General features: G+C 44.2%; 4 protein-coding genes and 1 long non-coding RNA gene across 10 annotated transcripts; 3 read left to right on the forward strand and 2 right to left on the reverse strand.

Moving 5' to 3' along the window:
- Positions 1 to 11437: 11437 nt before the first annotated feature.
- Positions 11438 to 50904, reverse strand: INO80D (INO80 complex subunit D). 2 transcript variants are annotated; one of them, XM_079977042.1, is made up of 11 exons: positions 50613 to 50904; positions 36022 to 36096; positions 35645 to 35891; positions 31815 to 32566; positions 29443 to 29551; positions 27831 to 28058; positions 27629 to 27732; positions 24510 to 24643; positions 22266 to 22483; positions 19645 to 19802; positions 11438 to 14923 (listed from the first exon to the last, which is right to left on the reverse strand). In XM_079977042.1, the coding sequence occupies exons 3-11, from the start codon at positions 35860 to 35862 to the stop codon at positions 13752 to 13754; spliced, it is 3093 nt and encodes a 1030-aa protein (XP_079833168.1). In that variant the 5' UTR covers positions 35863 to 35891; positions 36022 to 36096; positions 50613 to 50904; the 3' UTR covers positions 11438 to 13751. The 2 variants fall into 2 exon arrangements, with proteins under 2 accessions (XP_079833168.1, XP_079833167.1); XM_079977041.1 differs by having other exon boundaries at positions 36001 to 36096.
- A 128-nt stretch (positions 50905 to 51032) lies between these two features.
- LOC307220398 lies at positions 51033 to 54474 on the forward strand. The gene is made up of 2 exons (XR_013840865.1): positions 51033 to 51624; positions 53237 to 54474. It is a non-coding gene; the product is annotated as an uncharacterized lncRNA (long non-coding RNA).
- A 2424-nt stretch (positions 54475 to 56898) lies between these two features.
- NDUFS1 (NADH:ubiquinone oxidoreductase core subunit S1) lies at positions 56899 to 75471 on the reverse strand. Of its 4 annotated transcripts, none has more exons than XM_079978321.1 (19): positions 75315 to 75471; positions 72202 to 72283; positions 70592 to 70683; positions 69867 to 69974; positions 68417 to 68493; positions 68011 to 68092; positions 67788 to 67918; positions 66742 to 66927; positions 65305 to 65439; positions 64710 to 64824; positions 63853 to 63998; positions 62955 to 63083; positions 62050 to 62179; positions 61485 to 61645; positions 60769 to 60923; positions 58710 to 58885; positions 57636 to 57770; positions 57434 to 57506; positions 56899 to 57240 (listed from the first exon to the last, which is right to left on the reverse strand). In XM_079978321.1, the coding sequence occupies exons 2-19, from the start codon at positions 72263 to 72265 to the stop codon at positions 57149 to 57151; spliced, it is 2187 nt and encodes a 728-aa protein (XP_079834447.1). In that variant the 5' UTR covers positions 72266 to 72283; positions 75315 to 75471; the 3' UTR covers positions 56899 to 57148. The 4 variants fall into 4 exon arrangements, with proteins under 4 accessions (XP_079834447.1, XP_079834448.1, XP_079834446.1 ...); XM_079978322.1 differs by having other exon boundaries at positions 65305 to 65435; positions 66738 to 66927; positions 75227 to 75454; XM_079978320.1 differs by having other exon boundaries at positions 75227 to 75453.
- Positions 75472 to 75779: 308 nt separating this feature from the next.
- On the forward strand, positions 75780 to 83030 carry LOC307217641 (craniofacial development protein 2-like). The gene is made up of 4 exons (XM_079979267.1): positions 75780 to 76058; positions 78055 to 78177; positions 80054 to 81415; positions 82886 to 83030. The coding sequence occupies exons 1-4, from the start codon at positions 75979 to 75981 to the stop codon at positions 83013 to 83015; spliced, it is 1695 nt and encodes a 564-aa protein (XP_079835393.1). The 5' UTR covers positions 75780 to 75978; the 3' UTR covers positions 83016 to 83030.
- A 6788-nt stretch (positions 83031 to 89818) lies between these two features.
- On the forward strand, positions 89819 to 101718 carry LOC307217341 (elongation factor 1-beta). Of its 2 annotated transcripts, XM_079978442.1 has the most exons (7): positions 89819 to 90002; positions 92033 to 92155; positions 95740 to 97101; positions 98579 to 98702; positions 98928 to 98994; positions 99646 to 99771; positions 101524 to 101718. In XM_079978442.1, exons 1-7 carry the CDS (start codon positions 89923 to 89925, stop codon positions 101676 to 101678), a joined length of 2037 nt encoding a protein of 678 aa, XP_079834568.1. In that variant the 5' UTR covers positions 89819 to 89922; the 3' UTR covers positions 101679 to 101718. The 2 variants fall into 2 exon arrangements, with proteins under 2 accessions (XP_079834568.1, XP_079834569.1); XM_079978443.1 differs by lacking the exon at positions 95740 to 97101 and having other exon boundaries at positions 89825 to 90002.
- The last annotated feature ends 7256 nt before the right edge of the window (positions 101719 to 108974 follow it).

The following is a 108974-nucleotide window of genomic DNA, read 5'->3' on the forward strand; positions in this document are numbered from 1 at the left end:
ATTTCTTCCATATTACAAGTGGCTTTTGTGTTAGGAGGCTTCTTCTGATATCAAGCTGTTAAGGACATTAGCTTTGAAATGACACAAATGCACACTTTTTCTAGGACAACCTTAAGAAAAGACGAGAGCATCCCTTCCCCTTTTCTGGCCAGCCCAATTATTTGATGACTTCCTCCATTCCAGCTTCACCTGGATTGTGAAGGTATTTTGGCTTTGAACAGCTCAAACCGGCCATGCTTTAAGCATACGTTCTTAAATCCCCACCCCTCCCATCATTTTGTACCTGAACACACTAGTTCGTTCCGTTTGGACGTAGGAAAAGAGAGCTACATAAGAGGATGGTGTAGAAAACGGGCCCAGAAATTCTTAGAAACGGTTCTCGCCGAAGAACTTTCCGACTGAATAAAAAGTATGACTCATTTCCAGACATTTCTTTGTAAAAAATAAAAAAAACCTGCACCCTTGAACGGGTTGTTAATTGCGGTAGAACAATGAGGCAATATTGTTTTCCTGTAGAGGCATCAAAATATACCATCTCCTCAGTGAAACCAATGCTAATAAATGCGCAAGGTATACATTGATGGAAGCATGCCGGTTGTAGGAAAATTTGGAGGGAAATTCTTCACAGCAAAATGCAAATCTTTACAGTTTTAAAAATAGGGTTCAAATGAAAGGCAATTTATTACAATCAACGGGATCCCACACTAAGAAACAGGCACCTTCCCTTTTGACACCAGGCAGCATTTAACAAATCAAATTCCTTGTTAAGAGACAATTCCAAATGGCTTTTGATAATCATAAATATTTTCTTCTTTCATTTATGACATATAACTGCAACTGCAGCTTGGCTACTCCAGAAGGGGCAGCATTTTGCTAAATGTCAGAATTGGACCAAAATCCACATAAAACATAGCTATAATCTCATGTATTTGTGAATTTAGAATGAGATTGAGGGGGGGAGGGAATTGCATACATATATATTTATGCCCTGAAAAAGTGTGTTTTTTATATACAAATACAGAAACATTTAGCCCTACAGTATTGACTCTTTTGTTGCGCATGGACACAAGGGGATGTCGGAGGCTAGAAGTTACTTTTAGTGCTGGGGGTGAGATACAGATTATATGGGAAGACCTGAGCATTGAAGCCCAGAAAATGTAAAGGGGTAATTATACTTCGGAAATGGTTATGAATTTTTAGTGAGATTTATGTGCTATGGAAGGGGCTGGATCGTCTATTGAGAACTACAGAAATCCAATTTAGAGGTGATTTTTCCATGACCGTTTGGCTCAACGTTTAAAGCTTAAGGTGAATTACATCTGGCTGCATAGGGAAGTGGTCCATTGGACAGCCAACACAACTGAGCTCTCCTTTCTGCATGAATCCTTTGTCATGTGCTGAAAAATAAAGATGGATAAGCCATGGACCACTAGGATGAGACCTGCTGTAATGATGTATTTTGAACCATCCCTGTCCTGCTTTGTCCTTTTGGCCATGCGAACAGGTCTTTAGTTTAAAACGAACACAAGAGGGTCTAACATGAAGAACCTATTTGCAGACAAGCAGCTGTGTAACACTAAACTGAACCATATTAAATATCAATGACCCGGACTTTATATTGCCTCCATTCAAGGTGGAATTTCAGGTCAATTTCCAACATCCCAAGCAATGTATTTAGTAGGTAACTGTAAGAACTGGGAATTTTAAGAGGAAAAAGGCTGCCCTCTTGCACGCCCTGAAGAAAACAAAGGGGAATATAGAAACAAAAACATCTGAATATATATATATATTTGGGTTTATTTATGCTTCGGCATAATAAACCAATAAGACATATGCTTTGAAAATAAAAAAAGTTGATTGGTTAAAGTGACTGGCTTTAAAATTAGCTGCTTTAAGAAAGGAGTAGCAAGACTGGACTTACTGTATTTTTTGCTCTATAAGACTTTTTCCCTCCTAAAAAGTAAGGGGAAATGTGTGTGTGTCTTATGGAGCGGATGCAGGCTGCACAGCTATCCCAGAAGCCAGAACAGCAAGAGGGATTGCTGCTTTCACTGCACAGCAATCCCTCTTGCTGTTCTGGCTTCTGGGATTCAGAATATTTTTTTTCTTGTTTTCCTCCTCCAAAAACTAGGTGCGTCTTGTGGTCTGGTGCGTCTTATAGAGCGAAAAATACGGTAACTTGGACTATACTCAGTGGAAGCTCCTGTCTGGTTTGTCAGGACTGGGACAGGGCCAGATGAAAGAGGGGGCACTGAGGGAAGGGCCAGAGCTATGGAAAAGGAGGAGGGAATCTGGAAAATAGCTTAGAGGGCTTTCATATTAGAAACAAAAGCAAATACAAAAAGAGAAGTCCATGCTAACAAAAGGAGTGGCCATCAAGCAGTAGTTTTAAGTCAGCCCAAACCCCTCAAACAGAACTACAATTTCAGCTTTCTACACGTAGAGCTTTATCCCAGACACATACTCATTGTAACATATCTTGTATATGTGTGCCGCATGTATATCTAGCATGTGGACACGAACCTGCACACATCTATAGAACTAGAAGTCTCACATTCATATTATCTTTTCTACATGGAAAGGGCAATTCCACATTCAGCGAAGTGCTGCCACATCTGATATACAACTCTCTGTACACGTATACACAAAAGGAGTCTACACTTCCCTATAAATAAATTTACTCTGGTACTTCCCGTCTTCCCCAACTCACAGGAAGCAAAGACCATAAACAACCCCACATTTCCTCTTTTCGCTGCATGCATATGTACAAGGAATATGATGTTCATAAAAATAACTGGGGGTGGGGTATTGGAAGGGGGGGGAATCAGGCTTAAGAAATATATATCTCCTATTTTGCAATGAAATCAGTCCTCAGAAACCCTGTAATATACATGTGTGTATGAAGAGTAATTTGGGTGAATGGAGATGTTTTAATGACATGATTTTCACAGCACCAGAAACTTGCAGCATAAAAGGCATAGCTGTTTTCAGCTTGGGTGTTAGTTTTGTGTATCCAAATGAGAAAGGGACTGAGCGAAAATGGTTTGGGTCTCTTACACACAATTTTTAAGGACCCTGCAGATGCAGTACAGTCATACCTCGTGTTGCGTTAGGTTCATGTTGCGTCTTTTTGGCTTGCGAACGCGGCAAACCCAGAAGTGTATACTTTGGGTTTCGCTGTGCGCACATGCGCAGAAACGGCACTCTAGTTATGGACTTTTCAGGGTGCGAACGGCACCCCGGAACGGATCGAGTCCATAACTAGAGGTGCCACTGTATTGGCTGCCTGCAAAGTGAAACTAGCAATGTCAAAAATGGACCTTGGGACACACTTTTCCTCCCCACAATCTCCCTACTCCCTAGAGCCACCCCCCCCTCTATATCCTTCTACAGCACTTAAGCGGTCTGTCAGCACATAAAGAAGCTGTGTTTCCACAAAACACTAGACCATAATTCATTCCTGCATGCACGATCCCCAGGCGTGGCTGCTTCCTTTCCCCCTTCTGGCACAGCTGAGAGAAAATGATCAGAGGTATTTGATTCCACTTTCAACAAACTGTGATTTGTCATCATTTCTGAACCTGGACAAACCACGGTTAGCATATAGTTAATGCTTATTGAAACAAGTCGGTTTCAGAAAATGTCTGAAGTAGTCGGACATGCACTCTGGAGTTTTAAGAAGGCTGATTTCATAAAGTTTAAGGAACTACGAGGTGAAGTCCTGTACTCAAAGAGAAGGGAGTCCAATATGGATGGGAGTTTCTTAAAGGTGAAAATATTGAAGGCACAAAGGCAGACAATTCCAACAAGAAGGAAAAGTGGGAGGCAGCTAAAGAAACCAGTGTGGCTGCATAAGGAGCTTAGAGATGATAGGAGATTTAAGAAGGGCATATATAAGAAGCGGAAGGAAGGGGAAATCACAAATAAGGAGCATACATGAGTCGCCAAGAGTTACAGGATGAATGTCACGCAGGCTCAGAATGAGCTCAGGCTTGCAAGAGAGGTTAAAAATAACAAAAATAACATTTATTTGGCTGCTATGTTGAAAGTAAGAACAAGCAAGTGGTAGGTCCTCTGCATGGAGAAGGTGGAGAAATGCTGTTGGGTGACAGAGAGAAGGAGGAACTGCTCAACACCTACTTTGCCTGTCTTGACCCAAAAGGAAAGTGATGCCCAACCTGGTGACAACAGAATAAATGATGTAAGGAGGGAGCTGCAGCCCGAGATAGGAAAAGAACAGGTGAGGTCCCTGCAGACTGGAAACAGGCAAATGTTCTTCAAAAGGGGGGGGGGAGAAGACTACCAACCAGTGAGCTGGCCATCGATACCAGGAAAGGTTGTAGAACAGATAATTGAACAGTCTTTGAGCACTTAGAAAAGTATTCTGTTATTAGTAAGGCCCAGCATGGGTTTCTCAAAAATAAGTCATGCCAGAAGAATCTCATTTCTTTTTTACAGAGTTGCATGTTTGGTAGATCAGGGGAATGCTATGGATGTAGTTTATCTTGACTGCAATAAGACTTTTGACCATATTCTTGTGGAGCCATTGGTAAAATGTAGACTGGACAAAGTAACTCAGGTGGATTTGTAGCTGGTTGACTGACTGAACCCAAAGCATGCTCAATAATCGTTTCTCGTCATCCTGGGAAAAAGTGACAAACGCAGTGCCGCACAGTTCTGTCCTGGGCACACTGCTCTCCAACATCTTTATAAACAGCTTGGATGGAGGAATGCTTAAAATTCTACAAGGAAGGCTCAAGCAGTATGTGGACCGAGAACTCCCAGAAGTGCAAGCTGGATTTAGAAGAGGCAGAGGAACCAGAGACCAAATTGCAAACATGCGCTGGATTATGGAGAAAGCTAGAGAGTTCCAGAAAGACATTTACTTCTGCTTCATTGACTATGCAAAAGCCTTTGACTGTGTCGACCATGGCAAACTATGGCAAGTTCTTAAAGAAATGGGAGTGCCTGATCACCTCATCTGTCTCCTGAGAAATCTCTATGTGGGACAAGAAGCTACAGTTAGAACTGGATATGGAACAACTGACTGGTTCAAAATTGGGAAAGGAGTACGACAAGGCTGCATTTTGTCTCCCTGCTTATTTAACTTATATGCAGAATTCATCATGCGAAAGGCTGGGCTGGATGAATCCCTAGCCGGAATTAAGATTGCCGGAAGAAATATCAACAACCTCAGATATGCAGATGACACAACCTTGATGGCAGAAAGTGAGGAGGAATTAAAGAACCTTTTATTGAGGGTGAAAGAGGAGAGTGCAAAATATGGTCTGAAGCTCAACATCAAAAAAACGAAGATCATGGCTACTGGTCCCATCACCTCCTGGCAAATAGAAGGGGAAGAAATGGAGGCAGTGAGAGATTTTACTTTCTTGGGCTCCATGATCACTGCAGATGGTGACAGCAGCCACAAAATTAAAAGACGCCTGCTTCTTGGGAGAAGGGCAATGACAGGCCTAGACAGCATCTTGAGAAGTAGAGACATCACCTTGCCAACAAAGGTCCGTATAGTTAAAGCTATGGTTTTCCCAGTAGTGATGTATGGAAGTGAGAGCTGGACCATAAAGAAGGCTGATCGCCGAAGAATTGATGCTTTTGAATTATGGTGCTGGAGGAGACTCTTGAGAGTCCCATGGACTGCAAGAAGACCAAACCTCTCCATTCTGAAGGAAATCAGCCCTGAGTGCTCACTGGAAGGACAGATTGTGAAGCTGAGGCTCCAGTACTTTGGCCACCTCATGAGAAGAGAAGACTCCCTGGAGAAGACCCTGATGTTGGGAAAGATGGAGGGCACAAGGAGAAGGGGGCGACAGAGGACGAGATGGTTGGATAGTGTTTTCGAGGTTACCAGCATGAGTCTGACCAAGCTGCGGGGGGCAGTGGAGGACAGGAGTGCCTGGCGTTCTCTGGTCCATGGGGTCACGAAGAGTCGGACACGACTAAACGACTAAACAACAACAACAAACAACCAATTTGCAGACGGAATCGAACTGGGAAGGGTAGCCAACGTGCTGAAGGCAGAATCGGGATTTCAATAGGGACAAATGTAAGGTTCTACACTTAAGCAGGAAGAAGCAGCTCACACATATAAGATGGGGGACACCTGGCTTATTTAGGAAAAGGATCTAGGGGGCCTTAGGGGACCACAAGCTTAACATGAGTCAACAGTGTGGTACAGCAGCAAAAAAAACACAAAAAACCCCTAATACTATTCTAGGCTGCATCGACAGTGGTGTCCAGATCAAGGAAAGTAATAGTTCTGCTCATTTCTGCCTCCACACTTGGAATACTGTGTCCAATTCTGGGCACCACAGTTTAAGAAGGATGTTGACAAGCTGGAATGTGTGCAGAGGAGGGTGACCAAGATGATCAAGGGTTTGAAACCAAGCCTTACAAGGAAGGAAGAGAATTGGGTACTTAGCCATCTTCAGATATATAAAGGGCTATCACATGGAGAATGGAGCAAGCTTGTTTTCCGCTGTGTCAGAGGGTAGGACCCAGAACAATGGCTTCAAGTTACAAGAAAGAAGATTCCAACTAAACATCAGGAATAACTTTCTGGCAGTAGGAGCTCCTTGACAAGAGTAATTGATTCCCTTGGAAGATGGTGGACTCTCCTTCCTTGGAGGTTTCCAGACAGAGGTTGGATGGCCATCTGTCGTCGATGCTTTAGCTGAGATTCCGGCATTGCAGGGGGTTGGACTAGATGACCCTTGGGGCAGAGGGGTCCCTTCCAATTCTACAGTTCTGTAATTTGATGGTTCATAATTCTGGTTTGATTAAATAGATGATACTTACTACCATTCCAGATTTGAACATTGGCCATATTTGGATGACCCTATCTTGGCTTAGTAAGTCAAGATATAAGTAAGTATTTTGCCCAGGCACATATGGTAGCTCCTTCCTTCCAATTTATTGGGGATTTGTCATTGACCCAGTTCAGATGTCTGTATCTGGATAAGCCAAGATATGAATGTTTTTGTCTGCATCCACAGCCCCATTAATTTTTTCTTCAGGAAGACTCTAATTAAACATAGTTTCCTGCTTCATTCAAACTGGAAAAGTACGGTTATTAGCTTCAGAACAAGCCAGGATCCTAAACCATCTCCAGACCATGGTTTAAGCTCCTCATTTGTTCTGAAGCTGCTAACAATAGTTTCTCCGTTTGGACAAAACAGGAAACTGAGGTTAATTAGAACCTTCCTGGTACGGTTGCTTAATCTGTGGAATGAAAAATCTGTGTACATAAGAGGCCTGTTCATTTCTTGGCTTATTAAGTCAAGATATGATCATCCCAATCAGATGATTTACAAACTGCAGTTAGTTGAAAATGGAATCAGGTGCTTCCAGCCTTGTTATTGTGCCTGTGCTGGAGGAGAAGAGAGCTAGATCATGCACAAAATGTTAAATTACAGTTTAGTGTGACACGCAAACCACATGTTTGTGTTTAGTGATACGTGCAAACCACATGCTTTTTTGTGGTTAAGGCTATCTGCAGTTTCCTTTAAACTAGAAAGGGTGCCAAGTGAGTTTGAGAACCTGGTTCAAGGCATATCCTGGATGGGCCTTAACAGTGATCAGTACTGGTGCTGACAAATTGCTTAAATATTATGAAAGGAGGTGAGGCATGCAACTTTTCTCCACGATGGGATGTGTCAGGGGAAAGAAATGTGCACAGTCTTCTACAAACCATGGTTAGCAAGGAGCCAGAGTTACACCCGCATTGGCCCAAGTAAGAATTCCAGTCCCCTCAAAATATCAGTAACTAAAATGGTTATTAGAGTGGGTTTCTTTGGGATTGAAAGTAGCATCAGTCCTGTATAAAAGCCCCAACCAAATATTTTTCAGACACTTTATCTCCTTATGAAATACACTATATAGAGCTTTGATGTGAACATCTAATATGGAGACAAAAACCCACCTGATAACAAGGACAGTGTTTAAAAACGAGAGGAAGAAAACTCTAGAACTACCCTGAAGTAGTACAGCATATTCCCATGGCTGACGTTCCCACTAGATATATATCCATTTTAAATTCTCCTTCATCAGCACACGCTTTATTTAATCTATATTTGTAAGAGGCTGTCTTGGAAAAATGGCATTTTCTGTCATTTAAACGGGGCTCAATGCAGTTGGGAGTCAGAGATTAGAAAACAAACCAAGCAAACGAGCAACATGATATCAGAGTTAGCCTTGGAACAGAAAACTGTATGTAGTTTGGTTATTTGAACAACGGTGAGCACGAGAAGAGCCCCAACTAAGTGATCACATTTCCACGATATATTCTATCACCCCTCAACTACTTTTCTCTTTACAAAGCAAAACAAAAACAAAAAAGCCCCGTAACCTACATACAATATACACATTCGTGTATCACACATACAGTTCCCCCAATGCATATTTTGTGTGTATACAGTAAACATACGTGCACAAAAGATACCTAAGTTCTATTTATAAGTCACAGTGGGAATTTCCTTTGAGAGGAACGGAGGGGGGGGATTTCCTGAATAAGACACTGTGGATCCCTAGATTTTAACATTTCAACCTTTGAACTTCCAACTTGCAGAGCTAACTGGAAATGAATCTATCTGAAGGTCAAGGGGAAGGGAGTCTTACAAACTCGGTTCGCAATTCCCAGCTGCAGTAATTGGATTTCAAATTTGATCTACTTACCCTGTAACTAAAAGCACCTAACCATCATAGGTACAAACCACAGATAAATTATTGCAGAATAACAAACGTCCTCAGAGGAAGAATATATGGGTCAAGAAGGGTTTTATGTTTTGTCAATGCGAGAGACCATTTCCCCCCTTATATGTTTTAGATTTTATTTATATATTTATATCTGCAAGGTAGCAAAGAATAGCTGTACACCTTGACATGGCAAAGATATCCAGTGTAAAAAGGTGCTTCGTTGAGGGTAAGGGCAAATTGTTCTTTTTTAAAAAAAAAATGTGTATAATTTCATAGCTATTAAAACACATATGCAACATAATTCATTACACTCAATAGCTTTTTAGTATAAAACTTATAATTTATGAGGTGATGTTAATAGCATAAATTAATATACCTTTTCTCTTAAAAATCTACAATAAGTATTCTGAACACATGTGGTGCAGGCAGGGAGGAAAGGGAAAGGGGTGTTCTTAAATAAAAGCTTAAAGCTAAGCATTATGGGATGGGGTGGGGGAATATTTTGTACGGTGGACTTGAGCACAGCTTCCGCAAGACAACAGCCACCAGGCCATGAGACCCAGAAACGAATTCACTTTCTGGTGTTCATGCTTTGATGACGCTCTCCTGCAAAAATTTCTTCTTCGCAACTACTTTTATTTTAACTGCCTTTATTTCCACAAGGAATCCCTGAGACATGCCCAAAAGTGGACAGTGATAATCACCATTCAGAGAAACTGGTTCAACCCTCTTCCCTCAACAGAAACGAGATACTCCTTAGCATAACACAACAACTGACCATCTTTTCCAGGCTGGGTCCATTTCCTAGTTTGTTTTCTTTTAAAATGCTAAAATCCAGGAGTGAGCTGCACTGTCTTTTTGACAACACAGATTTGGGGACAACGACTGTGGAGTTAAAAAAATTGGGGGCCCACCAACCCACAAGACGGTGAAGACACACCAGCAGACCAAGTTCAATGTATTAATCCAGCTCATACAATTTAAGAGTGTGTTTGTGTGTGTGCGCGTGCATGAACACATACATGCATGTGTGTTATAAGGGGTTAGAAAGGAGGAGTTGCACTGAATTGTTATTTTTCTCTTTTTTTTCAGCCCTGAGTTTTCTCACTCTAGTTCCCTCACATTCTAGGAAAGATATTTCATAATTCTAGACTGTGTGTTATAGGCTTTCCTTATGCTGCCCTCCAGTGGCAATGCAAAGCTGGTTCCTTTCTTACGCATTACCACGTGTTCTTAGTTCTAAACTGGAAATCTACAATGTACACAACCAAAACAACAGATTTCACGCAGCAGACCGTTTACAACAGACATAAAATAAAGCAAGTTAATAAGTTCTTACTTTCAGACCTGGATATCAAGAGGCGAGAACCACCCATTCCACCTCTTTCTTTTTCTTAATGCATAAAATACTAGCTTACACAAACAGTAGGTGTGTTAAACATTACTATTTGTCTTTGTTCATAAGGCAGGGTTTATTAAGAACCAACAAACAGTTAAGCATCCTGGATTAAAGATTTTTTTTGGGGGGGAGGGGTTCATACAAGCACCACACCTTAAGCAGGCATTCTTTTCAAGCGATTTCATTAAACTTTCTGAAATGATCCTACTTTACGGTGGAAATTACATTTAGAGGATTTTATCCTCGCACATCATCTTGCTTAACCACATATGGAAACATCATGTTCTCTGTTAATGAAAACCATGTCATGACACTAGGTATGATCAAAACTCCTTAAAAGAAAACGAATTCACAAGAACAAGAGATGTGAATTAAAAGCGAAGAGTCATAAACCGAATTTTGCTAGGAACCCTGAAAATTCCAGCCTCTTAACAAGACACGATTATAAAGAAATTATCTATGCAGTACATTTGTGGCCCATAATTTAACTACGAGAGAACAAAAGGGTGATGTTTAGAAAGGGAAGGATTAGTAACGTAAGCAGCATTAGGAAAATGCAATGGAGAAACAGGATCTTGAAGCAATACACTTTTGATACGAACAATGGTGTTTCCTTATGGGAAATATGGAAACTGTAAAATCCTGCTGTGAGATCAAAACAGGGACCTGCGCTTCCAAAGCTGACTTGATTATAGTCTCTCTTCCGCCTAGATGTGTAGCTGCTGTAGCCTTGTGCATTTTCCCACTATGTCACATGCAGAAGGCTGGCGTCTTTGTGTTAAGTTATGCATGCAGGACTTTGCCCTGAATGTGAGCAAGAACCACGCTGGCTTCTTTTTAAAGACAGGCTGTGAACATCACTGAGAAGGAGCAGAAAGGTTTGCTGCAAATTTTGCAACTGGTCTGTTTTGCACTCCCAGCCTGTGCATTTTGCCTTCTGGCAGCAACCCCTCAAACTGCATGGAATGTGGTCTTGGAAGGTCCCCCAAACTTTAAGAGGCTGCAACAGGCATGGGGAGGCTGAAAAGCTCTTGCACACGCCCGGAAGACACCAGTCTTCAGATCCCAATCATTCTGCCATATTTTCAGGTACTGGAATAATATAGCACCAAATGATATTTATAAAGAGGAGTTTTGTAGTTTGCCAAACCAATTTACTTTCCTGTGAGAGCTAATCACTTGTTCAATTTGATTGGAAACAAACAGAGGGAACTGAATGGGGCTTCCCCCCCTTTCCTATTTAGCACAAAAGCCAGGTTTTTTTTGGAGGGGGGGAATCATTTCACAATACATTGTGCACTAAAGTAGAATAAAGAAAGGCTTCCCTTCAGCTCGTTAACTGGCTTAAAACAGATACATTACAAATATAATTTGGAACACACTTAGATGTTTATTATACAGTTCAATTTCAAATGCAGGGAGGGATTTCACAAGGTTAAAAAGCATAAAAATGTTTTCCAGCAACATGTACTTTTATTTCCAGGGGCAAACTCCCTGATCCTCTCAAAATAATAAGCACAGCTTTTTAAAAGAAGGCAATAGTTCAAATTTATGGGATTCAGACAGGCAATTCCTGGGACCCTCCCCTGCCCAAAGGTCTGGGAGAAGAAGGACGCCTGTACCAGATTCTCACTTGAGCACCATTTGAAAGTGGAATAGAAAAGCTAGACAAGAAACAACTGCTTCAGTCACAAAGAGAAAGTTGAGCTCCCTCTTCATCCCCCATAGAAGCCCAATTAAAATACTCTACTAGAGTGTGCCTTCTTCTCTCTTCGTATCTTTTTAAATATATTATAAAAAGTAGATGAAATTATGTACAGTCCAAACCTCTTACCATAAAATATAACGAAGCCCTGCTCTTAGGAGTAGATGGTCGTTCCTTCCATGTCTACTCCAGAAAACAAGAAATGATTGCAAGGATTGGCCTCCACTGAGCAGAACTGGACTTCATGAGAAATAAATGGCATAATCTACTTTTCTTTTGAGAATCAGCACAGCTACAAGCCCTGTTTAAGGGGGGGGGGAGCAGCAGAGACCTTGTAGCCTGCTTGATAAAGAACTTTTTGTGGAGGAAGCAGTCCTTATTCTGACAAACTCCTTACAGTTTGATTGCTGTGGATCTTCAGGGGGCATGAAGTGATAACAGTAGAATCTCTGACTTTGAAAATGTATTTATTAGCAAGAGCACTGATTAGAGATAGGAGAACGCCAGCACTTTTCTTTTTTTCCATTAACTTCAGTAGCATGTGTTGTTTAACATGCCTGTTCTTTCTTCTCAGACCTCACTCTGCACAAAAGATTTCTAAAAATATCTAAATATTCCCAAAGTATTACGGAGCACCGTAAGGGCTCACAGCTGCTGTAGGAATCCCCAGAAGCATTAAGTATCTGGAGACGGCTACAACTTTGTAAGATCACCCAGCAGTTCTGATCTCACATTGGTTTGAGTGGGGAAAGGGGCCCACGACACAATTCTGCCAGTTTCGGTTGAGACTTGGCTATGTTAAAAGTAATGCTCCATTGGAAAATGCCAACCCAACAACACTACTGTAATAATTGATCAGCTTTAGGAATTAGCATATGTTTTATCTGAGCAGGTACACCATTGCAATTAATTACAGTACTCAGTTCTGCTTTCTGTTCTACATACCAATGATATATATATTTTATTTAAAACTCCCCACTGTCATAGATACTCTGAACCAACAAGTACAATCTCATGTCCTACAAATTCATCCTTTCTTCCATCCAACCCAACTTCAAAAACCAAATTAGCTTGCAGTATGAACGGTTGCTGGTTTCAAGATGGTCTTTCAGAACAGGAAAGAAAGGGAGGGAAACAACCTGTCATTTACCCATCAAATACACGCACACACACAAATACACACACAAACCCCTGCGATCACAGAGGAGGTTAAGAGCCCAGTGTTAAGCTGACAGAATTAACAATTGAACTATGGTGTTGGTTTAAGTCTGCAGTGCCCAGTTACCAAATCAAAATGTTGATCCCCCTTTCATGCCATTTGCATTCTTTGAAATAAATCAACTCCTCACCTCTTGCCCAGGTGCTCAAGGGACTGGATACTCTGATTTGAGCCTTAGGAACCTGCATTAGTTATATTTGAGGTATCATCTCACTTTTGGGTCTAGAGTCCATTGTATCTAACTTCTCATTTATCAGTCTAAGGCAGGACTAGGGAGTCTGCGGCCCTCCAGAGTCGCTGGGACTCCTCCCAATTTGCACCAGCAGCAGGCAGGATGGCCAGTGGTCAAGGACTATGGGAACGTGAGTGCAGCAACACCTAGAGGGTCACAGATTCCTCATCTATGGTCAGTTACATCATCGGGGACCTGTGTTGTATTCTTTTATCTGGGATATTTAACTGGCTAAGTATAACAAAATCTGAAAGGGGTAAATGAGCACCAATACAGAAACCAGCACATAAGATCAAGAGAGCAGAGCAACGGGGAAACCCTGGTCTGCACTGAATCAGGACTTTTTGCCCCTCTTTTTGTTTTAAATTTAAACGAAGTCTTTAAAAAGGAGATGACAGAAATCAGGAAAAGAGAAGTGGGCCGGGGTGGGGTGAGAGGGAACGTAAGGTCCCCCCAACTGCCTGAATTTTGCAGACAGACGAGCTCAGCTGGAGGTGGTGAAGGGAGCAGATGAGTTATTGGTACTAGTAGCTGTGGCACCTGTTACTGTGAAGCCTGTGGGAGGCGCTATGGAGCTGTGGCTTGGCTGCAGGTCCTTGGGGATGCCGCTGTGGGAGCTCAGCTGGTGGCCAAAGGCGGCGCTGAACTGAGGGAGCTGTTGCTTTGGGGAGGTGGAGGCCATGAGTTCAGAGGACCCAGGGCCCATGCCGCTGAAACTGGTCTGCGGCAACCCCGGGAGCACGCTGGAGCTGTTGGGGGTGACGGTGGCGAAGGCAGGCTGCGTGGTCTCTGAGTGCGACGTGCTGGGTGGCGTGGACAGGGAGGTGGAGAGCAGGTGTCCGTCGGCACCGAGCAGGTTGCTGAACGGAGAAGGGTCTCCCAGGCTGACGGGGAGGCTCCCCCAGTGAGTTCTGGGGTTCACCACGCCACCGAGCGGCACCTCCAGCTGCGAAGGGAGCAGATGTTGTGCTATGATGGGCATCTCTGCGGAGAAGGTAGCTGCCAAGTTATCGCCAGAGTAGGAGGCGGCATGAGGGGACGTTATATGGTCACTGTAGGGCGACGGCACATGCTCGCTGTCGTAATGGCTTCCATGGGGTGAGGAGTGTGAATGGTCACTGCTGTATTGCTGTCGTGAGGTGATTAGGTCGTCTGCCTTGCTTAGCAGCTGGGCAGGGTGTGGCCTCTGGGAGGCATGGCTGCCATCGTGAAGTCCTTGAAATTGTCCTGGGAAGGCTCTCTCCCCGAGCCCACTCTGACTTATCAGAGTGGCAGAAGTAAGGCCAACGTTGGCTGGGGCAGAGAATTGCCCCTGAATGTGCCCTGCCAGGGGCGTAGGTGGGTTGGATAAGGTAGCAGAGCGGAGCAAGCTATCATCCAGGTCCAGGCTAGAGAAATTCTCGTCATGCACTATACGCCCATTCAGCAGCTCACCTAGATCCGCATTGACTTCCCGGCTCAAGGACTGAATTCCTGAAGTTTCAGCACCCGCGGAGAACACCCCTATGCCTCTGTCCGAAAGTTCTTGAACCGGCACGCCATCTGTCTGTGTGAGCACTCCTATAGTACTCAGGCACTCAAGAGAAGTCACAGCCTGCAAGGCCCGTTCCAGCTCCTCTGCCTCTTCGGTCGTAGGGAGGAGGTCTCCATTTTTACCTGCGTTAAATTAAAGATATGTTAAGCAGTTGGCATACCTCTCGTAGGTGCATTCTTCCACTTCAAAAACAATTCAGGCAATGGCTAGTTTAACATCCAGTTTGACCTTTAAAGGCAAAGGTAAAGGGACCCCTGACCATTAGGTCCAGTCGTGACCGACTCTGAGGTTGCGGTGCTCATCTCGCTATATTGGCCGAGGGAGCCGGAGTACAGCTTCCGGGTCATGTGGCCAGCATGACTAAGCCGCTTCTGGCGAACCAGAGCAGCGCACGGAAACGCCGTTTACCTTCCCGCTGGAGCGGTACCTATTTATCTACTTGCACTTTGACGTGCTTTCAAACTGCTAGGTTGGCAGGAGCAGGGACCGAACAACGGGAGCTCACCCCGTCGAGGGGATTCGAACCGCCGACCTTCTGATTGGCAAGTCCTAGGCTCTGTGGTTTAACCCACAACACCACCTGTGTGCCCTATTTTGACCTTTAGCGGTTCATTTTTTTTATTAACTTTATATGTGAGTGCATGAATTTATTTCCAGCCCATTGGAAGTGTTACCAGCCTGTTAGCATGAATCTACATGTCGTAGGGTGGCTGGAGTGTATGTCTACCAAACAAGGCCATGTTCATGCAGACAGGTTGATTACTTGATGACTGCAGCACCAAGTGGCAACTTGCATGTGTGAAAGAGCTGCCAAGGCAGAACTTTCATACCACTTCATTTTGCCTTAACAGCAGGTTCTGTTTCCACCTGTTTCCGCTGCAAGTCATCAAATGCATAAAACAAAATAAAACTGAGCGGTGCACATGCAAGCCCCTGGTCAGAAAACTTTATTACTGACAGGCAAGGCCTACCACAGTTCAGAAAGGAAGCTTAAGTGGGTTTAATACAAAGAAGAAAGCTCTCCCCTCTCAATTGACATTAAGATCTTCAGAGAATCATTTTGTTTTAGAGGAGATGACATTCTTTTAACTGAAAATGCAACAGATAAAAACAAGCAACATACATTGGAACATTATTTGTCAGGGCTATGTTTCTTCCATGGGATTGTTGCAAAAAATATGTAATACGCTATCTACTGGAGAATCTGGTATCCTGAGCCTCTGCTGGATTTTTAAATGCTGAGGGGCACGGTATACAGAGCCTTAGAGTGGTGCCTCGCAAGACAAAAAGAATCCGTTCCGCGAGTCTCTTCGTCTAGCGGTTTTTTTGTCTTGCGAAGCAAGCCCATTAGCGGCTTAGCAGCTTAGTGCTATTAGCGGCTTTCAGCGGCTTAGCGGATAAGCGGCTTAGCGGCTTAGAAAAAGGGGGGAAGGAAAAAAACAGCGCAGGAACTCGCAAGACATTTTCGTCTTGCGAAGCAAGCCCATAGGAAATTCGTTTTGCGAAGCACCTCCAAAACGGAAAACCCTTTTGTCTAGTGGGTTTTCCGTCTTGCGAGGCATTCGTCTTGCAGGGCACCACTGTACAGAGCCTTACCTACATACTATAGTATAGGTCGTGATAAAGGATGGCAGTACATGGACAGAGCTAAGATAACGATCAAAGACATAAATAAAGGAGCCATAGTAAAAGCCAGCAATAGCTCTAAGCAAATGATTATGTGAAGTTTAACAATTGGCGCTGCACGCCAACCAATGCTGGTTTGACATGCTTCTGTAAGGATGCAGGCACACAAACCCCCAGTGTGAGTAAGCCATAATTTCACAATCTATACATCGGAAGTTCAATTCACATGGATTTTTGTGGTTTGGACCTACTTGTGTTGGGCTCACTTCAACTTCTAGCCCCAGACCTATTAACTTCGCTGACCACAGTGGAATGATATGTGATGTGTAATGAAAGAGGAAAAATCCCTATGCTGCAATCCAATAATAATAATAATAATAATAATAATAATAATAATAATAATAATAATTTATTATTTATACCCCGCCCATCTGGTTGGGTTTCCCCAGCCACTCTGGGCAGCTTCCAACAAAAGATTAAAAATGGACTGCTCATATAAGATATTTCCAGATTGGGAAAGATTTTTTTTACTATTATTCATAAATGGGTCAGAGAGAGGTGGAGATGCTCAGCTGTTTCTGGAATTGTGCACTCCTTGCACTTGTCTCTGAACTGCTTTTATTTATTTATGTAGTATATTTATATCCTGCTCTTCCAACAATGCCCTTCAGGGCACCTGATAATGAAAAAATAAAAACATGCAATGAAAACCCTCAATAAAAAACACAGTAGGATTAAAAAAGAGCATCTTAAAATTGTATTAACTGATGGTTAAAACGGCCTTGTAAAGTGAAAATGGGGTGGTACTGAAGTAATGGGAGAAAATGAAAACAAAAGAGGAGCCTCCAAATTTGCAAAGACAGGGCACTGTAGCTAAAAAGTCCCTGTCCTTAGTCATCCCCACCTTAGTTCAGAAGAGGAGGAGGACTTGGGAGGAAAATACCCAGATAAAAGACTGTTGTTCAGATATTTGAGTAACGCAGCGTGGAATTGTTATGTTTTTAGGCAGTGGAGCAACATGGACAAACACGCCTGGATTTTTCACTTCATAATGTAGGAAGCTTGGTCTTTTCAAAGTTAATATAATTAGATAGTTTTTATCTTTTCAAGCTGCACTGGCTCCCGGTGGAGCACAGGGTCAGATTTAAGGTGCTGCTTTTGACCTTTAAAGCCCTTCACGGCCTAGGACCCTCGTACCTACGGGACCGCCTCTCCCGGTTTGCCCCATGGAGAGCCTCAAGGTCCCTAAATAGCAACACCCTAGTGGTCCCGGGCCCTAAGGAAGTTAGATTAGCTTCAACCAGAGCCAGGGCCTTTTCAACACTGGCTCCGGCCTGGTGGAACGCTCTGCCTCATGAGACCAGGGCCCTGCAGGATCTGATTTCCTTCCGCAGGGCCTGGAAGACAGAGTTGTTCCGCCTGGCCTTTGGCTTGGAGCCAATTTGATTCCCTCCCCCTCTTTCTTTTTTCTTTTCCTTCTCCTGCGATGAGGCTACATTTTAATATTTTAATGTTTCAATATTTTAATGTTGTATTTTTAATTTTGTTTTTAAGTTGTAATCATTCAACTTGTTTTTATTATTGCTTGTAAGCTCCCCTGAGCCCGACCTTGGCTGGGGAGGGCGGGGTATAAATAAAAATTATTATTATTATTGTTGTTGTTGTTGTTGTTGTGCTCTCTCTTTCAAAAGCTGCTCTTCCTAATAGCAAGCTTGTAATCCTTTTCAGACAGGGACGCAGGTGGCGCTGTGGGTTAAAGCCTCAGCGCCTAAGGCTTGCCGATCGAAAGGTCGGCAGTTCGAATCCCTGCGGCGGGGTGCGCTCCCGCTGCTCGGTCCCAGCGCCTGCCAACCTAGCAGTTCGAAAGCACCTCCGGGTGCAAGTAGATAAATAGGGACCGCTTACCAGCGGGAAGGTAAACGGCGTTTCCGTGTGCGGCTCTGGCTCTGGCCAGAGCAGCGATGTCACGCTGGCCACGTGACCCGGAAGTGTCTCCGGACAGCGCTGGCCCCTGGCCTCTTAAGTGAGATGGGCGCACAACCCCAGAGTCTGTCAAGACTGGCCCGTACGGGCAGGGGTACCTTTACCTTTAATCCTTTTCAGTACACTGGGTTGTATCCAACACTGTCGTTCCACTTGCAGAACAAAGCTTCCCCTGCTCTCCCTGTAGGCCCTCAAATTCCACTTCACAGGGTTGGGGGACCCTCCATAGCAGATTTTAGGGTTCAGAGAGTAGCAGGAATTCCCATTGCATGAGCAGAACTCCGCCCACGCAGTGTTGGATACAATCAGTGGTTAACCTTGTCATAACTGCTTAGGAGGCTGGAGTTTTTTGGGGGGGGGGGTTGCCCTTTAAACTTTTTTTTTTTTTTTTAAGTCTCTTCAAATTCGCAACATTTAAAATTCCCCCACAAACACAAAAATTATTCACCAAGTTCAAATTCTGGTGCTTAGACAAACATAAAACTGGAAGGTACAGAGTATTTACATTTATGTATTAAAAAAAAAAATCCTTTCCACAAATGGCTCTGTGGAATTGAAAAGCGTTAAGGGTATTTGATCGTGCAATAATTGCACACCTTTGAGTTCTCTGCAAAATAGGATTGAAGCAATTCAAAAGAGAAAAGTATCTGCTTGACATTCAGAAATACAACGTACAGTGGTACCTTGGGTTAAGTACTTAATTCGTTCCGGAGGTCCGTACTTAACCTGAAACTGTTCTTAACCTGAAGCACCACTTTAGCTAATGGGGCCTCCTGCTGCCGCCACGCCGCCGGAGCACGATTTCTGTTCTCATCCTGAAGCAAATTTCTTAACCTGAAGCATGATTTCTGGGTTAGCGGAGTCTGTAACCTGAAGCGTATGTAACCTGAAGTGTACTGTATATAACCCGAGGTACCACTGTACAGGCGAAGACCATTTTGCACAGGGGTTCCGTTCTCAGTTCCCGAATGTGCATAACTATGCCCTTCCCTCTGCCGGATCCAAAAGGACCTACGTGTTGGCAATCACGTGTCATTTGGACACACCTAAAATGGTCACGTAGAATCCTGGCTGACAGTTTGACTAGAAATCTGAACCATCGTTTTTCATCCTTGCACATTTCGACATTTTCCTTAATTGTACATTTAAAAAAATAAAAATAAAATGAATGTCAAAAATGTTGCCATTTCCTGCCACAGCACTGAGTTTTGTGTTTAATCGAGAGAGAAGGTACCTTCAAAGAAATCAAAGTCTTGCAAGTCATCCGGCAGCCGTGGCAGGACGTCAGAGAAATCCTCCTGATTCAACTCGAGGTCGTGTGGAATGTCTGTGATTTCATTGGCGATGTCATCTGGCAGCTCATCTGTACTCAGCTCCGGTGTGGAAGGGCTCCTACAGAAACAGGGAAGACAGTCACCCCCGCCCTTTGGTCTGGCGCCGTGCTGGGCTCTGATCTATTCTGGGATGCATAGGCCCTTTCTCCACCCCACCCCCCTTTTATGTTTTTTAAACTGTTCCCTCACCAAACTCAACTCTGAATGTATGGAGCCGTTGGAGCTGCCATAGATAAAGCTACTGCAGGATCTGGTATGGCTGCAACTAAGATTTATGTACAGCCCTGTCTCTTTTCTACCTCTGCTGGTGCACAAAAGATGGTATGGGATATCCTTGCTGGTGCAAGAAGACGCATGGCACACAATCCTATGAATGTTTACTCTCACGCAGTGCTGGGTAATGGCTATACTATGACAGAAGAAATCACTGCACAAATGTGATTTCCAAGAGGGGCTTAAACATGCCTTGAAACTTAAAACAAGTTGCATGCTTCCAATCCTCAATGTTCTTCGGAAAACAGGGAACCCAGGCAGCAGGGATTCCTCCCCCCTGCTTTATCCACTTTTGGCTAAAATATGAGCAGCAAGTGATGATCTGCTGGGATTCCCTAACTCAGATCCTTGAAATGTCTGCATTGCTCTGAAAGCATAGCTCCATCCCAGGGCCCCAATGGTCTTAGTGGTAGTATTGGTTCCAAGGCGGTTCCCTCATTGCGAGAAGTGAGGTTACAGGGAACCAGACAGAGGGCCTTCTCGGTAGTGGCGCCCGCCCTGTGGAACGCCCTCCCTTCAGATGTGAAGGAAATAAGCAGCTATCTTCTTTTTAAAAGACATCTGAAGGCAGCCCTGTTATGGGAAGTTTTTAATATTTAATGCTGTATTGTTTTTAACACTTGATTGGAAGCCGCCCAGAGTGGCTGGGGAAACTCAGCCAGATGGGCGGGGTATAAATAATAAATTATTATTATATAAGGAGGATGCCTGACCCAAGGTTCTGGGAGTTGACCTAGAAAATGCATACACACATCTCTTGATTGTAAGAATTAATTGTTATCTCCAATATTGAAACCCAGGGTAGTTTTCCCCTGGATTAAAAGTCTGAGAGACCCACTTTTAAACAATCTTCCTTCAAACCACAGTTTGCATACAAGTGTGAATACATCCACTGACTTGCATAATGCTCTTTCAGTTACTATTTAGACTGGCTTATTAAAGTACTAGAAAGGAGCCATTAAGCTGAGTTCTTTCACACTAAATTGTTCTACAGACTCTTCTGGAAAGATGTGAATCAGTCACATCTTTTTCAATAATCTGAGACAGTTAAGGGCTGTAAAAATGCACCATTCTGGAGCAAAAGTCTTACTTGGTATGTCAATTTATTAAGGTATTAGAGAGCTCTAATGCATGAAAAGCGCCATTACATCAGCAGCAAAGTATATTACATCAGGTCATAAAGACTGGCCAAAAATGTCTACAAGTTGGCATGATAAATGCCCCCTGGGGACCTGGCCAGGCAGCAATGCAGAGCAAATTGCAAAACAAACAAGTGATCACTCTGCAAGTGTGCAGAATGAGTGCGCACAACCTTTCCCCCTCTCTGCCGCCAGCCATAACCCAGCACTTGTGTGAGAGTAAACGTTCATAGGATTATGTGCCATGTAAGACCCACTGTCCTCAAGAAGGCTTGTTTTCAAGTAAGTATGCACAGAACATCAGAGTTGGTTTTCCTATTCCTCATACAGGTAGCGTAGACTATGGCTGGAATTCGAGCTAAGGCAATAGTTCTATCAGCGCAAGTGTTTTTGCTTGCCAGACAGAATTATATACACTCTCCTCACCGCCATGTGCTGTTCTGCCGGGGGGGGGGGGTCCCAATCCTGCAGAGCCAATTTAGTGGGGAGTGCAAGGGGAGGAAAGCCCTGTTGTGCAAGCGTCACTCGTTCTGCTCTTGCTAGCACAACTATTTAGCTGAATCTGGACCAATACTCATTTACTTGGCCTATTGTAGGGATGATCGCGGAGTGGGGTCCGGAGGGAGCACACTCCCCACCAGCAGGCAGCCACAGTCTGCCTGCATGCGTGACCTTGGGGTGCGGGGCACCCCCCCCCAGACAAAGCCACGGCTGTCTGAACATCATTCCCTCTGTCTAACCTTTTGCGGTCTCAGTAGTCTGCTGTGCCCTGTCTGTAACCTTTGTCCCTGAGACCTTTTGTCTCCTTCGTCATACACTGTGCAAGGGAAAAATGACGTGGTGGAAACAGGTGCCAAAATAACTTTGTACCACCCCACGATCTTGGGACCGGAAGATGTGTAAAGGTCACAACCCAAAATGCATCTGCCTGGTTTGCATATTTGTGTCAATAAAAGGAGGCTCCACAGGGCTGGCCGGCAGCTTGCATGCAGCCCACCTGTGCGCAGCTCACCTGCATTACCAACTCCTGCCTCATGTCCATCACTTCAGCCTATCTTTTCCAACACTACGCTGTCAACTTAGAAAATTAATCATAGCTGGGCTCTGACCGTATATGGGAGATCTCCATTGGCAGTGAGACGCTGGTGGGCATACTGAGGTTTCCTTGGGGCACAGCAGGAGGAATCGGTTTTTGGGGACGTCGTGGCCCTCGCCTTCTCTTTTTCTTGTGTTTTTTGGTAAGAGCAGGTGGCTTTGTTTTTTTCCTGGGTTTCCTCTGCTGCTGGTGCTGGACTTTGCGGGAGCTGTCTCCTCTCAAGAAGTTATCCTTTTTAGAACGAGAATTGGAAACACCAACATTGAACTGAGAAGCATTTTTCTTTCCTTGCCATTCCAAAGTGTGAACATCTCTATGGCATGCAAGTCGGAATAGACAACGCCTGACACCTTGAAAAGGGAACCATGGTGCTAAGCAAACCGTACTGCCTTTTGTACCACTGGCGGGAAAGAATCCAAAACACATTCGGACCAAACTATTTCCAAATTCAAATCATACGGGTTTAACATGCGGCCTTCAGGAAGTTTAGGATGGCACTGAATCAGAAAGAATGTTCATCAGAGTTCAAGGCAAGAAATGGTCAATTACTTCTCTTTGAAAATGGCTTGGAGCATCACAACGCCATGTCACCAGGAATCACAGAATTACACACACGAATTCAAAATACAGAGAAGGTATTACTTCCAAATGAATTAACAACCTTCGGATAATGTAATTTTCCATAGATGGCGTTTGCCATCTTGATGTTGCAAGGTTTCACAAGGTGCTATAATTAAAAGGGGTGGATCTTCAAAGTGGATTACATTGGGGTGGCTCCTAAGGGCTGTATTCCCTGTGGCCAAGCTTCCATGGGCAGGACAAAAATGAAAGTGAGTGTGGGTAGAGCATATTGGTGGGGAGGGACCCACAATACACAAACACACGCACACACTAGCATTCCCCTGCCCCTTGCCAAAGTTAGATATGAAAAGCCCCCCATTAGAGCCAACTGGACCTCCATGAAAATGCCCCATGTTGCATTTAGGCTTGAAAATCTCCTACTGATAGTGTGCAGAGGCAAGGAGGAAACACAGTGGTTATGACGGAGAGCTTCCATGGGTTGAATTAACCCACAGGCTAGATCCCCACACAAAGTTTAGGGCAGCCAAAAAACTGAGCTTTGTGCCAGTAAGAAACTGTCTGATGACAAAATGTGAGTGTCATCTGGGAATTAGCCAAATTCAGGTGCCAGCTATTAGCTTGAGGACTATGGTGTATGGCTTTTGTGCCTAGCAAAGGGGAAAGGTAATGTTCAAACCTTTGTGAGGTGGTTTGCAGATTGTCTGGGGAAAGAAGTTAAAATGAGGAGAGCTTCTGTTTCACTGACCAACGCAACTGGCAAAAATAAACTGTGTGAACAAACTGAAATGCTCACGTTTCCACCTTGACAAGGCCTTCCAGGAGAATAACCTATAAGCCTATGAGAGGTATCCCAATTACCGTATTTTTCGCTCTATAAGATGCACCGGACCACAAGACGCACCTAGTTTTTGGAGGAGGAAAACAAGAAAAAAAATATTCTGAATTTCAGAAGCCAAAACAGCAAGAGTGATCGCTGCGCAGTGAAAGCAGCAATCCCTCGTTGTTCTGGCTTCTGGGATAGCTGTGCAGCCTGCATTCGCTCCATAAGACGCACACACATTTCCCCTTACTTTTTAGGAGGGAAAAAGTGAGTCTTATAGAGCAAAAAATAAGGTAACTTCATCCATCAGTGCAAGGATTTCTGCTTGTGCAACAGAACTCCCCTACCCAGTGTTCTCCCTCTGTGTACTCCCTGAATCTGCCTGGGGGCTCCCCAGAGTCAGGAATGAAGATTTAGGGAGGGGGTGGGAAGAAGTTCCACAGCGCAAGCTGAAATCCTTGTGCTAATGGAACAAATTAGTTGGATACCGCCAACAGTCTCTCTGTGTTCTCACGGCAGACATGACAGAGTCACAAAAGAGGACAGACATCATTCTTAAATGCGATCCTATGCATCCTTAACTGGGATTGTTAAATTCAGGGAGACTCTGTTCCGCATAAGCTTGCATAGGATGAGCGAAGGAGGATCTTTGAAACATTTCCCTATAATCCTTTAGATGAGTTCAGTCAAAGAAAGGCTGCTGATATCGCATTTTTCTTTGGTTATCATCAGAGCTCACCTTACAGCTTTCTGAAGGGGCCAGAAGCAAAAGCTGCGTGCTGATGTCATTCCCCGGCTTGCTGGAAATACTGCTGCCGCTGTTCTTCAAGTATTCTGACTAGCAAATATACTTACCATTTTTTTGGCGTGTTCTTCACACAGGGGGGTCTGGTGCGTAATGTCAAAAACTGGCACAGAGCATTGCTGTCCGTCTGCAAACTTGGCTGTGCAGCTTGAGAAAAGCTGCTGGGACCGGTTCAAGAGGATATCTGGGTTTCTCTGTAGTCAGGAATAACACACAAAGGAGGGGCAGGAGACTGCATGATTTACACAGAGAGAGTAAGACACCAAACCTTGAATTCTATTCCCAACTAATATCTCACTTTGGAGCAATTCCTTAAATGTCATCCATCCTGCAGCTACAGAAGATGCGAAGTCAACAGTTAAAAGCAAAAAAACCAACACACACACACAAAAACCTGCCATCAAGCAGAATTACTAATGATTTTATAATTTATTAAGATGGGTTTATGGAAGCAGCTATTTTGCTAATGAGTTTGTGTGTCTTGTTTCCTGGAGATTCTTAATCAATACTGTGATTTTTGGGACAATGCAATCAATAGATTTGCTTTCTAACCAATGAGAATCCATACACAAATATTAAAAAGAGGATTTCTGTCATCCACATATGAGAGCACATAAAAATTGTAAATTTCTTCCTGCCTTTTTGACAGATGACGCACAGAAGTCAATACAGTGAATCCCGATTCAAAATTATTTTGTTCAGAAGAGATATATAAACTCAATGCGTTTTTAGTCTCTTTCTCATCTATTCCTAGAATCATAGAATCATAGAGTTGGAAGAGACCACAAGGGCCATCGAGTCCAACCCCCTGCCAAGCAGGAAACACCATCAGAGCACTCCTGACATATGGTTGTCAAGCCTCTGCTTCAAGACCTCCAAAGAAGGAGACTCCACCACACTCCTTGGCAGCAAATTCCACTGTCGAACAGCTCTTACTGTCAGGAAGTTCTTCCTAAATCAGCAGTAGGCATGTTCCTTCATCATGCAAGTTTACATGATGCAATTTCCTGAGATACCCACTTCACTTGTTTTCTCCCTGTGTTTATTCACCACCATGGTTCCCGCCATTGAGGGACACGCTCAACTTTCTGCTTAAGGCAACCTTTCTCAACCTTGGGTCCCCAGATGTTGTTAGACTACAACTCCCATCATACCTAGCTAGCAGTTGTAGCCCAATAACATCTGTAGACCCAAGGTTGAGAAAGGCTGACTTGAGGCATTGGTGAGGCACCTACAGCCTTACACTGTTGAAATTCTAGAATGGCCAGTGTTCAGGGATGGTGGCCACTGTAGTCCAGCAGAAGCTACAAGGTTCCTAGTTCTCCTTCAACTCTTTAAGAAGCAGTCACAGCCCAAGTCACTCACACAGGGCAGGAGTGGGGAGAGTGGAGAACAAGGCTGAGCTTTCGGCCCTACCTCTGATACTGCAAATTTTTCTTTCAACGGCTGCCTGCAACTTTGTGATGAGGAAGACCAATGCACAAGTCCCTGCTTCCACGTAGGAGCTCTGCATGTTCTGGTCAGCAGCACAATCAGGTGTCCTGAACATGGAGAAACCTCTACTCACCATGAACAGAAACTTCTGCATTGTTTTTTCTTCTCACACAACCAAGCGCAACACTTGGCTACTGGGAGAAAGAAGATACAATGTCGGGTGTGGAACTAAAGGCATGGCTTTATGAGAGCAACGCCTGAATGGAGCCAATGCGAACAAGGGAATGATCATTATTGCAGGTATACAGGGAGCATCATAACTTGGGACTCCTTAGTGGGATAAACACGGGGCAGTGATTTAGGAGAGACGCACTGGTGAATTATCTCTATGGCAGCTCAAGCAAGGGCCTACGCTGCCTCCTTGTGGCAGTGCTGGCTCATTACAAATGGAGCTTCCTGCCTGTGAGCTCAGTGGCCTTGTGTGGTGTCCAATCCCACAGAGACTGCAAGATAAGATATGTCAGTGGACTAACTCACATAACTCGCCAACTCCAGTCTGCAAACAGCCATACCAAGACCAGCACTTGAAAGCATAGTCAATATTCTGCATGGCACTTTTCTTTCAAACGCTCTGCGCTTGTCGTATCTACAAAAGTCCTTTCATTGATCCCTTTATAATTCTCAGTTCTTCCTCGATGCCTTAGAGGAACCTTAAAATTAAGGCTAAAGTTGCAATTAGGAAGGGGCAGTGGGGAAAGCTGCAAGAGATTTAAGTGAATTTTGAAGTTGAGGGAGGAGTGGGAAAGAGAAAACTCATTACAATTCCGAGCTTGCAGCATTTGGAAACTTTCCTTTCTTTGCTCCTGCAATTTCACATAATCGTGCTCATTGTAAGGGCTTCTAACATAAGGACTTTCATTTTCCCTGATCTCTGCCTCTTCTGTCGATACTGCAGAATTATAGGTCTTTCATCTCTTATTCATTCTAGGTCATTGTACTACCTCACAGTGCAGATTTCACACCCTGCTGAAACCTTTATAGCAATTTAAGCTATAAGATAATTCAGACTTTCTGCGGAAACTGACAAACCAACCTCACACAGGGCAATGCCAGGTACATGTGTCCAGTACAGGGACATTTCTAGGAAGCTGTTTGTTCCTCCACCCTGAAGGTGTACCATAGCCCTAACCAAACAATTCTGATCTGATGCCAGTGATTCGAAGTGAGGACAGATTCAAATGCTGGCTAGGCCCCTGGATTCTACCTTTGTTTCAGGGTCTCTCTGCTGCTTCAGAGCTGACACAACTGCACAGGCTTAAGAATGGATTTACCAAGTCTCTCCCATAAGTGGCTAGCTTGAAAAGAAGAACCAGACCAAGAAGCTAGCAGGAGCGCCCCCAGAAATACTCGTTGGAAATGGGAGATGGTCAGAATTAATTACAGTCGTACTTTGGTTGTCGAACACTTTGGTACTCTGACGTTTTGGCTCCCAAACACCATAAAACCCGGAAGTGAGTGTTCCGGGTTACGAACATTTTTCGGAAGCCGGACGTTGGACGTTGGCTTCCGATTTGAGTGCAGGAAGCTCCTGCAGCCAATCGGAAGCTGTGCCTTGGTTTTCGAACCGTTCCGGGAGTCGAACGGACTCCCAGAACGGATTACGTTCAACAACCAAGGTACGACTGAATTACGTTTTTAGCCCACAACAGGAACAGGGAAACAGTGAAAAAGATACGTTGAAAACAATGTTTAGTGAACGGAAGAGCCTTGTTGGTGCATGGTTCACCCTTTGTTGTCCCTCTACATGGTGACACGTCCCTCTGCTTCACTTGGCTTGTGCTGAAACAAAAGGACACCCAAGAAGATTAGCACCAAAAAACGGAGAAGGCTGGGATATAATGTGCATGCTGTACTGCCATGTGTGGGTGGTCCCTCACCTGTTCCGAGTACACGAAGCTCTTTGGAGCTCTCGTATCAGCTGCCCAGCGCACTCCGGCTCTCGGCTGGCTGCCCGCAGCAAAGCTTTCCGGAATGTATGTTGGCATTTCCTCTGGCGAGATTCTGCCCGCTCCAGGCGGCAGAGGTGCTTGTATTTCTGCTGAAAGTAAGTGCAAAGTTGGGAAATGCGGGAGCTCCTGCCGCTGGCGTCAGCGTCATCATCTGGCCTGTGAGATTGTGTGGGGAGGAAAAAGCAGGTAATAAAATGGCTGGCACTCAAAACCCAACATCATCATTCTGCAAACTTGCACTACTGCTATCTTGTCTGTACAGCACAAGTCCCGGGTACCTGAAGAAATGTCAGTTTCTACGTCAACCTCCCTGAGCTCTGCGTTCATTTTTGGGTGGTTTCCCCACACACACATTGGCTGGCAATTAGGCTGCGGCACCCCTTTTATGAAAATATCCCCTCTGACAATCTAGCCGACACTAGAGTCCACGCTAATGTCTTTCTATTTTCTCAGACTCCTACTATTTGAAAAGTTTTACAGTCTGATTTTATTGCTGCTTCTGCCCTTCATGATTTGACTAGGGTGTTTTACTGAATTTGTCATTGATTTTGGCTTGGATCCGGAGTTGTCCCTCCATATATGGAAGGGCTCAGCTCCCCCTTTCCCCTGCAGCTTGAGCACCACTTTTCATGCTTTTCCAAAGAGTTTCCCCTCCCTCTGGAGCAAATTCTCAGGGGGAGGGAGTCAAGGGGAAGAAAATTGACTCCCCCTTCCTCACACCAGCAGGAGCATCCTGTAAGCAAAGTTCTGCGGATGGGAGAATAGGATCTAAGCACTTATATTTTTTTATTGTCACTATAAAATTGTAATTGTTGTAAATATACCTTGAGAATTACAGAACTGATGGGAAATATAGAAAATAAATGAAATAGCACCCCCACCCACTATGAACAAACTGTTGTTGTGGTGCAATGGCCATACTAGTGAAATACCACAAGTTGTGATACCATGCAACACAACAGTTCTTGTGACCAATCCTCTGTTTCTTTGCCATGGCAGTTGCTCCTAGGAATGGACTATAAAGTGATGCTTTTGAGATAGGAAAAGCAAACACCTCCACCGAGGGCAAGATCACTGATCAAGTTTTGTTATTCTGATTCCGGCCTCTGTTTCTACGTTATACATATCTGTTTTTCAGGTTCAACAGACAAAGTTCACCAGCTATTTCTAAAATGTTTGGAGTAAAAATTCAGTGCACGAATGGACTTCCTCTTTTGCCACGGGACTTCACCACCCTCTCATCTCACCTGCAACCCACTGTGTACCCCCATAACCTGCGCCAGAGGGCCCCCAGTGCTCCAGAGAAGATTTTGGAGGGTGTTCAGGGGAGGACGGTGAAGTCAAGTGGCACAAGTAGACCTCCATTCTGCTTACAGACAGAAAGCTTTGGGGATACAAACCCAAGTCTCTCTGAATACCCTCTTTCACTGTACCTACCCTCACCTACAGGTTAACAGTTTAAAAAACAGCCTGATCTCTGTATTATTTCATATTCTGCACTTAATTACTCAGTCTTCTGTTCTGAGTTGTATGCACTTACTCATTCCTGTCATATCTGAGGGCTTCCCGAATAGACCATGCAACCTGGTATGGCGAGGTTTGTTCCAGTTCTTCCAATTCTTCTCCACTGTCTTCAGACCAGTCCAACCCTGGAAAAGCATGGAAGGAAGCGAACAAACAAAGTAGTCAAATAAAAAGCACTGTTGTGATAGCACAACAGAGGGCCTCATCATAAACGGGAACCTCATTATAAGTGCATGAATTAGAACAAAAAGAGAGAAGATGTACCACGCCTATGGAAGTTTCCCAAACAGCTGCCATCTCACCCCACCCCATCAAGGCTATATGGCCACATGTAGGGTTGTTTTTCCCACATATGCCTAAATGGCTGTCACATGGAAGACGTAGCAAGCTTGTTTTCTCCTGCTCTGGAGGGTAGGACCCATGGATTCAAGTTACAAGAAAGGAGATTCCAACTAAGTACCAGGAAGAACTTTCTGGCAGTAAGAGCTGTTCAACAGTGGAGTGGTCTCCCTCGGGAGGTTGTGGACTCTCCTTGCTTGGAGGTTTATATGCAGGGGTTGAATGGACATCTGTCTTGGATGCTTTAGTTGAGATTCCAGCATCGCAGGGGGTTGGACTAGATGAGCCTTGTGGTCCCTTCCAACCCTATGATTCTTAATCACCACTGCCCCTTCTTCCCCTGGCACTAAGTCCTGGTCTTCTGGGGTCAGGCTTACTAGCACAGACATACTCAGCCACTGTGGGGCATGGGCATCAGAGGTCCACATCTGAGGTGGAAAAGAGTAATGTGCTCTAGGCTAATTTCTGGCCATAGGTCAGTGAACAGCAAAGCATATGAAGATAATCTGGATGGAGGGGTCCGTATAAGGAAGAAGGTAAAGGTAAAGGTACCCCTGCCCGTATGGGCCAGTCTTGACAGACTCTGGGGTTGTGCGCCCATCTCACTTAAGAGGCCAGGGGCCAGCGCTGTCCGGAGACACTTCCGGGTCACGTGGCCAGCGTGACATCGCTGCTCTGGCGAGCCAGAGCCGCACACGGAAACGCCGTTTACCTTCCCGCTGGTAAGCGGTCCCTATTTATCTATTTGCACCCGGAGGTGCTTTCGAACTGCTAGGTTGGCAGGCGCTGGGACCGAGCAGCGGGAGCGCACCCCGCCGCAGGGATTCGAACCGCCGACCTTTCGATCGGCAAGCCCTAGGCGCTGAGGCTTTAACCCACAGCGCCACAACACATTATTGCTTCATCGTTTTTTGTCAGTTAGGTAAAGGGACCCCTGACTGTTAGGTCCAGTCGCAGACGACTCTGGGGTTGCGGCGCTCATCTCGCTTTACTGGCTGAGGGAGCCAGCATACAGCTTCCAGGTCATGTGGCCAGCATGACTAAGCCGCTTCTGGCGAACCAGAGCAGCGCACGGAAATGCCATTTACCTTCCCACCAGAATGGTACCTATTTATCGACTTGCACTTTGACATGCTTTCGAACTGCTAGGTTGGCAGGAGCAGGAACCGAGCAACGGGAGGTCACCCCCTCGCGGGGATTCGAACCGCCAACCTTCTGATCGGCAAGCCCTAGGCTCTGTGGTTTAGACCAATTATATATCCATAATTATAGGGACACAGGTGGCGCTGTGGGTAAAACCTCAGCGCCTAGGACTTGCCAATCGTCAGGTCAGCGGTTCAAATCCCCGCGGCGAGGTGCGCTCCCGTTGCTCGGTCCCAGCGCCTGCCAACCTAGCAGTTCGAAAGCACCCCCGGGTGCAAGTAGATAAATAGGGACCGCTTACTAGTGGGAAGGTAAACGGTGTTTCCGTGTGCTGTGCTGGCTCGCCAGATGCAGCTTGTCACGCTGGCCACGTGACCCGGAAGTGTCTTCGGACAGCGCTGGCCCCCGGCCTCTTAAGCGAGATGGGCGCGCAACCCCAGAGTCAGACACGACTGGCCCATACGGGCAGGGGTACCTTTACCTTATATCCATAATTGCCGTTACACTTTCTGCTACTTCAGATTGCCTAGCCACCAATGTTTGTACCATAGCAACAATCTGAATATCCTAAATTCCTGGTTTACGTACATGACAAAAGCTAGAACTGGTCCTCTAGACTTACAGCCATGCTCCCTTTTTTGTGTGCTTAGAAGAACTGCCTTGAAAACAAAATGACAAACCATGTGATTTTAGTAGTAGTAACGAGCTGAATTTTACAGGACTTAGCTGTGAGGCAGGATGCAGAAACACCTGCCCATGGCCTAGTTTGCCCTTCTGCATTAAAAAGCACACACTCACAAGGATACAGTTTACTCAAGTACTTCACTTGCGCACTGTTACCAATCTACAGCAAATTTACTGGACCGAATGATCAAAACGTTCGGGTACCATTAATTCTCCACTTACCTAAATGCGGAAACAGATCAGCATCCAGCTGCTGTTTCTGAGTGCACAGTTTCACCAGTCTCTGTAGCCGGCTCATACAGGATGAGTGCGGAGAGAAGGCTGTGGCTTTCATAAGGATCCTGTCCACCCCGGGCGGGTCTGGGCCAGGAGCCCTAGTAGGGTGCAGGGGAGGCAGCGGTCTTTTGTTAGACAGCTGCCTGGCTTGTGCTATAGTGTACGTGGTGGGAGCCACTCCCTGCACTGGTAGGCTGGTGTTCTGAGGTTGAGGTGACTTGCAGACTAAGCCCTGCTGTAGCCCTGCTGGCTTTAGAGAAGTTGGTAATGGCGAGAGATGGGAGTGCTGCTGCTGCTGCTGCTGCTGCTGCTGCAAAGGTGCAGGAAGAGGGCTAAAGTGCTCTTGGCGAACTTTCAGAATCTCTGTTTCTCTCTGGCGCTGCCGGTTCTGGGCTAATTTGCTCTGCAGCTTCTTCTTCACCGTTGCCCCTTTCTTGAGATCTTCATCTTCCTCGTTGAAAGCAAAGGGGTCTTCCAGTTCTGCTTCCAAGTAGTGGAGAGGAAGCCTGGCACCCGGTGGAGAGAGGGACATCCCGTCTAGTCCATTGGGCATCTTCAAGGCCAGGGGAGGAACTGTCAGGCTGAAGGCCACAGAATCCATCTGGTGCCGAACTTTTACCTCCTCGACGGGGTCATTCTTTTTCTTCCTCTCCTTTTTCGGTAAAAAGCCAAGTACCTGCAGGTGACTGTTGCAGTACCTTTGAGAAGCAAGACCATCAGAATTATTTTCTCCTCGCCAGCTCTTAAGAAACCAGAATTCATGAGAAAGTAGCTTAAATGGCATAAGTATATTTTTTTGTGAGAAACCTCAATGGAGAACGTTTAAATGAATATCTCATAGCCAGTTATAAACTTTCAAATATAAAGATATTATTTGAATTGCATATTACATTAGCTATATTATAACTATAGATACAATGTACTTCCAGTTGAAGTGCACATCAGAACATTTACAGAATTACAGTCTGCATTTCAATGGAGTCCATATATGGAAAAACTGTGACATAAAAGCACAGCAGATATCTTTCAAGGCGATCTCTTTTCTTACCCTAATAAAAATAACTGTGTTAGGTTCTACATGTTTCTGTGAAAAGCTTGCATCCCTAACACTTCAATCTTATGCTTGAAAAGGATGCAAAGCAGAAAATTTATTAGTAGCCCAAGTGATAGAAAATGGTTTAACAAAGAACAAGAGTGGGGGGGTTTTTTTCCTTTGAGAATTATGAAGTCAAAGAGCAAAGAGGGGATATGTTTTTTGGCTTGAGGCAAACAATTTTAAACCTGGAAATATTGGACTTGGGAACAGGAAGACCAGGTTTTAAATCCCCACTCAGCTATGAAACTCACTGGGTGTCTTTGGGCTACCCTCTTTCAGCCTAAGCTTCCACACACAGCTGTTGAGAAGATAAAAAGTGGATAACCTGTACACTCCAGCCAGCCTTGGATGGAAGGTGGGTTGTTGTTATAATAATAATAATAATCTTTATTGTCATTGGCCCCTCTCGGGGACAACGAAAATTACTTGGCTGCTCCATCCACCCAGGTAGGGCACTCCACACAAAATCAGAAAAACTATAAAAACACTAATTAAAACAATACAGTATAATTATCACTGTGGAACACTTAATGGTGAAACACATTACTATTAGGCAGGTATATTAGCTGTGCTGCTTTCAGAACCCACTAAAAACTTTTTTTGGTTAGGCAAGCATGCCCCCAAACATATTTTTAATATGTAATTTTTTTGTGCATATTCCTTGAGAAAAATGCTGATTTTATATATGCTTCAATACATTATATGTCAATTTATTTGTAACATTTTATTTTATTGGTAGTTTAAATATACATTTTATATTGTTTTAAGTACACCACTTGGAGGTTGGGGTCAGTTAAGCGGTATATAAATCTTGTTGAATAAATGAACAGATTTCTCACTGTCTTCACCTCATTTCAATTTTCAGCAGAAGGTGCAATTTAAAGTTCAATATTAAAAACAGCTTAATACTGATGCTAACTGGGGACTTGCAGAATTCAGATTTCCCAATTTCAGAATTTAGGGTTCTGGCTTACAGATATAATTCATTTCTTTAATACTGTGTTTCTTTTGAATCCTTTCAAAATCCTTTGAATCCTTTTGAGTAGGCAGCCCCCACTTCAATCACAAATCTTAAGGAAAAATAACTCTGAAGAGAAAAACACCGTCTTTTTATACACCTCCAGTTATGAATAAGTCCACAGTCTGCTTCTTTAATGTGTTAAACTGATACGCTTATGCTGCTTTCTTCTTGCTGTCCTCCATTTTCCAATGTTGTGACATGATGCTTCACACCTAGTTAACTTCCCTTGCCTTCCCAAAACACGCATGTTAGAAAGTTATACACTTCATCTTGTGAGCCACAACAAAGCATTCCTACTGCCTATCGCATCAGCCGCCCCAGAGAAACTGGCAAATTATGCTAATTCAAAGCCCAAAGTATTCGCTGCTAACTAAAGAATAATCTGAACAGAAAAATATAGTGGGGGGGGGGGACGGACCTGCTTTGGAACAGCATAGGAGGTGGCACATAGGGCTGCTGGATAAAAGAGGAAAGTGAAAATCATTTCCTCCCATTTTATTCATGGGAACCTCCATGGGACCAGAGAGCACTTCCATCACTAGAAGGCCACACCTGGATACAACCCTAGGAAGGCAAGGCTGGAATTCTACTTGGGAGCAAAATTCCTTCATTTTGACAACCTGCAATGTCATATTAGAAGAACTGCTGCCAGGTGTCTACAGAAACCACTGTGTGCTCAGCAGACAGCGTTTCTCCAGTGATTTCTGAAGTCACTTTTATTTGGTTCACTGTCAAAACTTGTGGTACTCTGCCTCACAAGTTATGCAAATGGAACAACTGGGCAAATATTGCCTCAGTCTGCATACTTTATTCTGTTCCTATTCATGAGGGGCAATGAGATATGAAGGGCTGTGCTATAGTTTCACCCCATAGATACTCTACAGCAGGCATCCCCAAACTCGGCCCTCCAGATGTTTTGGGACTACAACTCCCATCATCCCTGACCACTGGTCCTTTTAGCTAGGGATGATGGGAGTTGTAGTCCCAAAACATCTGGAGGGCCGAGTTTGGGGGTGCCTGCTCTACAAAGAGGCCCTGTTTTTAAAGATTTTATCGGGTAATATCCAAGCACTTCAAAGAACACTTAATTCTCTCTTCTACACAACTAGTGGAGATGTGGCACTTGCCCACTTTCAACATCCGCCACACCAAACACTGAAGTGCCCTGATCTAGTTGTCTTAGCAACAAGGGACATATTATTCCTTTCCATCCTCCTTAGCAAGAACAATATGGTCAATTGCCCTCAGTGACGTTGCCATGTAAACACATCTGATTATGGCACAGCACGACATTATCAAATTCGCATGTGATCCCTGATTGGCTGGGATCATAGGATGAAGGATAATTTAGAAACAGGGGGTAGATTTCAAGATATATGTACAGGGTCTGCACATGCAATGGAACTCCCTTTCCCCCTTATTCCCCAGCGCATCCCTTAAAACTATTCTGGGTTTTTCTCAATGCTCCAAAGATTTTGGGGAGGGGGGAGAGGGGGAAAGTCTCACTGTGAGAGTGGACCTTATTCTGCACACACAACAACTTAATTATATGCCACCCATGTTGACCTGGCGAGCTTCTATCATGTGCCCCCAAACCATGCTCCAGGCCACCACTGAGACTGTCGCTGCTATTTTCAAAACTGTGCTCCCATTACTTACCTACGGTCCTCAGATTTGGGGATGGGGTTGGTGCAGCGTTGGCTATTGTACTTGGCCACATATTCACATTGCTTGAAGGGAGCAGTCTTATCCTCCAGAACGTGCCTGATACAGAAGGCGTAGCCGTTAAGTCGCCTCTGCTTGCACAGTTTGGGGCTGTACGAGCACAACGGCTTATTGTCAACCTCAGAAAAGTGTATGTGTTTGCCTTCATACATCACGTGACTCTTTTCCTTGTGAACATCAGCTGAAACAAGACCCCCCACCACCAAAACAACAAAAGTTAAAAACGAGTTTCAAAGTCAACGAAGAAGATAAAAGTTTTAGTTCTAATCTAGCTGAAGAGGACCAGTTACCCAATTTTAAATCTTCTCTACCATGTCAACGTCAGCAAAGAGCCCCGCAGACACCACTATCCCAGAATGATGACGAGTCAAGATGAAGCAGATTGTCTAAGAGGAATAACACAGAGAAATTGTGTTAATGAAAACGTATGAAAGAAACAGAACTACACTGCTGACAGAGCGCAAATTAATCAATTTGATCTCCCCAGAAAAATCATCAGCTGGAACACCAATTTAACAATCTGAATGTGAAATACTCTTCGCACAGGATTATCTCTAAGGATATTATCTCCATTTCCTGAAGAATTTGCTGTGGTGAATTCTACCAGCAACTTATGGGAAAGCGTTCACTGATGTCCTCCCTTCTAGGTACACTGCAAGTTTTAGAACCGTTTTAGCTACAGCCACTTTAGCGCCAAATCATGGCAGAAAGCTGGCATCATATGCAAAATGGGGATAAGCAAATCCCAACACCCTTTGCCAAACCTTCTGGAAAAGCAATGTTGTAAAATTAGCAAAGATATATCATAACTGTGATAATCTATGTTGGAAATAAAGGAAGGAACCTTTTATCATATGTGGTGGACCTGTCCCAAGGTGAAAGACTTCTGGGAAAAGATTTATAATGAATTGGAAAAAAATGTTGAAATATACATTTATAAAGAAACCAGAGGCCTTTCTTCTTGGAATAACAGGTTTGGAATTGCCCAAGAAAGATGTTAATTATTTTTGTATGCCACAACTGTGGCTCGTATTTTGTTAGCTAAAAAGTGGAAAACCCAAGAATTACCAACGATAGAAGAATGGCAGATTAAGATGATGGGTTTTTCGGAGCTAGCCGACCTAACCGGAAGAGTCCGCGACCAGAAGGAGGAGGAGTATCAGGAAGAGTGGATTAAATTTAATGATTATTTATTTAAATATGTTAAGTTCAATTAACTGAAAACAGCTTGCAGATACTTAATTGGCTCAGGATTTTATTTAAGTTAAGTGATGAATTAATATGTTTAATTTCATAATATGAAGATCTAAGGATGTTAATGTTTAAGTTAAATTTTATAAGAACTGTGATTTGGAAAACCATTAAAAGGACATGCAATGAAATTCAACCAAGGGGAAGCGAGGAAGTCACTTAACAATGTTAATAAGTGTAATTTTTAATAAGGCTATGATTTTTGTTTGTTTGTCTTATGTGTTTGTTTATAATGTTGTGAAAACTAAAAAAAACAAATTGGAAAAACAAAAAGAGAGAGCAATATGGAGCAGACTGACAATAGGTAAGGGCAGGGGCGCTAAATACTTTCCCCACCCATTGCTTCTCAGCTTTAAATCTCCCCTTCGGCTGAATTTCCACCTTCAGAGATCAAAACATGAGTCTATGCTTGACATTATGTTCAAATTGTTGCTTTTTAAGGTATTGGTGCAAAACCCAACTATCTATCATTACAAGTGAACAAAAGAACTTGGCATGAATTTTAGACTGATAGCAAAACGTGTATCCTGAGGTACAGTTAAGCTCCTATTTTAAACTTAAATAATAATCTGGTTTCCACATAAAACATGCAGCTGGTGACATTCATTTTGCAAATCAGCAGCTCGGAGGTTCATAAGAGGTTTAAAATTATAGTCACAAATCAACAAACACCTTGCTCCAAATATGTTTTGACTCAGCAATGTCTATGGTGGCTTGGCCAAGTCCACAGAATGGAAGATGGCACGATCCCCAAGGATACGCTCCTCGGGGAGCTGGCTTCAATCAGCTGGCGTGTTGGCAGACCAACTGTGTTACAAAGATGTCTGCAAACATGACATGAAAGCTGACAACATTAACATCACCGTGTGGGAATCCCTTACAGACGATCGCAACACCTAGAGACAATGACAGCAATGACAGCTGGGAGGAGCACAGAAAGAAGAAATGCCATTGTGCATCTGCAGCAGCACAACTGGATGCCTTCATCTGCTCCAGCCGCAACAAAATTTGTCTCTCCCACATCGGTCTCTACAGCCACAGCAGGCGCTGTAATTCTGATGGTTTGACTTCACCCCCAAAGACGCACCCTTCCATTATCTCTTGAGACAGGCGGATGCCAACCAACCAACCCCACTTGCCCAACCAGGCTTCCTGCCTCCCAGACAGGGTTTGAAATTAGCAGGGTGCCAGGCGCACTTTGCGCCTAAAGATTCTCCATTTGCGAGCACCTCTAAAAGTCTGGGTGCCATTTTTTGTGCCTGGCTGCCACTCAAGGATTACTGAAATGTACGTGCTTTGAAGCCTCTAAGTATATGTTAAAGATAAGATAATATGTTAAGGAGTTTAACAATAAAGAGTCGAGTGTTTTGAACACTGAAGTATGGTGCGAATATTTTTACTGTAAACACCAAATTACACTTATGTATTAACAATTTCTGCTAAAAATGTGATAGTAACAATGTGTCTCTTATGTGAATTGCGTATTAGTTCATGCTTATCAAAATAATAAATAAAAAGTGTTGCTGACCCCCCCCCCCCAATGCCAACTAGACATTCTGTTTTGGTGCCCACAACCCAGGTCCCAGGATCCCAGCCGGCACCATGTAACACCAGTCCTGAGAGACCTGCATTGGCTCCCAGTACATTTCCGAGCACAATTCAAAGTGTTGGTGCTGACCTTTAAAGCCCTAAATGGCCTCGGTCCTGTAAACCTGAAGGAGCATCTCCAGCCCCATCGTTCTGCCCAGACACCAAGATCCCTCCCTCTCGACTCCTGGCTTATGCAGCGTTACCAGGGTCCAACCTGGAGACTGGACAAGTAAACTACGTAAGGGTGGTCTGGAGCAAAATCAGGAAGGGGAACTCTGGTCCACTGTTGCCAAGCAAATGACACATGTTCCCTGGTCACACAGCAGGTGGGAGGCAGCATTTAAAGGCTACTGATTAGCCAGGCCAGGTAGGATTCCTTCAGAGGATGCAAGGAATAAAGAAAGCTCAGGGGTGGCTTTTTTAAAAAAAAAACTCCGTCTCGATGTCAGCAGTGAGTGCCCTGGACCAAAAATCCTGCACACCTTTCTGAGTTGTGTAGAATGGTCTTAAGTGAGCAGAGCTGGGTAACTAAGAGAGGAAGAAGTCAAGCTGGTTGGCAGCAGCTGCAAGAAGTGGAGGAAGGGGGTGCAGGTGTGCTGTCAAGCTTCCCAAAGGATGGAAGGCAAAGCCCCAAGAGCCTTGGGGTGGTTTTGCTACAAGCCAACTCAACTGCAGACAGCGGAACAACACGCAAGAATGTAATCCTCTATGCCAGCACAGGGATCACCTCTGCTCTCATGCAGGGGCGCTGCAAATTCCTGGTGCCATTCTCACCGGATGGTACTTGTATACTGATACTCAAAGTTACCGTATTTTTCGCCCTATAGGACGTACTTTTTCCCCTCCAAAAATGAAGGGGAAATGTGTGTGCGTCCTATGGGGCGAATGCAGGCTTTCGCTGAAGCCTGGAGAGCAAGAGGGGTCGGTGCGCACTGACCCCTCTCACTCTCCAGGCTTCAGGAAGCTATCCGCTAGCCGTGGGAGAGCTGCGCAAAGCTCGGGCTTCCCCCGCCCCAGCCCCGCACCTGGGGGGGGGTTCTTTATTCCCCCCCCAAAAAAAAAACTAGGTGCGTCCTATGGGCCGGTGCGTCCTATGGGGCGAAAAATACAGTATGTTTAAGAATACAAGGAACCATCACATAATTTTTAATATGATTTAGAAAGCTTGATGGCAACACAATCTAATTTCCATAGTGGATGCCCTCTTATTTTCCAACCATATGTTACATTTCTGATCTGGTAGCCCATGGCTCTTTCTAATGATTGTTTCACTGTGTGCCATGGCTAACCGTAACAATTTGGCTCCCACTCACCTATATTTTAGGGATTGAATATAATTTACGCTGCAAAATAATATTGCAACTAGCAATGATTCAAGAATCCAAATTATGAGAGCATTTATTCCACAAACGTTTTAAAAGATTCAGTAGTATAGATACAGGGACGCGGGTGGCGCTGTGGGTAAAACCTCAGTGCCTAGGACTTGCTGATCGTATGGTCGGCGGTTCGAATCCCCACGGCGGGGTGAGCTCCCGTCATTCGGTCCCAGCTCCTGCCCACCTAGCAGTTCGAAAGCACGTCAAAGTGCAAGTAGATAAATAGGTACCGCTTTATAGCGGGAAGGTAAACAGCGTTTCCGTGTGCTGCGCTGGTGCTGGCTCGCCAGAGCAGCTTCTTCACGCTGGCCACGTGACCCGGAAGTGTCTCCGGACAGCGCTGGCCCCCGGCCTCTTAAGTGAGATGGGCGCACAACCCTAGAGTCGGACACGACTGGCCCGCACGGGCAGGGGTACCTTTACCTTAGTATAGATACAGCAAATCCAAGTAGCAACCAGATCTCACTTCAGTGTGTGTGGTTCCTTAAAATACAGTGGTACCTCGGGTTAAGTACTTAATTCGTTCCGGAGGTCCGTACTTAACCTGAAGCACCACTTTAGTTAATGGGGCCTCCTGCTGCTGCCGTGCCGCCGGAGCACAATTTCTGTTCTCATCCTGAAGCAAAGTTCTTAACCTGAAGAACTATTTCTGGGTTAGCGGAGTCTATAACCTGAAGCGTATGTAACCTGAAGTGTATGTAACCCGAGGTACCACTGTATAGCTCTTTGTAGGCCACTGTTTTACTTGAAGATGACAGTGGGCTGTTAACGTTTGTAAGGATTTGATGTTTTATATGGACAATAAACATTCAAATCAAACAAAAATCCTTGTCAAGAGAGCCTGGGAGGATAGATAGAAGGGCAATTGCCAAAGTGGGGAGACCAGGCCTGCTTTTCAAAACCCTATCCCTACAAATTAAAACTTTGTTTCCAGGTCCTGAAAAGGTGAGGGGAAACACTTGCCTCCTTCCCAAACAATATTCCTGGGTGGGTTTGGGGTTTTTTTTGCTGGAGGAGGTGTTGGAAACAAATTGCATCTCCTCCACAACTCTTAGAACTGTCTTCAGAAGAGAAAGGCAGAACATTGTGGTCTACCTCCATTGTGGTCTACCTGTCAGTTGTGGCTGTGGACAGGTAATGCCAGGAGTATAAAGCAGGATTTCCCTCACTTCAATACTGTCTGCAAGTGCAATGATTTACATTCCCCCAATAGAAATGAACAGCATGCAGGAAAATGCGATACGATGCACCTGAAGGGATAGGAGTCAAAACCTGTTCCCTGTCTCTGTGACCACAGCAGCCAATTAACATACATATTCTGACCGGGTTCTGTTGCTTGGTCACGCAGGGGTGTTATGAGCTGGTTTTCATATGAACAGATGCTGAGCATTGTTCCTTGATTTAAAGGCCAGAAAGAATATTTTTAGTCCTCAATTCATAGCTTTTTTTATTTTTACAAATTATGACAAACAAGATTAGACTCGCTTGTGAGTTCTGGGAGTCATGGTTCCATGGCCCATTCTTTTTGGTTCAATTCGTGATTAGCAATTTATTAAGGTTTTCAATCATACAGAAAGTGCGAACAAAAACTAGGTTATTCCTGCATCTCTCTTCTCACCCTCATGCTCATCCTCTGTATGTATAGTAGGAGGGGTTGGCTGAATGTTCTCAGGCATGGAAAGGAACAAATTAAACAAGATAAAACCTTTTTAAAGAGAAGGATAGTACATAAAAAAAAACCCTGCTTTTCTCCTCAGCCGCTATTCAGCTCAAAGTAATTGTCCTATATCTCTGTAAACCGGTCTTCATTTCCCCTTCACATCCATGCCACTCACTCCTGAGTGCCAACGGGAGCAAGTTTTGTACCTAACAATCCACCTCTGGCAGCTCCTTTGAGTCCTGGACCAATTGCTTCACCACCAAAGTTGCTCTGCAGACACACACTTGCCATGTTCATTCGCAATGGTGACCATAAGCCATAGTTATGCAAATTATTCTGTGCACACTGCTCTATCAGTCCCTGTTTTGCTCCTCCCTTCCTAGAGCTGGGAGGCAAACCACAGAGCATTAACATCCAAGCCAGCACTTGTGGTTTGTTTCTCCAAAGCAAACTTGCTTCAGCATTAATTGACATCTGACCAGATGATTAGCAGCAAGGGACAATCCTGCGTCATATGGTGCAGTCTTGCCCTAAAGTATCGCAGCAACAATATTTTGAAAACATCTACAAACTAACAGTACTTAAATGTTGTGTGTGCGTGTGTTTATGTATGGGGTAGTACCTCTGGTGGGGGGGGGGACATGTTGTGCCCCTTCTAGGGTAGTTTGTCCACCTTTGGTCCCCACCCTGCACTCAGCTCTCACTTGTGGCTCCTAGAATCTGTCAGCATGCAACAGCAGACACATCCTGGGAACAGCTTCGACTGGCTAAACCAAGTGAGGGGAGCCAATGGGTCTCAAACCCTTGGTGAGCTAGGAATTTCCCCTGTATGCAAAGACAGACTCCAGCAGATTTGAGTGGGCAAGACCAATACTGGGTCCAATGGTCAAGAAGGCAGTTTCTGCATGTGATATACAGTGGTACCTTGGGTTAAGTACAGTGGTGCCCCGCAAGACGAATGCCTCGCAAGACGGAAAACTCGCTAGACGAAAGGGTTTTCCGTTTTGGAGGTACTTCGCAAAACGAATTTCCTATGGGCTTGCTTCGCAAGATGAAAATGTCTTGCGAGTTCCTGCGGGGTTTTTTTCCCTCCCCGCCCCCCCTTTTTCTAAGCTGCTAAGCCGCTTATCAGCTGATCCGCTAAGCCGCTTATCAGATGATCCGCTAATCCGCTTATCAGCTGATCCGCTAAGCCGCTTATCAGATGATCCGCTAATCCGCTTATCAGCTGATCCGTTAAGCCGCTAATAGCGCTAATCCGCTAAGGCACTAATGGGCTTGCTTCGCAAGACGAAAAAACCGCAAGACGAAGAGACTCGCGGAACGGATTCTTTTCGTCTTGTGAGGCAGCACTGTACTTAATTCGTTCCAGAGGTCCGTACTTAACCTGAAACTGTTCTTAACCTGAGGTACCACTTTAGCAAATGAGGCCTCCTGCTGCTGCTGCGCCGCCAGAGCCCGATTTCTGTTCTCATCCTGAAGCAAAGTTCTTAACCTGAAGCACTATTTCTGGCTTAGTGGAGTGTGTAACCTGAAGCGTATGTAACCTGAAGCGTATGTAACCCGAGGTACCACTGTAGAGGGTAGTGAGGGGCAGATGGGGCTCATCAACCTGGAAAGGTAACCCATCTAGAAGGAACACGGATCCAAATCTCCGCTGCCTTGCAGGATATCTTTAGAATAAAATGTTAAGGAGTAATCTCTACACAACTGCAGAGTGGAGTCCCTAAGATAGTTGGGTGGCACCTTGCACACCACCTTCTGGCAACTCTTGGAGCCAAGCTCGTTCCAAACGTATTGCTCTGTTTTCCTTTGGACAACATAAACGAGGCCAAGAGGTGTATCTAGCTGTCTGGTCAGCCCAGGACCTCCATACAAACTGCCCAGACTTGCACCCTGGGGAGGTCACTTTGATGCTGCTAACACAGTGGCTTGACTTCACGCCCAGAGGAGTACTCCACTATCTTTCACGACAGATGAATGCCAACAGCTCTCTTCTCTCTACGCACGCATACACTTGCCTAAGGCTGTTGTCATACAGTTTGCTTGACTATAAAGAAACGGTGACTTGAACTACAATGCAATTGGCATCTGAGAGCTTCTGGCCATCATAGTAGCGTTAAATGGCCACGCTGGTGACCAGCCAAGGTAAGCTGCAGAGGGACAGTCATGACAGCCCAGAGCAACTCCTCAGCAATAACCCTGTCCTTTAGTACTCTTCCCAAACACTGCTTCTTTCCGACATAGTTCAACTTATAACTTACTCTTTAACCTATATGTGCCTCTATATCCAAGAACTGAGTGTACAGGCATCTACTATAACCTCCACCCACCCAACCCCCCAAAATTCAGAGCTCATATAGAATCTTACTACAGGGGTACCTCAGGTTAAGAACTTAATTTGTTCTGGAGGTCCGTTCTTAACCTGAAACTGTTCTTAACCTGAGGTAGCACTTTAGCTAATGGGGCCTCCCGCTGCCGCCACGCAATTTCTGTTCTCATCCAGAAGCAAAGTTCTTAACCCGAGGTACTATTTCTGGGTTAGTGGAGTCTGTAACCTGAAGCATCTGTAACCTGAAGCATCTGTAACCCGAGGTACCACTGTAAATGGAAGGAAGCAAGGCAGGTCCATGGAAGAATCTTTTATCCTTCTGTGGTAGGAGCATTTCTAGTGGTAATCCCTGCTGTAAATGGTGGAGGAATACAGTGGTAATCCTCACCAGAGATCAAGAGAGTTAGTAAACTATCGCAGCTCTGAAAAAGGAAAGATCTGAATACATTCCAAAGCCTCCACAACTGTCATGTGTGACAGCTCATTGAGCGACCGAGAAATTCAGTCACAGTACAACTAACCAATTGAGATCTAGCTTATGCTACCTTTCTGAAAGCATGATCCTAACTGTGGACCCATCTGCGCAATACAATTAAAGCAGTATCATATCACTTTCAACAGTCATTCCTTCCCTCAAAGAATCCTGGGAACTGTAGCATGTTAAGGCTGCAAAGAGCTTTAGGAAACCTCTATTCCCTTACAGACCTACAATTTCAGAGTGGTTTAACAATCAATCGCTCACCCCAGAAAACTCTGGGAATTATAGCTCTGTATGGGAAATAGGGGGTCTCCCAATCAGTGTTAGAAACTCAGGTATATGAGTTTATCACCAAATGGCACTACAACAGAATGTCTAGGTACCTTTTTTGCAGTGGTATGTATGTATGTATGTATGTATGTATGTATGTATTCTTTTCATTTCATTTCTATACTGCTTTATATTTTTTTATAAAAAAGCAAACCAGTGTACAACACATTAAAACATCAAATAAAACAATCCAGAATAAAACAAACAAATTCAAGCTTCAAAGAAATTATTTCAGATCCTTCTCTAAGAGACAGTTTGCCCTCCCCATATTTATTTACCTACTTAACTTATGGAGCTGCCCCATAGCAGAAGTACTGTGCTCTAGGAAGTCATTTTGGTGTAGTGGTTAAGAGTGTTGGGCTAGGACCTGGGAGATCAGGATTCAAATCCCCACTCAGTCATAAAGCTCACTGGATGACCTTGGGCCATTCACAACCTCTTAATCTGCCTTGCAGGGTCATTGTAGGGATTAACTAAGGAGGGAGGTGAACCATGTACTCCTTGGAGAAAAAGGTGGAAAACTGACGCAATAAATAAGATCTTCTGCTTACCTGCTTAAGAAAGCTGGAGGGGCCAGCCAGGTGGAGATGTCAGTCGCCAACCTTGCATCCAGACATCTCCACCTGGTTGCAATTGGGCGTGCGTCAGTCACAAAACGCACCTGGCGCCTGGGAAATCTTTAACACTATATCAGCATCCTCCCAGTAGTGATGTATGGAAGTGAGAGCTGGACCATAAAGAAGGATGACTGCCGAAGAATTGATGCTTTTGAATTATGGTGCTGGAGGAGACTCTTGAGAGTCCCATGGACTGCAAGAAGATCAAACCAATCCATTCTGAAGGAAATCAGCCCTGAGTGCTCACTGGAAGGACAGATCCTGAAGCTGAGGCTCCAAGACTTGGGCCACCTCATGAGAAGAGAAGACTCCCTGGAAAAGACCCTGATGTTGGGAAAGATGGATGGCACAAGGAGAAGGGGACGACAGAGGACGAGATGGTTTGACAGTGTTCTCGAAGCTACCAGCATGAGTTTGACCAAACTGCGGGAGGCAGTGGAAGACAGGAGTGCCTGGCGTGCTCTGGCCCATGAGGTCACAAAGAGTCGGACATGACTAAATGACTAAACAACAACATATCAGCATCCCTAATAAACTAAACTTCCCAGGGTTCTTTGGGGGACGCCATGACTGTTTATAAAGTGCTATGATACTGCTTTAAATGCATAGTGCAGATGGAGCCCATGCTTCCTAAGAAGATCCACTGAATTCAGTGGTGCTTCCCTACTATTTGCTTAGAACTGCAATCTTTGTTTGCAAGGTGCTAGTTACCAAGACAGAAACCCCTTCTACAGCATATTCTAGAGGCGATGCGGGGAACTTTCTCAACCCAATGGCCACAGTTCCTTTGCCAAAAACTTCCAAGGGCCACACACCTAAACATTTGGGGTGGGAAGTAGAACCAGTGAAAGGTGTGCCCTGGGAAGCATTTAAGGGCCTGATAGAGATGTCCAGAAGGCTGCATTCAGCCCCAGACATTCCCCACTGATTTCTAGAGATTTATACTGAAATCACACAATAGTGTCAGATATTAATAACGACCTGCTGCTGAGAATTTTATATCCCATCAGCCATGGTCTATACACAGCATCCCCAATTCCTTTGCCCAGGGTTTCTGCTGAAATCTTCCATGGCAGAAGCTAACTCATGTGAATTTATGGTCAGCCTTTCCTTGGTTTGCTATGTTTCAGGAGGGATCACCTAGGAACCAATACTGGTGAAACACAAAGCCCTTTGAGCCACCACATTTCTCTCCTCCATGGACCTTGGGATCATGGTGAATTGAGTCCAATCTCATGGACATTGACAGCACTATCCTATGGAATGTTTATTCCAAAGTAAGCCCGGTGCGTTCAAGGGGGCTTGCTCCCAGGTGGGTGCAGAGGTCTGTACCCCTAATGTGAAAACAAGTTCCCCTGAAACTCGTTGCAACTTATTTCCACATCCTGCATTTAGGATCAGAGTGAAAGTGACTCATATCGTCTTGCTCTCAGTATTAACACCCACATATCAGAAAGATGTTAATTTAGTCCCAGCAGCATTTTTCTCATTATCATCAGTAATTCTATATTTGAACACTTCGAGCCACTTTAAAAAAAATCTCCAGAAGCTAGATGTGACAAAACTGCTCCCATTCTGTCTTTCTAAAACTGATACAGTTTTAGAATCTGAAGACAGGGTAGGCTGGTGGAACCAAAATATTCAGTACTAAAGAGGGGAGGGGAGCATGTGCTACCTCACTGAGAGAACTGTCAGATAACCCTTATTTTAGAGTTCCTTCCCTCAAGCCCCCCACCCGCCCAGGAAATATGGTAATACTCATTACTCTGAAATATTGTATTTATGTACCACTTTGCAGAATGAAACCTTCAACTTTAGATTGTCTCTCATTTTAAAATTGTAGTTCTCTCTGCTTTGGAAGAGTAACTACCACTTACTAAGTCATAACAATTCTCAGTGCACATACACCCATGTGGTGAGATTTTTAACACCCCCTGATTGCCGGGATGTCTGATTGAATGTGGATAGTAAAGGTTCTTTGCTCCATGCGGACCGGTGGCAAAAGCAACTGGCTATGTGGTAGTTATTTGCCAATCATGGAAATTAACTACTTTATAACAGTCAACTGTATTCAACCCACATTTTGCAATTATTTAAGATGTACTGGCATTCATGAAAAGCTAGCTTTAATTCTGTTGAAATCAGTAAGACGGGCATGCAAAAAGCTAACTAGGTAAAAGTAAAGAGTAAAGGACCCCTGGACGGTTAAGTCCAGTCAAAGGCGACCATGGGGTTGTGGCGCTCATCTCGCTTTCAGGCCGAGGGAGCCTGCATTTGTCTGCAGACAGCTTTCTGGGTCATGTGGCCAGCATGACTAAGCCACTTCTGCTGCAACAGGACACCGTTACGGAAACCAGAGCGCACGGAAACACTGTTTACTTTCCCGTCGCACTGGTACCTAGTTATCTACTTGCACTGGCGTGCTTTCAAACTGCTAGGTTGGCAGGAGCTGGGACAGAGCAACAGGAGCTCACCCTGTTGTGGGGATTCGAACCGCCAACCTTCTGATCTGCAAGTCCAAGAGGCATCTGCTAACTATGGCCCCCTAGTCAGCACCCTGTGCTGTATTTGGGTAAGGAAGGGTCTTAACATTAGGTAGTTGTGTTTTAGATAGTAATGTTCATATTTGTATAACTTTTTTTGCATTTCCACCCTAAGCTACTTATTTAAAAGTAAAATTTACTTATTTTAATGGAGTAAGAGTCCAGTGTGAGGGGAGGGATTTAAAAGGTAGTTCCTATGAAGATAAGGCCATGTTCAATTTTACCAAAGCTAAGTGCAACTACTGAAATACACTTAAGAAACGGTTGCTGGTGGTGATGTTAAAATTGTAAGCACTATGCAGCTTGATGGTTATATTTAAATAATGAATCAGAACCCAAACACATGGTGACTTTTTTGAGAATGTGTAGACTAGGCCTCAGCCTTGAAGCACTTACGCTAGCACAAACAAAACGGCTTTAACAAAACACCAACAAAATGCATAGGGTTATAGTGTCACAGGTTGCAGTTTTGGTCCATCATTCTACAGAGTGACAAAGTTGTTGTTATCTCACTCAGCATAACAGCACTCTTGAGTGTTGGGAAGTCCATTCAAGGTACAGTTCTGTAATGCATTTATAACAGAATGCTTGCATGAGTGCTTTGCAGAACAGACACTTGAAGCCACACTCTTTGCCACAGCTAAAACGAAAATGTCCCACCAGTCATCTAAGAATAATGGAAAATTGCCTATATAGGTACTGTATTCCATTGGAATCTCAGAAAAGCTCACCTGACACATCTGATTTCAATTCCCCCATGCAATGGGGTTTCTATTCTGCATACAAAACAAGGACAGAGATCCAAAAACATACTTTGAGTGCAGCCAAGACCTTAAACTCGAGCACTGTTTTGTTTTGTTTTTAAGCCTTTCAATTTCTGTGAATGGGCAGGTCCCAATGGCAAGTCCCAAACTGCATTCTAAACTCCTTTCAGTTTCAGAAACTGTTTTGACATGTGGCTTGAAGAGGCACACCATGAGAAACACAAATCCAAAGCTCCCTTCATGGATACACAGAACTAGATTCACAGCTCTTGCAATCCTGGCCAAAAGTTCACCTGGAGATGGAGGAACTGAATGTACTGTAAGCATTCAAGCCCAAGTTAACTTTTTGCAACATTGGCCTAGGAATCCGGCCATTGCAGACCTCTGCATTGATACAGTCCAGCCTCAAGGACTTGAATTTATGCCGACGCACAATTATCCTTATCTAGCCACATTTCTGAACTGACATTCCTGAAACTCATCTCTTCTGCAACAACTTTCTCCTGAAGATTTTACGCTCCAACACTGACCATAGAAACAATTTACCAACCATTTACAGAACGCTATCTGTGTCCTTGTATAATGTGTTTATGGCCTAACACCCCCCCCCAAGACCCTGGCTTGGGTAGTAAATTGTTTCCAGGCTACAAACGGCCAGAAGCTACGAGGCTAGCCTTTACAATTCCAACTCATTCACAAAAAACCAGGGTTTCATACACAAACCCAGCATGCCTTTGCAAGGCTGGACTCCCTCTCTGACAGCACCTAGGAAAGTACTGAAGTGGTAAGATCTGGTAGCCCTGGGCAAACAGACGCCAGAAGTAAGAAGCTGGGCGATAGCACCCTCCACCCACCGACCTCCCACTCCCCTGGAACAAATCTTAAAACTAACCAAGGTTATTTCTAGGCTTTTCCCTTTCTTTCTTTCTAGTGGGACCTTGCAACACCACCTCTGCAGCAGGATGATGCCCTTCCTCGCCTCGACTTGCCAGCCTTTAACCCTTCGCCTACCCCGCCAGCACCACGGAAAAGTTCCCGCTGCCCCATAACCATTTAAAATCAGGATTAACGTTCATACTTGGGGGGGGGGGCAGGAGGAGGAAAAGGTGGGCGTTTGGAAAAGGGGGAAACCCTTCTCTCTCTCTCTCTCTCTCTCTCCCCCCCCCCCAGCCACATCTTTCCCAATGCAATTCAGGAGGGAGCGCCAAAATGTTCTTGCACTCATTTCAGGTCGCATTATAACCCAAATTGTAGGACGAGGAAGGAAGGAAGGAAGGGTCCGAGGTGGTGCTGGAGGGTGGGTGGGGGGGCTCAGCGATGTCCAAAAAGCAAAACTTTAAAAGGTCGGAGGAGGCGGGGGAGGGGGGAGATCCCGGTGGACGCGCTTCCCCGGGACCCCCCACTCCCCCAGGTCTAAAGGGGGCGAAGTGCGCCCCAAACTGGGGAGTGTTTAAAATAGTAGTGGAAAATAATAATAATAATAATAATAATAATAGCCCGCTTCGCCCTCTCTCGCCACCCCCCTCCACCACCATCGCGCCCCGGAGTCTCTGCTCCGCGGCCCGCCGGCCTCCCCCCCCCTAACCCCCGCCCGGGCTTCGGAGCTCCCTGGCCGAAGCGCCTTCCGAAACCCCTCTCGGAGGCCTAAGCCCGGGGCCCGGGGCCTGTCCGGCGCTAGGCCGGGCCCCGTCGCGGGGGGCGGGGAGCCGCTAGGCCCCAAGGCCCGTCTCTCTCCCGCCTCGGCCGGGCTCCCCTCCCCTCCACCCCCGGCGCCCCTTTCCCTCGGTTCCCAGACGGGTTTCCACCCACCCACCCCACCCACCCCCTTTCGAAACCCGCGCGGCCCGGCTCTCCCACGCGCATCCCCGGCCTCGCGTAGCCCACCCGGCGGCTGTCCCCTCTCGCGCGGCGCCGCCTGCCGCCCTAGGCGAGCCCGGGGATGCAGGCCGGGCCTGGCTTACCTTTCCAGCTGGCCCTCCTTTTTTTTTTTCCTCCTCCCTCCTCTTCTCGGCTCTCTCGTCTCTCCCCCCTTTCTCTCCCCCTCTGTTGGGCTGGCAGAGCAGAGTTTCCTCCCCAGCGGAGGGAGCGGGGAAATGGGTCTCGGGAGCTGCTTGAAGCGGCTGAGGAAGCTTCGCTGCTTGGTTTGCTGCTGCCCCCCTGGCTCTGAGGAGAAAGATCCCTGCTTTTTTTCTTTCTTTTTTTTTAGGCTTAGAACGGGAGCTCTTTTATTCTGAGGAGGATTTAAATAAAAAAATAATAATAATATTTTTTTTATATATATATAAAAAGAAGCAAAATAATCAAACAAAACAAACGCTTACGAAAGTGCTCGGAGAGGGTAGGTGATTATGAAGTTGGGGGTGGAGGTGGCGGCGGGGGGGGTGGAAATTCCCTGAATATATTCTCCAGCAAAGAAGGCAGGGCTGCTGGGGCTGCTCTCGAGAAAGGAGGGGAAAAAAAGAGAGATTTGCAGCCCTCCTACAGCACCACTACAGGCACTGAGAGGACATAACACCAGAGAGAGAGAGAGAGGCTCCTCTGCCCGGCCAAAACGACAACTTCCCTACCATCTTGGGAGGGTCGCAGGGCAGAGAGAGAGAGAAAGAGGGGAGATCAGGACCAGGGGGAAGAAGGATGGGGTGCTCGGGGTCCCCCTTCTTTTTTTGGAGGGGGAGATGTGGAGAAAATGCAGCATTTTTTGCAAAGCCCCGATCCATGCAACGTTTGGGAAAGGCCAGGCCAAATGTCGCCGGGATGGTGGGTTTCCCTTCGAAGAAAATTGGGAAAATGGGGTGGGCAGCGTTTTAAGGTTTTGTTTTCCACCCCTCCCTTTATTTTTATGAATGAATTTGTTGTTTTGTGTGTTTTCAATTGGAAAAAAAAAAAACCAGGGGCAGGTGCCTCGCCATCTTCTCCTCCATCCTTCTCCATCGCATCTCGGAAGTTTTGGACGCCCCAGGAGGTGCTGCAAAGGTAAGTCCCAAAAAGGGGCGCACGATGGGGTTTTTTGGGGGCGTAGAAAGGGATATTTTCCTCCATGGAGGTGAGGCAAAAAAAGAAAAAGGATCGGGCTCCAGGTGAGGGGGAAGATAGGTCGGAGAAGATTAAATATGTACTCAAGTGCAACTTAAAAAAACAAACAAAAGTAAAAACAAACTGCTTTGTGTTGTTGTTCATAGCAGTTTTGTTTCCCCCTCAGGTTGCACTGGGATCAATAACTTTAAAAAAGAGAAAAGGGCTTTTATTATATTTTCTCTCTGTGTGTGTGTGTGGTTGTTGTTGTTGTTGTTTCTTCGCAGGTGCTTGTGCCCTTATATAAATTTTATTTAATCTGATTTACGGTGTTGTGCCTGAAGTTTGAGCCACTAGTTCTGATGCCTTTCTCATAGTTAGCTTCCTGAACTTAACAGAGGCTGCTTTTTCTCAGAAACCAAATTGAGGATGGTTGTCTGTGGTAAGAATGCGTGCGCAAGATATAACATTGCGAAATACTCTTATATCATTCATTTCGACTTAATCTTTATAGGTCGAAGCGCTGCAAAAGGACTTCAGACTGTTTCCAGAGATTTCTAGTACACAGTTGCTGATTTTGTCACTTTTTTAAAAAGTGCTGCTGATTTAGCTGAAAACCACGTGGTACATGCAATAGCAACAGTGCAGTGGTTTTAAACTGGCATTTGCTGCAAGCTCATCTATCAGGTGTTCTTTTTTCACCAACTCAGCATTGACTTAATGTTTCAGAATTTCTCAGATGAACTATGATTATAGATGCTAGATTTTTAAAATATGCCTTTTTTAAAACCACTGAATAGGACGGACACCTAAGATATTTGAAATTACTTCACATTAATTCTCATGAAGCTTTCTTTGTGTCTCAGTATTCAGAGAAAGAAGCCACTATTCTGCAAACCTAGATTTTTCTCCTGGAGCAGAAATCTTTTCCCTCCAAATTTGGCAGTGTTATCTGTTACTGCTGAATATTCTTGTCAAAGGAACTGACAAACTTCCCTTCAGTTCTGCATGTTTGGCAGGTGTACTATTCCTTTCCTTGATAGTTTTTGTCCATTTGAGGGGAAATTCTCTTACTCCTTAGTAGGATTATAGTGTTTCTACTTTTAGGGAGCACTGGGTTATTCTAACTTCATATAATGTCAGAACTTGTGGCCAGGCAACAAATATCTGAGGACAGACTTAACTTTTGGAAGCTTTTGCATTTTCTGTATTCGGATCCATTAAATACAAACTGGATCTTTCAAATCTTCTTTTTATTCTTTAAACTGGAAATTTGCCAAACACTTACAGACTTAATTTAGGTTTAACAAAATCTACCATCTGCAGTATTCTTTGTCTGCTGTATATAGGCAGTCTGTGCACTGTCATCTTCACTGATTGTATGTGATCTGCAAAATGCTGTCTGTGCTGTGGCTCTTGGTAATATAATGTTCAGTAGTTCTCAGATGTTCCAGGTCCACTATTTGTTAGTACCCTCTGTTGACTGCGAACAATGTAAATATAAGGATAGCTGAAACAGTGATGTAACCAATTTTTTAAAATAAGTTTATTGTTATATTATTAAACTTTCTAGCCAAGACAGTTAACATCAAATGCCTCTCATTTAAATTGGAACCAGTGAGGACGGTGAGTGTCTGAAGGCAGTCAGAGGATGAATGATGGCTAATGGATTGAGGATTGTCATGACAAGACAAGTCCTGTTTTGGGGGGACAGGGTGGGCATGTGTGGGGGATTCCCTGGTCCTGAATGGCGAAACTGCCCCTGAAGGACAAGGTGCACAGCCTGGGGGTCATCTTGGACTCACAGCTGTCCATGGAGGCGCAAGTTAATTCTGTATCCAGGGCAGCTGCCTACAATCTGCTGGTACACCGGCTGAGACCCTACTTGCCTACGCACTGCCTCGCCAGAGTGGTACATCTGCTGGTTATCTCCTGCTTGGACTACTGCAATGTGCTCTACATGGGGATACCTTTGAGGGTGGCTTGGAAACTACAACTAATCCAGAATGTGGCAGCTAGATTGGTGACTGGGAGTACAATTCAAAGTGTTGGTGCTGACCATTAAAGCCCTAAATGGCCTCAGCTCTGTATACTTGAAGGAGCATCTCCACCCCTATCATTCAGTCCAGACACTGAGATCTTGCTCTGTGAGAAGTGAAGTTACAGGGAACCAGGCAGAGGGCCTTCTCGGTGGTGGCACCCACCCTGTGGAACGCCCTCCCATCAGATATCAAGGAGATAAAAAACTATACGACTTTTAGAAGACATCTGAAGGCAGCCCTTTATAGGGAAGATTTTTATGTTTGATGTTTTATTATACTTTTATATTTGTTGGAAGCAGCAACCCAGTCAGATGGGCTGGGTACAAATAATAAAATTATTGTTATTATTAAATAGTCAGCTCTGTGAAACTCAATGAACCTTATTTCTGAGGAGATATGTTTATAGGATGTCACTGTAAAAACTGGGTGGAAATCAATGTTGTGCTTACATATGTTCTGTCTACACAAGCCTTGCAGCTTGCTAGACAGAATTATTCCCCTTTTGTTGTTTGGGAGGTTGTCAGTTTTGCGGAGCAGGGGTGTTGTTGTCAGGAAACCCCACTGCACAAGTGGAAAGAATCCCACTCATTGTGCAACTTACAGTTCTTGTTCCAAAGCATTTACTTGACTAGATTATTAGATAAACAGAATCAAAGTCTTCCTGTGCTTATAAGATCTTTTTTATTGTTGTTTTGCATTCTGACGGATTTGTTTGTTCTTATTTTATTGTTAAGATGCCACTATAGACAGGAGCAACATGAGAAATGGAGAGGCTTCAATTAGCTGTTGTTCATACTGGTTTGTTATATTGCATTTGTATTCCTAGTTGTTCAGAGCAACAGTCAGTCAGTTTCCCACACAGTCTGCAGCCAGACTTACAGCCACTTCATAGTGAGAGTAACAAAAGTGCTTCAGAACATTCTTTTGGCCCACTTGTAATATTTGCCATCTAACTAATTAAAATGTTGGACACCTAAATTATGGTGCAACAGAGATTTTTCCTTTTCCTCATATTCCCTCCTTTAAACTCGGGCTTATGCCTATTATCTAGACTTAGTGGTTACATCGTGAGAGCCTGCAAGTACCACTCTGCATCCTAGCATTGGAACAGGTGCTCATTTTCATAATTTTCATAAATACTCTGTATATAAGATTAAAAGGAATTCCTATACATGAGCAATGTCTACGTAGTATTTTGTTCATAGTAGCCCTCTGATGCTGTTATTCATTCATTTGTTCGCCACCCTAAGGTCGCAGGGCAGGTTACAACATGTTAGCCTTATGGAGATTAGAAGGGGTTACACTGCTACTACAAATGTGGGGAACAGGATTCTACTTTCTATAATGAAAATGGATGAAATAAGTTGTATAATTGGGGTGGTAGAGAACTTTCTCTTACACTACTTAAGGACCACCTTCATATTTTTTAAAAGTGTACCTGTAGCACATGATGGGATATAGGAAGCACATTGGGATAATATCAGAACGTGGGCTGGCTGTAGCTGCTTCAACATACTTGTTCTTGCTGCTTTTTTGAAAAACAGCTTAAATTTATGTTGGCTTGTCAAGAGGCAAGATAAGAGGTAAACCAGTCCTTTTAGTAGCTGGTGAACTAAGCCAACGCTTCCTGGCTGTCTTTTGACAGCACCGATTTACATTGCCTACAAAGCAACATACACCCCCCCCCCCACAAAAGGAACAAACAGACATGCTTTAATAGGTCTGTAAGCACATGATTTTTTTAAAAAATGGGGGAGGGTCCTTCCAAGACAGTACTTCTGCTGTGTGGCCACAAGCAACAGTGCTGGCATTGGGTGAGAGAAAATGGGGCAAAGGCAGCAGGGAGGGAAATTTTGGGCTGGCATTTATCCATACTCATATATTTCTGCAGTTTATTGGGCTTGTACTAGTAACTGCAAAAATTAAACTGTCATATTAGGGCCAGTCTAAGAAATAATTAAACCTGTGGGCTGGCACTTTTAATCCTAAATAGCATTCAGATTATTGTCAATGAGTAGTACATAATTTCATAATATTATGATGTTAATATTTAGCATTCAAACACATTATCTAAGAGCTTGCTGTTTCTTCCTCTAGTTGTTTCTAGGGATTTTTGAGAAAGTAGTCACCAGTACAGCAACTTTTATGAGAAAGCTACTTTAAACCACAGTTCTTTGGCATGTCAGTTCTTATGCTGGACGGTTGATCAACAAATAGTGCTAAAATTAAGTGTATGTTTTGGTGCAAATAAGAACCACTACCAGCTGGTAGTGAGAACTTCTAGTAACAACTACAACTGGGATTCTAGACCTTGATTTGTGCATCACTATTTCCCACCTTACAACCCCCCCCCCAAAAAAAAAAATTTGTTCCCGAGAACGTGTTAAAATGGTATGCTTGGGGATGTGCCACCCCCCAGGCTGCACATAACACAGATCATTTATAGACCCCAGCCTCTTATTCAAAACAGTAATTCAAAAATCAGACAGGTTACGGTCTGGCTCACATGTAATGCTAAACCAGAGAGCAGCATTACATAGATCAGTGTACAGATGCCTGTGCAAGCTGAAGTTGACTAAAACTGACCATTTAAAATAAGTTGCTTTTTGCATTTTAAATAAGTTTCTGCAGTACCCACAGTAGATAATATTAGATTTGCCACGTTCCCATTGTGCCTTATGAGTAAGCTATTTAATGTGTAAGACTTATTTTTGCTTAGATGGAACGAGTCCGAACTACTAGGTAAAGGCCTAACATGTTAGTTGAAGGATATTAGGATAGAATTAAGATTGTGCTGCACTGTCAAAAGCCATCTCTTGTTCTGCTGTACTTTTAAAATAATACAGCTCTGAGCCATTGTAAAACAAAACTCCTATATCGCTTTCCCTTATTTTCAAAGTTTTAAGATGTACCCAAACTGTAAAGTCTAAATTTCCTTTGAAATGAAATAGGACTGGAAAGGAGGGGGGAGTACTTCTAAAGGAATCTTTAACCTGTTGCTGAGTTAGTTGTACAAACCCACCAATGTCACATTAACTAAATGTTTCTGCAAAAAAAAAAAGGTAACAAGATGCTTGCTACATTGTTTCACATTGCAAGTGTTAGATTTCACCTCTGTCCAAAGTTTGCCATCTGTACTTTGAGCGAATTTTATATTTAACTTACTGGAGAAACACAGTGCAGAGAAACAGTATTACATATGTAAAACTGCTTTAATTTTACATCATGTTTGTACACAATCAGTATACATAATATGTATGTCTAAATACATTTAACCTGTGCTGAACATAATTAGCAAATGAACACTGGACAGCTGGCTTTAAATAAACTTTCACCCGCATTCATAAAGAAAGTGGAAACCTAAATAGACCACCACAAAATTATTATTTTTGGGGAAAAGTCATAAGAATGCCTGATCCAACACTGGTAACTCTAGGATTTCCTTAGCAGATGGAGGGTTCTTCAATAGCCTTGGCCCCTTCGGTAACAGCTTTAACACATTTAGCCATTGTCTGTGATGCTCTACTAATGGGATCTGCAAAGAAAAACATGTCTATTACCTCTAGAAGTTTTAAGACTTACAAGTGTTGTTCACTGAACATGGTATCTGCAATTAAAGTATTTTACACAGAAACAAAATTGGTATGCCTCTCAACTGAAGAAACGGGAAATATTATGTATCCATGTATTAAGTAAGACACACTATTGAGATCATGTACTGCTGTTACCTGTCATATAGAAGTCTTTAACTGTGATCTGGGGTGGAATAAGAGGATCACCAAGAAGTTTCTGATTAACTGCCTGCATTGAAAAAGAATAAGCAGTCATCTTTATGAAAATAATTGTTCTCACTTGCCCTGTGGTACCTTTTCCAGCAGGACACAAGACACACTTATTTTGCTATCGCTGCATAAATGTGGAACCCCATACCTTTGACAGCTCATTTGCTTGGCTAAAGTAGTTTGCTTCCTCCACATCATCATATCTGACCAAGTTAGGAGATACTTCTTCTAATCTGCTCCTCACTTGATCAAGTGTGTCATATGGGAGGGTCATGCCAGCTATCTGAAAGAGAAAAGTGGGAGGAAGAACCTTAAGAATGGGTTCAGATTTGTTCCTTCTTGGAAAACACACTACCTTTGCAATGAACATGCTTAAAAGGATACATCTTGAAAGGTACAGGATTGTATCCAACTTAGTTATTCAGAGTAGGATGCCCCCTTGAAATCAATGGACCTCAGTTAGTCACATCCATTAAGTTCAATGAGTCTACCTTGTGTAGGGCTAAGAAAAGATAAAATCCGTAATTATTAGGGTAAATAGGGCAACCATTTAGAAAGTAGAATTTCTGATTGGCTCAAGTACAAGAGAAAGCGAAATGGTTGGCAAATTTGTTTATGCCTAGCATCCCACCCAGGTTTGTTAGAATTTGTGCAGTTCCAAATGGTGAGTCTTAAAGTCAGTCCACATACACTTTTAGCAGGACTTGCCAGATTCAACCGAAGTCCTAATTCAAGAAAAGATATTTCACATAAATGGTCTATTTCTAATATTTGCACTTCATAGCAATTCATTTCGGAAGACTGCAGTCCAGTGGAGCTTGCAAATCAATATAGGATGTCCAGGCCAGAGTGCTCATGCCAGAGTTTGGTTTGTCATGACGTCTGAACAAAGGCATGATTGTGTTCCTCAAACCAGCCAGAAGCATTAAGCTAAGAGCAATCTTGGTTATTGGTCTCTGGCTGCTTGGGGAGAGAGAAAACACAAGCCTGGGTTCTGGCATCACAACAAGTTAGACTAACTTGTTTCCCAGCAGGAGCAGGAGAGGAATCAATCGGGAACCTCTTAGCAACATATACCAGCATACTGCTGCTTCATATTCAACCACAGCTTGTTTTAAAGTGTGTAGTGACATGACATGAGAACCAAGCCAGTATATAAATGCAGTATAATAATAAAAAAGACTGTTACTGGAAAGGTCCATTTCTGCTACACTTGTAGTACCTCAGAGATTGCTCTAATTATTCTCCAGTCTTCTCTTGCCATGCCAGGTGGTGTTACGGCTACTCTGGTTTGTTGAGCTCTACCTTCAGTGTTCACGTATGTTGCAGCCTTTTCTGTATAAGCTGCTCCTGGAAGAATAACATCCGCCATAGGAGCGCCTACGTCACCATGGTGCCCTGAAATGGAATCCAGTAAAAGTGTCAGTAGGAATGGGAAACTTCACAGTGTGACTGTACTGTATGTTTAAATTTCTGTATCTATAAAAGTCTAGATTACGTTTCAATAGTTAGGTGAAAATTGCACTCCAAGAACTTCGCTAATTTCTCTTTTCTGCTGTCTTGGCTTGATTAGTCTCCTTCAGTTCTACTTTTGACTGGCTGAAGTTTGCTTTTTCGGTATTCTGCTTGGATATCCTGTTTTTATCTCTAGCTACAGCTTTGAAGAAATTGTTATACAAACTACTATTTTCAAGCGATATGCTTGCTGACATCACCTTACAGAGACAGAATACCTTTTAATACTTTGTATTTATATATTAAAGCCATACTTTAGTGCCTGTATAAAGGTTTTCAAAATGAAGTTCTCAGTTTTCATTTTCTCAGTTGTGGTACCAGAAACTTCCCCAGTGCCAACAGATGTACTTCCAATATCATCATGTATCCTAACTTTACATCATGCACTGCTACATACTTTTTATTTTGTACTCTTATTAATCTTGTACTCTTTTAGCTCTTTCTATCTTTGGGTTACAAACTGCACACTTTTGATTCAGCTTTGGTTCATGGTTTGTTATGTCTTAGCCAGGACATTATAAAAGCCTACAGATATTCCCTCAAGAATTCCCCCATTATCAAAGGCTTATCATTTTACCTGCTGGGATTATCAAACCATTTCTTCCAGGTTAAATAGCTCTTCACTAATTTGTTCAAGGTAACTTATATTTTAAGCAACTATAAAGAATTCTACCAGTTTAGACAAATTAACTGTGCTAGCTGATAGGATTCATGTAAGGATTCTTTCCTGGTTACACCAAGTTTCTATGTTGCTTAAAATAATTTAGTTCTCCCAATTTAAGAAGTAATCTGGCTCTCAAAAACAAGACACCCACTCTAGTCATCATAGAGGGCACAGTGCAAACACTGACATTAGGTTTAATTTATTAGGGATAAAGTCCCCTTAAAACACAAATCAGCATTCAACACTTTCCATTTCTTCTGTGCCAAAGTATACTTCTACTTAACAGCTACTTCTGGCCTTCAAATCAGGAAACAGAACAGAAAATGTACAGCTTTAACATAAAACAAAAATCTCTCAAGTTATTGGGAAAGGCAGAGGGCTGCGGAAATGATGCTTATTTTGTAAGCACTTATTTGATGCCTGGTATAGTGAGCCTGAGGCAATAGGTATGTGTAAAGGCAAACATTTCGGACTTCCGGGTTAGCGCCATCGGCAATGGCGGTATTCCTCTGATCCAGAGGAACCCGCTCCGCTAAAATCGGGTCTTGCTGCCGCGGCGAAGGCAGAGACCCCCCAAAAATCCCAGGCGGAGGAAGCCTGGGAACGTGGGATTCGGCTCACACCAGGAGCGCCCCCCTACTCACACGGAAACCCCTTTTCGGGGGCTCCGAAGTGACGTGGGGTGAGTGGCGCGGTGTCTTGAATCGATCGCTATTTTCGCGGAGTGAAGCCGCACAGCCGTTGCCGGAGAGCGCTGACTTCTTTTTGTGGACATTCAGATTTCAAACAACAACCCATGAGTAGTACGGAAATTGGATCTTTTAAAAGAATATTTTTAAATTCGGCACGATCGGGGAAGGTCCAAACAGGAACTCCGCCTCCCCTTTCTGTAAATAATTTAAAGCAAAGAACCTGTCAACTAAGGTCGTGGAGAGTTTTTTTTTTTTTCTTTTCTCTTAAAGGACTTTAATTCTAGTAGTGGCGGGGGCAGAGAGGGGAGATAATTTTACCAGGAAAGCAGAAATGCTTGTGATGAGGAAATGATCCAAATAGAGCAACATTAAATTCCTCCCTTGATTTGTGATCAAATGGTGCTACTTACCCTGATAAATTATAAAGCAATTCTGAGGCAAATCTTGCCGAGTAACACAGCCTGCATCAGCCCCTAGAAGGTACAACACTTTAGGAGGGTTCTTCCGGATCGCATCCACTCCTGGCTTGTAGCCTAGGTCAAGGGCAGCTACCTGGCTTGCAACCCTGTCGAGGAAGAGATTACAATTTCACCCGATTATCTAAAATTCCTCTCTCAAAATCAGATAAAATAAAATATCCAGGAGGTATAAATCCTAAGTTATTCATTCAGATCCACAGCTATAAAACATGCTGAAAGTTACCAGGGCAAAGCCCAATTATTTGAAGCACTTTCTAAACTCTGTAACAATGCATGAAAACACACAATCACTGAGAAATGTGGGAGGAGGCTACTTTGGGACATGTATGTATACTGTACACACACAAAAATGAGCTTTTACCTAGAGTTAGTGTTCCATGCTCAATTTTGAAATAAGTTTCTATTTGGCTCTGAATGCATATGAGCATGTCCTGCTAATCCCATTACTGGACAATACCCCCTTTATAGATTAAGTTAACAAAATGCTTGGTTCTACAAACAAGCAACCATTTTGCGACACTTGTTTCCCAGTAGATCTCTATCTTACACTTGAGCCAGGTGAATGAAACCAATAGCTTTGACCTAGGAAGCCTTTAAACCTCACCATACAAGACAGTAAAAAAGGGACAAAGACGTGTTGAGCAAACCTATGAAGAATGTTCATGACTTTCCAGCTGGGGTCAGCTCCACTTTTTGTACTTGCATTTTGTGCAATGGTGGAAATGGCTGAATGAATGGCTTCCCCATCACCACGCTGAAGTGCTGCACTGCCAACCACGACCATTGGCTTTTTAGCCTGGTTCAGGACCTGTGTGGAAGTTGCAAGAGAGCAGGATGTTAACCTCAGAGCTAACATACTGAATGAAAAGGCCAACTACAGCTTTTAACAAGTATGTGGCATCATTTGCAAATGCGCTGTTACTAGGCAGTTCCCCTATCTGGATGAGGGAGGTGGAATCTGTTCTAGTTGGGGGTCATGCTCCCCCAGAGGTATCCAAGCTTGGGGGTGGTCCTGGGTCCTTTATTTCCATTGGAGGAATAAGTGGCCTCTATGGTGTGGAGTGCCTTCTACCAGGCTGCTCTCAAAAGCATACTAAATATGAACCCATACATGAATACTAAATATCACCACCATTTTACAAAATTTAATACCTTGCTAAAATCTTTGATTATAATCTACCACTCCAAAGCACTGCATTTTTTAAATGGTACCTTGCTGAATGGGTGTTTTTCTGAAGCAATGTCCAGGAGTATCTGTGGGGAATCTCCCAGGTGATCATATGTGTAAGTCAAGTCAACTTGGCTGCCCACAAGAGCCACTTTAAGTTCATTGTGTAGCCAGCTGAAAACGGAGCACGAAAAATGTTATTAAGGTTTTATAATGTGCAGAGAAATCAGTGCATGGTCATTTTATTTTTGCACAATATATTCTTGCAAGAGTTCCTTGTACAGAAGCTGCTGAAACTTAACAGATGGGCTGCACCCAAGACAGTATCAGCAGTGCTTTTTTTCAGGGGGTTCTCAAGGGTACGAGGTACTGGCACCTCTTTTGTTGTTGTTGTTAAAAAGTGTGGCCCTTGCTGTAACAACTTCATGGTGAGTACCGGTACCTATCTTTCTAGAAAAAAGCACTGAGTAAGAGCCCTAATTTTTAAGACATAAAACAGATGCAACACCTTAAATGTATTCAATTGACTTTCTTCCCTCCTGATGCATTGCATCAGAGAATGTTGTGCTATTTCCCAGATTTTCAGGGACAGCTTGCTAGGCAGCATGAAGACAACTCTAGCAAGGAGATTGTATGAACTGCTTAACATGAATTGAAGATCTATGATCTTATGAAATGCAGTTTTGGAGCCCTTGCATTTTTTTATTCTGAAAGTACTCCTTTTTCTTAGTACAATAACCACAACAGTCACAGTCCCTTAATGTGTATGTTGCATTAGCACAATGCACAGCAAGTGATATAACTACAGCCATCAAGACACTGTCCAAATTAAATAGTTCCCAATTTAAGTTCATACATAGCAGGACCCAATATTCCACTTTCAAGATGCAGTTTCTCATTTGCATGGAGCAAGTCATTTAACATCTGCTACTTTCATGAAGCTACAAACCTCTTTCGGATTCTGGCGTTGAAGAGAGGTGCCTCAAAGCGTGGGTTGGTACCAACCAGGAGCAAGACATCTGCCTCCTCCACTCCTGCAATCTTGGTATTAAGCAAGTAATTAGATCGCAGGTCTGTTCTGTAACAGAATACACACAAAAAAGGAAAATATGACTGGGGTATTCCAATGGGAAGGACTCTGTTAATACCTCTGTTAAGAATACTTTTATTTCATAAAAATACTAGATCTCAAAATAATAATTCCAAATCCTGGTCCTGGATTCCACTGTGCATTAAAATAAACTAATAGGGTGATATGAGCATTTTCACTTTCTTCTGTGAAAATGGCTCTGTGCTTACTTTATACCTGCCTCTACTAAAACTTATGTGGTCCTCTTAATATATACAGTTCTGATATGTCAAAATTGACAACTCACAGGCTGATCTGACATCCAAAGGCAGCCCTGTTTATGGAAGTTTTTAATGTTTGATGTTTTATTGTGCTTTTAATTCTGTTGGGAGCCACCCTGAGTGGCTGGGGAAACCCATCCAGATGGGTAAGGTATAAGTAATTTTATTATTATTATTATTATTATTATTATTATTATTATTATCTGAGGATATGCTTTTCAGGGCCAGCCCTACCATTAAGCAGAATGAGGCATTCCCCTTAGATGGCAAAGGCTGGGCAGTGGCAGCAAGGAGGACAGCCCAGCCAGTACCCTCTAAGCTAGCCTGCTGCCCTCAAAAAGACACAGCCTTATCAATGTCAAGATTCAACTGCCTGTCCAATCAGCTTCTGAACATGATATTGGGCTCTATCTTGTCCTAGTCTCAAGCAGAAAATGACTTGGGCTGTCCCTGATGCTTTTAGTCCAGTAGTAGTACAGCTGTTAGCATTAACTTACCCAGCTCCTGCAGTAGGGAAGATCTCTTCAGTACACAAGTTGTCAGAGTTTACTCTATTCAGCAAGTCTTTAAGAGATACAAGTGCTTCTGCATCCACAAGTCCTCCTGCAATTGCAGCTATATCATTACCTTGGCTCCCCTGAAGCTGCAAATGAGGAAACAAAACTTTAGTTTATGGTTGCCATCAATTTTGATTTTAATTCATTTTTATAATGTTTTATAATGTCATACTGTTTTAGTGTTGTTAGCCGCCCTGAGCCCGGCTTCGGCTGGGGAGGGCGGGATATATATAAAATTTATTATTATTATTATTATTATTATTATTATTATTATTATTATTATTTTATTATTATTATTAAAATTTTAGCAGCAAATTTGGTATGTTTTGTAAAAAAAAAAAAACCAATAGTGGAAAAGCTTTCATCTTTGACAACTAGAAAAATAGAGAATGGTAAGCCAATTTCCTCTACCCCCCCCCCACAAAAAAAAGCAGGTGGGACACATTGCTTATTCTTTTAAATATTCACAAGATTGCAGAGGAGGAAGCAAAACTATCCTGATATGTAAAGATGGCATTCAATATATAATATGGCTCTTCAGAGTTCACAATGCAAAACAAGTTCCTGAGCTACACCTTAAAATTACAAGATGTGTAATGCAATTAACCCGAATTCTAAAGTGAAGAAAGCATGACTTAAGTTCAAATTTCACTCCCCCAAATTATAAGAACTTTAGTTAATGATTGCAGTGTAGTCATTAGTAATGATTTCATTAGGTTCAGTACTACTGTGAAAGCAGTCGGTCAAGCACCTTAGCTATGGTCAAGAGTACACTGTAAGAAACAATATTTTCTTACCACTCCTGCCACACGGCTCAAGGCCTCTTCCCAAGACACGTAAGTGAACAGCCCTTCTTCATTCTTTATCATTGGCTCAATAAGACGCTGACGTTTCAAACCATCATAAGCAAATCTGGAGTGAAGATCAAGATAATGATGAAGAAACTGCTGAAGGAACAACTCAGCTATCAGCAGCTACTTCATTAACTGAGACGTATCAGCATACCACCTTTTCAGAAAGTTTGAATTACTTTGTCATTTTCTATGGCACATATACTTAAGTGTTTTGTTCATAACCAGACCTTCTTAAGTGGAAATGGCCAAAGAAAGTTTTTAAAATCTACAATTTTAAAATTGGAAAAATACAAACATATTAGGCATAATCCTATTGAAGAATATGCACAGCTAAGCCCAAAAAAATTCCAGAGATAGCAGTGATTTTTTTAATATTTTTTTTGGTGCTGCAACAGAAGATGATCAACATCCATTTGCAAGTAGTTCTTGAACTGTTCCTAAATCTTCAAACATCGAATGAAGAAAGTGTTGTAACTATATTTTTGTACTAAAATTCTCTTCTGAGAATATCATGTTTTATATACATGATAAAGCATACCTTGTTTTATCGGATATCCATTCCTCATTGATATCTTCATGTAGTCTTGGCAAAATCCTCATCACTTCTCCAGTTCGAGTGCTTACCACAATGTTACTCCCTACTGCATCAAGAACATCAATGGATTCTGTCTTCCTAAGCGAAAAGAACAGAGTCCTTCAATTGCAAGACTTCAGGATGCTGTTATCTGGAAAACAGATCTCGCACTAAACATTCCCAAATGCTCCCAAGCTTCTAACAACTCTAATCATGGACGACAAGTATGACTAACCTCCCATAATATATTGCAAATCAGAAGTCAGCAACTACCAGCACTTAATATACAGTGGTGCCTCGCAAGACGAAATTAATCCGTTCCGTGAGGCTCTTCGTATAGCGGTTTTTTCGTCTTGCAAAGCAAGCCCATTGACAGCTTAGCGGATTAGCGCTATTAGCGGTTTAGCGGCTTTTAGCGATCAGCTGTTAAGTGGTTTATCAGCGGATCAGCTGATAAGCGGCTTAACGGCTTAGGAAAAGGGGGGGAAAGGGGGGGAAACCCGCAGGAACTCGCAAGACATTTTTGTCTTGCAAAGCAAGCCCATGGGGAAATTCGTTTTGCGAAGCGCCTCCAAAACGGAAAACCCTTTCATCTAGCGGGTTTTCCGCCTTGCGAGGCGTTCGTCTTGCGGGGCACCACTGTAAATTCAGCCTGTAAAGGACTACTGCCTATCTCATTACTACCATTCTTTCCTCACCCTTCCTTTCTCAGTTCTGCATCCTGAACAGCCTATGCCAGCAGCAGCAGCAGCAATTTTTTGTACCCCACCCATCTGACTGGGTTGTCCCAGTCACTCTGGGTGGCTTCCAACATCATGTACAGAAACAACACAACAGAACATCAGGCATTAAGTGTCATGATACAGGGCTGCCTTCAGACATCTACGAAAGGTTGTATAATTATTTATCTATTTGACATCTGATGGGTGGACGTTCCACAGGGCAGGCAGGCATGACCCACTGCCTGGTTCCCTGTGGCAAGCAATTTTGCTTCAAGAATGGCTGAACTGGAGTAACAGAGCACTGTTGCTGGTGCCACCACCTGACATGAAGCAGAAGCTACATGGTTCTGAAAGAGACCAGAATTTTCCAAAATCGGTGGAAATGCTTATTATGGGCAAGTTACCCCAGGTCAACAGATGTTGCTGTAGAACACACTACCAATGAATGTGCTCTATGGACACATTCCTGAACCATGATAAATTTTATTTATATTAGCTTTTGTATTATTAGGATTCTTACGACCTTCAAAAGGTTCAAGGTTACAAATACAGTCCAAAAGCCATGGGGAAAAGCTACATGCCCATGTCTGAATTAATCTGAATATTTGACACTTAACATATAGCACAATAAAAGAATTATATTTAAAGTGACACTTCAAGTGCCAGTAAAGACACATGCCTTGTCTCCCAGGGTCGAGATGTAAAAGCATACGGCTTGGAGGTAAGGGCACCTACTGGGCAGATATCAATCACATTGCCGGATAACTCTGACATGAACATTTTCTCAATGTAAGTGCCAACTTGCATCTCGTTTCCTCTTCCTGTGGTTCCTAGATCATCAACTCCTGCAATCTCACTTGCAAACCTGACAAATGAAAGCAAAAACAAAACACAGAAATACATGAAATGTCAGTTTGTCTTTGCAAGAAAAAAATTCTTTTAAAGAAACAATCAAAAAGAAGGATTTATAACTGAGCACTTCTGAACTAGCAATTGTTCAGATGAATGAAAAGCATTTCTAGCCTCACATGTACAAGTAATTTTCTGCAGCTCTAGCCCCTGTAAAGCGTTTATTATAATGCAAGAACCACCCACGCCTAGCTATCTGACCTGCCTCAACTCACAGATTCAGGGAAAGTATTAAAAGGAACTATGAAGTCTACTAAGTTTCCGTTAAGTGTAAGTCACTGTACCACATTAGAATCTCTCTACATTAATTTATCTTAGCCTTGTGGTGCATCCAGAAACAGTTCAGGCATTTTGTTGCAAAACTCCTGTTCCTCTACAACAACCCAATGAAGGCTGAGCATGCTAAGTGGGTAACTGACTACCGGGAGATAAAACAGAGCACTGCGGGGGTGGGGTAGAGAAGAGGAAATGAAGTGTCTGGAATCCAAACAGGGAGCACTCCATAGCGCACTTTGTTACAGCAGCCAGGTATCCTATTTCTAACAAGTGACCCAACACAAAGCTAAAATGACAGATTTTCACACAAGTGCATTTTTATTCCAGATCCTTGTTTGTGCCCACCTGATTTTACATTATGCAATAGTCAGCTGCTCATGTGAAAAATGTGTGGACTCCGGTGCTTCCAGAGATAATTCAGCAGTGGAATAGAACTAAAGAATGATCTTTCATAAGCAACTGAACACAAGCAACGGGCTGATGAATGTCCCGATAACTATGCATACACGCTGTTTGTGTACAAAACAGGGTAGCAGTTACCTAATGCATCGAGTACATTGTATGCACCGGGTCATGATAGTTTTCACTAGTGGGCCGAGGTTCTTGTCTTCCACTGCACGTTTGCCTTCTAGGAATCTGCTCCTATCACTGCCAAACATCATTGACTGGTCCTAAAGACAAATAAACCCAAATAAATGAACATAGGTGACTGAGAAGCAAAGTTTTACCCCAAAGGCCATTTTAAAAATCCAAGACGCTATACCTGAAGGTCACATTCCCCTCCCTGATCACAGATGGGGCAGTCCAGTGGATGGTTTGCCAACAAGAACTCCATTACGCCTTCTCTGTTGGAGGTCAGTAAAAGAGAAACCACCATATTTATTTAGCATTTAATGTATGCAAAAACACTTTATAGACTAGTAATACATGAATTGATTTATTTTAATACAGCACACTATTAATAATTATGTCCTCCTTTGAAAGTGTGTTCAAGCACTAACATTTCTGTTAAAAATGAGTCTTAAAAAAAACAAAACATGCCCAGCTTACTGTTATAACGTTGAAGACTAAAGATGCACCCTGCTGCACACTTACTTGGCAATAAGTCACACTGATCTCAGTTCTGAGTAGCATACATTGCAATTTGCACACAATCGGATGGAGCTTACCTTGCTTTCCTAGACTTCTCAGAATTTGTCAGAATGTTCCAACCCTTCATTACTGGCATGGCACAAGCAGCTACTGGCTACAAACGCATAAGAAAGCTACATCAATAACAAATTTGTATACATGGATGCTCACATAGTGGCAGGGTATTATCAATTAAATGCCTCAACTGTTTGCCTTAGTTTCATAATAAACTTACAGATAAAAATCAACACCAAGGCTTAAGATCAAAGCAAAAATAAGGAAGTAACATTCACGTAATACATAAATAAATGTAGTCACGGCCAGCAGCTTAGAGGGCTTTAAAATCTGACTCAATTCATGGTCAGTAGGATTTATCAGAAGCTAACAGCCATTATGATTCCACGGAACCTCCATTTTAAGATGAAATTTACTACTGAATAACAGTTATGGGGGAAGGTGGAGGGTAACAGCATGAGATGACAATTGCCTTATCATGGAATCATAGAATTTCAGAGTTGGAAGGGACCATGAGGAGCATTTAGTTCAGTCCCCTGCAATGCAAGAATCTTTTGCCCAACGTGGGGCTCAAACCCACAACATTGACATTCAGAGTCTGATGCTCTACTGACTGAGCTATCTTTCATGCTCTCCTTCTGGTCTTCCCCAGAAACACCTGACTATCAGCTATCCCTTCCTCCAAGGGGTGGACATGTAAACACTGCAAGCATTTATGAACGTATTCCATAGAAATATTTAGAAGTTTTTGCCAATCACATGGACTGCCGGAACAAGGAAAGGCTTGCAAGAGACTGTCAAGTAAAGAACATATTAACCTTAAATGTTCTAGTCCAGCTGCTTGCCTGTATTTTTTCATCACTAAGTGCTGAGAGATTAAATTCTCAGGCACCAGACATAACACACAAGGTAGGTAGAGCTGCAAGCCTATAGGGTTCTCAAGCTCTGGAAAAATGGTATAAGTCACAGTATAGGAATTACATTGTTTGGTGGGTTGGGTGCAGCATGTTGCCACTCTGAAGTGGGTAAAAACACATGTGCGCATGCCAGCACTATATGCTACTGAATGCCCTAACTGCCAACAGCTTAACTCCCCTGTTTTCTCAATGGAAACCAAAAGCTGATGCTCCGCTATCATCAATGTGTTTGATAGGATGCCTACAAATATGAAAATAAATGTGTGTAAAATGGTAAAGGACCCCTGGATGGTTAAGTCCAGTCAAATTGGACTATGGGGTGTGGTGCACGTGCACAAACACACTATGCCACCAGCTTTATGTAGGTGAACACAACATTCACAATAATGTCAAAAAGCAACTGCTAGCAGTAGACATATTGCAACTTGTAATTTAGATGCCAGCAAGGTTGTCATTAGCTGTTCTGCTAAGCGCATTACACTTGCCATTAACTCTCCTGTTGGCTCTTTACACTTCTACAACACAACAATTTATGAAAGATAAAAGTATTAGCAACCTTGGGAGCTTTCTCTATCTCCACGAGACACATCCTACAATTTCCAGCCACTGACAATCTGTCATGATAGCAAAATCGAGGGATCTGCATTCCAACCTTTTCACAGGCCTACGGAAAAGACAAAACACAAGAGAAAAAGTGTCAATGTACATGTTAGGAACTTTTTAGCATGTTCCATACAAATATGACTCAGGCTGCAAGTCTATAAGCATTTACCTAGGAGAAAGTCCCATTGAACTCATCATTCATTATCATTATTATTACCCTTCCCTTAACCTTAAGGTCCCAAGGCAGGTTACAATTAAAACACAACCGGTCTTACTTCCAAGTAGATATGTTAGGAAAGCACTGCCAGTCTCTCATTTATAAAAAAAAAAGCTATTATTTTTATCCAAGTACAGTGGTACCTCTGTTTTTGAATGTAATCCGTGCCAGAAGTCCGTTCGAGTTCTGAATCGTTCGAAAACTGAAAACTCAATACGGAAGCCATGTAGCATGTTCGACTTCCGAGGCATTTGAAAACCGAAATGTTCATCAACAGAGACGTTCGAAAACTGAGGTACCACTGTTCTTATTTTTCTTTGTAGTTGGTTTGCAATGCTATAAAGGAATGGAGCCATGAGAAGCAAGGTCCAATGTGCTTTAAAGAGATATTACAGCAGGTACTGGAGGGGATGTGAACAGAATGCGAATAGAAAGAGACAGTGTATACAAATTTATTCTACCTGAAGTACTGTGGTTCCTGGAGGTACTAATACAGAATTCCCATCAACGAAAACCTCTATCAGGTTGCTGGCTGCTGTTGCCGTTGCACGCACTGAAAGACAAAAGAATAAAATATGGAAAATGTGATCATTTATTGCTCAGAAGTCAGATTAAGTACAGTGGTGCCCCGCAAGACGAACGCCTCGCAAGAGGGAAAACCCGCTAGACGAAAGGGTTTTCCGTTTTGGAGGCGCTTCGCAAAACGAATTTCGCTATGGGCTTGCTTCGCAAGACGAAAATGTCTTGCGAGTTCCTGCAGGGTTTTTTCCCTCCCCCCCCCTTTTCCTAAGCCGCTTATCAGCTGATCCGCTAAAAGCCGCTAAACCGCTAATAGCGCTAAGCCGCTAAGAGGGATGCTTCGCAAGACGAAAAAACCGCTATACGAAGAGCCTCACGGAACGGATTAATTTTGTCTTGTGAGGCACCACTGTATTTTGGATTCATTCACTAGTAACTTGCTGAAAGGACAAACAGGGCACACAAGCTCATACGGGGGAATCCCCGCTTACACAAGGAGTTCTGTTGTTGCACACGCAAATCCCATCCCTCCTCTCCTGCCCCGCCCCCTTTCAGCACACATGCTGATCATGTGAGAGTTGAGAGGAGCCTGTCCTGCCAAAACCCCCAAAGCATAATATGAATTTAAGTTGTCAGTCATTTAGGTGCTGGAATATAATATTTTATTAATTTTAACCTATCAACTGACCTTACAAAAATAGAGGAAAAAACATTTAATTCCCTAGGATGGCATTATCTGCACAGTGTGTTTTATACCACGGATTGTTCAGACCATAATTTACCATTACAAGAATGAGCCACAGCAGGTCCTAGGTTTCTGCGCTCCCCCACTGTGATGAGAGTTCAGTTTTTATTTCCTTTTAGGATTAACTGGAGCTTGCCATATAATCTCAACCTGGACAAATTGGATTAATCTTAATGGTTAGTTGTAATATGCCAACATCAATTCATACTTTTTAAAGCCTGCTTATTTGAACCAACCATTGTTAAGATTAGTCACAGTTTAGGGTCTGACTGATATGCTAAATTGCAGTCAATCCAAAACAAACTTGATTCCTTCCTTGCCAGGGGGACGTGGGGGATACATTACATTCATATACAGCAAGAAGCTGCTTCCAAGCATTAAAATGAAGTATTTTCTCTAAAAGGAGGTGTGTCTAAAAACATGACATACTTTTTTAAATTTCAGGTATTTTTTTAAAAAGGATTCCTGTTGGTGTGTTATTTTTATGACAATTCATTATAGCCTTTACTTCTCTAAATGACTTTGATAGAAATCTTTTAAAAAAATACAGTACAGTGCAGACAGCTTTTTTTAGAATTCAGTAAAAAGCCAGCAAGTTTGTATGAACTTCGTTAAGACTTCAAAAAAGCCTTACAAATTAAACAGAATGGATTCTCCTTCCCCAAAACGGAATTTGTCTTCATTCTAAGTCCATAATTAAACTTCAGACATCTGAATTATCTGTGAATTACCGAGTCTATAATGAAAATTACAACAAAAACTGGAAAGAGTTACTATATAAATGGACTGGATATAAAGGCAACTTACCACATCCTTTAGTAATCTGAGTGGCACCAGCTAAGGCCTTGTGGACAGCAGGGAGTCGCAACATGGTGCTGGAAATAGGGTGCTGGTGATAAGACATTAAAATTAAAGTTTAAAACAAGGTTCAAACAAGAGCTTGTTAAATTTAAAATGAATGAAAAATAGTTTAAATTTATAACCCAACATTTCTGACACCCAAGCATATGAACACTTGCAGATATGGTCACCCATGCATGTGTAGGTTGTCGCCGCACCTATTGAAGAGACTTCTTCACAGCTCTTAAAAGTGCAGGAGCTCCTTTGCACTCAGTCCCTAAATCTGCACACTAACACAGAGAAGGATCATAAGAAAGATGCTAGAATTACTGTGGACACTCCCCCGGGGCAGAATATGGTGACAATTAGGTAAAGGTAAAGGTAAAGGTACCCCTGCCCGTACTGGCCAGTCTTGACAGACTCTGGGGTTGTGCGCCCATCTCACTTAAGAGGCCAGGGGCCAGTGCTGTCCGGAGACACTTCCGGGTCACGTGGCCAGCGTGACATCGCTGCTCTGGCCAGAGCCAGAGGCTCACACGGAAACGGCGTTTACCTTCCCGCTGGTAAGCGGTCCCTATTTATCTACTTGCACCCGGAGGTGCTTTCGAACTGCTAGGTTGGCAGGCGCTGGGACCGAGCAGCGGGAGCGCACCCCGCCGCAGGGATTCGAACCGCCGACCTTTCGATCGGCAAGTCCTAGGCGCTGAGGCTTTAACCCACAGCGCCACCTACACCAGAGTAAATGGCAAAAATCCTAAGGAGGTAGATTTTGAGTCTCAAATAGTTCCATAAGCATTGCCACTGAATCTGTAACATAAAAAAGGGAGGTAGCTTGTAGTTGTGCTGTCTATACATGTAGTACTGCTGTCAAGTGATGCCCTGCAATGCTCTTATCCTGTCTTCATAAGGGGAAACGGGCTGGGAAAGCATATAAAATCACAACATAAGCAAGCAAGCAGGGCTAGGATCACATTGTGAACCTGCTGCTGTTCTTGTAAACAGGTGGGTTTGGTGGGCCTCTTTTCATAGAAATTTAGGGTTGGAAGGGTTCCCAAGGGTCATCTACTCTTGCAATGCAGAATGCAGAAATCTCAGCTAAAGCCTGAAGCCATTGATTTGGGTCCTACCCTCTGCGGAAGCAGAAAACAAGCTTATTGCTTCCTTCATGTGACAGCCCTATTGTATCTCCTCTGTCACCTCTTTCCCAGCCTAAACAGACCCAACTCCTTCAATTGTTCCCTCCTAAGGCTTGGTTTCCAGACCTTCATAACCTTGAGCAGCCCTCCTCTGCACACATTCCAGCGTGACTAAATTCTTCTTAAACTGTGGTGCCCAGAACTAGACACAGTACTCCTGTTGTGGTCTGACCAAGGGAGAAAAGAGTAATGCTATGACGTCCCTTGATCGGAACACTCTGCTTAAGCAGATGCAGCCTACAACAGCATCCCTTTATTTTTGCTGCTACATCACACTGTTGACTCAAGTTAATTTTGCGGTCCACCAAGACCCCCACAAGAAACTTTTCAAATGTACTACTGGCAATCAGCTGCCCGTGTCCCCCCCCCCCCGCCCCCAATTCTTATACTGCTGCATCTGGTTATTCCTTCTTGAGGGCAGAACCTTTTTTTAGGCCCAGTTCTCCAATCTGTAAATGCCTTATTGAACCCAGATTCTCTCCTCTGTGCCATATTAGCCATCTGGCCCTTTCCCTTTCTTGTTCTTTTTTCCATGTTATGCATGCCAATCAATTGGAAAGTTGAATGGGTGGGATGGGAAGATTGCCGGAAGAAATATCAACAACCTCAGATATGCAGAAAACACAACCTTGATGGCAGAAAGTGAGGAGGAATTAAAGAAGCTTTTAATGAGGGTGAAAGAAGAGCGCAAAATATGGTCTGAAGCTCAACATCAAAAAAACTAAGATCATGCCCACTGGTCCCATCACCTCCTGGCAAATAGAAGGGGAAGAAATGGAGGCAGTGAGAGATTTTACTTTCTTGGGCTCCATAATCACGGCAGATGGTGACAGCAGCCACGAAATTAAAAGACGTCTGCTTCTTGGGAGAAAAGCAATGACAAACCTAGACAGCATCTTAAAAGGCAGAGACATCACCTTGCCAACAAAGGTCCGTATAGTTAAAGCCATGGTTTTCCCAGTAGTAATGTATGGAAGTGAGAGCTGGACCATAAAGAAGGCTGATCGCCAAAGAATTGATGCTTTTGAATTCTGGTGCTGGAGGAGACTCTTGAGAGTCCCACGGACTGCAAGAAGATCAAACCTCTCCATTCTTAAGGAAATCAGCCCTGAGTGCTCACTGGAAGGACAGATCCTGAAGCTGAGGCTGCAATACTTTGGCCACCTCATGAGAAGAGAAGACTCCCTGGAAAAGACCCTGATGCTGGGAAAGATGGAGGGCACAAGGAGAAGGGGACGGCAGAGGACGAGATGGTGGGACAGTGTTCTCGAAGCTAGCAGCATGAGTTTGACCAAACTGTGGGAGGCAGTGGAAGACAGGAGTGCCTGGCGTGCTCTGGTCCAGGGGGTCACGAAGAGTCGGACACGACTAAACGACAACAACAGAGCTGAAAGGGGTCCCCAGGAGTCATCTAGCCCAACCCACTGCAAAATAATCATCCTGCCCCCCCCCATCCCTGGGTGGGCTCGAACCAGCCACCTGCCTGGTGAAGCAGCCAGGCGCCCTCACATTCGCTTCTTTCTGCCGCTGCATCTCGATGCCCGGGGGCTCCTGCTTGCGGCCCCCTCCCTCTCCGCACCCTCTGCCAGCTCACGAAAGGTGACCTTTGGGCGCCCCCGAGGGCGACGGGACACCTGCCTGCTCTTTCCCGAGGGACCGTCTTCTATTCCCACACGGGGCGACGCGACGAGGGAGGAAGCCGGCAAGGGGAGTCTCGGCCGCGGGCGCCGAGGGGGCGCAGGCAGCCCGACGACCCGCTCAAGGGCGCCGCGAAGGCGAAGCGGACAGCGGCCTACCTACGCGCCTCCCTTCGGTCCGGGAAACGGGACGGAAAGCACCGCGGAAGCCCTTTTGCCCGCCGCGCCCCGACCTTCCTCCCGTTACCTCCTCCTCCTTGGCCCGGTGGGTCGGGCGGGCGGTAACCCGGTCCGGCCTTAACGACCCAGGACGCCTCCTCCGCCGCTGCCTCCTCAGAAGCGCTCTCCTCAGCACTTAAGATGGCGGCGGGCCCTCGGCGATTTCCGCGACGCGCTCGGCAACATTCGGAGAGGACGCCGCCGACGTCCCGCGGCCCGCACGCAAGTTACGCCGTCGATTGAAAACAAACGAGGCGAACCAACCGTTGATTTCCCTCCTTGATTGACGTGGGCGATGATCCGCCTCCTCCTAGCGTAGCTTCCGGCGTCGCTTCCCTCCTCCTAGCGTAGCTTCCGGTGCGGAGGGGCGGGGCCGGTCCGTTAGAAACAAACGGGGAGAAGCACCGCCCCTTCCTTGATTGACGTGAGAGCTGATCCCGCCTCCTCCTGTCAGAAATCGGCCACTTTCAAAAACGGAGGGGCTTGGGGGTTCCCGTTGGAACGGCTTGAGCAGCGGAAGGACACGTCGGCGGAAATTAGTTCCCGTGGCGGAGGGATCTGCGTGCGTGCGTATATATAAGAGCAGCGGAGGCCGAGCGCCGCCCTCTTTCCCCGGCGGCCGTTGTGGTGGCTGTCGTGCGCGCGCAGCCGCTCTCTTCCCCGCCTCCCGCTCCTGAAACTTCGGCGCCATCATGGGCTTTGGGGATCTGAAATCCGCCTCGGGGCTCCAGCATCTCAACGCCTTCCTCGCCAGCAGGAGCTACATCGAGGGGTGAGCCGCACCCCCAAATATAGACGGTTTCCCTTTGAAACGCCAGCAGTAGGTCCCGCTTTTCCCCTTCATTGGCCTTCGCTTCTTCCCGCGTAGGCCCCACATGGCTGCACGAAGAGGGCAGCGGCCTAGCAGTTGGAATGAGGACTAGCGCCTTGGCAAGTCTCTCTTTTGGAAACCATGCTGTACTTTGTGCGCGCGCAGATATGAAGCAGATATGAACAAGAGTTTGTAGCCCCTTTGTGCAAGCTACAAATAAACCAGAAAGGTTCTTATTAACTATAATTTCCTGTTCACCTGAACCAATAAATTATGGTTACCAGACCAGCTTCAGAACAAGCCAGCTTCCAGCAATATAGATGGAAGCTATAGATGGTCGTAGGTGTATCTCTTTTTAATATAATAATAATAATAATATCTTTATTGTCATTATTATTATATTATTAAAAAGAGATACACCTACGACCATCTATAGCTCCTTTCCTTTTTTGACACCCTACGCTGGAGCCACGTTGTTCTGAGGCATTTTAAAGTATCAATCAGCTTATTACAGTCATAGACCAGCAGTCAGAGAATACCCCAATATTAAGTGGATAAAAAACCTGATAGTTAAAACAGACAGTGGGATTGTGATTTAAATTGGTGCTTATAGGAATCCTGTTACATGAACAGTGCCAAGATACCAGTAACCTCACTGTACGTGGCACCTCCAGGGCTCAGGCCCATAGGTTAGTTGGTAGTTTTAAATAATAGAGGAACTAACATTTTAAAGTATATTAGTAATAATAATTTGTATTTATACCCTGGTCAGAGCCGGGCTCAGGGCGGCTAACACCAGTCCTAGGAGTGGTGCTTGCTTTTCAGGTCAGGCTTGTCTCCCACATAGGCTCACATTAGTTAAAAAGAGAAGAGAGGGGCTCTTGTCTTAAGCCTGCAGGCACAAAGGAAAGGGGGGTTCAAGGCCCCAAAGCAGCCGCCTTTTAAAACTGAATTTATATATGAATAGCTGCTGGCTCCTGTTCCTTTGGGTGGTGCAGGGTGCAAGCTGGTCATTACCCCCTTCCTCAAAGATAGGTAGCTAGGCCTTACCCTATCTCTTGTTACCCCTGCCCTTCTACTTCCCTTCTGCTCTCTAGTCCCATCAATTATTCTGTTGCAGATTTGGGGCTCTGGGAGAGAGCGGTTTGCCTAAGGAATTGATGGTTTATGAGGCATTTGAACCAGCAACCATCTGATTTGCAATGGTTACCACGTGCCCTTTACTGACACATTTGGCCATTGTTTGGGATAGAAGCTGGGTGGTTTGGGGATGGAGCTATTCTGGTTCTGACTTGGGGGGGGAGAATAAAAATACAAGGATGGGTTAGAAAAGTAAATGGGAGAAAAATACAAAGAGGGGTTGGAAGAGTACATGTTAGAATATGTAAGCTTAAAGTAACTTGTTCCAAGACCACATGGCAATCTTTGTGTGTGGATCATGGGATTTGCAACCTGCCATAATGCCCAAAAGTGAGACTTTACATCATTTAAAAAATACATCAAAAATGACTTGGGCCTTGATTATTGCAGATTCTGTAAGAGCTTTTGTTACGGTTCTTGGGTGGTGGCGTATTAAGACTCTAACCCAGAAATAATTGATATGGTTAATTAACCATAGTTCACCATTTTGTTCAAACTGGGAAAGTGGCGGTTATCAGTTCTGGAACAATCCATGATATGAAAGTTTGAAGTTGGTCTCTTATATTGCTGGAAGCTGGCTTGTTCTGAAGCTGGTCTGGTAACCATAATTTATTGGTTCAGGTGAACAGGAAATTATAGTTAATAAGAACCTTCCTGGTTTATTTGTAGCTTGCACAAAGGGGCTACAAACTCTTGTTCATATCTGCTTATTTGGGAGACATCTGAGTGTCTTGCTGAGATGGATTTCACTTTATATCTGTGGTGCTTTTCGTTTTGCTGAATAAAACAAATTTTAACCTGAACATGTTTTCTGTAGGTGTGTCCCATCCCAAGCAGATATTACAGTTTTTGAAGCAGTTGGTGCACCCCCTCCTCCTGAGCTGTTCCATGCCCTCCGCTGGTACAACCACATTAAGTCTTTCGACAAACAGAAGGCAAGGTAGGGCTCAATTTGCTGTCATTTACAGGTTTGTATTCAATGTAGCATTAAGCAACAGAGCAATTTCTCTCTCCTTATCGCCCCCCTTTTTCTGAGGGTTCCCCCTACTCTCCATAGCAGATTTGGAGATGGCATAAGAGGGGTGGGGAATCCCATTGTGCTAGTGTAACTATGTAATGACACCCAAAAACTTTAGAACTCTTTTGTCCTGGACAGCCATATACAGTATGCCCTGGCTCTGGTTGAGGCCAGTCTGATCTCTCGGGGGCCCAGAATCCTTAGGATGTTATCTGCGGACTGTAAGGTCCTCTGTGGGGCAAGGTTAAAACCAGCACCTTAAACTTGATCCTGTACTCCACCAGAAGCCAGTGCAGCTGGTATAGCACTGGGTGAATGTGATCCCACGGCGAGGACCCCGTAAGGATTCTTGCCACAGTATTCTGCACCCGCTGGAGTTTCTGGGTCAGTTTCAAGGGCAGCCTCACATAGAGTGAGTTACAGCAATAAAGCCTGGAGGTGACCGTCGCATGGATCACAGTGGCGAGGTTGGGGCGAGAGAGGTAACGGACCAATTAGTAACTTCAAAAATAGGTACAAAGTGTGTCATAATGGCCAGTTATGTGATTAAGTTTTTCTTGCCTTAATGGAGCTTATACTTGCTGTAGTGTATATAGGTAGCACTATGGTCTAAACCAAGGTTAGTCAACCTTTTTATACCTACCCCCCACTAATTCATCTTTCATTATGGTAAAAAATCCTTACCGCCCACCAGTGCTTGATGGAAGGATTAGCTTGTGCCATAGAACCCCTACCGCCCACCTAGAATCCTGAAATGCCCACTAGTGGGCAGTAGGGACCAGATTGACAACCCCTGGTCTAAACCATTGAACCTCTTGGTCTTGCCAATCTGAAGGTCGGTGGTTTGAATCCAAGGGACAGGGTGAGCTCATGTTGCTCTGTCCCAGCTTCTGCCAACCTAGCAATTCTAAAGCACACCAGTGCAAGTAGATAAATAGGTACCGCTGTGGCAGGAAGGTAAATAGTGTTTCTGTGCAGTTGGCACTTGTCATGGTGTCCCGTTGCGCCAGAAGTGGTTTAGTCATGCTGGCCGTATGACCCAGAAAAGCTGTCTGTGGACAAACGCCGGCTCCCTCAGCCTGAAAACAAGATGAGTGCCTCAACCCCATAGTCGCCTTTGACTGGACTTAACTGTTCAGGAGTCCTTTACCTTTATAGCACACATACACTGGGTGAAGTGCGTAAATTAAAACCAGACTAATTCAGCATGATTCAAATCTGCTAAACCTCAGGAAATCAGGATGTTTTTGGAATGGCTTAGTGAAAACATTCAGATGGCTCACCCCATGATCCCTGGCTGAGCATTATGTTTGAACCAGGAATCATGGTTTGTTTTGCTCCAGACTAGATTTGCCTGAGTGAAACAATCCCTGGTTTGGACATAATGCTAAGCTAGGGATAATGGTTGGTTACTTGCACTAGGGGCAGCTATGTATGCAATACTGTAGCATGCAAACTGAAGCAGAATCTTGTAGCACCCTAATTTATTTGTGATAATTATTGTGAAAATAATAAAATAATAGTTCAGCTGGAATGTCATCACTTCCACTGGCCTTGTTATTTGCAGTGCTTTCTAAGGCACATTTGACTTCACTCTGCAGGATTTCAGGCTCAAGGTCAACAGCCATACAATTTGGGGTGTCTGGGACATCCGTATCTTTTTGGTATAATCCCTCTGTGTGTTCTTACCACCTCTTCTTGATGTCTTCTGCTTCTGTTGGTCCTTACCACTTTTGTCCTTTATCATATCCATCTTTGCGTGAAACATTCCTTTCATGTTTTCAATTTTCTTGAACAGATCTCTGGTTGGAGAAGTAACCAGCAACCCCCTCCAGTATCTCTGCCAAGAAAATTCCATGGACAATAACATCAGGCATATAAAAGTCATGACATTGGAAGATGAGCCCCTCAGGTCGGAAGGCGTCCAACATGCTACTAAGGAAGAGCGGAGGACAAGGATAAGTAGATCCAGAGCTGATAAAGCGGGTGGGACAAAGCCAAAAGGACACTCAGTTGTGGGTGTGCCTGGAAATGAAAAGAAAGCTAAACGCCGTAAAGGAAAATATTGCATAGGCACCTGGAATGTAAGATCCATGGACCATAGTAAGCTGGATGTGGTCAAACAGGAGATGGCAAGAATAAATATTGACATCTTGGGCATCAGTGAACTAAAATGGACCGGAGTGGGCGAATTCAGTTCGGATGACCATCATATCTACTACTGTGGTCAAGAATCCCATAGAATAAATGGAGTGGCCCTCATAGTCAACAAAAGAGTGGCGAAATTGATACTCGGCTACAATCTCAAAAATGATAGAATGATCTCGATACGATTCCAAGGCAGACCTTTGCACACCACAGTAATACAAGTTTATGCACCATCTACCGATGCTGAAGAAACTGAAATTGACCAATTCTATGAAGACTTACAATGCCTTCTAAAACTGACACCAGAGAAGGATGTTCTTCTCATTATGGGGGATTGGAATGCTAAAGTAGGGAATCGAGAGATAAAAGGAACAACTGGCAAGTTCGGCCTTGGAGTCCAGGACAATGCAGGGCAAAGGCTAATAAAGTTCTGTCAAAAGAACGAGCTGGTCATCACAAACACTCTTTTCGAACAACACAGGAGACGACTCTACACATGGAAGTCACCAGATGGGCAGCATCGAGATCAGATTGATTATATTCTCTGTAGCCAAAGATGGAGAAGCTCTATAGAGTCAGCAAAAACAAGACCTGGAGCTGACTGTGGTTCAGATCATCAGCTTCTTATAGCACAATTCAAGCTTAAACTGAAAGCAGGGGAAACCACTGGGCCAGTAAGAGAGAATCTAAATCAAATCCCTTGTGAATACACAGTGGAAGCGAGAAACAGATTTAAAGATTCAGAATTGGTGGACAGAGTGCCTGAAGAACAATGGCTGGAGGCTCGTAACATTATACAGGAGGCAGCAATGAAAACAATCCCAATGACAAGGAAATGCAAGAAAGCAACGTGGCTGTCCAATGAGGCCTTACAAATAGCGAGGGAGAGAAGGCAAGCAAAATGCGAGGGAGATCGTGAAAGATTCAGGAAATTGAACGCAGATTTCCAAAGAAAAGCAAGGAGAGACAAGAGGGCCTTCTTAAACGAGCAGTGCGAAAAAGACAACTTAAGGCATGAATTATATACTTGTATCGGTGCAGACTATTCCTTGTACAGTAAAGATCTAATCGAGAATGACATGAAATTGCTGTAACTCAAATAAGTTGATGCATATAGAATAAACCTGTGAAATTAAGTGTTGTGTACCCTATTCAAAATTTTCAGGCAGCAGGTGGAGCTCTTCCAATGCTTTTCAAAAGGTTTTATTCCCTTTTCCCCTCCCTTCCCCCGAATTAAAAACACTTCTGGCTAGCGCTGCATGGGAATATGGCTGTTTTAAGAGAACTCCAGGCTTGTGACAAAACACTTAATCATACTCAGTGGCTGGGCTCAATGAACTGACAGGCAGCGGTGAGATGGAGGGCACCTCAGGTTGGCCATTTATGCAGAGTCATGCTTAGAACTGCAGCTTTTGCGTGGTGATCCCTCGGCCGCAAGCGCACAAGCAGTTTGCCAGAGCAGCTACGAATCCAGGTTCAGGCCAAAGATTTATGATGGTTGGGAGAGAATACTGGGGGGGGGGGGGGAATAGCAGAAGGAAATATTACATCCTGGTTAGACAGCTTGCTTAGGTCTGGTCCTTTTCATGCGGCAGACTGATGTGGAGGAATGGACTGTACCACTTTAGGCTCCGGGGGGCGGTATCATCATCGTTATTCCTCTGCTAAGAACTCCCTGGAATTCGACGTGGAACATAGCAGGGACAGGGCTGAATTGGAATCTTTCTGCTCTAAGAAAGATTTATTTGCAGTGAGTCTTTTCAAAAATGGGAGAGCACATACGCTTCATTATAATATAATAATAAATGAGCACATTTGGGTAAAAAGATTTCAGTTCATTCTATCACCTTATTTGAACCTCATTCTGTGGCAGGCATAAACCCAATCTCCCATGCTTGCATGTTTGATTTAGTGACTAGCCCATTGGGTAAAGGTAAAGGGGCCCCTGACCATTAGGTCCGGTCGTGACCGACTCTGGGGTTGTGGTGCTCATCTCGCTTTATTGGCCAAGGGAGCCAGCGTTTGTCTGCAGACAGCTTCCGGGTCATGTGGCCAGCATGACAAAGCCGCTTCTGGCAAACCAGAGCAGCGCATGGAAACGCCATTTACCTTCCCGCTGGAGTGGTACCTATTTATCTACTTGCACTTTGACGTGCTTTGGAACTGCTAGGTGGACAGGAGCAGGAACCAAGCAACGGGAGCTCACCCCGTCGCAGGGATTCAAACCACTGACCTTCCAATCGGCAAGTCCTAGGCTCTGTGGTTTAACCCACAGCGCCACCCGCATCCCTGCCCGTTGGGTAGCAGGTGCTTTTTCAGCTGGCATCTGGTATCTTGCCTCTGAGATGTCTCCATGGTTAAGTGGTGGCTGGTTTGTTAATTAGTTGCCCAAACTGGGACACTTTTGCAATTTAATTCTGGGTCGTATGTAGCTAGTAGAAGGGCACCATATAAGTTCTGTCTGGGGTTTTTTTTTTCCTAGTCTGCCTGGAGTGAAGAAGGCGTTGGGAAAATATGGCCCTTCAGATGTTGAGGACTCAACAGGCACAGGCGGAGACAGCAAAGATGACGATGACAATCAAAAAGAAGCCCCTGTAAAGTGTTTATTATAATGCAAGAACCACCCACGCCTAGCTATCTGACCTGACTCAACTCACAGATTCAGGGAAAGTATTAAAAGGAACTATGAAGTCTACTAAGTTTCCGTTAAGTGTAAGTCACTGTACCACATTAGAATCTCTCTACATTAATTTATCTTAGCCTTGTGGTGCAGAAACAGTTCAGGCATTTTGTTGCAAAACTCCTGTTCCTCTACAACAACCCAATGAAGGCTGAGCATGCTAAGTGGGTAACTGACTACTGGGAGATAAAACAGAGCACTGCGGGGGTGGGGTAGAGAAGAGGAAATGAAGTGTCTGGAATCCAGCAGGGAGCACTCCATAGCGCACTTTGTTACAGCAGCCAGGTATCCTATTTCTAACAAGTGACCCAACACAAAGCTAAAATGACAGATTTTCACACAAGTGCATTTTTATTCCAGATCCTTGTTTGTGCCCACCTGATTTTACATTATGCAATAGTCAGCTGCTCATGTGAAAAATGTGTGGACTCCGGTGCTTCCAGAGATAATTCAGCAGTGGAATAGAACTAAAGAATGATCTTTCATAAGCAACTGAACACAAGCAACGGGCTGATGAATGTCCCGATAACTATGCATACACGCTGTTTGTGTACAAAACAGGGTAGCAGTTACCTAATGCATCGAGTACATTGTATGCACCGGGTCATGATAGTTTTCACTAGTGGGCCGAGGTTCTTGTCTTCCACTGCACGTTTGCCTTCTAGGAATCTGCTCCTATCGCTGCCAAACATCATTGACTGGTCCTAAAGACAAATAAACCCAAATAAATGAACATATGTGACTGAGAAGCAAAGTTTTACCCCAAAGGCTACAAACGCATAAGAAAGCTACATCAATAACAAATTTGTATACATGGATGCTCACATAGTGGCAGGGTATTATCAATTAAATGCCTCAACTGTTTGCCTTAGTTTCATAATAAATGTACAGATAAAAATCAACACCAAGGCTTAAGATCAAAGCAAAAATAAGGAAGTAACATTCACGTAATACATGAATTAATGTAGTCACGGCCAGCAGCTTAGAGGGCTTTAAAATCTGACTCAATTCATGGTCAGTAGGATTTATCAGAAGCTAACAGCCATTATGATTCCACGGAACCTCCATTTTAAGATGAAATTTACTACTGAATAACAGTTACGGGGGAAGGTGGAGGGTAACAGCATGAGATGACAATTGCCTTATCATGGAATCATAGAATTTCAGAGTTGGAAGGGACCGTGAGTGCCATTTAGTTCAGTCCCCTGCAATGCAAGAATCTTTTGCCCAACGTGGGGCTCAAACCCACAACATTGACATTCAGAGTCTGATGCTCTACTGACTGAGCTATCTTTCATGCTCTCCTTCTGGTCTTCCCCAGAAACATCTGACTATCAGCTATCCCTTCCTCCAAGGGGTGGACATGTAAACACTGCAAGCATTTATGAACATATTCCATAGAAATATTTAGAAGTTTTTGCCAATCACATGGACTGCCGGAACAAGGAAAGGCTTGCAAGAGACTGTCAAGTAAAGAACATATTAACCTTAAATGTTCTAGTCCAGCTGCTTGCCTGTATTTTTTCATCACTAAGTGCTGAGAGATTAAATTCTCAGGCACCAGACATAACACACAAGGTAGGTAGAGCTGCAAGCCTATAGGGTTCTCAAGCTCTGGAAAAATGGTATAAGTCACAGTATAGGAATTACATTGTTTGGTGGGTTGGGTGCAGCATGTTGCCACTCTGAAGTGGGTAAAAACACGTGCGCATGCCAGCACTATATGCTACTGAATGCCCTAACTGCCAACAGCTTAACTCCCCTGTTTTCTCAATGGAAACCAAAAGCTGATGCTCCGCTATCATCAATGTGTTTGATAGGATGTCTACAAATATGAAAATAAATGTGTGTAAAATGGTAAAGGACCCCTGGATGGTTAAGTCCAGTCAAATTGGACTATGGGGTGTGGTGCACGTGCACAAACACACTATGCCACCAGCTTTATGTAGGTGAACACAACATTCACAATAATGTCAAAAAGCAACTGCTAGCAGTAGACATATTGCAACTTGTAATTTAGATGCCAGCAAGGTTGTCATTAGCTGTTCTGCTAAGCGCATTACACTTGCCATTAACTCTCCTGTCGGCTCTTTACACTTCTACAACACAACAATTTATGAAAGATAAAAGTATTAGCAACCTTGGGAGCTTTCTCTATCTCCACGAGACACATCCTACAATTTCCAGCCACTGACAATCTGTCATGATAGCAAAATCGAGGGATCTGCATTCCAACCTTTTCACAGGCCTACGGAAAAGACAAAACACAAGAGAAAAAGTGTCAATGTACATGTAAGGAACTTTTTAGCATGTTCCATACAAATATGACTCAGGCTGCAAGTCTATAAGCATTTACCTAGGAGAAAGTCCCATTGAACTCATCATTCATTATCATTATTATTACCCTTCCCTTAACCTTAAGGTCCCAAGGCAGGTTACAATTAAAACACAACCGGTCTTACTTCCAAGTAGATATGTTAGGAAAGCACTGCCAGTCTCTCATTTATAAAAAAAAAAGCTATTATTTTTATCCAAGTACAGTGGTACCTCTGTTTTTGAATGTAATCCGTGCCAGAAGTCCGTTCGAGTTCTGAAACGTTCGAAAACTGAAAACTCAATACGGAAGCCATGTAGCATGTTCGACTTCCGAGGCATTTGAAAACCGAAATGTTCATCAACAGAGACGTTCGACAACTGAGGTACCACTGTACTTATTTTTCTTTGTAGTTGGTTTGCAATGCTATAAAGGAATGGAGCCATGAGAAGCAAGGTCCAATTTAAAAAACCTTACGTACAAAATCTGAAAGGTAAGCAGAGTACATAAACGTTTCACACAGTATACATTGTGTGTAGGTTATCGCCGCACCTATTGAAGAGACTTCTTCACGGCTCTTAAAAGTGCAGGAGCTCCTTTGCACTCAGTCCCTAAATCTGCACACTAACACAGAGAAGGATCATAAGAAAGATGCTAGAATTACTGTGGACACTCCCCCGGGGCAGAATATGGTGACAATTACTCCAGAGTAAATGGCAAAAATCCTAAGGAGGTAGATTTTGAGTCTCAAATAGTTCCATAAGCATTGCCACTGAATCTGTAACATAAAAAAGGGAGGTAGCTTGTAGTTGTGCTGTCTATACATGTAGTACTGCTGTCAAGTGATGCCCTGCAATGCTTTTATACTGTCTTCATAAGGGGAAACGGGCTGGGAAAGCATATAAAATCGCAACATAAGCAAGCAAGCAGGGCTAGGATCACATTGTGAACCTGCTGCTGTTCTTGTAAACAGGTGGGTTTGGTGGGCCTCTTTTTATAGAAATTTAGGGTTGGAAGGGTTCCCAAGGGTCATCTACTCTTGCAATGCAGAATGCAGAAATCTCAGCTAAAGCCTGAAGCCATTGATTTGGGTCCTACCCTCTGCGGAAGCAGAAAACAAGCTTATTGCTTCCTTCATGTGACAGCCCTATTGTATCTCCTCTGTCACCTCTTTCCCAGCCTAAACAGACCCAACTCCTTCAATTGTTCCCTCCTAAGGCTTGGTTTCCAGACCTTCATAACCTTGAGCAGCCCTCCTCTGCACACATTCCAGCGTGACTAAATTCTTCTTAAACTGTGGTGCCCAGAACTAGACACAGTACTCCTGTTGTGGTCTGACCAAGGGAGAAAAGAGTAATGCTATGACGTCCCTTGATCGGAACACTCTGCTTAAGCAGATGCAGCCTACAACAGCATCCCTTTATTTTTGCTGCTACATCACACTGTTGACTCAAGTTAATTTTGCGGTCCACCAAGACCCCCACAAGAGACTTTTCAAATGTACTACTGGCAATCAGCTGCCCGCCCCCCCCCCGCCCCCAATTCTTATACTGCTGCATCTGGTTATTCCTTCTTGAGGGCAGAACCTTTTTTTAGGCCCAGTTCTCCAATCTGTAAATGCCTTATTGAACCCAGATTCTCTCCTCTGTGCCATATTAGCCACGGCTTGGTATTATCTGGCCCTTTCCCTTTCTTGTTCTTTTTTCCATGTTATGCATGCCAATCAATTGGAAAGTTGAATGGGTGGGATGGGAAGATTGCCGGAAGAAATATCAACAACCTCAGATATGCAGAAAACACAACCTTGATGGCAGAAAGTGAGGAGGAATTGAAGAACCTTTTAATGAGGGTGAAAGAAGAGCGCAAAATATGGTCTGAAGCTCAACATCAAAAAAACTAAGATCATGCCCACTGGTCCCATCACCTCCTGGCAAATAGAAGGGGAAGAAATGGAGGCAGTGAGAGATTTTATTTTCTTGGGCTCCATGATCACTGCAGATGGTGACAGCAGCCACAAAATTAAAAGACGTCTGCTTCTTGGGAGAAAAGCAATGACAAACCTAGACAGCATCTTAAAAGGCAGAGACATCACCTTGCCAACAAAGGTTCGTATAGTTAAAGCTATGGTTTTCCCAGTAGTGATGTATGGAAGTGAGAGCTGGACCATAAAGAAGGCTGATCGCCAAAGAATTGATGCTTTTGAATTCTGGTGCTGGAGGAGACTCTTGAGAGTCCCATGGACTGCAAGAAGACCAAACCTCTCCATTCTGAAGGAAATCAGCCCTGAATGCTCACTGGAAGGACAGATCCTGAAGCTGAGACTCCAATACCTTGGCCACCTCCAGAGAAGAGAAGACTCCCTGGAAAAGACCCTGATGCTGGGAAAGATGGAGGGCACAAGGAGAAGGGGACGGCAGAGGACGAGATGGTGGGACAGTGTTCTCGAAGCTACCAGCATGAGTTTGACCAAACTGTGGGAGGCAGTGGAAGACAGGAGTGCCTGGCATGCTCTGGTCTAGGGGGTCACGAAGAGTCGGACACGACTAAACGACAACAACAGAGCTGAAAGGGGTCCCCAGGAGTCATCTAGCCCAACCCACTGCAAAATAATCATCCTGCCCCCCCCCATCCCTGGGTGGGCTCGAACCAGCCACCTGCCTGGTGAAGCAGCCAGGCGCCCTCACATTCGCTTCTTTCTGCCGCTGCATCTCGATGCCCGGGGGCTCCTGCTTGCTTGCGGCCCCCTCCCTCTCCGCACCCTCTGCCAGCTCACGAAAGGTGACCTTTGGGCGCCCCCGAGGGCGACGGGACACCTGCCTGCTCTTTCCCGAGGCCCGGCTCGTCTCCAGTGCAGTAGGGAAAAGAGGGACCGTCTTTTATTCCCACACGGGGCGACGCGACGAGGGAGGAAGCCGGCAAGGGGAGTCTCGGCCGCGGGCGCATACGAAGAAATAAAAAATAAGTTGACTGGTTGGATTCAGTATCATCAAATAAATTCAATGTGGACAGAAGACAAAAAGATTGGAATAAATGAGAAAAAATCTAGATTCCAGATTGAAATAATAGAAAGTAAAACAAAATTATTATCAAAAATGTATAACCAGTTGCTTGAGTGGGACACCAAGGATGAGGAAGTAAAGGAGGTGATGGTGAGGTGGGCGGTAGATCTAGGGTATAATATAGAGTTTGATAAATGGAAGGCTTTATGGTGTAAAGATATGAACTTTTCAGCATGCACGACACTTAAGGAAAATATGTACAAGATGATGTACAGATGGTACATAACGCCGATAAAATTGCATAAAATTTATAGAACAGGCGACAAACTGTGTTGGAAATGTAAGAGTAAAGAGGGCGAATTTATTCACATGTGGTGGACGTGCGAGATTCTCAAAAAATTCTGGGAATCTATCTATAATGAATTAAAATTTTTTTTTCAAATATACGTTTGTTAAAAAACCTGAAACCTTCCTGCTGGGGATAATTGGCAAAGATATTAAAGAAGAAGATAGAACCCTTCTTCAATACGCAACAGCGGCCGCTAGAACCCTCATAGCACAGTACTGGAAAACAGCAAAAACCCCAACATTAAAGGAGTGGCAATTTAAATTAATGGATTACTTAGAATTGGCAAAATTGACTCAGAAAATAAGAAATCAAAAACGTACAAAATTTAGTAATGAATGGGATAAATTTAGAATATATATGGAAATAGAGACAAGGGGAAAATCAAAATGTTAATCAGAAATATAGATGTATCTAAAAAAAAAAAAAATCACAGTAGGCATGAGATAACGCTTACTACGTTATAAATTTTATTTTGGAACAGATGCAGCAGAAAGATAATTAAGATAACATTATCCGAAATCGAGATAAAGGGAAGTCGATCAATGTTGTTGTAAAATTAATGTAAGTTGTGTTGTTTATGTTGTACGTATTTTATGTTCTTTTTCTTTTCTTTTTTTCTTTTCTTTTTATGTTTATTTCATTTACTTTTGTCTGTTGTATGTCTGTGAAATATAGTTATGCAAAACTTAATAAAAATAATACAAAAAAAAACAAAAAAAAAAACGAGGAGAACCAACCGTTGATTTCCCTCCTTGATTGACGTGGGCGATGATCCGCCTCCTCCTAGCGTAGCTTCCGGCGTCGCTTCCCTCCTCTTAGCGTAGCTTCCGGTGCGGAGGGGCGGGGCCGGTCCGTTAGAAACAAACGGGGAGAAGCACCGCCCCTTCCTTGATTGACGTGAGAGCTGATCCCGCCTCCTCCTGTCATAAATCGGCCACTTTCAAAAAGGGCGGGGCTTGGGCGTTTCCGTTGGAACGGCTTGAAGAGCGGAAGGACACGTCGGCGGAAATTAGTTCCCGCGGCGGAGGGATCTGCGTGCGTGCGTGCGTGCGTGCGTATATATAAGAGCAGCGGAGGCCGAGCGCCGCCCTCTTTCCCCGGCGGCCGTTGTGGTGGCTGTTGTGCGCGCGCAGCCGCTTTCTTCCCCGCCTCCCGCTCCTGAAACTTCGGCGCCATCATGGGCTTTGGGGATCTGAAATCCGCCTCGGGGCTCCAGCATCTCAACGCCTTCCTCGCCAGCAGGAGCTACATCGAGGGGTGAGCCGCACCCCCAAATATAGACGGTTTCCCTTTGAAAGGCCAGCAGTAGGTCCCGCTTTTCCCCTTCATTGGCCTTCGCTTCTTCCCGCGTAGGCCCCACATGGCTGCACGAAGAGGGCAGCGGCCTAGCAGTTGGAATGAGGACTAGCGCCTTGGCAAGTCTCTTTTGGAAACCATGCTGTACTTTGTGCGCGCGCGCGAGAAAGGAGCTATAGATGGTCGTAGGTCTATCTCTTTTTAATATTATAATAATAATAATAATAAATAATAATATCTTTATTGTCATTATTATTATATCATTAAAAAGAGATACACCTCCTTTCATTTTTTGACACCCTACAGCTGGAGCCACGTTGTTCTGAGGCATTTTAAAGTATCAATCAATCAGCTTATTACAGTCATAGACCAGCAGTCAGAGAATACCCCAATATTAAGTGGATAAAAAACCTGATAGTTAAAACAGACAGTGGGATTGTGATTTAAATTGGTGCTTATAGGAATCCTGTTACATGAACAGTGCCAAGATACCAGTAACCTCACTGTACGTGGCACCTCCAGGGCTCAGGCCCATAGGTTTCAGCTATACTTTGTCTAAATGCTAGTTGGTAGTTTTAAAGAATAGAGGAACTAACATTTTAAAGTATATTAGTAATAATAATTTGTCTTTATACCCTGGTCAGAGCCGGGCTCAGGGCGGCTAACACCAATAAAATCACAGTAAAAGTATAATAGGGGAAAAGAGAGGGGGGGGACCAATTTAAAATACAGGCTAAAATTCAATTTAAAATGCAGCTGATAAATCTTAGCCTCTAGTCTTCCTACTTTGAGGGGCATCATAAGGCAAATCATGGTTACGAATACCAGTCCTAGGAGTGGTGCTTGCTTTTCAGGTCAGGCTTGTCTCCCACATAGGTTCACATTAGTTAAAAAGAGAAGAGAGGGGCTCTTGTCGTAAGCCTGCAGGCACAAAGGAAAGGGGAGTTCAAGGCCCCAAAGCAGCCGCCTTTTAAAACTGAATTTGTATATGAATAGCTGCTGGCTCCTGTTCCTTTGGGTGGTGCAGGGTGCAAGCTGGTCATTACCCCCTTCCTCAAAGATAGGTAGCTAGGCCTTACCCTATCTCTCGTTACCCCTGCCCTTCTACTTCCCTTCTGCTCTCTAGTCCCATCAATTATTCTGTTGCAGATTTGGGGCTCTGGGAGAGAGCGGTTTGCCTAAGGAATTGATGGTTTATGAGGCATTTGAACCAGCAACCATCTGATTTGCAATGGTTACCACGTGCCCTTTACTGACACATTTGGCCATTGTTTGGGATAGAAGCTGGGTGGTTTGGGGATGGAGCTATTCTGGTTCTGACTTTGGGGGGGGGGAGAGAATAAAAATACAAGGATGGGTTAGAAAAGTAAATGGGAGAAAAATACAAAGAGGGGTTGGAAGAGTACATGTGAGAATATGTAAGCTTAAAGTAACTTGTTCCAAGACCACATGGCAATCTTTGTGTGTGGATCATGGGATTTGCAACCTGCCATAATGCCCAAAAGTGAGACTTTACATCATTTAAAAAATACATCAAAAATGACTTGGGCCTTGATTATTGCAGATTCTGTAAGAGCTTTTGTTACGGTTCTTGGGTGGTGGAGTATTAAGACTCTAACCCAGAAGTAATTGATATGGTTAATTAACCATAGTTCACCATTTTGTTCAAACTGGGAAAGTGGCGGTTATCAGTTCTGGAACAATCCATGATATGAAAGATTGAAGTTGGTCTCTTATATTGCTGGAAGCTGGCTTGTTCTGAAGCTGGTCTGGTAACCATAATTTATTGGTTCAGGTGAACAGGAAATTATAGTTAATAAGAACCTTCCTGGTTTATTTGTAGCTTGCACAAAGGGGCTGCAAACTCTTGTTCATATCTGCTTATTTGGGAGACATCTGAGTGTCTTGCTGACATGGATTTCACTTTATATCTGTGGTGCTTTTCGTTTTGCTGAATGAAACAAATTTTAACCTGAACATGTTTTCTGTAGGTATGTCCCATCCCAAGCAGATATTGCAGTTTTTGAAGCAGTTGGTGCACCCCCTCCTCCTGAGCTGTTCCATGCCCTCCGCTGGTACAACCACATTAAGTCTTTCGACAAACAGAAGGCAAGGTAGGGCTCAATTTGCTGTCATTTACAGGTTTGTATTCAATGTAGCATTAAGCAACAGAGCAATTTCTCTCTCCTTATCGCCCCCCTTTTTCTGAGGGTTCCCCCTACTCTCCATAGCAGATTTGGAGATGGCAAAAGAGGGGTGGGGAATCCCATTGTGCTAGTGTAACTATGTAATGACACCCAAAAACTTTAGAACTCTTTTGTCCTGGACAGCCATATACAGTATCAGCAGTAATCAGTGATAATACTTTTATATTTATATCCCGCCCTCCCCAGCCAAAGGTGGGCTCAGAGCGGCTAACAAACACCTGTGAGTGGGCTGAGAACCTCCTTCATGCTTGTTCTTATACAAGGAGAAAATGAGACTTAGCCCTGACCCAAAGGCCTGGCATAACTGCTCCGTCTTGCAGGCCCCGCGGAAAGATGTCAAATCCCGCAAGCCCATAGTGAGAGCGCGTTCCACTAGGCTGGGGCTACAGCTGAAAAGGCCCTGGCTCTGGTTGAGGCCAGTCTGATCTCTCGGGGGCCCAGAATCCTTAGGATGCTATCTGCGGACTGTAAGGTCCTCTGTGGGGCAAGGTTAAAACCAGCACCTTAAACCTGATCCTGTACTCCACCAGAAGCCAGTGCAGCTGGTATAGCACTGGGTGAATGTGATCCCACGGCGAGGACCCCGTAAGGATTCTTGTCACGGTATTCTGCACCCGCTGGAGTTTCTGGGTCAGTTTCAAGGGCAGCCTCACATAGAGTGAGTTACAGTAATACAGCCTGGAGGTGACCGTCGCATGGATCACAGTGGCGAGGTTGGGGCGAGAGAGGTAACGGACCAATTAGTAACTTCAAAAATAGGTACAAAGTGTGTCATAATGACCAGTTATGTGATTAAGTTTTTCTTGCCTCAATGGAGCTTATACTTGCTGTAGTGTATATAGGTAGCACTATGGTCTAAACCAAGGTTAGTCAACCTTTTTATACCTACCCCCCACTAATTCATCTTTCATTATGGTAAAAAATCCTTACCGCCCACCAGTGCTTGATGGAAGGATTAGCTTGTGCCATAGAACCCCTACCGCCCACCTAGAATCCTGAAATGCCCACTAGTGGGCAGTAGGGACCAGATTGACAACCCCTGGTCTAAACCATTGAACCTCTTGGTCTTGCCAATCTGAAGGTCGGTGGTTCGAATCCAAGGGACAGGGTGAGCTCATGTTGCTCTGTCCCAGCTTCTGCCAACCTAGCAATTCTAAAGCACACCAGTGCAAGTAGATAAATAGGTACCGCTGTGGCAGGAAGGTAAATAGTGTTTCTGTGCAGTTGGCACTTGTCATGGTGTCCCGTTGCGCCAGAAGTGGTTTAGTCATGCTGGCCGTATGACCCAGAAAAGCTGTCTGTGGACAAACGCCGGCTCCCTCAGCCTGAAAACAAGATGAGTGCCTCAGCCCCATAGTCGCCTTTGACTGGACTTAACTGTTCAGGAGTCCTTTACCTTTATAGCACACATACACTGGGTGAAGTGCGTAAATTAAAACCAGACTAATTCAGCATGATTCAAATCTGCTAAACCTCAGGAAATCGGGATGTTTTTGGAATGGCTTAGTGAAAACATTCAGATGGCTCACCCCATGATCCCTGGCTGAGCATTATGTTTGAACCAGGAATCATGGTTTGTTTTGCTCCAGACTAGATTTGCCTGAGTGAAACAATCCCTGGTTTGGACATAATGCTAAGCTAGGGATAATGGTTGGTTACTTGCACTAGGGGCAGCTATGTATGCATTACTGTAGCATGCAAACTGAAGCAGAATCTTGTAGCACCCTAATTTATTTGTGATAATTATTGTGAAAATAATAAAAAACAAAGCTAAGCCACAATAATGCCAACTCCAGATCTCATATGTAAGGGGAAAATAATGTTATTGCTCACGAACAATGCTTCTCCTGGAAACAGGTCTTTGCATACAGTGACTTTTCTCTGTTCCCGTCATGTGTTCTTCAGTCCCTTTTTTAAAAAGCTTTCCAACAATGAAAAGTCAGAGCTGCCAGACAGCTTTTGTTGTTGTTTAGTCTATTGTGTCCGACTCTTCGTGACCCCCTGGACCTGAGAACGCCAGGCACTCTTGTCTTCCACTGCCTCCCGCAATTTGGTCAGACTCATGCTGGTAGCTTCGAGAAGACTGTCCAACCATCTCGTCCTCTGTCGTCCCCTTCTCCTTGTGCCCTCCATTTTTCCAAACATCAGGGTCTTTTCCAGGGAGTCTTCTCTTCTCATGAGGTGGCCAAAGTATTGGAGCCTCAGCTTCAGGATCTGTCCTTCCAGTGAGCACTCAGGGCTGATTTCCTTAAGAATGGAGAGGTTTGATCTTCTTGCAGTCTATGGGACTCTCAAGTGTCTCCTCCAGCACCACAATTCAAAAACATCAATTCTTCGGCGATCAGCCTTCTTTATGGTCCAGCTCTCTCTTCCATACATCACTACTGGGAAAACCATTGCTTTAACTATACGGACCTTTGTCGGCAAGGTGATGTCTTTGCTTTTTAAGATGCTGTCAAGGTTTGTCATCGTTTCCTCCCAAGAAGCAGGAGTCTTTTAATTTCGTGACTGCTGTCACCATCTGCCGTGATCATGGAGCCCAAGAAGGTAAAATCTGTCACTGCCTTCATTTCTTCCCCTTCTGTTTGCCAGGAGGTGATGGGACCAGTGGGCATGATCTTAGTTTTTTTGATGTTGAGCTTCAGACCATATTATGCGCTCCTCTTTCACCCTCATTAAGAGGTTATTTAATTCCTTCTCACTTTCAGTTGTTCCATATCCAGTTCTAACTGTTGCTTCATGTCTCATATAGAGATTTCTCAGGAGACAGATAAGGTGGTCAGGCACTCCTATTTCTTTAAGAACCCCCCCCCCCCCCCGTAATAGTTTGCTGTGGGCGACACAGTCAAATGCTTTTGCGTAGTCAATGAAACAGAAGTAGATGTTTTTCTGGAATTCTCTAGCTTTCTCTATAATCCAGCACATGTTTGCAATTTGGTCTCTGGTTCCTCTGCCCCTTCGAAATCCAGCTTGCACTTCTGGGAGTTCTCGGTCCACATACTGGTTAAGCCTGCCTTGTAGAATTTTGAGCACAACCTTGCTAGCGTGTGAAATGAGTGCAATTGTGCGGTAGTTGGAGCATTCTTTGGCACTGCCCTTCTTTGGGATTGGGATGTAGACTGATCTCCAGTCCTCTGGCCATTGCTGAGTTTTCCAAACTTGCTGGCATATTGAATGTAGCACCTTAACAGCATCATCTTTTAAGATTTTAAATAGTTCAGCTGGAATGTCATCACTTCCACTGGCCTTGTTATTTGCAGTGCTTTCTAAGGCACATTTGACTTCACTCTGCAGGATTTCAGGCTCAAGGTCAACAGCCATACAATTTGGGGTGTCTGGGACATCCGTATCTTTTTGGTATAATCCCTCTGTGTAGTCTTACCACCTCTTCTTGATGTCTTCTGCTTCTGTTGGTCCTTACCACTTTTGTCCTTTATCATATCCATCTTTGCGTGAAACATTCCTTTCATGTTTTCAATTTTCTTGAACAGATCTCTGGTTGGAGAAGTAACCAGCAACCCCCTCCAGTATCTCTGCCAAGAAAATTCCATGGACAATAACATCAGGCATATAAAAGTCATGACATTGGAAGATGAGCCCCTCAGGTCGGAAGGCGTCCAACATGCTACTAAGGAAGAGCGGAGGACAAGGACAAGTAGATCCAGAGCTGATAAAGCAGGTGGGACAAAGCCAAAAGGACACTCAGTTGTGGATGTGCCTGGAAATGAAAAGAAAGCTGAACGCCTTAAAGGAAAATATTGCATAGGCACCTGGAATGTAAGATCCATGGACCATAGTAAGCTGGATGTGGTCAAACAGGAGATGGCAAGAATAAATATTGACATCTTGGGCATCAGTGAACTAAAATGGACCGGAGTGGGCGAATTCAGTTTGGATGACCATCATATCTACTACTGTGGTCAAGAATCCCATAGAATAAATGGAGTGGCCCTCATAGTCAACAAAAGAGTGGCGAAATTGATACTCGGCTACAATCTCAAAAATGATAGAATGATCTCGATACGATTCCAAGGCAGACCTTTGCACACCACAGTAATACAAGTTTATGCACCATCTACCGATGCTGAAGAAACTGAAATTGACCAATTCTATGAAGACTTACAATGCCTTCTAAAACTGACACCAAAGAAGGATGTTCTTCTCATTATGGGGGATTGGAATGCTAAAGTAGGGAATCGAGAGATAAAAGGAACAACTGGCAAGTTCGGCCTTGGAGTCCAGGACAATGCAGGGCAAAGGCTAATAAAGTTCTGTCAAAAGAACAAGCTGGTCATCACAAACACTCTTTTCGAACAACACAGGAGACGACTCTACACATGGAAGTCACCAGATGGGCAGCATCGAGATCAGATTGATTATATTCTCTGTAGCCAAAGATGGAGAAGCTCTATAGAGTCAGCAAAAACAAGACCTGGAGCTGACTGTGGTTCAGATCATCAGCTTCTTATAGCACAATTCAAGCTTAAACTGAAAGCAGGGGAAACCACTGGGCCAGTAAGAGAGAATCTAAATCAAATCCCTTGTGAATACACAGTGGAAGCGAGAAACAGATTTAAAGATTCAGAATTGGTGGTCAGAGTGCCTGAAGAACAATGGCTGGAGGCTCGTAACATTATACAGGAGGCAGCAATGAAAACAATCCCAATGACAAGGAAATGCAAGAAAGCAACGTGGCTGTCCAATGAGGCCTTACAAATAGCGGGGGAGAGAAGGCAAGCAAAATGCGAGGGAGATCGTGAAAGATTCAGGAAATTGAACGCAGATTTCCAAAGAAAAGCAAGGAGAGACAAGAGGGCCTTCTTAAACGAGCAGTGCGAAAAAGACAACTTAAGGCATGAATTATATACTTGTATCAGTGCAGACTATTCCTTGTACAGTAAAGATCTAATTGAGAATGACATGAAATTGCTGTAACTCCTGCTCCTCAGAAATAAGTTGGTGCATATAGAATAAACCTGTGAAATTAAGTGTTGTGTACCCTATTCAAAATTTTCAGGCAGCAGGTGGAGCTCTTCCAATGCTTTTCAAAAGGTTTTATTCCCTTTTCCCCTCCCTTCCCCCGAATTAAAAACTCTTCTGGCTAGCGCTGCATGGGAATATGGCTGTTTTAAGAGAATTCCAGGCTTGTGACAAAACACTTAATCATACTCAGTGGCTGGGCTCAATGAACTGACAGGCAGCGGTGAGATGGAGGGCACCTCAGGTTGGCCATTTATGCAGAGTCATGCTTAGAACTGCGGCTTTTGCGTGGTGATCCCTCGGCCGCAAGCGCACAAGCAGTTTGCCAGAGCAGCTACGAATCCAGGTTCAGGCCAAAGATTTATGATGGTTGGGAGAGAATACTGGGGGGGGGGGGAATAGCAGAAGGAAATATTACATCCTGGTTAGACAGCTTGCTTAGGTCTGGTCCTTTTCATGCTGCAGACTGATGTGGAGGAATGGACTGTACCACTTTAGGCTCCGGGGGGCGGTATCATCTTCGTTATTCCTCTGCTAAGAACTCCCTGGAATTTGACGTGGAACATAGCAGGGACAGGGCTGAATTGGAATCTTTCTGCTCTAAGAAAGATTTATTTGCAGTGAGTCTTTTCAAAAATGGGAGAGCACATACGCTTCATTATAATATAATAATAAATGAGCACATTTGGGTAAAAAGATTTCAGTTCATTCCACCACCTTATTTGAACCTCATTCTGTGGCAGGCATAAACCCAATCTCCCATGCTTGCATGTTTGATTTAGTGACTAGCCCATTGGGTAAAGGTAAAGGGGCCCCTGACCATTAGGTCCGGTCGTGACCGACTGGGGTTGTGGTGCTCATCTCGCTTTATTGGCCAAGGGAGCCAGCGTTTGTCTGCAGACAGCTTCCGGGTCATGTGGCCAGCATGACAAAGCCGCTTCTGGCAAACCAGAGCAGCGCATGGAAACGCCATTTACCTTCCTGCTGGAGTGGTACCTATTTATCTACTTGCACTTTGACGTGCTTTCAAACTGCTAGGTGGACAGGAGCAGGAACCAAGCAACGGGAGCTCATCCCCGGCAGGGATTCGAACCACTGACCTTCCGATCGGCAAGTCCTAGGCTCTGTGGTTTAACCCACAGCGCCACCCACATCCCTGCCCGTTGGGTAGCAGGTGCTTTTTCAGCTGGCATCTGGTATCTTGCCTCTGAGATGTCTCCATGGTTAAGTGGTGGCTGGTTTGTTAATTAGTTGCCCAAACTGGGACACACTTTTGCAATTTAATTCTGGGTCGTATGTAGTTAATAGAAGGGCACCATATAAGTTCTGTCTGGCGTTTTTTTTTCCTAGTCTGCCTGGAGTGAAGAAGGCGTTGGGAAAATATGGCCCTTCAGATGTTGAGGACTCAACAGGCACAGGCGGAGACAGCAAAGATGACGATGACATTGATCTCTTTGGCTCTGATGAAGAGGAGGTATCCAGAATGTTTTTTTCTTTCAGTTTCCAGTTGCAGAGAGGTCTCATGAGCCCACATGCATTTAAACAAAAAAGAACCTGGCAACATGATGAACAAAACCAAATCACCATCTTTCGGCTGAAAACATGATGATTTGTTTTACCTGACATGTCCAGTTATACTTGAACACTGTTTGGGAACAGTTGCTTTCTTTTGTCCAACACAGTCTCTTTCTTTTCATAGGAAAGTGAAGAAGCAAAAAGATTAAGGGAGGAGCGGCTTGCTCAGTATGAATCAAAGAAATCCAAAAGTACGTTATCCAACTCCTTCGCCTTTGAATTTATGCACTTTGAATTGCTTTTTTGATTAAGGTTATTGTGAATTAAAATCAGCATAAATAAGTGACAGCAGAACTTCCTTCCAGCTATTTCTAAAGTGTCCTAATAAGTTTTGAGTTAAAATTCCTAGTTTTGACCAATGTTTTTTCCAGGCTGTGGAATAGAAGCCATAGGAAACAATTGTTTACAATCAAATCCTGTGCTGTGTTGCTGAAGGGGAAATTCTGACTCCTAATTCTAACCAATGCAGGATCCCACAGCTACTGGCCTGAAACTGCTCTGTACTGTAGCAGTTGCAGTATTCCAACTGTGGGAGATTAGCAGTTACACTATGCAATGCTCCTTTCTCCACCAGGGAAGAGAATTTCAGTGTAACAGACAGGACCGTATCTTCCACACTTCATATTCTTGTAATAGCCTAGTTGGATAGAGAAATCAATGTTCCGTTTTGCAGTACTTAACGTTTCTGTAATGTATTACGCCTCTGTGTAATCTTTTTTTTAATGCTTTTCTTAACCAGTATAGGTTAAACTTGCAACTAGGTGCATTTGTAGAGAATTCCTGGTTTTAATCGGAACACTCTGCTTTGCTGCTTTTCCTGAGCTATCCTTTGGTTTCTCTAGAGCCAGCACTCGTTGCCAAGTCGTCCCTCTTGTTGGACGTGAAACCTTGGGATGATGAGACGGACATGGGCAAATTAGAAGAGTGTGTCAGAAGTATTCAGGCGGATGGCCTTGTTTGGGGATCTTGTAAGTAACTGGCCGACAATAGGAGGCTCATAGCTCTCTGGCAGAGCTCACAGTTTATATGCATAACATCTCGCTCGATTCAGATGGCTCTTAAATTGTAGTCCGAAGAACTTGATGGTGCCACTTACTTCAATTCCCAGGGCAGTGGAACCTTGCAAGTAAGAAGATCTGGAGAGCTTCCAGTGGGTGGGCTTAAGACTGCTACAGCTGCATGCGGCCTCCCAGTAGTTCTCTGAGTTTGAGAGAGTAAAATTTTGGCGTTCCATCACAGCTGTTGAATAGATCGTGGGTCCAGAATGGCTTACGTAATGAGCTCCACAATCACATTCCATTTGTGCATTTGACAGGTGGGGGGTTGCATCTAAATATTTGCCCCCTTGGAGGAAGGTTGGGGAAAAGGAAGGGTAAGAAACCATCTCCACTAGCGGAGGGGTAGCACTGCCAGGGTGGTGCTTGTATGTAGCAGGCACCGAGTACATGTGTGCAAAGCAATGCTTCTAATGCGCAGCCCTTTGAAACAGCAAGGATTTTGCCCTTTGCAGAAAAGTCTAGAAAAACCTGGTGAACTGGATGAACTCTGAACTCCCACAAACACCCTGTCCTCATTTTCTTTGTGATGTATTCAACAGTTAAAGAAGTGATTTGATGAAGGTACAGTGGTGCCCCGCAAGACGAATGCCTCGCAAGACGGAAAACTCGCTAGACGAAAAAGTTTTCCGCTTTGGAGGTGCTTTGCAAAACGAATTTCCTATGGGCTTGCTTCGCAAGACGAAAATGTCTTGCGAGTTCCTGCAGGGGTTTTTTCCCTTTTTCCCCCTTTTTGCTAAGCCGCTTATCCGATAAGCCGCTAAACCACTAATAGCGCTAATCTGATAAGCCGTCAATGGGCTTGCTTCACAAGACGAAAAAACCGCTAGACGAAGAGACTCGCGGAACGGATTCTTTTCGTCTTGCGAGGCACCACTGTATCTGTGGCTGGGGAAACCCAGCCAGATGAGCGGAGTATAAATAGAATTATATTCCCTCAAAGATAATGTCTCACTTCCCCACTGTCGGTCTAGGAGAAGGGGCTCCTTTAATCTGTTCCCTTTATGGTCAGGGGTATGTAGCTTCCACTTTGAGGGCCTAATCCTGCCCCCCAAAAAGATCCTACCAATTTTGGCAGCAACTAGAGCAGGCAGGTGCCAGCACCCTGATGGGGATGCAAATTGCCCCTCCCCCCAATCAGATTGAGCATTTGATGAGCAAGAAGGAGGCAGTGATTCTTCTCAGCTGATCTGCATGGGTAAGCTGGGGGGGGGCAAGCAGGTGAATGAGAGTGTGGGGTGGCAGCACCCACTTCTGGGCACATCCATTGCTGGGTGGGGCCTCCACAGGGTTGATCCAAGGGTGGACGTGGTCCTTGAGCCAAAAGTTAGATGCCCCTTTTCCTTTTTTAAAAAAGTGCTTTTTTCCCCTTTTGCATTCCACTGAGGGGGAATGTAAATGTTCACAGCTTGCTTGTGTATTAGCTGTTGCAGTGAGGTCAGGTTTAGGCCACTGGCTATTGCTTTCTCCCCATCGGAAGCCGCGACACCAGCCAAGATTATGATGGGGCGAAATTCTTGTCAGTCCATAACCCTGAGTTTGCGTAGATAGAAAAGAGCCAAGATTATGATGGGGCGAAATTCTTGTCAGTCCATAACCCTGAGTTTGCGTAGATAGAGAAGAGGCGGGACCTTGCTTCTCACAGCTCTTTTGATTGCTTTCTAGCCAAGCTGGTTCCAGTTGGTTATGGAATCAAGAAACTTCAAATTCAGTGTGTAGTTGAAGACGATAAAGTTGGAACCGATATGCTGGAAGAGAGGATCACTGCGTTTGAGGATTATGTTCAGTCCATGGATGTGGCTGCTTTCAACAAAATCTAATCCCCAATAGCACCAGGAATAAAACATTTGCAACACTCGAGGCTTTTGTGTGTGTTTTGTATGTCCCAAACTGCCGTTTAAAATAATGCATCATTCTAGTTGCGTTGTCACCATTCATAGCGTGGACCCCTTTTCATTCCGAAGGCAGTCTTCACAAGGGAAGGTGTAGGTTAACAAAATTGCACCAGAAGCGGTTTAGTCCTGCTGGCCACATGACCTGGAAAGCTGTCTGTGGACAAACGCCGGCTCCCTCGTCCTGAAAGTGAGATGAGCGCTGTAGCCGCATAGTCGCCTTTGGCTGGACTTAACCATCCAGGGGTCCTTTACCTTTTACCTTACAAACTTAGATAGTTGACTAGGCCACAGTAGTGGAATACTCCTGCGAAGATACTTCCCAAGGATAACATGAGGGAGACCATTGTTTTAGGCTTGATTATCTAGAGCAAGACTTGACATTACCATAGTGGGGTTTTTATACCGTAGCATTGCTTCTCCCGTTTGTAGTATGCTTGGTGCAAAACGATGCAATTTAAAGGGGTCTCATGCAACCTTTGGCATTGGCTCTGGGTGCTAAAGAATGCAGTGTCTTGATCAAGTGTGTACTCAACCTGGTGCCCTCTTATCTAGCACAGCCGTCTTAGTACAGTAGAGGTACTATGTGGTTTTTCTCAGTTTGGAATGGAGGAATAACAGCATTCACACATCCTTGCCGTCTCATGCCTGCTAAAAAGAGGGTGGCAAATGCTCCTGTTCATAAAATCAGTGTGTACCTGCAATCCAGACTGCCCTTTGTGATCAGTCCAGTATTGGAGCTTCTCAAGTAATATGGTAGCTTTTGGGATCGAGGTAATGGTGAAACAAAATAACAAAACAGGCTTCCTTGGATATCTGTTTTGAGTATCCCTGGCAACTTGGTTCTCTGGTGACAAAACCCATTAGCTTGCACAAAGTGCACTAGATACAATAAATATAAAACATGCCTTCTATTGAAAAATGTGATAGGAGGGGGGAAAAGAAAGTAAATCTACCTAATTTTAATTGCAGCCAATCTCCCTGGCTATATGCAAAGGTTTCTTCTTTGAATGTATTGGGTTAACGCTGTTCCACACCCCTGGATCTCTAGGAAAGTGGAAAATAGTTTCTGAACCAGCCCAGCGTTTGGCATTGTGCAACACACAGAACCTTTACTGGGAAATAACTTTAGTAGTAGGACAAGGTAGGGGCCATCACAAATGCAAGATTCCTTCAAAGATTTAAATGTACGATACTCAACCCAAACTAATGTTGATGTGTTATGATTATGTTATGATGTTTTATGATGGATAGCTCAGTTGGTTAGACCATGGTGCTGATAACACCAAGGTTGCATTGCCGGGGGTTGGACTAGATGATCCTCAGGGTCCCTTCCAACTCTACAGTTCTATGATTCTAAGTTTTTAAAAGTTGTGGATGACCTGATTCAGACAGCATGGGAGTAGCAGATGTTCATAGTCCCAAGCCAAGCTTTTGTGGTCAAGGGCAATGGGAGCTGTAGCCCCAACATCACCTAAAGAGCCACAGGACCTCCTGCATCACTAAATGCTGAATGGGTCTCTCGAGGGTCACTGGACAGCTGACTCTACATTTTAAATACTGTAGGTATACTGCACATGCTGCTGCTCTTGGATTGATGGACAATTGGGGGGGGGGTCATAAATGTGCCTTGGTGGACCAGCAATCTGTCCCCTAGAAATGGATTCTTACCAGCACATTGGTTTTTAAGTTGCAAAGGAGTTGAGAAAAGCTGTCTCACACTGGGATTTTGACAGTTGTTTTGAAAGCAGACCGAGCAATCTGCAGTAAACCTCCATAATGCTGTAATTCAGGTTTCGTGGAGTAATGGTTTGCTTGACAAAATGTGTAGCCTTTCTGTTCTGTGAAGATAACTTAGAAGCCCTAGGATGAGAACAATAGGGTTTGTCCATTTGAATTGGGGTGCTAAATGTTGAACCCTGGACATACTGAATTCACAGTGGCTGGCTTGTTTTAGCAAAACTTATCTCCTATCTCCATGTGCTACTCTGGGATGCTTTTGTTTGAAAGCAAGGCGGCTCTGTAATCTTGCAGATGATGTCATGTTTTGATTGATGAATGAGCTTGCCAGCTCACAGTCGATGCAAATTAGCAAAACTTTCGTGTGCGTAACCTTTTGCTTCCTAGCCTTGAGCTGTTGAGAAACTGTGAGTGCTTGGTTATGGCTCTTTAGCCTGGTTATATCCACTGCAAACTTCATCTTTTGCTTTTGTGGCCGCCAGTTACTCACAGTTGTGTTTCCTGTCTCAACTACATGAGAGAGTGAACACAACGATTTCCATCAAGGAAAGGCAATTTCAAATGCTTTGCCAGCTGGGCCATTACATTCCTTAGATGACCTTAGAGTAGGAGTGTGAGACCTTTGGCCTTCCAAACGTTGGATCGGAGTCCTAGCCAACATGGCTGATAGAGATGATGGGATTTGTAGTCCTTTTCAGTGCTTCCTTCATGTAAACAATGAGAGCAAGACAAGAGGAAGACTAGCACATTGGGAGAAGCTAAGGAGATTCTAGCCCTCTGTTGCATTGGCTTTCTCTTTGTATTCTCTTTTAAATGCAGGCGAGCGGCTGAAATGTAATATCCCATTTATAGTTTGGATTGGTGTGGTGTAGTCCATGTTTTCTCCCCATACTCTGTCCTAACAATTGTACATTTACAATGTTGTATCAAACTCCGGGAGAAGCGTGAATTGACCTAAAAGTATGAAACTGCATGATGACAAAACACTATTCTAAAACTGCCCACCTGAGATTCATGCCAACTGGTATTAAGAGACTTAGTACCTCTGACAGTGGCGGTGGAAAGTAGATTATTGCCCTGAATATAAAGTCTGCGGGACGCGGGTGGCGCTGTGGGTTAAACCACAGAGCCTAGGACTTGCCGATCAGAAGGTCAGTGGTTCAAAGCCCCGTGACGGGGTGAGCTCCCGTTGCTTGGTCCCTGCTCCTGCCAACCTAGCAGTTCAAAAGCATGTCAAAGTGCAAGTAGATAAATAGGTACCACTCTGGCGGGAAGGTAAACAGCGTTTCCGTGCGCTGCTTTGGTTCGCCAGAAGCGGCTTAGTCATGCTGGCCACATGACCTGGAAGCTGTACGCCAGCTCCCTCAGCCAATAAAGCGAGATGAGCGCCGCAACCCCAGAGTCGGCCACGACTGGACCTAGTGGTCAGGGGCCCCTTTACCTTATAATGTCTGCACTTAACCTGAGGGAAACCAAGCTATGGAATTCTTTGCCACAAGCAAAACACTGCATCAGTTCCCAAAGGTTATGGATTAGATCTCGATGGAAAATGGTGCCAGTAACTGCCAGCTGGCTGCCAAACACTCCTTCCATCTGCCACCGTTCTGTGATGAGCTCTGCCTCTGCACCAACATTTTCTGACTGATTTCAGCCATCTCTAGTGGACCTTGTAGGGTAGAACGTTCTGGGGCGATGCACTAAACAAGGTGACTGCCATGTGTCAAAACATATTTTTTGAACAGCTTGCCTTTGGCTTTTGTTTCAAATACTTGCATATTGCTGCAAAACTTGGTGTTTCTTTTTAAGTCCCGATAAGTAGTGAAAATGTCCTGAGAAAGGTGGTGAGTTGAGGCATGTGAAGGAGCCAGGTGCAAGGTGTCTGCCTCAGCAGTTCTTTTTTTCAAGCACCAGTAAACAGTTTCTCAAACACCCAACTGGGAGGGAAAGGAAAAGACATATTCCAGCAATTTGCTTAAGCAACTGCCCTGTTGCATAAGCTTCGTGGATCAGTATAACGGAAAAGCATACAAAACAAACAGCATTTTAATGAATGCGGCTTTGCAGGAAACAAATACTTGCTGCTCAACTCAGTGGCTCTTACTTTGCAATACAAATGCATAGGACTGCACTGGGGAAAAATGCTTTCAAAATCTTCCTTTGACATCAGTGGCTTCTATTAACCTCACAGAAATTAACAAAATGTGAAAATGAGTATCCTTTACAGGCCTTGTTCAGGACACTGGTACCACCACGTCACAGCCTATAACAGGGATTGGGGGAGCCAGTGGTCTTCCAGCTGTTGTACTTCACGTTGGCAAAAGATTCCTTCATTGCACAGGCTTGGACTAGATGATCCTCCCAGTCACTTCCAATTCTACGATCTGTGAACTCCCATCAGCCTTGACTCTTGGGAGATGTAGTTCAGAAACATCTGGAGGAGCAAAGTTTCTATACGCAATGGCCCTTGAACTATTTCTCAGCACTTGGGCAGTGCACATAGCTATCGTGACTAGTAGCTTTTGATCCTCTATAAGTGGTATTAGTATTACTGTTACTAAATATAATAAATATAATAATAAATTTTTATTTGTATCCATCCCTCCCCGGCCGAGGCCAGGCTCAGAGCGGTTAACAGAGCCAGTGTGGTGTGGTTAAGAGCGGTGGACTCGTAATCTGGTGAACTAGGTTCGATTCCCCGCTCCTCCACATGCAGCTGCTGGGTGACCTTGGGCTAGTCACACTGAAGTCTCTCAGCCCCACTCACCTCACAGAGTGTTTGTTGTGGGGGAGGAAGGGAAAGGAGAATGTTAGCCGCTTTGAGACTCCTGAAGGGGAGTGAAAAGTGGGATATCAAATCCAAACTCCTCCTCTTCTTCTTCTAACATCATAAAAACAACACAATATGCATAAAAACAGACATCAATTAATTAAAATACATCTTAAAATTAATTCAGACAAGTTAAAATCTGGGCAGGTGGCAATTATCAGGTTGGAATTGAGAGTGGTTAATAGTTGCCAGGACCAATTGTTTCCACTGATCATACAAGGACCTGTGAGCGGGTTGGGGGCCTCCTTCGGGCTTGTTTTATACAAAGGAAAGTAAGTCAAACTGCATCCTGCCCAAAGGTCTGGCGGAACAGCTCCGTCTTGCAGGCCCTGCGGAAAGATGCCAAATCCCGCAGGGCCCTTGTCTCTTGTGCGGGAGCATTCTACCAGGCCGGGGCCACAGCCAAAAAGGCCCTGGCTCTAGTCGAGGCCAGTCTAATTTCCCTGGGGCCCAGGATCTTCAAGGTGTTGTTAGCAGACCGTAGGTCCTCCACGGGGCATACCAGGAGAGGCGGTCCCGTAGATATGAGGGTCCTATGCCTTATGGGGCTTTAAAGGTTAAAACCAGCACCTTAAACCTGATCCTGTACCCCACCGGGAGCCAGTGCAGCTGGTATAGCACTGGGTGAATGTGATCCCGCGACGAGGACCCCATAAGGAGCCTCGCCGTGGCATTCTGCACCCGCTGGAGTTTCTGGGTCAGTCTCAAGGGCAGCCCCACGTAGCGTGAGTTAGAACAATCAAGCCTGGAGGTAACCGTTGCATGGATCACAGTGGCAAGGTCGGGTTGAAAGAGGTAAGGAATCAACTGCTTAGCTCGGCAGAGATGAAAAATATGCATGTTGGGGACGTTTGGAATTTTCAACTTTGGCCTGTATTGGGCCGTCTCTTCCCTCTACCCCCTGACACGTAGTTCACACCAAAATAATTTTTTAAAAGCATGGCAGATGATGAACCAAGCTGAAAAGGGTTACTGAAATTAGCTTGAGCCCAAAAATAAAGCGTGTCTAAGGATGATCCAAGAGTCTTTGTTCACAGTATCTGGAACTGAGACCTTCACACCAGCACACCAAATAATGATAGGCAAGGGGTGGAGGAATCTCTGGCTCTCAAGTCCCATCATCCCTGACCATGGGCTGTACTGCCTGAGGCAAATGGGAGGGGGAGACCGACAACATCGGGGGGGGGGGCGGGCACAGGTTAGCCACCCCTACAGAAGAATAAGATCATCCAAAGTGGCAGGCGGCCAGGGCATCCGAGGTCCCACACTGCTTTCAAAGAATGTGCCCTAGAACCACCATGCAATAGGGTGTTTGTGTGCATTGGAGGAGTGCCTTTGATAATACATGCCTCCATCTTCAGATATTGCATAACCTTGCCTAGGAATTTACTAGCAACATATTCTGTGATCTATTAGGCGAACCGTCACAGAGGCCAGGCCAGCTCCCAAAACAGCCCAATTCCAGTTTTGCAAACACTCCACAGTCAGTTTGGCATGCATTTTGTTTTCTGCAAAGCCAGTTGCTCAGTCACGAGCGCCAGCTGTTCTGCAGCCATTTGCAGCCCACACACACTTGCAGAAACAAATCACGTATAGTTCACTAAAGTACTTTTTCCACAGTACATAAATTTTGCTGGTGTTATTTCTCCCATAAGGAGAAATGAGCAATGAGCGAGGAGCTGTGAGCGAAGGACAAACTGAACGTGACACACACAGGCATGTGCGTTTGAACACGGGACTGAAATCTTACAGCAAATGCGGGCTGTCCGCACAGATCAACCTAATATTTGTGGGCACACGCACTAAACCCTGTCTGTGGTGCCTACCCCTTTCCCCGAATGATAAGACAAGAGACCAGAGTATGGGTTCAAATTGGCCACAACTGTATTGAACTTCAGAAGTGGGAAACTTGGCACAGGCCTTGGCAGGTAACCCTCTCAGCTCGGCTGGCTGAGGATATGCAGGCAGTTGAGGTCCAGCGAGAGGGGACTGCAAAGCGCAAACTTACACAGCATGCCCTTCCACTGACCTTGTCCAGGGAGTTTGACCTACATGCTGCCACTCGAGAGCAGTGTTTCCCAACCTTGTGCCTCCAGCTGTTTTTGGACTACAATTCCCATCATCCCTTGCCACTGGTCTTGCTAGTCAGGGATGATGGGAGTTGTAGTTCAAAAACAGCTGGAGGCACTAAGAAACCAGAGGCCTTCCTTTTGGGCATTGGTGGCCAATTGGTGCCAAAGAAAGATAGAACATTCTTTATGTACGCAACAACTGCAGCAAGAATACTTACCGCAAAGTATTGGAAGACACAAGATTTGCCCACCTTGGAAGAATGGCAGATGCAAGTGATCGACTACATGGAATTGGCAGAAATGACTGGCAGAATCCGAGATCGGGGAGAAGAGTCGGTGGAAGAGGACTGGAAGAAGTTCAAAGAATACCTCCAAAAACACTGTAAAATGTTTGAATGTTAAAATGATGTTGGATATAAAAATAATATGGCATCAGTGACTTGGTAAAAAGAAATATGTAAAAATGATTTGGAAAAAAAGGGGGTAAGACCAGAGTATTATTATGTCATGACTAAACAAATGATATAAGGGACTAAGTTATAAAGAACATGTGATAAATGGCTTAATAGGAAAGGAAAAGAAACC

Source organism: Podarcis cretensis (assembly GCF_951804945.1).
Source record: "Podarcis cretensis genome assembly, chromosome: 1".
Lineage (NCBI taxonomy): Eukaryota > Metazoa > Chordata > Lepidosauria > Squamata > Lacertidae > Podarcis > Podarcis cretensis.

Coding starts and splice junctions, on each gene's coding strand:
- LOC307217641 (XM_079979267.1), top strand. CDS start 75,979: ATGGGCTTTGGGGATCTGAAATCCGCCTCGGGGCTCCAGCATCTCAAC. Junction 76,059..78,054: donor AGCAGGAGCTACATCGAGGG/GTGAGCCGCACC, acceptor TGTTTTCTGTAG/GTGTGTCCCATCCCAAGCAG. Junction 81,416..82,885: donor TGCGAAAAAGACAACTTAAG/GCATGAATTATA, acceptor TTTTTTTCCTAG/TCTGCCTGGAGTGAAGAAGG.
- INO80D (XM_079977042.1), bottom strand. CDS start 35,862: ATGTATGAAGGCAAACACATACACTTTTCTGAGGTTGACAATAAGCCG. Junction 32,567..35,644: donor CCCAAATCTGAGGACCGTAG/GTAAGTAATGGG, acceptor TGCTTCTCAAAG/GTACTGCAACAGTCACCTGC. Junction 24,644..27,628: donor CACTAAACATTGTTTTCAAC/GTATCTTTTTCA, acceptor AGAGAAACCCAG/ATATCCTCTTGAACCGGTCC.
- LOC307217341 (XM_079978442.1), top strand. CDS start 89,923: ATGGGCTTTGGGGATCTGAAATCCGCCTCGGGGCTCCAGCATCTCAAC. Junction 98,995..99,645: donor TGAATCAAAGAAATCCAAAA/GTACGTTATCCA, acceptor TGGTTTCTCTAG/AGCCAGCACTCGTTGCCAAG. Junction 99,772..101,523: donor TGGCCTTGTTTGGGGATCTT/GTAAGTAACTGG, acceptor ATTGCTTTCTAG/CCAAGCTGGTTCCAGTTGGT.
- NDUFS1 (XM_079978321.1), bottom strand. CDS start 72,265: ATGTTGCGACTCCCTGCTGTCCACAAGGCCTTAGCTGGTGCCACTCAG. Junction 66,928..67,787: donor CAATGTACTCGATGCATTAG/GTAACTGCTACC, acceptor TTCATTTGTCAG/GTTTGCAAGTGAGATTGCAG. Junction 61,646..62,049: donor AAAAACACCCATTCAGCAAG/GTACCATTTAAA, acceptor ACTTCCACACAG/GTCCTGAACCAGGCTAAAAA.